The sequence below is a fragment of the Takifugu flavidus genome, chromosome 9 (genome assembly GCF_003711565.1).
Source record: "Takifugu flavidus isolate HTHZ2018 chromosome 9, ASM371156v2, whole genome shotgun sequence".
NCBI classification, from domain to species: Eukaryota; Metazoa; Chordata; class Actinopteri; order Tetraodontiformes; family Tetraodontidae; genus Takifugu; species Takifugu flavidus.
The window spans coordinates 5,839,566-5,982,043 of NC_079528.1; the positions used below are offsets into that span (position 1 = coordinate 5,839,566).

Genomic DNA, 142,478 nt, shown 5'->3' on the forward strand with positions numbered 1-142,478 from the left:
GGGCTGGTATAAAACCTAAAGTTTCATCTGAATATGTGCACCATCTGCTCCTGAGCAGAGGTGTCCCTATTATTCTTTGTGCAGCCTAAACTCCCCCCAAAAATCTGTTTTATTTTCATATAAATGATTCCAACAGGCTGCAAAAATAGTACTTCTAACTGCACGATCATCTGTAATCAACTTTAAATGTGTGCATTTGTGTGTCTGTGTGTGTGTGTGGTGGTGGGGGGGTAGTTGGTGGGTGGGTGTGTGTGTGTGTGTGGGTGGGAGGGTGTGTGTCTGTGTGTGTGTGTGTGGTGGTGGGGGGGGGTAGTTGGTGGGTGGGTGTGTGTGTGTGGGTGGGAGGGTGTGGTGCCTAACTTACTGTACCTAGAGGTGGCAGACAACACTACACATCCTCACGTGAAACACACAAATGTGTGCATGCTGAATCAGCCCAATACTAATGATTTCCATATGCTCACGTTTCTTATGAAGACAAACAAAAGCACCTACACACACGCACACACACACACACGCACACACACACACGCACAAACAGTCAAGTTGCCCTCACTCAACCTCTCTCAGGATTTATGGTTTGAATCACGACGCCAGTCTGCTTTCAGTTAGTGGCATTTGAAAGAGGAAATTTAACTCATCACCGCCATCGTGGCCGCTGCGCACAAAACACTGCTGCACTGTGTTGGTTTTTATCGAGGTCGCGTAGAAATGAGTGACAGGTCATAATTTCCAAACGTTTTCCAGGGGTTGTGATATAAACGCTGGCCAGCGTGCAGCGCGTGAGAAGTGACATTTTGGTTACCTGCCACAAGGAAAGTGGCTCTGGGGTCCCCGGAGAGAGAGAGAAAAAGCAGAAAATAGAGAGAAAGCAGTAAAAAGATGATAAATTTGGAAATCTAACAAAAGGAAATGTTGAAAATGAGTTAAACTGATGACACAGATTGTATTTAAGCAGTTTCCATCATGAGGTGTTGTACTATCCGGGTATAACGGTGCCATATTTCCTGATAAGTGACTTAAGTGCTTGGATCATCCACGTCAGGAAGAACCACATCTTAATGTTTGAGTGACACACAAAGTGACACATACTTGAGATTGTGTGGAAGTGCTTTTAAATCGGCTTCTAGACAGCAGAAGACAAGAGTTGAGGCGTGTTTTGGGGGGAAAGTTGCTCTGGGATCAGGTTCACCCTGTGCTTAAAGGGTTGCTTTGTGAAGAAAAACTGCATTTGATGCGAGTCCAAGTCCTGGACGTGACTTTCAAGGGTCAAGGAATTTGAATTTCGTGTCATCCATTATTCTGAAGGATAATTAGGAATTGTTTAGTTTGGCGGTGCTTTGGGAATGTTGTTGTTTCTGCTGTTGCCGTGGAGAGGGACAACTTCATCACTAAACAACGAGCATTTTATGTTTTCAGTGTGTGAGGACAAAAAGCATTTTTGCAGTAAGAACATGTCAGCAACAGAGAGTGGACGGGAAATTTAAAGCAATGTCTATAGAATATGGGTCAGGAACCACACAGGAAGCTCCGCCTAAAGACTGCATCAGGACGTGGGTGCATGTGATGGGAAGGTGAGAGCGTTGCCAGTGGTCATTTCATGTGTAACCATAGCGATGCTGTGTTTAGAGTCTGGCATCCAACCGTTGTAGAAATTAGATTCATCCCATTCAACTTATTTACATTATTTACAGTATTTACAGGCATTTACGACATTACATGTTGCAAGTTTCTGCCTCTTCCTGCTTTTCCAACCGTCTATTGTTATCCAGCACTTTTAAATGACTAAATGCACCTTCCACATGTTAAAATGCAGAAACACAAAGCAGTGTGTGCTGCTTACACTATTTAAAGGTAAACAAATGAGATCCGATAATCACAGGACAAGTGAAGGAACTATATCTGCACTTCCCAGAGTGGCTTGGAGCAGCTCAATTTCTATTTCGGGATCAACCTTGAAGAGCACTAAGCAAAATTTAAAAAATAAGTTTCCATGCCTTCAGCGTTCAAAACCGCCGCTGCATGTTTGCAATTGAGGGCAGGATGAAGTCAGGCTGCGGATGCTGATTTAATCGGGCCGTCGAGCTTCGTCATAAGTCAAACTGATGGAGCAGAAAGCTTGTACACAAAACAGCCCAGGTTGTTGCTCTTGGAGTAGAGGCCTTTATTTGGGTGCTCGGTCATCCATGGAAAAAGAGACGCGTCCGTCCAGAGGATGAATCATGTAATTGGGAAAAACGCCCACATAACAAATAAATCACGGACATTTATGTTTTGAGATCACGAAGCATTCACGTGCATTTGATTAGAAGTCAGTGGTGTCACCGTTGTTGCTCTCTCTTTACCTCATACACGAGCAATGTTACATGAAGACGCAGAGATACAGCCACCAGTTAGACAAGCCTATCCTAGATGTCTAGAGACACTTTCCATGCTCTGGTCTATGAGCAACTCTAGTCTACAGTGTTGGGTTACATGTAGATCCAGTTAAAGGAAGCTGCACTCACTTACTGTGCTGCTTTTAGTCCTCCGAAAGGTTTTGATGTGGCACTTTTAGGAGCATTTGGCACCTGAATGACAGTTTCAGTCGATGAGGTTTAAAAACCGACACAAAATTCATTTACAACAAGGAACCCTGAGTTATGTTATTGGTAGAGTGGTCAAGTGAGCAACCTGGCTGATCATTATCTCACTGGCCAGTAAGAAGTAAGGGACTTTATTCCTGTTGTCTTTATATTCCTCTATCTTCATTTCTCCTTTCTAGATTGACCGTGATATTTCATCCCCTACTGGCTCTCTGACATAGTTTCCTCCATCTTTGACAGGTCCCCCTACATCCTTCACATCGACTCACACTCATTTTCTTTTTCTTCCCCTTAGACTTTCTCTGACCCACTATTGTAAGGCCCCATCATGTTTTTCCCATCATGCTCTCCTCCCACCCTGCAGTGAACCCCCAGCCGGAGATATAAAGGACATGATTTACAGGGCCCCTCCACTAACAGGGGGAGGGGGGAAAAAAGAAAATTGGAGATCAGTTTTCCAGCCCAATAGTTGCACTTTCTTGAGGGATCCATTTTTCAGTTAGCCTTGTGGTGTTTTGGCATCTGTGTGGGTGAAAATGCAAAAAAAGTTTCCACCTTAAAAGAAAATTGTGATAAAGCCAGTTTTGGTTCTCTTCTTGTGTGTTCGATTGGTCTGAAGGAACAAAGTGATGGGGAGGAAGTAAATACAGCTGGCTTCTGTAAGGCTCTTTGTTAGCATGTAGCAGTAGCAATAGGAATTAGCATGTCTGGAATCCTTCAACAGCATCTTGAAGGCTAACGCTGCTTTTGACATATAACAGGTAGGAATCTCGTGGGTGTACAAAGTGACCTTTCTGCTGCATCGTGATTTCGCCGCAGTCAGCGTCATTTGCTTCCTCAGTCGGTTGAAAACAACAACACACAGAGGCTGCTCCTGGCCACCACCAGACAGTCGCGGGTCAGGGTCATAAACTTCACTGCTGGATATGCAAGAGCACATCTGTGCGTCAGTGTCAAAACAAACCCCGCGCACCCATAAATAAGGGTTATTGCACTCAAAAACCCACAACAAGAACAAAGATAAGGCAGGCCAAAAATATTACAACCAAGAAAAAGGAAAAAGATTAGCCTGCAGTCATGCTAGCAGCTGTACAACACTGTTGGTGACCTGACACGAGGACACAAGATGCTAAAGTTTGACTACCTGAAACCACTGAATCTACATTCTTCACTTCCACATTGTCGACAGCTAAACTGTCGCTAGTGCGACTTAAACTCCGGAGCGACATATAGTCCAGAAAATACGGTAATTATCATTTTTAGAAACCTATGAGAGTCTTAAAAGCCGCAGGAATGTGACAGATCTTGGGTGGGAGAAGAGGAAAGAGTGAGCTGTCGGTTGTCATTGTTCCAGTAAATGTACCGTGAAGGATTAATCAAGGAAATCTTGAAAAAGTATCATCTGACGATCAAGGATGAGGGTGTAATCCATGAATTATCAATGTCACCTCCTCCTCCCAACACAATGGGAAAAGCTCCCTCTGCCGCTCCGACGTCACGACGACACAGATGTGTGTCCAAAATCTGTATCTTTGGCATCTTTATAGCAGCTTTAGCTTCCAAAATATTTTCTTACTGTTGACTCAGTCCTCCACTGACATTTCAGAAGTGTTACCACCTTGAGCCAAATTTTCCCTTTGTTTTCCAGTGAACTTCTCTAAAGTTTCCTAGCTCCAGTGATCTTATCATCTGCTGTAATCATGTAAAAGAATTACAACAGAAGCGAGCAGATGCTTTTGTGTTCGAGCGATTCGGGTTCTGGTGCAGCAAAGTCCACGACTGCAGTTTGTACCTAAATGATGATTTAATGCCATGTTTGTGTGTTGAGACTAATTATTGAGATCAAAGTCTGAACAGAGCTAAGACAGCAGACAGGAAAACCAACCATCCATCCTCCACCAGCCTCTCTCGAGTTTTTAGATTCGAGACTAGTTTTTCTTATTGGAACCAACCTGAGGACACGTTACAAGAGTCTAAATTTCTGTCTCTACTATATTTGATCGAGTACCTGAAACCACTGAATCCACCTCCTTTCCTGTGACCTTCATTTCCAACTAACATCCTTCACTTTCTGTCTGCTAGCGACATTATTGCAAGTCACCGACCGTCGTTACGCAACACTTCCGATGCGCGCCAGTGTTACATCGATTCTGGCAGGAAGTTGGGAGGAGCGCGCCGCTCAGCATCGGACGCACGCAGAAGACAGATCACTGAAATTTTCCACACCGTGGACGGATGGCGAGTTGTTCGCCTGTCATGTTGCCCTGTAGCGTTATTGCGAAACCATCAGGGGGTTAGAACCATAAACCCCCTGACACTGTTGGCTGATGGAGTGGCGGCCAGAGGATTGACCATCAATAACCAAGCAGATCATTTAAATAAACCTTCGCAGTGACAGGTGACATAAAGGTTACGTAAATGTAAATGAGTAACCGTCCATTTTCCGGGCTGATCCACAGTGCAGTGGCGGCATTTTTAGACCCTTTTCACCTTTTGTTATGTCTAAAATAAGATGGTTTCCTCATCAATCTGCACTCATTGGCCCTCTTTTAGCAAATGTAAAGAACAACAAAGGTGTGGCACCCTTCTGGTACGTGGATGTAAAGCAGCAAAGAGCCTGTAAAAGAGCGCAGCTAAACCCTCAGCGTATTTTAGGCATTGCTGTAAAACTGCAGAATGAATAGAATCACTACAAATCCCTTTCAGAGGAAGATGAAATCTAACTATATGAGACGTTTTAAAAAGCCAGAGGTGTACTACGACCATTTGTCTTCTCTCATTTAACCCCGCATGTGTAAATAAAATGAACTATTCGATATTTTGGGCTAGCCACAGCAGAAAACGACACCAATGTAAGCTGGTCTGTAGTGTCTCTAATGAGCGCTGGACAAATCAGCTCTACAGGAGCCGATGCAGCTGCCAGGCCTCGATGCAGATGACTTACTAATAGTTTGGAAATGAAGAGACGGGGTGGATATTAAATTAGCACCGCAGTCGAACGCAAACCTCAAATCTCTGAAGACGTATTCTTTTCAGCTCACATGAACATCCATCTTCAGCTCTGCCTTCTGAAGGGGGACCGCTTGTTGGTGTTGGTTCAGGAACCCTGTGACACAGAAATAATATTGTTGTAGACGAATCAAAATGGAATCTTCTCCTACTTCATCTTTCACATTTTAGTACCGCCGCCATTCGGGGGGGGGGGTTCGCCCCTTTTCAGGGAATCACATTTTACAGACCCAATGACTTGTCAAGATGTGTTGTTTTTGCTGGACAGAAGAAAGATGAGACTTTTCCCTCATTTTCCCAGTGATGCCAGCAGATTTGAAAAAGAAAAAAAAAAGTAAAAAAGGGCCACAGTTGTGCTGAAATGGTTTCCACAGGCAGTAAAGGTCAGATCTCTCCTCAGCATGTTGGGGGATGATGTCATCGTTAAAGCCAAGAGAAAAGAGCGCCAAGCCGAGGGTGAAAATCCAATATTTCCACATGACTTTTGTCATGATGAAACTAAAGCATCTGAACCTCTGGCCCTGATTGACAGGCTGCTGAAGCAGACACACAACCTTGTGTGATGGTTGTGCCCATAGCCTGACATTGTTAAAGACACCAAGACTCCTTGTTAACCGATTAAACAACCACAAGTCACTATCAGCCACGGGAGATAACAAAAAGGTGTTTTTCTTTTTTTTTAAATGTTACGAAACAGCCATAATCCGCTTCTTAGTTTCCTGTGACGTCCTGACTGTGTTTTTATAGGTGTGAACTGTGAAAGCCTGATAATCTGTCCAAACGTCCTCCCCAGATGTTTTTTCTCAGGTTTCTCTTTCAATGAAATAATGATGACGGATGCGAAAACTGCTGAGCAGAAATTGACAGCTGAGAAGGAAGATGAAGAGTAGGACTTTCCTCTTTCTCCCCAGCTCTGCCGGAGACTTTCTGGGGGATTAGCGATGTCGGAAATGAGGAATCTAGTGCTGGTCCACCTTGGATAGTTCCCCCAGATATTCGCCTCATGCACCTATGGCAACAGATAATATATTATGTATTCTTTTATAGATGCAGAGTCATTTGTTTATTGAATCCATTCAGAACATACCAGAGAATGTAGCATTAAAAGAATGTTGGGAACAGCTGGATAACCTTTGCACCATGCTAAAGCCAACGGCCAGAGCGATGTTGCTCACAGCTCTTCAGCCTCCTTCAAATTGGACTGCAAAGGTCGAGAGTCCAACCCGAATCTGCGTTGCCAGGAGAGGTGAATAGAACTCCAGGTGCGTTGGGCTAATTTGCCAGTTTGAGCAGATGGATTTTGCGCTAACAGCTGGATCGTTGTTTTGCAGCTGGGGGTGAAGGGTTATCTGGGGTTCTGCTAGCGCAGGAGCCTCCAGACCATTTTCAGCCTGAGCCATTGTGTTGTGCAAGTCACAACACTGTCCAAATACCCAATAATACACTTAAATTCACGGTTCCTGGGTCCTGCGCTTGGGCTGTATGTGCAGGAAAGCTTCGTTTTCTATCCACCATCCAGGCGTTTTAAAGAAAATATGAAAGGAGAGAAAAAATAGGCCAACCAGTCTGGGTTGCCAGCCAAAAGACCTTTAAGGCCCATGAAGTTTTATGACTGGAACCTAATTGTTAATGGCAAATTGTTGTCTTTATTTCCACCACGGTTCCAGGAAAATTAAGTAATTGCACCTCACTTCCTGCCCAGCACAGCATAGTTAAATAAAAATGCTGTGTAGTAACTTATGCTTAAGCTTGTCAACATGCACATAAATGCACCATCGCTGCTGCTGCTGCTGTTTTCAATTTCAAATCCTCAAGAACAGTCTTTCCACTTCCTGTTGTGTAAACAGGCTCTGGAAGGGGGCTGCCAAGTAAATATTTCTAAGAACGGTCGAGGAGTTCCTCCAGAGTAACTGCCAGCCAAAAATCCCTGGAAATATGCCTTGTTTTTCCATGAGCGCTCTGCATTAGAAATGTCAAAAGGAAATTGGAGCCTTTCGTAATTTTCTTGGAAATCCCTCCTGTAGTTTTAGCATGTCGCTATTAAAACAACATATAACAGGTAGTTTTTTGACTGTGCTGAGAGGAGGATTTCCATAGAGTACAGTGCACGTCTGTGGACGTCCTCCAATTTCTCCGCTGTTTTTCCTGCATGTGTGTTTATGTGAGCCACATGGCATCTGTCAAGCGTCAGCTCCTCCCACCTCCGACACATGTGGTCCACAGAAAAGCCCACAGAAAAGCCCTCAAACCTGGCAGCAGAATCTGGGTCACCACCCTGACAAACCTATTTAGGAATGCATGTAAACACACACACACACACACACACACACACACTGACCCAACTCAGCACAACACGTTGAGGTAAAATGGGAAAACGTGACCGAGGCTCCTGCAAACACGATTATGAAATAGAAGCTTTATTGGTGTGTTTAAAAAAGGGAAAAGGCTCCCTCAGAGGTCGTTTGTCTGTTCATCACATTTACTCTCGGTTCTTGCTCTTCCTCTTCTGTCGTCTCCCTTGTTTCTGTTTTTATTTTGTCATAATGGATTCCTTCACTTCATTTCCCATTTTATTTTATTTTCCCCGTTTCCGTTTCTCTCATCTCAGGTCTAAATGACTGCCTGTTGCATCCCATCATCTAACAAAACCCACTGGACTACAGTCAAAAGATGCCTGAATGGCATTTTTTTAAATTTAGTGATTACAACCAGTGTTATTGTGGGCCTAAGAACGTTCTTTTACACCATTCTTAACAGGTTAATGCAGAAAAGAATCAATCGTTCATCACTGTCAAAATATTTTCTAGCTAACAAAATAACCAGCTTTTATTAGCATTAGAAGCGTTAGCTTGGCTGTGCGTCAGCATATTTTCTATATTTGAGGCAGCGGTGGGACCTCGGCATAAAAACTCAGACGCTCTTGCAGACGAGTTGGATGGCGCTGCTCCTGCGTTCCACCAACAAAATAGTGGTGACCTGCCAAAGCAGCTCCTTTGTAGACACCTTTCAGGCGGCGGTCTGCATTTACAAGCACGTGTCTGGTGTTTATTAACCACCAGGCATTTTTCTTGGCAGAGCAGACGGGCCCTGCGAGGTAGCGCATGGACCCACTGAAACCAGTGAACCGTTGTAATCATTTCTAATGGAAATCCTGCATTTGTTGGGAGCTTATCTCCGCAGGGGGGCTCACCTCCAGTATTATTTGATCTGCGCCTCTGGGAACGAAGCGTAGGAGAGTTTTAAGCAAGTAAAATACCAGCTGAAACCATTTATTTTGCTTTTGAGTGCAGCAGGTTACAGATTATGATTTGATTATTGGTTTCAGGCTGCCGCGAAGCCAGAAACAGTGTTGCACTCTAACCATTTAGGTTATTGGTTATTTAAATGACACTCTCATATAAACCTCCTCTGACAAATGGAGGCTTAACGAACAAGACCTAAGTAATAAAATAGGCGGCAGATGCGTCAGCTGTCATGTATTTATGTAACCAAGTGTCCCCTTGAGACTAAGAATTCCCTGATGGGGGTTTGTGTTTTTAAAGATTTGGGAGATTCTGGTTCTTTTGAGCATCCTCTGGAAGATGTGGGATCGGCTTTGAATTGAGGGAGAAAACAGGTATTCTCTCGTTTCCCCCAGAAACAAATGTTTTCTCCTGAAGTGCAAATGTGTCTTTGGAAAACACCCTTGGGCTGCATTTTCAAGTTTCGTTTACAGTAAATTTGACGATTTTTATCCCGTTGAGGCGTTTGTGTTTGCGCAGGCCAGCCAAGGCTTTAACAAGGGGAAAAACACTCCCATTTAACGGTAAAACAAGATTATAACCTGGTTTCATGTTCAACGCCTTGCCCAGGGTTAGTTTGGTGGTATTTCCTGCAGCAGCGGAGAGTTTTAGTCAATTACTTGTCATTTCACTGGATTTTCCACTTCCTCTCACTAACCCTAAACCTTTTAGATTTGCTATTGTAAATATTGTAATTTTACTTTTATTGCTTATGTTCGTGTTCCTGGAGACGCAGTCCTGCCCCTGAGTCAATTGCTCCCTCTGTCTGTTTTCCTTTTCTGGTTCTGCTACATCTGGTTCTGCTTCCAGCTGCTGGTGAGTCTGAACCAGTGACTGAAACATTGAGTTTATGGGCTACAGTGATCGGGAGATTTTGTGTTTTCACTGGGTAGAAATTGAGGGAAAAGTACAGTAAAGTGGCAGATGGTCGCCTGCATGATCTGAGGCAGCAGTGTCAACTAGGCAGATTTTTTTTTTTTCATTTTGACATTGCAGCTTCAGGTTTTGTAAATAGTTACCAAATCTAACTGGATGATACATCTATATTGATACATATGAGGTTCCTGTAACCAAGTTTGCATGTCCTGATTGAGGAGTGTGTGCTGCTGTTAGCTGCTCTAGCGACATCTGCTGGACACAAGCAGTAAGTTAATGTTCCAGGATCTTCCCTGTTCAGTACACTCATGTTTTCCCTGAAGGAGCCGTTGTTTTCTTTACCGTTGACCTCAATCTCCACCAAACCAGTCCCTGTACCTGTGTATCGTATTACACTCCTTTCTTTTCATGCATGTGACCTACCGAGAAGCACAAGATGGAGGGAACATCTGTCAACATCGTCGGTTCATCTTCCAGTGTTGTGCAATCGAGAAATACTCTGCAACATTATGGTGTACATACCATACCATACCGTACCATACCATACCGTACCATACCGTACCATACCATACCATACCATACCGTACCGTACCGTACCATACCATACCGTACCGTACCATATGTGTGTATGTGTGTGCGCAGGCGCAATCGTGTAAATGAGGCAAACACCTTTCCACAGTTTATTTCCTTTTAAAATAATTCATACAAATGCATACAGTCACAAACATTTCTTTGTCAGGTTGTCAGTTTTGACCAAAAATAATATTTACTGTAGAATATAGAATATGTATACTGTATATTGCTACGCCTACTACTTTATCATAAAGGGGACCAAGGTAGGCAACAGTGGACTGTGAGTCACTACCAGGGATGGAATTTCGAGGAGCACCTGCAGTTTTCAAATGGCAGCCTGGTGTTATTGTGTGTACAACACTCACCGCGTGAGTGCAGATTGCTTACAGTTGGCAGAAGGAAGTACTAGGAGTTTCCACTTAACAGCGAGGGAATACCAAGAGCAAAATTCCAAATATCCCTCCGCTCCTTTCAGGGTGTTGGCGCGCTCGCGGGTGAAGCTTCCATCCCTGGTTGCTAACTTACTACCTCACCATGAAGAAACCAGGTAGGCAACAGTGAACTGTTTTTACTACTCAGCTGCTGGTAGAAGGGGATCCTGAAAGCACCCTCACAGAGCCAGCCCAACACCAAGTACCGGGGAATAGCTCCATCAGTTACCAGTTTTACTCTCAGTTCGATGGCCAGCTCAGCATTTTAGGGGGCCTTTCAGTGGGGCTTGTTGTCCATTTAGTTGCCAGTCTGTTTCTGTGATGCTTTGAGGAAGCTACCCCCCACCCCCCCCACCCCCCTCCTCCCAGCGCTGCTTTTTTTAACACAGATACAACCAAGTCACATTGACACAGGCAGGCAGAACACCGTATGTACACATAGACACAGAGGCCACAGAGGGCGGCTAAATGGTATACCCAGACAGGACCCATCGTGAAATGTTAAAGGGATACTAAACAGAAGTAACCAGCACGCTTCTCAACAACTTTACATTATTTTTTGCATATACTGTCGCTCACATGGTAGAAAACATTTTTCTTGTGTCCCTGAAAACAATGAAAAAAATCAATTTAGGAGCAAATCGAACAATGAAAATGAACACCTTTTTTTTTGGAACTTAAATGTCTGGAGTCACATCGGTGTGTTGGTGGAATATATTCGACAGATGTAGAAAACTCATGGGCTGACCGCAGACGCACACACACGCAAACACACACGCACACACACACAAGTGATTCATCGGCATTGTGCATCACTTATAAGCTGTTAAAACTCTCAGTGCACCAACTTCTGCAACCTGCTTAGTATGTCCATGCGCACAATTTGGATTCATAGTCAAGTGTGAGGGTGACGTTGACCCTGCCAAGCGTACCATTGTGCCACCCCCCCTTTAGCCTTCTCCTCCTACAGCTCCCCCAGGTCGGGTCAAACATTTACACGAGTCTCAAGAGCAAAATCACATGCCCCTTAAACATAACAAAAGCAAACGTTACATCAACTTAACCTCTGGTTACAGTTGATTTTCTAATGCGATGGGACACAAAAGGCAAGCAGGTAGAAAACCAAATGCACTAAGTGGCATAAAAAGAACTTCTTTAAAAATAATAATTAAAATAATGAACCAACCGCGGAAACATAAGTTCCTGAGATGGTGTGCAAAAAGCTGCCTGTTTTTTTTGGAGGGGGGGACTTGTAAATTTGGGGACACATGAAAATCAAGAAAAGAAGGTTCTTAAATCAGTTTGGCTACATAGAGCAATCACATAACCCTTGTTTTTATCTTAAGACTGGAACAAAAAGATCAATATGCTGTTGCTGGAAGTCTAAAAACTGTACACAGACAGGTTACATTCTTTTCATAACCTACTACTTTAGCTTGGACAACTAAGGGAAGGTCACAGAAAAGGAGAGAAAGACACGACAGTCCCCTCCAAACTCCCATAGCCAACAGTCTGGGACAGCAAAAGGCCTCTCTTTTACTGTTAAATGAACATTTGCTAAATAACTTTAGTGATATTGGGGTTAAAATTTAGTTGTTGTCAAGCCTCCGGATAAATGGACTGTCACCTTTGTTGAACATCTATGTTTTAATTTGATATGAGCACCTCACCTTTTTCTTTTTGTCAATAATACAGTTAGTGAAACCTATAACTTTCATTCCGATGCTCTCTTAACCTGTCTGATAACAACTAGTTAATAGGGAACTTGTTTGATCCCCATGCCAACCTCTAGTCATCACACAACACAGGCAGGCATGTGTGTGCGTGAGTGTATGTCTGTTTGTATGCATGCGTGTGTGGATGTTTACGGACATTTTATTGGCTACAGTTGGTCATTTGGATGCTGCTCTCTGTCGCCCTCTGGTGGCTTGACTGTGTTTTGTCCGGGAGACGGGGCATGCGGGGGATGCGTGACAGCGGGCGGGAGAGTGTGCGTGATGGGCACAGCGCTCTGCACAATGCCTTCAACGGGTGGGGGCAGGCCACCAGCTGGTAAATTCACCACCCCTGGGGCGTACCTGAGGAGAGAAAGAGACTCAAAAGTCAAAGGGCAACCGAAAAGACACAAGACACAGAGAAAGAACTCACACACGCTGACGGCTGAACTGTCTAACCTGAGATTCATGGATGCTGGTTATTGATTGGTGGGCAGTAAATATTCCACCAAAGACAACAAGTGGGGGACAGACTCAGCTATTGGGCATCTGTACAGCTGTAACTATGTCAATCATCAACCTGTTTACGTCCCTGCGCAGCTCAGAGCTTCATTCTGGCCTTTTTAAGAAAAGAATCAGGATGTGTATGTGTAGATCTTCCTCATAGTTTATTTTAGCCGCCAATACAGCGACATCAATGTGCACCTTTCTAACTGTAGTCTGAAACCGTACCTATAGGCCCCGTTGAGCTCAGGATGGACGGCCGCCGCGTCAACTCCTGCCCAGTGGTTGTTCTGAGTGAGGAATTCTTTATTCACGCAGTTCTTCAGACTGTCCGGGATACGACCTGAGCACGCCGGAAAGAAAAGAGAGCGTTGCATTGTGGGACTTCTGCTCACTCCTTAAGTTTTATGTTTTACAAGTCACACTTAAGATCTTGTGAGTGTATCTGCTCTGCATACAAAATTGATGCCTTGTGCTTTTTCCGTCCACTATGATCAAATAGAACAAGGTAAAAGAATGACACCTTCAGAAAAGAAGTTGACTGTATTTCAGCACAAAGAGAACAATTTGTGCTACAGAACAAAGACGACTGGGGGTTATGTGCTGTATCAGTTTACTTGCTCACCTGTAACAGCCCTTCGGATCTCCCTGGCTGCCTCTTCTCTCATCTCCAGTGATGCCTGTTCACTGTACCAGGCTGCATGTGGGGTGCAGATCAGGTTCGGTGCATCTTTTAAAGGGCCCTGACCAAAACTGATGTACAGCATGTAATTAGGTCCATGGAACATTTATGGACCTTTTGCTACCCCCTATCATAGTTGCCTATGCTAATGTAATTCAGCAAACCAAAACTCAAAATGCTGTGGATATTAGTCCGCTAGGGGGTGCTAAAGTGCAGGACACATATTGAGTGTTACATTAAAAGACAAGAGAGAAATACTATAAAAAGGGAGATGATTTGCAGTTGAAAAGTAGAATAATATAAAACAAAGATATTATTATTAAGATATTATTATTCTTTATTATGTAATCAGTATTTGGTGCAAGTATGATTCTGTAATTAAATACTGAAATACATTTAACTACATAAACAATAGAAACGCCCAATTGTGTTACCTGAAAGGCTCCGTCTCGTGAACATCGAGGGCAGCTCCACGTATCCTCCCCTCTTTCAGGGCTTGAGCCAAGGCTTTCTCATCCACCAGACCCCCCCTGGCTGTGTTCACCAAGAAAGCCCCCTGGCGCATCTTTAACACACACATACAGTTTTTGATTTACTTTGCTTGACATTCCAGTCCTCTGTGTGTGTGTGTGTGTGTGTGTGTGTGTGTGTGTTTCTGGAACCTGTTTAATGGTGAAGTCATTGATCAGATGATGGTTGTGTTCGTTGAGGCTGCAGTGCAGAGACACGCAGTCCGAGTGAAACAGCAGGTCCTGAGGAGGGATCCAAGAAAAAAGAACCACAATTAAAAAAAACGACCAAATCATCAATAACTAAATAATGGATATCCCTCCCTCCCACTATTCTCAATAATCCAGGCAACTTTATATCGCGTTTATATATAAAAATGGGTTAAGTAAAACAGAAAACTGCATAACATCAGTCAGCTTCACTTATTTTATTTTTTAACTTATTCATTTAATAGTCATTAAATCTAGTTATTCAAACTGTGCTGACAGCTGTTTGTGCACATGACGAGTACAACAATAGCGCGTGTGTTTGTTTACCTGTAGTGTGGTGACCCTTTGTAGCCCCAGGGAGCGCTCCACACCATCGGCTAAATAAGGGTCGTAGAAGATCACGTTGAAGCCAAAGGCTTTAGCTCGCAGGGCCACGGCCTGGCCCACTCGCCCTGCAGGCACACGTGAACGTTCACACACTGAAGTTGCACCAGTCGCATGCAGTGATAATATGGGCGCACACACGTGCATATCTGTACTATTACTGAGGCTTTTAAGAGTTACAGTATGATTCAGGTCACTATTGTCACCAACTCCTTAATACGAAACCATTCCGTCCCTTACCGAGGCCTATAAGTCCCAACGTCTCTCCCCTGATCCTCGCCGCTCCTGATGCCACCTCTCGGATCTGCTCCACGCTCTGGACCCGCGTGCCCTCCCGCAGAGCCTGCACGAAGAACACGTTGAGTCAATGTGCGCGCTCCCATCGCGTAGCGAGGAGAAACAGCGGTGAATTCTATTCAGACCGTGGACGCGACGAGTCTAAATGATGACTTGTAAGTGATTTGAGAAACAAATTCTGTGACCATCTACATCATTGTCTCTCAAATACAGCGACAGTCTAAAGAATTCTGGTCGCGATCGAGAACAAACCTGGTGCAGCCAGGTGGTGCGTCGGTACAATGTGAGGATGTGGCAGAGCGTCGAGTCTGCCGTCTCCTCCACTGAGGCTGCGGGCATATTACATACAGCGATGCCTGTTTGAGAGCAGACAAGAATTAGTCATAACAAAAGTAATGAAGTCTGGAAGCAGAAGTGGGGATTTAAAGGACGCCGTCAGCAGTTTCCTTTAACGAGTCTAAACAGCAGCACTTATTGCTGAAGCAGGATAAGGAAACATTAGTAGAGTTTGAGCACAAAGATAACATTAAAATGGAAACAAGGCACCACCTACTGTACCGAAACTGAGGAGATTTCTTGGAGGAATAAATGTTTTTGTCATTCTTTTTGCAGAATTTAGCAATCATGCTAACTTGTTTGCCTCAGAGGTCACTGATACAATGTTATTATTTGCCATTATCACCTACAGTGCGTTCCCTGACTGGAGACGTGAGTGTTTTAATCAGGCTGGGTGCATATCTGTCTGAACTAAAGGTTCCAGAGTGCTCTTACCCAGTTCCCCAGCAGATTTGATATCAATGTTGTCGTAGCCGCTTCCGATTCGGACAATGATGCGCAGCGCTTTAAACTTTTCCAGGTCTTCTTTCATCAGAGTGATAGTGTGATACATCAGAGCTCCTACAGCTTCATTCAGCACCTGGACACAGATGTGGTTGCAGAACACTGAGCTGCGATAAAGCAACCACACACACACACACACGGATAAATGTGCACTTGCCATCATTGGCAAGGTTGTGTTGCCAAGCTGAAGCATTTATTAACAAAAGTGAGACGGGGGCAGCAACCACAGCTGACCGAGTTGACTGTCACCACATTTTCATAAGCTAATTTAAGCCCCCCCCCCCAGGATGTAACATTTGTGCCATTTTCATATCCTGTTTTTTTTCCCTTGCCTGCGTGAGTGACTTAAATTTTCCTGAAAATTGCCATGGAAACGCGACTTCGTCTTTTTTTTACCACGGGGATTTAGATAAGGTGGGCACACATTTGAGAACATACCTTATTAGGAGAAATAAAATGGGTTTTTCACCTTCTCCTCATTCTCCTGAAAACATACTGACTTAATTGGAAAGTAATTATCAAGCCTCGAGCAGGAGATAACTTGGCTGAGCTATAGAATCAGAATATATGCCCATGAGTGAAGATCAGTGTTGTCACCTTTTAATTGCTTCTCTGATAATCTCACTATCTTCTGCCTGCGCTTCTTTTCAAGTAGGTATGAGAGAGGATGGAAAGGACAGGCAGTTCAATTACAACAGAGAAGCCCTTTTAATTATACAATGGGGTTTCTGCTTGCTAGAGAGCCAAAGAGAGAGCGATAGACAATGAGTGAGGCACGGCCATCTGTTTCTCCCACTGATCGTGCGCTCTGAGCAAGTGTGCCTGGCAGACACCCAGAGCAGGACCCAGCCCTGCCAGACATACAGACCCATTTAGAGTCCACCGTGGCTACGACAAGATCTGAGACTGACCCACATTTTTAACTTCGCCCTTTGTTCTCCTCTTTAATTACCTTTGATTTTTTTAAACCTCTTTTACAGTTCTCAGTAGTGGAGGATGCTCCACGCAGAACCCGGAAAAACCTAGAAAATTCCCGATGCCGCCGCATGGGGACGCCATTAACAGATTGACCTTGCATTCTAAAGCTCATCGCTGCCGAGTCTTACCTTCTCGTGGATCTCCTGTGTGGACTGGGCGTCACAGAAAGCCACAGTCGCCACGTCTTTCAGGATGGGCATCTCCACCGTGCAGTCCCGTCCATCCAGCAGTGCCACCAGGGGGCGTGGGTGCATAGGCCCGTTCATAATGGGTGGCCTGATGCCTTTCCACAACAAACAAAGCAACGTTAGGTGTGAGATGGACAGAACGGACGTGACAACAAAATGGATACCACTGGAGCCACCGTAGGATTATATTGTATAGCCAGATTTTTCCCCTCAGTGCACATTTATTATTCATCTCCTTCATTAACTGATGACCAATGCTCAAGTTATTCTATTGCTCCTGGCCACAGATGAGGTCCTGTTGTTGTTTCAGATGATGTAGTTGCTATGACAACAGTGACAATAGGTGTGAAGGAACAGACAAGATTTCCCCCTGAGCAGCAGACAGCCTGAATGAAAAGCAAATTCCTTTTATGGTGAAAAGTGACATTTAGGCAGTGTGTGGGTTCACTTTTTAGATAAATACACTGCACCCATTTAACAACGCTGTCATCCCCTTTCAGCATTTATCTAAGAAGCTCTGTGATATGAGAGTAAAAATCCACCAGGATCCAGAATAATTATGGGAAGAAGATGATTTAAAATGGGGCAATCTTGACCAGAAACAATGCCTGAAGCACTGGATTTCATGAATAATTCAGCGTAGCTCTGATTTGCAAACAGGCAACAAAAATACGTCTCTAACTTCGACACCTTTTTGGAAAAGAAAATGAACTTAAATTAAACTGGAGGAAGATTATCTCGACCCAGTGGAACTGGGTTTAATGCAATCTCTCCCTTTCTGTGTCGTCATTTTATCTGCATTGTCAAATTACAGCAGGAAACTGGATCTGTTGAAGCAGCCCAGCAAGACCAGTGAAGTGAAACTCAACCCCTGCTCACAACGCTGTGGGTGAGAGCTGGTAAAACATTAGCCATTCATAATGGGATTTGACTGGAAGCCATTGCACTTACATGTCAGTGCAAAAATCAATGGTGCGTAGCTGAGAAATCCCAACTCAATGACAGTACAAAGTGCTCTCGTGCTTTATTTTAACTCAGATGTAGGGCTGGAGTCTACTTACTTCCCTCTGACTATGGAAACGGCAGATCCAAAGATATCTCTTGCATTTAAAATGATGTTCGCTCCAAATAATAAAACCTAGAAGTGTGTAGGTAAAGGCAGCAGAAGGGCTGCTATTGAGACGAAGCAGAGGCTCCGGACTTTTACACAGCTCACACTTGGTCAGAGCGAGGGAGGAAATAGCTTTCATTCCAGCACCAAGCTTGACCTTGGGAGGACCTGCTCCACTGACTGCCGAGTAGCACGGCACAATAAAACACTCGTTCATCCTCTTTATAGCTCTCCCACACTGGCATAGAAACAGAAGCTACTTTGGTTTCTTAACATGTATCATACTCAAAAGACCATGACCCCCCCCTCCCCTCCCCTTCACTGAATACATTTGTCTGGTCTTTATTCATTTTTATTCAAAGATTTAGCTGAATAATAGGCCTGTCCACAATCACCAGGGGCTACAGCTTAAAGTATGTCATCCACTCCTGCTGCATCATCTCCTTCTAGACAGATGTAGCAAATGAGCATCATCCAAGCTGATGTGACCGCACACATTTAAAAAAACAAGGCACAGGAACAAAAATAACCTCACCTGGCTGTGCACAAGGCAGCCGTCTCTGCAGGATAACTAGGATGCACACAGTCTCTCCGATGTTCTGCCCGCTCCAATTTAATATTTGGCGTAAGGTGTTTCATTTTGAAAACCACTTTCTATCCCGTCCCTGCCTGGAGCCGCTCAGGGCAGATTGTGCTGTAGCTTCCGTCAAAGTAGATTTGCCACACGTGCAACAAACAAACACTGAGCTGCAGATTTCTCCGCTGCTAATCCTGCATCCTGTGGAAATGTGGGGTTTGGTTGTAACGCGCCAGTGAAGGCAGCATCGAAATAATAAAAGAGTGGTAATAAAGCAAACATCTGCCCAAGAACAGCGCTGCTTTAGCACTGAAAGGCCCGGCATAGAAACTACGATCACGGGGACATTTAGAATCATCAAAATCTAACAAAACAAACACCAAAAAATGCCAAAAGCCATTTGACTGACATTTGGAAAAAAAAGAAATCTGTCATTGGCTGTTGGGGGTGAACCATGGGAGCCGGTGGGAAAGGCCTGCAGCCTGCCTGGATCCAGCTGTCATTGTCTGTTTCAGGAGAACAGCTGGATTTTTCCCACAGGAAGCAGATCATGTTTGCAGACTGTCAGTCAACAGAGGCCGGGTCAAAACTCAGTCTTCATGTTGCTTGTGTGTGCAGGTCTATGGGAAAGCTCTGCGGGAAGATTATTTCTTAAACCACCCCTCGTCTGGGATTGTAATTTTAAGGCACAGACGTCACAGTTTCTCTGAAATGTTTAGTTTTGTTATCGGTTTCAGAAAGACAGACTTCCTGTACTGGAGATCTCTCCAGTCTCGTTCATACCGGTCTGGAACAGAGCGCCAGCATGAGGACGCACTCTTGTTTCAGCCGCTGCAGTGTTTGTAGTTTTGCACCGTGCAGGTGAGAGAAAAGAGGAGAGCTGTCAGCAGCCGTCTGCGATCAACCGTGAGCCGCGACGCGGCTGATTTATGCCGGCCCCCGCTTTTGTGGCGTGCTGCAACACGGCACGGTTAAAAAGCCCCTATATCCTCATCTTTCGGCCCCTCTGCGTTGATCCGATCTCTGCTTCATCTGTCGCTGCCTCATTTTCAGAACCCCCATCTCTCATTTCAGCCTCCACTCCCCAGCCTCTATCTCCTTTGCCATTTCCCTTTTTTTGTCGAGTCTGTTTTTTTCGCGCGAACAACAGGGTTTTATCTTCACTGTATCATCAGCGAAAAAAAAGGAAGGCTAATATCTGCTGTAGGTCAAGTGTGCGGGGCTGCTTTGCTCACACAACAACAAAATGGGACCATGAAATGAGCAAAACACGCCCAAATGACACAGTTTTTGTTAGAAAGGTGGCTATACCCATTGTACGTATTATACAGCCTTGACCACCAGGTTTGCAGCTGATTCTACACAAAAGTAGCTCAATAAAGCTGTACAGTCGTGGTTAGAGTCGCACCCCTCCTCCTCTGCTATGCATTAGTAACCACAGGGTCATATTATAGATTACAAACAGGATTTAGAGCATTTCTGTACCAGAAGCTTTTTGTGGTCATCAGTCTCACCTATAAACCTTGCTGTTGCACAGCAACACCAGTTAAGCACTGGCTTATACTGGCAATACATAACTGTAAAGAATACTCCATGTAAATACAGGCTGCCTAACCGGATTATTGTATGGCCGCTGGTGCGCTATATTGGATTAACACTTAATATGCAGCATAAAGTCACAATCACTTTGGAGGTTGACTCGGATTGGGGTCAGTTTGAATAGTAATGGATTATTAGGCCTATGAGACATTTATGGGAACACAGATAAAGGATTCCCACGATGACTCTGCAGGATCCCCCCAGCAAATATTACTAAACTAACACATGTGCGTCGTCATGTATGTTTATAGTTAACCAGATTTATAGTGAGTCTGCTGCAGATTTGCGCGAGCGTTTCAACATAGAGCTAAAAACTGTTGCAGCTTTTAGGCCGCCTTCTCCCCAACATAAATCTGCAGGCACAAAAAAGAAAAAGCAAAAAAGTGGGGAAAAGACATTTCTCATTTAAAGTGTGGAGCTTTACACACAGCCTATGTTTTTGAGTTGGACTTAAATGCTCTTTTTCTTCCAAATTAGCAGCATGTCACAGCGCGAGCAGAAAGATTGTCTCTGTTCTCATAACAAAAATAAAGCTGCTATATTAAAAGGCTTAGTGGGAAGATGCCTGAAGCTGTTTATTGAACTCGGTGCGTTTCTCTAAACTTAGATTACTGATGTTAAATGACCCAAACTGAGATAACCGTCTTTTTTTGACTGAATCTAGAAACCAAGGCTTTGGTGCTGTGACTGATGCGTTCAGGGCTTTTAAATCAGATGAGACGTGGCTTAATAAGGATGGATCAAAGGCCCCCCAGACGTACCGCAGCATGAATCAACAATACGCCTGTCACTCACTGGTAAATCTCATTTTTACTGTAAACAACAGATCGTAAAGCTTTAATGAGGGGCCTAACAGTCGATCCTTTGACCTTGGACTTCTGAGCTGTTAAAGATTTAAGACAAGAGGCAGAAATGAGGAGGGGGCAACTTTATCTTTGATGTCATCAACAGCTCCAACGCTGCAGCCTGTTGATGACATCACAGATTACAATCTGCACGATGTCTGGTTTCTTAGGGGAGAAACACACGCTGAGAATTCGGGATCACAGTTTCAGACTGGATGATTCCCGTCCTTCATGATTCCTTAGCAACCATCATCCCTTTTTCTAGAATAGTCCTTCTTTATGTCACTTGTTTGTGAATGTGGGCGTGCGTGGGCGCATGTGTGCATTTGGAACGTGTGTCAGTTGTCTGCTCCCAAATGCAGGTGTGCACGCTTGTGATTTATGTTGTGTGCGAAAACAAACCGTGAAGGAGGCACAATGAAAAGGGAAATATGTCATGTCCTTGCTAGCACTCGAAGGAGAGTGAGAGGGAGAGATCTATTTCTGTCGCCACAAATGGAGGTGTTCAAGAAGCCTTCAATAGCAGAGATTCGTCTCCACACACACGCGGGCACATGCGCGCGCACACACACACACACACACATTTGCACACACACACACACCGGCAGGGAGCGAGAGAAATGGCCAATCATTCAAACGGACGGCCGGCGATAAAAACAGATAATAGAGAAAGGATTAAAAAGAGATGAGGAGGAAGAGGAGAAGATGGAAAATAGGAGGGAGAGAGAGAGAGAGAAGGGGGAGGGGAGGAGGAAGGGAAAATTATGTGCACTGTAGTTCATAGATTTTCACACACGCGCCCCCCCACGCACACACACACACACATAAAAGCAGAGTGCTGGTTGTTTACCTAGAGGCATGCCTTTGTTGAGGAGATGTGAGCTTCCCATGGCGCTTTCCCCAGCCAGCCAGGACACAACGCAGACCTACAGCGTTCACACTGCACACATGAACAGGAATCCAGTCAGCATATGGCGACTGTGGCTACCTCGCTTCCCTCAGTCCTCCTCCCAGCCTCTCAGTGACAAGCATACACATGGGCTCCCCCTCTTTTCTCTCTCTTACCCCTCCCTTCCGTCCCCTTGACTCGCCCGCTCTCTCTATCTCTCCGTCTTACCCCTCCCTTCTCCCCTCCCTGCCGTCTCTGGCTCTCCCTCCCTTCCCTTCCCTTCCCGTCCCTCCTCTGCTGCTTCGTTACAACCGACCTTTCCACGTTCGCGGCAAAAAAAAAGAAAAAAGGAAAAAAATCACAGGCAGATTTTGATCAAATGTGCTCGCAGCAGGTGCAAACACGCCGCCGCCTTTCTGAGAGCGAGGCGGAGATGAGAGAGGGCGAGGAGTAAACGCGCGAGTGTGTGACAGAGTGTGTGTGTGTGAGAGGAATGGGGAGGGGCTAGCGCTTGCAAAATTTCATCTTTTGTTTCCTGAAAAACGACAGGAAGGAGGGAGAGAAAAGCAAGAAGAGTTATGCAATTACAGTGGCGGGAGTGGAAAAACTTGTTCTTTGTGATGTCAGAAAGCTGACAAACAGCTTGATTACACGGGGTGAGACCACAACACATGTGTGTGTTAATAAGTTACTGAATTTACAAATTCAGTCTATAAAAGACAATTCTTAATGACTACTGAGCATGAGGACTATAAATGACACCAGATTAAAGCTTCAAATGACCACATGACACCAACTGCATTTAATAGAGGAGACTATTCAAATTATTTGAAGGTTCCGATACGACGATGGAAAGTCACATTTTATAGATCGATACACTCTCACTTTTCAGCAGAACAATCATTGGTTTCACTGTCACATTTCCTCATGAGGAAACTGTTTAGAAAGGTCATTTTTGACACCCTTTTTGACTTTAGGAAGGAAAAGGGTCTTATTTATTTTATGTTCTAGATACAATCTCTTCAAATATTTAGTTTACTTGAAACATTAAAAACTAAAGATTCATAATTCACAGGCATGTTGGCCAAGACAAATAAAGTCAGGACTCATTCTCCAGCTACACACACACACACACACACACACACACACACACACACACACACACACACACACACACACACACACACACACACACTGAGTAGTTGCCTCTATATGTTGAACCAGGCCCCTGTGACTCACGTGCACATTAGAGAACTGTGGTGATTTGCCATCAGACGCTCCCCTGTCCAGATTTAACAGCAGTCGTGGACATGTCACATCCCTGCTGTCGGCAAATGTAACGGCCAGCTAGTGGACCGCTAGTTCAACTGGTCAACTGGTCAGAGCAACTGGTCAGAGCATTTGTTTTTGAGACTGATGGCAGCCAGACTGGACTATTTTTACCTTCCTGCTCTTTTTATATATTCTGTTTTGTTTTAAAGCCAAACGATAGAACAGATTTAGCTTTTCAAGGGGAATTGAACAGTATTATGAAGCAGTCTGACACCTTTTAATGATTAGATATGGAAGGAGGGCTGGATTTATATAGCGCCTGTCGTCCTGACCACTCACTGTTGTGGCACCAGAGGTGTGCACACACACGCGGACGACCTCACAGGCTGTCACCTGCTCATGAGGAGAGACCAACAAGCAAATGCAGCCTCGGAGTTCAGCATCTCCCTCAAGGACACTTTTGCGTCTTGACTGTGAGGGTCCAGCCTCAAACTACCGACCTTCTTATGACTGGAGCGCACGCTCGGCAACCTGAGCCACTTATTGCCTAATAAATCTGACGTTAGCGTGATACCTTAAGGTGGTATCTTGGAAATTTAAATAGAAAAAGCGATTATACCTTAATATTCCTTCATGTTTCAGTTAGCTGAGCGTTGTTAATTAACTTGTGAATTAATATTTTTTATGCATTACACTTACAACTATGTCACTAGCGTTACCCAGGAATGTAACCACACCAATCCCCACTCTGCTTGTTGCTATGGTCCTGTAAACCACTACATGATTCCTGCCTGACAAGAGACAGGTTAGCTCTGCTGGTGCAGATAACTGTCTGCGATCAACCGTGAACCCCCCCCCCCCCCAAAAAAAAAAAACACATGGTCAATAAAGCGAGGAGCTCGAGGTGTGTTGGACGTGTCTGCAATGGCAAAGAAAGTGTCACTTGTCAGGAGACACAAGCAAATGCAAACATCTGTAAATATGGATGAGCAGAGGGGACCACAGTTGAGTAAAGGGCCTTTGGAGGACGTATACAAATGCTTCTTGATATTGACAAAATAAGTAATGATCTCCAAATTATGTATGCGGCTCGTGACTGAAGAGACAGGATGACACGTGTGACAGGAGCTTGTCTGTGCATGTGCCGTGTGACACCTCCTTCCCCAGACAGCCTCCCATCCCTCTCCTCTTTCTTCCTATGCTGCCGTCTGCTTTCTACCTTCATCATTTTCTCCACATCCTTCCTGCTCACTGTGTGTCCACACCTCCTCTCTCTGTGCACTCACTGCAGCGTGTCTAATGGTTCAGCTCACTCTCAGCAGATCCACCAAGCGGAGGCCAAGTGAGCATCACACCCCCCCCCCCCCCCCCCCCCCCAAACGGCTGGCCTTATCGAGACCGACAGGCTGTTAGCGCTATCGCTGACACACACTCACACATAAAACATGCATAATTACAAAGATGCACCTCTGCAAATGTGCAAATGCTCAAGCGGGCGCTTGGCGGGGGGGGGGGGGGACACTCACAGACAAACAGCGGTGTGAATTAAAACGCAAGTATGAAGGATGCAGAGAATGCATCCATCTTTCTCACACATGCACACGCAGCAGATTGGATTTATGGATACTGACAGTGAGCTGCGGAACAATGTGGGGGCCGGAGAACAGTGCAAGGAAACTCGAAATCTAATCTACCGTGGGAGATATGGGGGGGGATTGAAGAAGCTAGTGTGTGTCTGCAGGAGGAAAAGGAGAGGAATGAGAGACAAAGTGCGGCGAGCAGCGCAGAAACTTGAAGGGGTTGAAACAAAAGATTGGGTATCGGGGAGGACCAGCAAGGTGTGGCAGAATGAATACGGTTCAGGTGAAAGTAGCAGCAGGAGGGGGTTAAAGTGAGTGATGGATGGCGGACTGAGCTGACACTAGTGAGCCTTTTAAACCAACAGCATGGATAGGTCGCATCAACTCATATGGACATTTTTAAAGCTAAACTCGTCACCTAAATGCACCAATTTAAAGAACAAAAAAGAGGTGAAAGTGTACAGATTTCGAGAAGATTTGAAACATGTTAAACCGGTGCCAACTTGGACTGAATGACCTGCCGATGGATCCCTCAGTCAGTGACAGTCCTGTTGTTACACAGTCTCTGAACAAACGTGCACTCATTAGCACATTATTTTATTAACCTGCGTGCCTCCTCATTCTACATACAAACATGCCACAGGCTCAAGTCACAAAGTTATTCCTTTCAAGTGATAAACGCTACGAGTTTTGCTGCCATTGCCCCGAACTCTTGTGTAAACACTGATTAACATACGCCCCATAAACACACGCAATAATGAGCTAAATATAAGCACAAACCTTGTAAATCTTTCTCTCCTCTCCTTCCTCTTCTTCTACACTGTTGTTCCACTTTTTTTGTTCCAAAGCCGGCTAGAGGGTGGAACATGCAGCAGGTAAGGGTCCAATTGTAAAGGACTAAAGCATGTGCCAGCCAATCATCGCGGGCGGACTGTGGCCTGCAGCCAATGGAAATATGTTCCAACTAACTGTGGGAGGGCGCTTTTGCTCACACAGGAACAAGAAATGTGTCAACGATATGCAAGAAGCACAGGAAGAGTTTTCATTGGTTGTAAAAATATGTGGTTTTTATAGGTAGTATCCCAGAGGTAGTTTTTCCATTTTGGTTTCCTAAGATTTTGATTGTTCTGTGTCCCTGATTGGATAAATGTCTTGAAATAGCAACTAATTCAGTAGTTGTTTTCTCACCCATCAACGAATTACAGAGTATGTTGCCTTTTTTAAATCTAGAAATACAGGTTTATAAGTGAAGGTTTAGTCTTGGACTCTGGAATTGTCATTTGCTGGAAATGATTTGATGATTATAAAGTCATGGTTGCTTGAAAACAGAGCCAACTTCGACTGATTATTATAAAATATATGTTATTTAAAACTATTAAATTTGATAAAGTGCCTATCAATACCTGGAAAAAACAACGTTGTCCTCAGTATTTTTGTTATGGGTCCTTATTGTTGAAGATGAATGTAGTTTTCAATCCTATATTCCCTTTGTGATCCTTCATTGTGTGTGGCATGGGACTAAAAATCAATTTAACAGACGTATCATGTTGATAGCGCCATTGTTTTAATAGAAAACGTTTAAAACGGTTAAATCTTGACTTCCAGAAACAGGAAGAGGTCAAACAGCGTGTGAAACGACACCGCGCCGCCAGGGGGCGGTAGTGCGCCCTGTGGCCATTATGCGTCGAGCGAGAAAAAAACCCAAACAACCACAAGAAAACCACAAAACCAAGATGGCGGTGCAAGAGACAGCATCCCAACTGTCCATGGCTCTGAAAGTCCAAGAATACCCCACCTTGAAGGTAAATCCGTGTCCCGACTGACACTAACTGATCGTTCAGTGACTCTACCGCACCCGACACACGCGATGCGTCTATTTAATTCCGGAATTTGCGGTTATTTGATCAAATTAAACGAGTCTTGCGAGTGACAAGGAGGCTAACGGTAGCTGGACTAGCATAAGTTGTTACCCGAGGCTAGCAAATAACTGTTTTTTTTAAAACAAGACGGCCAATTTTAAGATTTTGGATAACAAGCAGTGGGTGGTGGACGGTTAGCTGGCTGTTTGTTATGTGTGTCGTTGCTGACAGTCAAAATCTGGGGGCCTTCGGAGGTGTTAGCTCTGTTGCAGCCTGGTGTTTTACAACAATAATTCCTCTAATTTGAAGTGGATAATTAAAGTTTCCACTAACTATAGCTGACGGGACACTGATATCAGGTTCGCCTGCGAAAGGGCAGACCAACAATATCATGTGTGATCATATTAACGAATTTAGTGGACATGTCAACCTGGATCTTTTGTTATTCCAATTCGGTTAAAGTGAGATGAATTTTAAATATAAAAAATCCCGATGGGCGGTTTAACATTATCCAACGTCTCTGGGTCACTAAAACGGTGTCAGAGAAACGACAAGCGGATTAATAGCTGGATGTGTGCGATCAAACCTGCAGCAGCCGTTTTCTCTGAGCAAGAGATGACGAGTCCACAAAGGTGACGCCGAGCACGCAGACGTAGGTGTCTAAAGGCTGTGTGCCGGGGGGGGAAGCGAGGGCTGAGCCCGATCTACCGCCGGGCTGTCAGACACGCAGCCCTGCGAGCAGCGAACGCGCTGTCATCGGATCGCTGCCGCCTGCCTGCGCTTCAAAATGGAGAAATCCCAGCCTGCTGCCGTACACACGCACTGCTCCTCCATTCCACATACCGCTACTGCGACACCACTGCTGGGAGACGGAACACGTCCGAGCTGCGTTTGATGCCCGAACCACGCCGGTGAGCAGGGCTTTCGACCGCTTTTGCGTGAGGGCCGGTGGCCTGGCGTCACGTCGGATTTAACGGGGCATTTCGGTTTTTGCTGGCGATGTTAATCCGGCGTCGCTCGCAGAAAGGGGGCTGTGATTTGGGGAATATGTCTGTCAGTGCTGGGCTGCTGCAGCGAGGATGATGAGCACCATTTTAAGACAGAAGAGACTCTAATAACTGGGATTCCGTGTGAATCTATAGATCAGGGTTGAGTTGAATTTGTCTGTGTGGTGTGATGTTTGTACGTATGATTTGGATAAAACGCCCTTGAAGATTTTTCTTGGCATTTTCATGCAAGGGTCAATTGGAAGTATAACAAAAGAAATTGGTACTACAGGCATATATTTACTCTGTGCTTGCGTTAGTTAAGAATGAGCTTGTCCTTGTCAAATCTATTTAATCAGCTCCAAAAACTGAAGCAAAGAATGCAGATTTTGCTTGATGCAGAACCAAAATTCTATTTCTTTTTGAACGTGCCAGTAATATTTCCTGCTTGAAAAGGAATAACAATAGACAGATTATATTGGCTTTTACAACCCTACTTATTCAGGATAATAGTTACGAGCGTTGATTTTGCACCAATATTTTCCACTCATAATTCCAGTGTTGAGTCTGACAGATACTGTGTTTATGAAGGTGAATAGAAATTAAAGGAGCAAGACAAGTGGAAAGAGGCTTTGCCAAATACCAATATTGAGCTTTTACCTATGGCTTTGCACCTGGAGTGTTTAATTCACCGTCTTAATTAAGAATTCCAATTCTACTTTTTGAAATTGTTTCCTAATTAACCTGATCATAAAGGCACGACATCCTTTCTCTAAACAAAATATATAAAAATGCACAAAAACTTCACTAGATTTAAACCTTCCTATAATATTCCACGAAGAACAAACTTTATATTTTCTATCTTTGTTAAATTATATTTCCCACAATATTTCTTGAATTATTTAGTCAATGTAGGTTGATTTCTACCTTTTCTCATGATGTCGTTGCAGGTTCCCTATGAGACACTGAACAAACGCTTCAGGGCTGCCCAGAAGAACATCGACCGGGAGACCAGCCACGTGACGATGGTCGTGGCTGAGCTGGAGAAGACTCTGAGCAGCTTCCCAGTAGTCGATTCTGTGGTGTCACTACTGGACGGTGTGGTGGAGAAACTCAGTGCTCTAAAGAGAAAGGTGAGGAATGCAGCTGCGCTGGCCACGGCCCTGACTGCTGACTCAGTCAGTGGGTCTCAACCTATAGTCCAACTATTTCCACTTTTGGTTCTTTCCTGTGTATTACACGATAACAATACAAATGGCAGTCGACGACCAGACTGTGGTGGGACACATGAGCTGTTGGAGGTGCTCAAAGAACAGGTTTTATTCGAGTTATTATTGGGGTATTGGTCTGGTCCCCTCTGGTACAGTCAGTCCATCTGACAGAGCTCGTGATCTTGTGCTGTGATACGGGTGATCATATGTTGTGTCTGAACTGTAGGCTGCAGAGTCCATCCAAGCAGAAGATGAAAGTGCCAAACTCTGCAAACGACGCATCGAACACCTGAAGGAGCACAGCAGCGACCAGCCGTCCTCGGTCAATTTATGGAAGAAGAAACGCATGGACCGCATGATGGTGGAGCACCTACTGCGCTGCGGCTACTACAACACAGCTGTCAAACTGGCCAGGCAGAGCGGTATCGAGGTATGTGGCGTTTTATTACCCTGCTTAAGAGGTTAATTAGCAGGTAGGGGTTCATTTTTGCCTCATATTTTAGGACCTGGTGAACATTGAGATGTTCCTCACTGCTAAGGAGGTGGAGGAGTCTCTGGAAAGGCAGGAGACGGCCACGTGTTTAGCCTGGTGCCACGACAATAAATCCCGTCTTCGCAAGATGAAGGTAGCACCATTTCAACAGTCGCGGTTTGCCCCGAGCGTTTGTGAGCCGACCTGACTGACGTTTGTCTGATTCTTGGGCAGAGCTGTCTTGAGTTCAGTCTGAGAATTCAGGAGTTCATTGAGCTCATCAGACAAAACAAGCGAATGGATGCAGTCAGGTAATTCACACAGAATTTCACTTAAGTCTTTTCCACGAATGTGAATCTCCTGACAAATATTGGATCCATCTATATCTCTAACTGCAAGACTGACAGTGTGACATGTCATTTGGTGTCTTGTCTAACGTAAACCTTATTGGTGCTTGTTAGTGTACTTTTTAGAACTGATAATAGTTCGGAATATATTAATATAATTCAGTTATATTAATGTCGCTGTCCATCAGACACGCAAGGAAGCACTTCAGCCAAGCAGAAGGCGGACAGTTGGATGAGGTTCGGCAGGTGATGGGCATGTTGGCCTTCCCATCAGATACACATATCTCTCCCTACAAGGTGAGCTGTCCCTTAAAACAAGCAAGGACATTAAAGAGAATTTTTCAACCTCATCAGTGGACCTTGGTGAAATTGCCACCACCATCAGGGTTATAAACCGGCTGGGACGGAACCCATAATAATGCTGATGGTGCATAAACCATAACAGATATTTGTTGGCCGTGGCTTTTGTTATCCGAGAGGCGAACGTCTGTGTTTTTATGGGTGAAGATTATAACCTGTCTGGCTGTTAATAGTTGTAATCATGTAGTATAACAAAGAACGGTAATCTTACGGTTGAACCCTCATTTGGCCACCAGGTGGCGCCTGTGAGCGCGCAGTATCAGACGTTACTTCATCTGAATCCTTTTTGAAAATTGCCCTTTTTTTTAACGTAATTCTCCTTCTCTGTATTTCCCTCAGGATCTTTTGGATCCAGCTCGCTGGAAAATGCTAATCCAGCAGTTTCGATATGACAACTACAGACTCCACCAGCTGGGAAACAATTCTGTCTTCACTATAACTCTGCAAGCTGGTCTGTCTGCTATCAAGACACCGTATCCTCTTACATGCAGTTGGCTTCACACCCTTGATCCATTCTAAGCGTTCACATATTTGCTATGTTGTTTTTTGGTTCTATGGTCTGGTCCTTAACATCCATGCTCATTTCCAGTCAGTGCTACAAAGAGGATGGAACCTCAAAGAACCCAGACTGCCCAGTCTGCAGTAAATCCCTCAACAAGCTGGCTCAGCCGTTACCTATGGCCCACTGTGCCAACTCCAGACTAGTGTGTAAGATCTCAGGGGAGGTCATGAATGAAAACAACCCTCCAATGATGCTTCCAAATGGATATGTTTATGGCTACAACGTGAGTTCATGTCAAAAATATCACCTAAGATCTTAAAATAATTAGTTTAACTTTATGAACCTTAAGGTAACTGATTTTTCTCCCCCTCCTTTTTCCAGTCTCTCCTGTCCATCCGTCAAGATGACAAGGTGGTGTGTCCCAGAACCAAAGAAGTCTTTAATTTCTCTCAGGCTGAGAAGGTCTACATCATGTGATGGCTCAGAGTTTTAACGTGATCAACCCCGGCCTCTCATTCCTCACCTGGGAACTGGCCTGTTCAAATAAAGCCACCTGTGGAGCTGTGATTCCCTAACATTTCAAGAGTCACCATCCTCCCTAGTCCATGGTCAACTCAAGGTTTGCGAGGTCTCCTTCCAGGCCTGGTTTTTGGATGTGGCCAAACTAAAGACATTGTGGGATCGTTTGCACAACATGGGCTTTCAGAACTGTCATTATTTTCCACGGCTTTCCTCTGAAAATTAGACACCACAGAAGAAGAAAACGGGGGAAACCTGCTTGGTAGATATTTGATTTTAAGACAAGAAATAAACTTGTTGAGGTTAACTTTTTCCTTTGCTAGTGGTGTTTCTTTGGCATAAAGCTGGACTGTGAGTCTGCATTATTAATGTGAGATTTGGGCATTTTCTTCCGGACCCTGTGGTAGCATCTTACTGTGTGATGCATGCTGTAGACCGTTTGTCTTTTCACCATGTTTTTTAATGAAATGTTGGGAGAGAATATTTTTAGCCATGTCTTACTGAAAGTACCCATGTTTCATATTTAAGAGGATGGAGAAAATTCCGTTTTCAAAACTAGATATTAGATAGGAACTCATCATACGTGTGTGTAGAATTTAGCGGTTTTAGACGAAAGTAACAGCAAAACAAACAAACAAAAAGATACGACTAAGCTGCTGTGTGACCATAACAAGTCTTTTACTGATTAAACCTGATCATTTACAATGGTCTCCAGTTATTTTGCTGTTCAGTGCAACTTGAGAGAAGCTTTGTAACTTCTGAGGATTACAAACATGGATATTTTAACTTTGGTGAGTTTGCTGACTTACATGAATAATAAATGCTAACCAGTTTTTATTCAAATGTCTAACCGCTACTCATTTACCCAGTTTTTATTCCTGCTCCATGAGAAAGTAAACATTTAAACGCATAATTTAACACTGACTGCTGACACACTTTAATTTTTAGAGCTCTTTTTGTCTGTGCTTTTGACACCTGTTAAGTCCTTAACAATGCTCCTACTCTTTCCAGATCAAATAGGTTCAAACAATTCATCTTAAAATTACAGCTACATTCCATCTCGGTTAAATGTGCAGCTTTCTTTATACTTGCAAGGAATGTTTTGGATTATCTGATTAGGCAAAGTTACCCCATCAGCAACTCAACTCAAACGTTTTGAGTAGTTTGGACTTTGCACATCCATCGTGCACATAGGCTGCAGCGGACCTTTCAACTAAAAAAACCCTTACAAAACCCCATTTGCAAACCCTTACAGATGATGTCTTGTAGCAGTTTTTCCTGCAGTTGAGTTGCATGGAAACGAACAAAAGATCAATCAACAGTCATCTGATCGTTTTATCTTCAAACAATAAAAGGACCCCGACGCTTAATCTTTTACTGATGAATTGAGGTACTTTCAAAGCTAAATTGTAAGTATCCTACCTTGTATTGGGACAGCTGGCTATGACTAACAACAGCTCGAGGAAGATGTACTGCAGCAAAGGATCGCAAGTGCGCACTCGCTTGTGTCTCAGGCTAATGCTGTTAAAATCGTTATGGTTAATAAGTACGTTTCATATTAAGGATAAAGGGTGCTTGTGCGGGTTAAACATATTAGAACGGGTGCAGTTTATTTTCATAGTGCATCGTCATGGCTTGTTGTTTGCATTTTATGTTATGTCAGCTTTTGACGATCCGTGGATTAAAGAAATAATTAAAAAAAACAAACTCGCTTGGCGACAATTTGCTGTGTTCATGTTGTTTACGCCCCAGCAGGAAAATGCGCTCCTGGCGTTTAAAGTGACGTCACAGCGCAGCGGAAATAAAAAGAGCCTCGCGCACCCAGCAGCCGCCATTTTAAGAACTCCGACTAACGGTTCGGTTCTTCTGGTGATTTTACAAAAAAAAAAATAATTATGAGCGACCAACTGTGCAAGCTTTTTGTCGGCGGACTTAACGTGGACACCGACGACGATGGTCTGCGCAAACATTTCGAGCAGTTCGGCACGCTGACCGACTGCGTCGTCGTCGTCAACAAGCAGGTTCAGCGGTCCCGGTGCTTCGGCTTTGTCACTTACTCCTCGCCGGAGGAGGCCGACTCGGCAATGGCGGCCAGGCCGCACACAGTCGACGGCAACCCGGTGGAGGTGAAGCGGGCGGTGGCGAGAGAGGACGCCGGCAAGCCCGAAGCGCTCGCCAAAGTCAAGAAGATCTTCGTCGGGGGTCTAAAAGACGACACGGAGGACAACCATTTGTTGGAGCATTTTTCACAGTTCGGTGAAATCGAGAAGGCTGAAGTCATCTCTGACAAGGATTCCGGGAAGAAGAGGGGCTTCGGCTTTGTTTACTTCGTGGACCAGGATTCCGCAGATAAGTCGGTCGTGATCAAGTTCCACACCATCAACGGACACAAGGTTGAGGTGAAGAAAGCCCTGACCAAACAGGAGCTGCAGGCGGCGGGCCGAGGCGGGATGATGCCCAGGGGCAGGGGGCGAGGAGGCATGCGGGGGAATCAAAATGGCTACGGCAACAGAGACTACGGCGGAAACTACAACTATGGAAATGGCGGAGGCTACAACTGTGGTGGCTACGGAGGAGGGTACGGTGGGCCCTACGGTGGCGGCTACAGCGACCAAGGGAGTGGTTACGGAGGCGGAAACGGCTACAACGACTACGGCAGCGGCTACGCTCAGCACTCCTCCGGTTACGGCCCCATGAAGACGCCATTCGGCCAGAGGAGCGGTGCGCCCTACTCCCGGGGAGGAGGCGGCGGTGGCGGCGGCGGCGGCTACCCGAGGGGAGGCTACGGGGGTGGTTACTGATACTCCGGAAGGACGACGACGACCCATCTCCCCCACACTCTCTGCCACAGATCTCATCCAGTCGGGATTCGGACGTTCGACCTAAATTCAGTAAAGGGGCGTCGTGCCGCGACTCCCAGCCACGGCAGCGGTACAGAGGCCCCCCTCCCCCCGGTTCACAAACCCAAAAAGGTAGGAAGGTCACTTCCTAGAAAAGCTGATAACGAGCAGCCGTTTGTTGCCGTTCCACTAGGACACAAAAGAGTGAAGAATAAACCACCACTGGTCCCTTTTTATGTCGCCCAGGGCGCGTAGCTGTTTAGATCACACAAAAAAATATATTATTTTTTTTAAAGAAAAGGATTTGCAGTCGCTTTATTAAGGTTTTGTTTTTTGGGATCCCATTTTTTTCCTCATTTTAAGCAGTTATGTTGTGAGTAAATTTAGCCTGAATCATTGTATGGGAAACGCATGTTTTTTGTGCTTTTTTTGAATTTCGTAGCTGTTCAGTGACGTTTGTTTGGCAGTTCAGCAAAAGGCGGAAGAGTCGATTTTTGTTGACACCCCCCCCCGGAAATGTATCTTAACTCCCCACGTAAAACAGCCTCCATATTGTTAGTTACCATCACCTGTAGCTTTATCAAATGTACATTGTATACTTTAATGTCTGAAGAACAGCCACTGTTAAAACTTGGTATGCTTATGTATGTACATTTTAAATAAAACCTTATACCACTTAGCTTAGTTATTTTACTTATTTAACCAGGCTTGCTCAAGTTTATCCACAGGTTTCATAGGTTACGTCACAGCGTTGACCTTAGTTACATGGCACCTTTCCCAGTTTATTCCTTTACTTTCAGGTGGGTGAAACGGTTTCAGAGCGGTTGTAGTCTATGAACACAGCCGGTGCATGTAGGCATTGTTTTAATTGTTGATTTTAGCTAATGCTCATTTTTATGAATCTATTAAACATTAAAAAAAATAAAATACACCGCCATATGTGGACATGAGGGCTCTGATAATTTATCTTTGATTATTCCTACATTTAGGTGTTCTTACTTGTATTCCAGTAGGCTATCCCAGCCATAATAGCCGTAGCAGTTTGTTTTAGGCTACATCAGGACCCTGTTGATTACCTGGGGTCGATTGTGATAGGAGTCTGAAATATCTCTTTAGGATATCCACATCCAGCAAACTAGGTATGTAAATCAACATGTCTTCACTCTGTGTTGGTTAACCTTGTATGGACCATCTTCATGAGTTGGTGCACACGTGTGCCGTGTTTTATTTTACTTTTATATTAAAAGCACTCCAACTTTGCTCATTGCGTCCAGTAGCTAATCTTACAAGAGTTAAAGGTGGGTTTCTTGATTGGACTTTTAAGTGGGTGGAGGGGACCCAGGTATTGTTCCACCTTTTAATGGATGGTTCAAGTATGTAACTTGATGAAAACTCTCTCTTTCCTGTTTCTCATTCTTGTTTTTTTCCCCCCATCTCCTCCAGGTTGCTACGGTAACCTGGGCAACATCACCCCCAACAAGATGGGGTGTGTCTCCAAGCCGGTGGGGGGACCAGAGAGTGGTTTGCTGTCTCCCCCTCAGGTGAAGTCAAATCACTGCCAGGATTCTTGAGCGCTTTCCGAGCAAGTTTTCCCAGTGTGACCCGATTCTGATGTTTCGTGTTGTAAACATGGTTCATCGGTCTACCCAGGAAGCTTTCACGTTAATCCACACTATAATCCATATTTATCCTGAACGAACATGTATTCTATTTATTAATTAATTCTATTTAATAATTTATTGAGTGTGGTGCAAAGTTGTGTCTGTATTGTGTGCTACCATTATGGGCACTGGCCTTTTTCCTGACCGGATGGAGATGATGGGTTTATTTATTTACGTCTAAATATACGAGGCTTTTAATGTTGTTTTTCTTATTCTATCGCATCAGGATATCAAACTCCCGGAAGGAAGTGACAGTAAATTTAATGTTCTCTTCACCTTTTCATAGGGTAATGGTGCTTGACGGTTTCTGAGAAGCCAGTGGAACAAGGCGATGTTTACTGTATCTACAATTGTACAATAAATTATTATACTTTATACACAGTTGCCTGTTAAGTTTTTCCTCTGTAAAGAGTTTGGTTGTACCTGAACCAAGCTTGCCGTCCTCCTCGGTGCCCCCTCGTGACCGAGGTGTGAGCTGATGGCAGCAATGGAGTGGAAATGCTACAAATGGAAGAATGTTCTTCTCACTATACTCTGCATCGGATTTAACAGTTGCAGTTGTGAATAGAGGCTCCGATACCGGTTAGGCCATCTTGGTTCGAGTGGTAGGGGTGAATGCAAAAACTCTTTTGACACCTGTGGGCATCACCCAGTGCTGGGTTTCACCTGAAGCAGCTGCGTTCTTGCGTTTCCTCTCTTGACTGGTCAAGTATCTGAAACTGTTCTGTACTGTCAAACATTTCGGGGATATATTTGCAGCGTGGTGTTGCACAGTAACCCCCGATTTCAACATTGTTCGAGTTCACCACAAGGGAAACGATTAAGCACTTGTGATCAAATAAAACTCAAATATCCAGCATAGTGGGGAGCGTAACATGTGCTACCACACAACTTGGTTTTGGATTCAAGCTGGGATTTTCTGTCAATGTTAATGTTATTTCTGTCTCCAAATGTAAGCATTGCATCTTGTAACTTACGTTGAAATAGTAAATCATGTCAATATGTAGCTTTCTGTCATAAGCGCTGGCCTTGTTTTATAATAACCCAGCCTAAATCTCTCTGGAAGGCCGAAAATGTTGTGCAGCGTGTTATTCACTGTGTTTCTCTATGCTTTGGGTCCAACAGCTCCATGGAGCGGTATATTCGGTGTGATGTCATATATATATATTTTTTAAAAGCGTTGTTGCTCCTTTTTTGTGTGGAACCCCATGACCGAACGAGATGCCTTGAAATCCACGTTGGCCTCGTTTATGAGCGTGGGATACTGTGTTGTCCTACGCCACCTGAAGGCAACGGCGGCGTGATTCGCTCGGCGGCCAGTGGGCGTGGCGATTTATTTGAAAGCGGACCAATCAGCGTCGCCTACGTCTTGGGCCAGCGAGCGAGTCAAATGACCCGCCCTAGAGTTTTTCATTGAAGAAGAAAGGCTCGTTGCAAGCCGTCTTAGAGAAAATTGCCATCATGTCGACTGCGTTGACGAAGCTTTTTGTCGGAGGACTCAACGTTCAGACCAACGACGAAGGCCTCCGCCAATATTTCGAGAAATATGGCCAGCTCAGCGACTGCGTCGTCGTCATGAACAATCAGCTGGGACGCTCCCGCTGCTTCGGCTTCATCACCTACTCGACACCAGAGGAGGCCGACACAGCAATGGCGGCTAGCCCACATGTAGTCGACGGCCACAACGTGGAACTGAAGAGGGCCGTGGCGCGGCAAGACGCCGACAACCCGGAGGTCCTCGCGAACGTGAAGAAAATCTTCGTCGGCGGCGTCCAGGACCACATCGAGGCCCAGCACCTGACCGACTACTTCTCGCAGTTCGGTGCGGTGGAGAAGGCCGAGATCATCTCAGACAAGCTGACGGGTAAGAAGAGAGGCTTCGGCTTTGTCTTCTTCGTGGACACGGATTCCGCCACCAAAGCGGTGCTGACCAGGTACCACACCATCAGCGGCAACAAGGTAGAGGCCAAGAAGGCCATGACCAAGCAGGAGATGTCCACCGGCGTCGGAGGAGGAAGAGGTCGAGGAAGGGGGATGTATGGCGGCGGCGGTGGAAGAGGAGGTGGAGGCTATGGCGGAGGCTACGGCGGCGGCTATGGAGGCAATTACGGAGGCGGCTACGGCTATGGCGGGGGTTACAATGGCGGTGGAGGATATGGCGGAGGCTACGGGGGGTACAACGAGTATGACAACCAGATGGGGGGCGGTTATAGCAACGGTGACTTTGGGGAGGGCTACGGAGAGCAGCATTCAAATTATGGCGCAATGAAAGGGGGCAACTATGCATACAGGAGCGGAGCGCCCTACAACAGAGGAGGCGGCGGAGGTTACGGCAGGGGCGGCGGGTACGGCGGCGGCTACTAGAGGCTCCTCTCCCTTTTTATATATGTGTTCATTGGGACATTTCTGATTATAACGAACTTGAATTTTCACGCATTACGCAAGCCCAGTCGGGGTGATGGGTCAGTCTAACGGACAGTCCTGGGCCCACCTGCATCCCCTCTGCTCATATTCCACTCTGTGTACAAAGGATGGTGAATAACTGAATTGTTTTTTGTTTTTTTTTTTGTTTTGGAAAGACTGCTTTAAAATCATTTGTAAAACTGTATTATTGTCAGTCACTGCTTCTCGACCCGAAAAATTTGAGTTTGTTTTGTATTGCAGAGCGGCCACATTGGCCCGCTGTGCATCATGAACTCAGGGTTTTAAGTAATGTTGATGGCAGTGTTGGGCAGCATGGAACTTGATTGCTTGAGTTTATTGATCTTAAACACACGTGACTTGGTATGTGTTTTGTGACTTGTCGCACGCTGCCGGTCACACTTGTCCCATTTTTTTTAACATTAAAACTTAAAAAAAAAAAAGAATCGATGTCTATCCCTATGTTCTGCTTTTATTAAAGTTTTTTTTTTTAATGCTTTGACAGCTCTTTTATCTCACCCTCTTTAGATTATCCCTTTCCTACCCCCTCCCCGGCTGCGTCTTGCATACATTTTTTTTTTTTAGGGGGGGGTCCTTATACACCACATTTTTAGTCAAAGGCCCGTTATTTAACAATTTAAAGCCTGTTTGGCCAAATTATCTGCAAGTACCATTTGAGTAAGGGGTGACTTCATAAGACATTCATCATGTCATTTTGTGTTATTTCATCAAATTTCCCAGGAATTCCGCTATAAATGACAATTTTGGGGACAGAAAGTGGAACTTGGCGCTTTCGGGAATAGCGAGGAGAGGAGCTGCAAAGTGATGTCTCACTTCGGCTGCTTTTGCAAACACGACATTGCTTCGTGCATTCTTGACGTGGAGGCTCTGAGAATCAAAAGTCCTCTCGTCGGCATTCGATCCTTCTTACCTTCATACATGCCAAATACAGGATTTAAAGAAATAACCTGTACAATTCCCACTGAAGCTTAGAAGCCTTTGCTGCCACAATTGCGTAATTTATACGTCAACGAGCATTTAATTGAAAACTGCACCATTATTGCACGTCACGGCAAACATTTGCCTGCTTAATATATTATGTTGTTGAGGGAAATCCTTCCATGGTTAAACTGTACTGAATTCACAACATGACGCTCGGTCCACCGCCGTGTTTAAAAAATCCGAGTGATTCATCTGAACAATGCACAATCTATGTGCGGCGCTCACGCCTACGGAGGTGCGCTCCAAATCCGCGAGGATGGACGGTGTGTCGTTGGGGTGAGTTAAACGAGCTGCGGGGATTCATTCAAATCCGCTCTTTACGGCGTTCTTAGTGCTCGCCGATTACTTTTAACTCCGCGTGATCGAGGCTGCGAAGTCATGACGGACGCGAAGTTTGTGTGCTAAAGCCCAAACTCTAGCTTCCTAGCCCCGGTGGCTGGGTTAGCATCGCTTGCTACCCATCTGATGCAGCTATGATGCTAAACAAACTCCGAGCGTTGTGGCCATTTGCAAACCGTTGCGGCGTCCCCATGGCGGTCGGCCGGCTAATTGAATTTAGAATTGGTCAAAATTGATTCCTTTTAGAAGCTGGTGGTCGTTTCCACACGCCTCGTAGGAGTTGATGGTAACTGATTAGCATTGCTACGCGCTAGCCGGGATGTGAAGGGGACGCATAGAAAACTCATAACAAACACTACTTTGGGTTAAATTACTTTAAACAGTTTTGACAAGGCGAGTGGGCCTAATCTGCACTTTTTACCTCCCACCTCACTCGTAGTTGTTTAGAAAGCTTTGAGCAAATGTACAGTTTGATTTGGCGATGTGAAATAATGTAGGTCTGTGTCGGAGGGAACAGCAACAATCCTCTCACAATGAAGACCACCAAATTGAATCTGGGCTATAATGATGTGTAGCCACATTTGCGTCTCCTGTCCCTTTCAGCAGAACAGATAAGGTAACTGTGCCGTATCCCCCCCCACAATCCAGACATTGCCTCTCCTGTCTTACCAGCCTGGTGGCCACACCGGCCATGCCACATCCGAACTGTTCCACGGATGCCGAGGAGGACACCGTGAATGGAAGGATGCCCACTTTCAACCATACGCACATGAGGAAGGCTTTCCAGCTGATGAATGACCTGAGGAGGTGCGTTCCTGTGACCGTATACAAATAGCATGCTGAGAAACTACAGGAAATTCACCTAAATGAGGGTCTATATCAGATCGTCTTTTAGTCTCGCCTCATGTTTCAGTAAACAGATACTGTGTGATGTCCAGCTGGTGGCAGGAAGCGTTGAAGTACCAGCCCACAGGGTGGTCTTGGCGTCCTGCAGCCCCTACTTCTGTGCCATGTTCACAGGTAAGCAGGCCATGACTGAGAGCCTCCACCGACACACCTCGTGGATGTCTGTCCATCTCTTGTGTTGAACGGTTCCTTTTAGGTAACATGAGCGAGAGCACGGCTCCTCAGGTGGAGATCAGAGAGGTGGACGGACAGACCCTGAGAAAACTGGTCGACTACATCTACACAGCAGAGATAGAGGTCACAGAGGACAACGTCCAGGTAGGGGAAGAGGAGAAGCAGAATTCTTTTCACCCGTTCCAGTAAAACTAGCCAAAGATGCATCATAACTGCTACAATTGCAACGTTTAATGAGACCGGTTGGTGGAAGAGTTGCTCTTGGAATCAGGAATGTCTGCCCATCGAGGTTGTGTCACTTTTAAGAGATTTGAATGTAACTAAGTGAAATGTAAGTTTTGTATTTCAGGGTGTATCCAAGTGACACATGAGAGGGGCAGATGTGAGTTTCAGGAGCTGTAAGAGCTGCCAGTGGTTGTAATTATACTGGTGTGTGTGTGTGTGTGTGTGTTGCTGCATGGATTTCAGTAAATGCAGCGGTTGCCGGGAGACTTCCTCTGATTATTAGTGCAGGAAACGTGCATGGAGAGAGGAAGCAGGTCCTCCCACTGTGAGCAACATGCCTCCATGTTGGACCTCACGAGTGTCCAGCGTGTTTTAACCATTACGCATGTGTGCGTTTGCCCCGGCTGCTAAATCTTCATGTCGCAGTTGCGTTTCTGTAAACGCACGGTTCCTGTTGAAGGCTTCATGGATCTGCAACAGCACACAGTCGTGACTCAGTGTGCTGTCACTTCAGTATTGTCCTTCCTATTAATGGTTTTAATGTATTATTCATTTTGCCCTCATGATTACTACAGTATATATATAAAGTAGAGAGATGCTTCTGCTTCATACGATGGTTAGAAATGCCTTGTTTTTTTTTGAGTCTGTATTAAGGTAGTCTGACACCATAGAATTCCACTACAAGACAGATATCCAGCTGCCTACACAGTCAGTGGGTCAACACAGGACGTTTAGGTCAGTCCATTAAATGTGGAACGACCAGTAGCAGGAAACAATAGGGTAGTGAAACTGGAGATGTGCCAGTGTTGAAAAGAAGTGGATAAAAACCACGTTACTGGCCAGCGGATGGAGTGAGATGGAAGATTCTGCGTCAGATTTGTGGACCGACTGAAGATTTTCCAGCTTTGCTGAACGCCTCCTCCAGCACCGACGCTAAATCAGTGACGCAGTGGCGACACGTCGTCCTCGCGCTCGCGGCCGTGGGAGGGACGTGACGCGTTTGGTGTCTCGTGGGCGCAGGTCCTGCTGCCAGCCGCCAGCCTCCTCCAGTTGGTGGACGTCCGTCAGGTCTGCTGCGAGTTCCTGCAGGCTCAGCTTCACCCCACCAACTGTTTGGGCATCAGAGCCTTCGCCGACCTGCACACATGCACGCAGCTTCTCAGCCAAGCCCACGCCTTCGCCGGTAAGAGTCTCCATGTTGGCGCCACAGATTGAGTCTTATTATTCTTAAATGTCCTGTATCTTCTTCTTCTTTGGTTTCTTTTTCTAGAGCAGCATTTCACTGAGGTGGTGCAGGGAGAGGAGTTTCTGGGTCTGACTCTGCAGCAAGTGTGCAGCCTCATCTCCAGTGACAAACTCACCGTTTCCACGGAGGAGAAGGTCAGCGGGGGAACGGGAGGTGTTGGGACGCAGCGTCTGTGCGTCATTGTGCCGTCAGCTCGGCCGCCGGCGCCCTCGGCTCATTCAGAGCGACCCGCTCTTTGTGCGCGTTCACCCCTGCAGCTGTTGAGCCATCTGGAGACACAGCCTGCCAGTAGCCGCTCGGAAGGATGTGTGTAACCAGCCTGCAGCCAGTCTGACTTCACCACCAGCGTTTATTTAAGGGTTTTTAACAGATGAGAGATCAGGCTGGCGTAAAACTGGAAGTGGAGGAAGTAGAGCTGTTTCCAGGTCAGCTCCTCGAGGAGCGCCATCCCACAATAGTAGTCATCCTCCCCCTTTTCTTCTGGGGTTGCTGGTCCTTTGTCCTCGACCGGAGGGCCGCTCAGACCCGTCTGAGAGCCGCGGCGCTGCAGGCTGGCGGGAGACAGTTGAGTGAATGTGTAAATCAATGAATTCCCATTAACGGAACAAAGGTCTGTCGGCGGTTTTACTGCGGCCCTGCTGGGATGAGGCGCTAGCGATCAATGTTGAAAAGAACATCCTGATTTGCATGATCCCGTCGGTTTATTCTGTACCTGAGGGGTTGTTGGGGCTGGGTTTGGGTGCCGAGGTTAAAGGGTCACACTCAGGGTCGCTGCCGCTCCTCTGTGTCTCAGGTGTTCGAGGCTATGGTAGCCTGGATCAAGCACGACAAACCAACCCGTCTGGAGCACATGCCCAGACTGATGGAGCACGTCAGACTTCCGCTACTCTCCAGGGATTACCTGGTCCAGGTAAAGTTCCGGTCCCACCACGAACAGCCACGCGTGTTTTTAATCACGGTCCCTGGAATTTATTGGGCTTTAAAATGTCTTCAGATTGTGGAAGAAGAGGCTTTGATAAAGAACAACAACACCTGCAAAGACTTCCTCATCGAAGCGTTAAAGTATCACCTGCTGCCGGCGGACCAGCGCCACCTCATCAAGACGGACCGGACTCGACCGCGGACCCCGATCAGCATCCCCAAAGTACCCGAACCCGCTCGAGCGCGCCGTTGCGCAACGCCGCTCCGCGTGTAATTTGTCACCGGTGACTGTGCACGTGTGCAGGTGATGGTCGTGGTGGGCGGACAGGCGCCGAAGGCGATCCGCAGCGTGGAGTGCTACGACTTCCAGGAGGACCGGTGGTACCAAGTGGCGGACCTGCCCTCGCGACGATGTCGAGCAGGTCGACCCGCGCCGGAGTCTCCGCACCTCTGATCCGATCAGGCGTGCTTTGATGAGCCCAGAGGAGATTCCCGTCAGGTCACCCTTCGTGTCGACTCTTGTGTCCAGGCGTGGTGTCGGTGGCGGGCCGCGTGTACGCGGTCGGGGGCTTCAACAGTTCTCTGCGGGAGCGAACGGTCGACGTGTATGACGGAGGGAGAGACCAGTGGAGCTCGGTGGCGAGCATGCAGGAGAGGCGCAGCACGCTGGGCGCCGCTGTGCTGGCTGAGCTGCTGTACGCTGTGGGCGGCTTTAACGGAAGCATAGGTACAGACACGCCATGAGTCCACATATAGAACAGTTTATTTTCCCCGATTCACGTCTGCGTCTCTGTTTTTAGGTCTTTCGACGGTCGAAGTCTACAACTACAAGACCAACGAGTGGCTGTATGTGGCCTCCATGAACACCAGGCGCAGCAGCGTGGGCGTCGGGGTGGTCGAAGGTGAGACGGAAGCACCGGAGACTCGTTTTTAGGGTTCCGTGTAACGGGTTTGGCTGATTGAAGCCAACGTGTCTGCAGGTAAATTGTACGCGGTGGGAGGCTACGACGGAGCGTCTCGTCAGTGCCTCAGTTCAGTGGAAGTATACGACCCCGCCGCTAACCAGTGGTGCTACGTAGCAGACATGAGTACGCGGCGCAGTGGCGCAGGTACACCTTATTCTGCACTTTATAACTGTCAGACCTCATTTTAGTATTTGAATCCCTTTGATATAACTAACTGGGACTCGTTCTGCCTCTTAATATGATTGATTATTAAATACGTTTTAATGGCCTGTTTCTACCAGGAACATCATTTGAAATCCATCTTGTGGAATGTGGTTAATCTGCTAACTAACCAGAGTATGAACTCATTAAGAGGTAATTTAGGATTTAAGGTTTTACTGAATTTAGCAACGGAACAGCGCCGCCCGGTGGACATTTATTGTATTGCAAAAGTAAAAATGGGCCAAGTTGTCAAACTTCTACATCGATTAAAAATGCTCATGGAAAAAGGGTTTGTTTTCACCAAATTCATTCCAAAAACACCTGTTCCCCGTGTTACTCTCTCTGCCCCTTCCGTAGTACAACGCTGTCGTCTTCTCCATGCAGGAGTCGGCGTGCTGGGCGGCCAGCTGTACGCCGCGGGCGGGCACGACGGACCACTGGTGAGGAAGAGCGTCGAGGTGTACGACGCCCAGACCAACACGTGGAGACTGGTCTGTGACATGAACATGTGCCGCAGAAACGCAGGTCAGACGGACGCCACGACACCCGGCGGCGTTTAGAGCCGTCCTCCTCTGAACTCGCCGCTGTGCTTCTCCTCAAGGCGTGTGCGCCATTAACGGGCTGCTGTACGTGATCGGCGGAGACGACGGCTCCTGCAACCTGTCGTCTGTGGAGTTCTACAACCCAGCCGCAGACAAGTGGAGCCTCATTCCTACAAACATGAGCAACGGGCGCAGCTACGCCGGTAAGTCCGGGCGCCTCCCCGACGGCGACGCGCTCCCCCTCCCCCCCCCCGCTCACTCTGATTCTTCTCCCCCCGGCAGGCGTGGCGGTGATCGACAAGCCGCTATAACCCCGGGCTCCCCGCAGCGTCGGCTGTGCAGTTTCCCAGAGACTCGCTGAGATGAAGCTCGGCAGAGAATCTGTCCAGCAGGCGGAGCGGGTCGTCTCTGTTAGTCGGGTCCTGATTCTCCAGGACGCCGTTGCACTGGAAAAGAAACCGCAGTGGCTCGAGGGGCACGGGAGACGCTCGTCGTCATCGCGGGAGGTTTTTGGAACGCCGAGCTCACGAATAGCGGCTGCATCAGCTGCGGCAAGTGGGGCCGTATTAACCCTCCTCTGGGGGGGTCGGGCTCCTCCACGAGAAGATGAAAACCTCCTTGGCTTGATTTGTAAGATACAGCCGTTCCTCTTCAAAGCATTTCTGTTATTGGGTTAAGAGACGCCGCAGTTCTCATCCGTCGGACGCCATCCGATCACCCTCGCCGAGCATTTAAGGTCGTTTTTAATCCAGAATTGTAGAGAAAAAGTGCCAGTTGTGAGGCTCAGACGCCGTTTTTATACAGGTTTTTTTTTTTTGTAAGAAGCTACGACTGGTGTCACCAAGCACTGTAGAGTATCAACAGATGCCGCCTGAAGATTTTCTATTTATTTACTGTAGAAATATTGATTGCGCAGCATTTGTTCTCATCCGGGTCTTGTTTTCTCTCACTGTATTTTAGGTGCTAAGAGATTAACAGATGCAGTTCTGCAGAATGTCCCTCCTGCTAAAGGTCTTCCAGAGTTCATCCAGTCGCTTCACACGTTTAGCTTTTGTGACCAAAAAAGAGAAAGCACACTCTAAAAGTTTCAGATCCTTTTCAATTTCCTGCGTTTTGGCCTCTTAGACTGACAGAAGGTCTGAGTAAAGCTGTTTGGTGCCACTTTTTTAGGGTCCAGAGGTAAATGTGTGATGGCTGCACAGAGAATTAAGCACACAGGCTTATTCACGCTTTCATCCAAAACATCATTTTTACAGGTTGAATCAAGTTAACAGTCGGAAGATAACGGAAACCAGCGTCTGTCCCGATTGTGCCATTAATACCGTTGAGAATCCTCAACAGTTTAATCTCATGCTACAGTCTGACTTTGTGGTTAGTTTAGTATTGATTCATATTCCACAGGTGGTCACTGGGGTGCTGTGTTGAGTTTGCTCGTGCACAAAAGGATCCCCTGACCTTAAATCGAGAGAAGATGAACTCAAATGTGACTTAGAGGTGAAGGTTTTATATATCTGGTTTGTGGATCTGGTGCTTTTGGCAGCACCGTGGGGGAGTGTAAAAACTAAGAAAGAAGAAAGTCTCTGCTGCTTTGAGTTTTTGGGTCTATCATGCAACATTCAAAAGTATTTAAAAGCACACGGAACCTTTTTACAGCGGGTCGGACGTCGTTGTCGCCCCCTGGTGGTCAAATATATTACTAAACTCACTGATGTTTTGTTTTATTTAAAGTTGACATGATGTTTCTTCACAAATGATGCACAACGGAAACAGTTTGTATTTGTATTGTACAGTAAGATGTCCACTTTTGATGAATATTTAGATTAAAGCTTTGGACTTGGTTAAACTGGACGTTTTTATCACTGGACCCGCGACACCAGATGTAACCTTGTTACCGTGTCAATCAGCCTGAGACTTATCGATTCACGCCTAATTCACGGCAAATGTGAAAATGGAATCAGTGTTGTGGATTGAGGACCTTTGACTGTGGCTGTTGCACATCGTAGAGTGAAATCCGTGTTCTACTTTAAGATTCTCAGCTGTGTCTTAACCCGCATCGCCCTGACTGGGAGATTCGACTGGGTGGCGGCTTCTGTGTCTGTTTCTGGACAGGATTTTCCAGTTTAAAGCTCTTCACCACATGAAGTTCTGCCAGCACAATTTTAATAAAGCTAAAAACAAATGCAGTCCACCCGCGTCTGTCTGTCCCTGAACGCAGCACTAATTATAAAGTGCTCTGGATTTTAAATTGGATCCGAAGCCCACCCCGAGGTGTCCATGGCAACCTGCAGAATGGTTAACAGGGACATTGACCCACCAAGAGGTCTCTCTCTCTCTCACACACACACACACACACTGTGTTTGTAACCACTTTAGTAAACACCCAACAGGAAAAATGCGTTGATATATCCTGGCTAATTTCCATCATCAGTGCATAATTAGCGGATAATTTCATCTTTCAACTGGTTCATGACGCAACACATCTATTCAGCAATAAATGCAACCACACTGAGAACTCGTGTTAAAATAACCAGTTGGAGGTATTTCATTTCAAATTGGACTCATTTTACAGCAGCGCCGACACTCACAGGCAGCAATCAATCATAATAACACCGGGAATTATGTTTTACGACTACTCGGCAGGAGAAAAAAAGACAAAGCACCAGCAAAGTAGTAAAAAGGTTGAGATTTAACAGGATTGATTTGGACGCAGCAGCTCTGACGTGACATTAATATTAGAATTATTGCTTATTTATCAGGCGACAGCTGCTCTCAGGTTCATATAGTAGTGTCATGTGACCCGGTTAACCGACGCCAGACGCTGCTGGTCAGATCCAGGTGCAAATGTCGGTACTGAAGCCGCAGTACCGACCGGTGGAAAAGGCCGAGACACGACAGAGCATTTCCGGGTTGGGGCGTGGCCACCGCAACCCCCACCTGCCTCCGGTAGCGGCCACGCCCCCACACGTTGCGCGAGAAACTGTCCAAATTTCAGACACTTTCTCTGTCGGCCACCATACATTCATCCATACATTCATCCATACATTCCGTTCTGTGTCCACATAGAGGTGAGTCTCCCGGTGTGGGCGGGGCCAGATCACATGACCGACATTATCACCTGACTGTCCAATCAAAGCTGATTAAAGCGGCTAAACTCATATTTCATACATTTATAGTGTCATGACGTTGTTTCTTTTAGTTATTACACCGAACTCAAGTTTGTGTGGCAAGCTTTTTTTTTTATTATTATAATGTGTAATTGTTAGTGATTGGATTTTTTCCTCTTTTTCTGTAAATGAGGGAACAACAGACAAAAGCAAGCATTCACAACATAAAGAAAACATCGTTACAGACAACATGTCACTGTGATCAAACACTGTTACATGTAGAGGTGGAGGAAGGCTGAAGCTCCTTTGTTAAAAAGAACCTTAAAGCACAATTTAACACCGAAGATCCCAGTTGTAATGAACACATCGGGTCATTCTAGGTGAAGTTTTATTATTTAAACCGCTTTAATACGTTTGCAGCCTCTTCGGCTGTGGATTCCGTGTGTGAGATGATACTGACGATTTAAAACATGAATTTCTGCAGACACAAACAGAGCTGAACCCCAAACTTAAGCCCTTCGGAGATCCACAATGTATCATTCGTACTTCTGATGATCAAAAGTCCATTTCACACGTAACATCTGTCGTTGGCTTTTTCCATCCCAGCTCCACTTTAAACACCAAACTCCTTGTTTTTGGTTTTTTCAGCAGCACAGACATGAGCGTAATGATTAAAAAAGCACAAATGGACTGACGTTTTTTCTTGGGGGGGGGCAACAATATTTATATTTCACCTCAAATATTCACAGGAAGTGGATCCCACCCAGCATCGACAGAACTTTTATTATTGCTGCATCTTCATGGCACAAATACCGGAAACAAAAAAACCATATTATTCATACTAATATGTAGTCTTTTGCCATGCAAGCTCACTATAGTGCTGCTTCTAGATTAGCTTATATCACACAGAGCAACAAAAATCAGGTTCATGTTGGATTAGCAACACAGTGCCTCACTAACAACTACCGTTTGTGTAGATACAAAAGGATTACAGCTGTCGTTGTCACACAAAACATTAGTTATGATAGTAATTGCAACATTTCTTTAACAATAATGTTTGTTTTGTTTTTTAAAAAAAGAGACCATCAGGGCATCACAAATATAATGAGCCGAACGGGGCCAAACGTAATGTTTGAAATAATTTAAACATTTCTGACATTCATTCCTTCGGGTTTTTTTTTCTCTTTCTTTTTATGTACAGTATACAGTATATTTATATTTGTATAGATGTAGTGCTTCTTGTTTCAGAAATACACATTTAAAAAAAAAAAAAAAAGGGCTGCATTCGTTGAATGCTGTGCAAATAACTGTTTTTTGTTTTTCTTTTAATATCAAAACTCCACCGTCGGCAAACGCGCTGCGCTCTCAGAAAATATTCAGCTCTTTTACAGATACGCGCCTGTGATTTCAAACTGTCGCTGACAGACAGACAGACAGACAGACAGACAGACAGACAGACAGACAGACAGACAGACAGACAGACAGACAGACAGCTAACGCTCGGCACAAACGCGCCGCAGGCCCGATTCCATAGAGCTGGAACGCTGTGTAACAAACTGGCAGCTTTTGCTCAAACGTTGCCTGATCGTGTCGACCCGCCCTCGTCTTTTGCCCCTGAAACGTGCTGCGAATATCAAAATCAGGATACACGACCCGTAAACCGTCATTTAAAAGCCGCCTGTACTTCTACACAGGGTCCCAGGTTCTATGGAATCAGTGCTGCGCCTCATCATCTCTGCCTATAACAAGCAAATCATATGTTCTCTAACAGAACTTCACCTGCCGGTTCAGTAAACGTACCGGCTTGGGGTCAGCCCACCATTTAAATCACACTGTGATCCATCAGTGCGGCCGGTCGGAGAGGCAAACCTCCGGCAGCCTTCATTTTACCCGCCAGCAGGAAATGACACTCCGCTGTGGCCGCAGCCTCGTCGGGCCGCGTTGAAACATCAGCGTTGGCGCCGCGTCAGCGACCCAAACGCCAGCAGGTAACTCATAGAAGCGGTTATCCACAGAACTCTGAGACTGTGCCACCACCGCTGCTCCTTTACTCCCCAAATCCCTCAGACACAAGTGAGAAACACGACAAAAGGCCGACAGACGACCGGATCCATCGACGGTCCTAAAACCTGCTGATCTGAGCCGGACTCTCAGGCCGGTGCTAAAAATCCAGCTTAGTGTGACATATTTCAACGTAGAGCAAAGCCGGACAAACGCTGCCCGTCTGATTGATAAACCCAAACAGAAATCAGCACTTTACCTTTTGAAAATCATCGGTTCGTTAAAAATCGTGAACGAGGATACGCACAAACGTGTCAGTGAAGTGATGAATTAACGCAGACTGTGAAATCAGTCGTGGTCAGAGACCACGGTGGAAACAGTGACTCCGGGAAGTGAAAAAATGGACCAAAACGCCAGTTATCCAGCCGATCGCTGGGCTAAGGAACACAGGTCAACGCTGAATGGGATGAAAGTCCCAAAGTTCCTCTTCTCCCTCCAAAGTATAAGAAGTCGGACAAGACAAACGAGTATAAAAACGATGATGTCATGCAGAGGCGGCAGACACGAGCGGGTTCTATGATTCTGAGGCAGTGCTGCGTTTGGGTCATGGAAAAAGTCTGTAAAAATCATTGTCAGTTCTGGCTGTCGGGATCTGTAAATGATAACAGATATATTACTATCAATTAAGCTTTAACTGTTTTGTCATCAGAATTCTAAAATAATTGGAGCATCTTAGTCCAGCCGTGATGATAAAAAGGGGTAAATCGGTTTTACTTTAAAATGAAATGACCAAAGCAGCACGCTAAGCCGTGGTCATGTGACTTGGTGGACCTCCTGAGTGGGTCCTGAGGACAGTGAGGAGAGTCGATGAGCGCCGTTGAAACAAAGGTGGGTGTTCAGATGGATTTGGAGGAATCCTGTTTGCTGATGAGAACTTCCAGGAGGCGGAGCTTGGCTTTGATCCTCTTGTACTCTTTGTACTCCTCCAGCATCGGTACCCGGTCCTCCTTCTGAACATTCCTGCAAGGAGAGCGAGCGGAGGAGTTTAGAGAAACAACAGCAAATAAGATTTGGTGACTGTCTGTCACCAACCTTCCATTATGCTGATAAAAGTCTTCCTCAAACTCTCGGATGGTCTTCCTCAGTTTCTTCTTCTCTGCTCTGGCTTTCCAGAGCTGTTCCAGCAGCTCCGGCCTGGAGGATGAAGACAGCATGTTTACGGTACAGTTGTTCTCTCTCGGTTGCGTGTTTGTGTGTAAATGTGTCCTCACATGGACGAGGCGTTCGAGCTGGACAGACGTAGATCCAGCGCCAGCCTCCCCGATCCCTCCTTCGCTGTCATTGGGCAGTCGCTCTGCCTGTCAGCCTGCGTCTGGCTCCTCATTGGTCCTTCAGTCTGGGTCACAAGGTCGACAGCCATGATAACCTCAGAGCTCTGCATCTCCCCTCCGCTGCTCTCCCCCTCCTCCTCCTCCTCTTCCTCGTCATCCTCCTCGTCTCTGTCCTCCTCCCGCCCCACGTCTTCCCCTCCCCCCTGGCCCCCCTCTTTCTTCTCATCTTCCTCCTCCTCCTTGATCTCCTCCCAGAAGTGAGCGGTTTCACCCTCTATGATAGGCTGGAGAGTCTGATTCCGTCTCTTACTGGAGGGGGACACCTGTTGGACGCAGACATAAAACAGGCCGTATTCATTCATTTTATTCATTAGTGCAGATGAAAGCGCGGTCGTGCTACACTCGTCGACGCCGTGCAGATGTACTCGCCGTGACAGGGGTGATGCTGACTCGTGTGAGCATTTGTTTGACCAGTCTGTAGCGATCGTACAGAGGCTTCACCACCAGGCGCTCTTCTCTGGTCCCCTGAGTCAAAAGGGAAGGGGGGAAAAAACCAAAAGGGTAAAGTCTAAGCAGGCGAGACGGAATCCAGAGTTCAGGAAGTTGGCGGCTTACCGGTCGGCCGTGGAGCTCCTCGTAGTGCAGCAGGTTCTTCTGCAGAACGGTTTTCTCGCAGGACAACTGCTCCTTGGTCATCTTCTGCAGAGGCAGAGCAGGAGGAGGGTGTTGCTTCACTGTGTGTATCACTGGTAGAGCGGAACAAAAGCCCAAACGGGCTGTGACCCACCTTGATGTCATCGGGCCAACCGTCCTCCTGCCTCTTCCCTTTTACCCTTCGCTGGATCAGCTCCAGCGTTTCCTCCCGAGTGGGACGAGGGCCCTTCATCTCCACCGCCGTGTCCTGAACACTTTGCTCCAGTGTGGAGCCGAAGCTCTTGGGTAGGGTGTTGCTCCGAGGACGAGTCTGGGGGCCGAGCTCGCTCTCGGCGCGATGTTTGGCGTCTGTGGGAACGATAGAGCCAAGAGGAAAGAGATGAGGAGAGGGGAACGGCGAGACGAGTGGAAGGACACACTGTCAGGCAGTACACAACACTGTCCACGCACAAGACATGCAGGAAGCTCGTGCACAGCTTAGGTGGTTAAAATCAGTGCGTCATAATGAGGAGAAAGGTCACATGCACATTTTTAATTAAACCCAAAACTTTAAAAAAAACGCAACGACGTACTACTGTCACTGATTTATATTTCAGAAGCATTCAGGTTGATTAAAGATGCTTCCTTACAACATTTAAAGCAGGAAATCATGATTACTAAAATCATGAGCTTGTCATGGTTTCAAATCCCGATATTGATGAAAAGAATTCTAGATTCTAGAAGCACCATCCCAACATAATTGCACTGGAATTGTAATTTGTTTTTGAGTCTCCAGCACTTTCTTCATGTAGAAATGTCCCCCACCTGAGTTAGAATTAGTTTTAGGAGGTAAAAAACCTTCTTTATTGCCAATAAAAATGATCAGAGGCGCATAATAATGGCCATGAAGTTGCCCGATTGTGACTGTCAGGAGTGTACGTGTACTTACAGAGGGGTTGGTACTTACTGAGGTGATACGGTCTAGAGCTGGGGCCTGAGTAGGGGTGGTGGGGTGGGGGGGTGAGTGTATGATGGGAAGGTGAGCAGACAGAGGAGGAGGAGGAGGAAAAAGAAGGGGGAGCGTGGTGGCGTCTGTGTGAATGGAGCAAAGCCTGGTGCCTCAGCGTGCTTCTGGGTAAAAGGTGGTGCTGGCGTCCTGGTCGGTCATTCGATCAATTGGTCGTTGGGCGATAGGAGGAGGGAGGAAAGTGGAGAGTGGGAACTTTTGTTATTGTTGCTTTCAATCGTTTTTACTGAAACAGAGAAGTGACTCGGCCGCTGTGCGTCCGCTTCCGAAAAAGGAGCGCCGTCATCTCAGAAGTGAGAAGGAGGGCGAGCGGTTGATCAGATGACGAACAGGACACGAGTGTCTGACATATTCTGCAATGCAACAGCTGTGGAAGCGTCCAAAGGTTCGCCAAATTCACCGCAACGACAATCAAAGTGGGTTCCAGCACGCTGAAGAGAATGGGAGACTGCGGATGTGCACGTGTTAAACCAGCGTACATGCAGCGCTGCTAAAGGTCAAAGGTTGAGGTTCGGTAAGACTCCAGCTATTCAGCATGTAATTGGATGTAAACACACAAGCGTCGACACAAGCACGCGCACACACACACACACAGGGGAGGAGAGCGAGTGGGTCTACCTTTAATCTGCCGGCGGATCTTTGTGAGGTCGGTCATCCACTTGAGGACTTTAGGGTTAGCTGCCTTGTCTCCGTGGGAGGGCTGCAGAGAGGACGGGGGGGACAGAGGACAGGATGAGAGACTACAGCTTCCACAGGTGCGGAAGATCGTCCATCAGTTTTATTTTACCTTATAGTTCCTCTCTTTTTCAAATTGTTCCTCAAACTGTTTGATTTTCTTCTTCAGGTGCTGAAGCTTCTTAGTGAGTTGGTGGGTCACCGAATCGGCTCCTCTCATGGCTTCTTTGGAGCCAAACGATGCTCGCCGTGGCCTGATGGCCGTGACCGAGGAGCCACAAAGTGTCAAAGTTATCAGCCATTCCGGTTTTAAGATAAAAGCCGCAGCTTTGCTTCAACCTACAACAAAGTACCTCTGTGCTTTGGTGGGGGAGGTGACATCTGGATCCTGCTGAAGGAACCTCTGTGAGCTGTGAGCGCCAAAGTCCAGAAAGCGGCGTGCCAGAAGGTGAGGATGGGAGCGGGAAGAGGAGGGAGAGGCCTCCTGTCCTCCTTCCTTCTCGTCCTCTTCACCTTCCTCCTCTAGAGGCAGCGGGGGGAGAGGAACCATGCGACCAGCCAGTGGGGAGAGCTGGGCCTCTCCACCCTCGCTGTCGTCCTGCCAGGATTTGAAGGCCGGGACGGGGTCTGGAGGGACAAACACCGAAACAAAGAGGGACAAGTTAACAAGTTCATGCTTTTCTGAACTCCCAAGATAATTCCAGATCGTCCTCAAGCGTAGATCGATTGTATTGGAGGGGAGGACACTGCATACTGCAGCTGTCAACAACAAATCCATTCTTTCTTCGGCGTTCTGCTGACTTTACACAGTTCTGTTTGTGTTAACATGCCGAGCTGGGGGGCAAGGGTAGACGAGGGCCAGAATGATAAAGAGACGGGTGAGAAAGAGAGAAAAGCAGTCAGGAAGAAAAAAAAAACTGTTTAGAGAAGAAATGTTTTCACTGCCAGAGATCCTGTAGTGAGAGCGAAGAGGAAAGAACTCAAGCTGCAGATCACATTTTCATTAAAAGAAGCGTCCATGCAGGGATTTATTTATAATAAGAATGAAAGTAGCACATAAATAATAATACATAATAAAGTTTTGTAAGCTGTTAAAAAAACCCAGCAAAGAATCACCCACAGAAAAGAGAGAGATGAAAGGAGGGATGACAGACTGGTGGATGTGTGGGCAGATATAAAGCACTTACCTTGGCCTTCTTTCTGCAGATGCATACATGAGAAGTCAATGGTAGGAAGGTGGACATGGGAGAGGGGTGACGCTGTTTGGATGACGGGGAATGAAGAGCGGGAAGAGGAGGAAGAAAAAGGGAGGAGAGACGGTAAAGCAGAGGGAGACGAGAGGGATCATTCGTAATTTGACGGTCACCAACATTCACTCAGTACGTGTGTATAAATCAAAATGATGCTGAACCGGGATTCTGGAAATGAACGATGCCAACTGTCCTCGAAACAAACACGTGTTTGAAATCAAACACTTATTTTGAAGGTATTGATTGACTGGGATTAAAGAGGTGTTGTGAAAAGTGTTTTGCTACCTTCCCACTGGTTGTCAGGAAAGAGCTGCAGATGGGGGTCGTGGCCACAGTTTGGTTGGCATGGTGACAAATGGTTCCTGTCCTTCTCACTAGTGTTGGCATTCTGGTCACAGTGGCAAGAACCTGAATTCTGGAGCAGAGAGAGAGGGAGAGAGAGAGGGAACAAATGAGGATTACAGGGAATCCAGCAGTGCAAGCTGATGGCCGATATGTTTAATCTTACCGATGATACGGTGTCAGTCTGCTTTATGACCTCAGGGGTGTCCTGTCTGGAAATACAGAGGTTTCCAAACATTTGGTTCATTTGCAGATTATGACAAACAAATGTAATGGTTGCTAAAATTGTTATTAAAAAGCAGTGAAAGGTTTAAATGACTTAAACTGCTGTTGGTGTCATTCAACAACAAACTCCTCTTAAATCTTGATGGTGTTAAGAATAAAAAAAACCCAACACCTTTGTGTTGTTCTTCTTGCTAAGCTGCCACTGACGTCAGATTAAAGTGACACAACAATTCCGCCCACCTGGCAGTGTTGATGTTGTTCTCAGCATCTCTGACAGCCTCAGCATCCATGTCCATTCCCAAGGTCGCCTCCAGGGTGGCGTCAGATTCCAAAGGATCCTGTGGGGAGAAGCGGAGAGAAAAAAAGTGCTCCACATATTAGCAAACATTTACAAATTCTAACTCAGGAACTAAAAAGTTAAAACAAACCGAACAGGCATTTTTACTACTTCTGGATGACGCCTACATTTATTTAACTCCTATAAATTCTGCATATATTACAAATAAAAAATACATGGCATGGGTAAAACTTATAAAACCTCCTTAATGGTGTTCTTAATATTAATAAAGCGGATTAATAGGATTAATATGTGTTTGCTCATGGGGCTCCTATAAGGAGTCATTTTGTATAGATACATACGACCTAATACCCATATGTCACACTGGCACGAGGTCTGTTGTTACGCTTCAGAATGTTGCTGCTGTCGGTTGTCATTAATCTATCGGGTGTTTTGCTCCCTTTTTAAAAAAATGAAACTGTTTTCTTCAGTGAAACAAAGAAAGTCTGTGCAGATGATATCTAACGTTCAGCAATGAAATTTTCTGACAGACTGAGACAGAGAAGAGGGAGAGTAATGGGAAATATGCCGCCTGCCCACACAGCATCTGGTATCTCCGCTCTGTGTGTGTGTGTGTGTGTGTGTGTGTGTGTGTGGCCATCTGGACACAGGACAGACAATTGTGTTTTTGTCACTGGTCCTTTCAGATTCGGTAGAACTGACAAAGACAGCTGATTTTTGTGCCCGTTCTGGGATGTGTGTGTTGGAAACTTTAACACTAGAAGCTTGTGTCGGCGCTCCCCACAAACCTGTGTGTCTTTGTCGTGTTCTGGGTTTGGGTTGTGTGGGTTTCCCTGCGCTTGGCTGGGACTCTCTTCCGGATCAGTGTTTTGCTCTGTGTCTCCTTGGTGGCCCATGTTCTCAGGTTCACTGAGCGTTGCCCTGGAAAAGTGAAAGAAAGCAAAAATACAAACAAAAAAAATGTTAAAATGTCAAACTGTAAAATGTCAGAGGTGTTTCTTGCTATTAAGAACATTTAAAATGTGGTGGCTGGCCTGAGAACAGCTGCTCCACTCAGCAAACCCAGCTTGATCATTAACACAAGAGCCGTTAGCATGTTTACCAGTAAACTAATACATCTGTTCGCTTTTGTACGCAACGTTCACTGTGGCTGAAATATTCCCTTAAAGTTATCCGATGCCTTTCTTGACCCTTGAGGAATGTGTGAAAGGCATGTTTCTAACAGCAGGTGTGCCGCAGAAACAGACTGAACACAAAGCTGTGGGAAGCTTCAGCGTGTGTGTGTGTGGGGGGGGGCAAGCCTGATCCTCCTGTATCTTGTATCCATGTTTGTGTCTTTTACATATGGAGGAATCTGAACCTGTACGCGTGCATTCTCACCCCTGGTTGTCATAGCTGCTGAGGTCTTGATCGATTGATGTCTTCAGCTCAAAGAAGTGGTGCTCCACTGCAGCCCTGATGGTTCTCTGGATTATCCTGGAACGACACACAACACGTAGACCTTTGAGTGGAAAGTGGACATCAAAGCCCTGAAAGTATTTATGCTTGCAGGTTCCCTTTGAAGCTTTAATCTTTGTCAGGACGCTTAGCGTCTGCATGATGTTTGGATTTGTGACACAACGGAGGCCTTGTTTCTCTCACTGGAATGAGTTTAGTTTAAATGTAATGAGGTTAAACCAGTGACAGCTCAGTTTATCACTGTTTGTCCAAAAAGGAGCAGTGCCAACTATTTAAATGGGTTTACTTAACTACTCTGGATCATGTGACCATGTTTTCTCAGGTTATTCATTTCGGACAGACAATGAAAACGTTTTAGGAAATCCACATAAATTACTACAGCTGTTTCCAGCACAGTGCTGCCTTCAAGTACAAGAAATCCCAATGTGTGACACACATTTGCAGAAGAACAGCTAATAAACTGGAAATCAACTGATCCAAGCCATAACACGTTATAAAACCTAAATAAATTCTTGATTTATTTTCCACACTGGGTTGTTTGATAAGTCCTTATTAAGTCAAACCTGTTCCATTTGTGAGCAGATTATTAAACCTTATGCTAGATCCAGGGAGGAGAGAGGAGTCAGGGTTATTAAAGCCTATAAAAGGTAGCAACAGTATTTGTAGTCTGACCTCCTCTACGCTGACATGTGCTGGTTGATCCAGGGGCTCTACTGACACTTTTTTTTTTAAACTTGTTCCATCATGTGAAAGCTGCTCGTGTATCTTTCCTTCAGTTGAGGTCCATCCGAGCTCTTTCCACTCCTCCACAGCTGTTGGTCTTGATAATTCATCATCCTTCAAAGTGACTTTTTAGGGTTTTACGTAACAGCAAAAGAACAAACTGCACTCAGGTTTCACCTTAATTGACATTTAAGGTAAAACTCCTGTCTCCTTGGTTTAATAAATCTGGGAGCAGCGGTCTGATCAACGGGAGGGTTACTGCAGTGTTGACCTAGACAAATGTGGAATGCTGTGCTTTCCCTTGTGTTTTTCCTGTTGCCATGGCAGCATGGGTGTGATAATGACCACTCAATGTGGACAGTAGATAAAACTCTTTTTCTATGCATAATTTACTCATGTGGCTAAATGACTCAAGACAGACTGTAACCGATACAGCCACAGCATCATAAACCAACGATAATTTTATCTCTTCAGTTTGAGTGAACAGTTGTTGGTGAATGACTGTGCTCTCCTGTCCTCACGCAAGCCTTGGTCATGTGACTGCTGAGTTAGTGTCTGTTGGCCTCTGGAAGCACTTGGTCATGCCCGATGCTTTAATTCTGCTTTATATTCACAACATAAGGCTGAGCTTCTCCAAACACGACTCATCCCAGCTGACTGCACTTCCTTTTTAGATTCCAGCTATTGTCTCTGCCTGCCCGGCACAGCGGGCGGCCGTTCGCCCCTTCACACCTCAGCTGACCCAGGTCTTCCTCTGATATTTGTGTAAGCAACAATTACTGGATTAACAAGGAAATCCATTTACAGCCAGTTACAGCTTGAATGAGTTTTCTTCAGGTTGTAATTTGAGCTGCGAGGGGCTAGCGGGTGTATTTGCGTTACATAAAAATGCCTATGTATGGTACCGAGAGAGGATAAAATGACTGAAGTGTATACTTACTCAGCGGAGTCGGCAGGAAGGATGGATATAGGAGAAAGGTGAGAGCTGAAAGGGAGGGTGAAAAGGACATTATGGTTAGAACATTATTCACACCTCGGCTGAATATTTGTTCCTACATGCAGCGACCTTTGATGGACCTTGTAGAGTACAGAAAGCAGCACAGAACTCTACTAAACTCAGCGAGGGTCAATGTCAAGTCCTGTAATGTTCCATACAAGAACAACAACAAAGGAAGTGAGCCGCTTGAATAAAAGTAATGCGCAAAAATACGAGTGATTCAGAAAGCTCCTCCTGACTTTAACACGCCTACAAAAGCATACCCAGAATGACAGGCATGCCAGGACTGCAGGCTTATACAACAATCTACACACAAGGTCATTCAGCCTATTTTCAAGTGCATGAGTGCATCTTATATAGGCTCTGTGTGCATGTGTGTGCATGTGTGTGTGTGTGTGTGCAAGAGACAGAGACAGACTCAACACATTAGAAAAACAGCAGCTGGTATTACGCAAACATTGTGTGAAGGTACAGTGTGTTATTATGGTATTTTAACAGTGCACACACATGTACACACGCTCAGATTACAGGCACAAATATTAAACATATTTAAAAACATGCCGTGCGATGATTTTTAGCTTGACAGTCTTTTCAGGACAAGAATCTGCAAAGTCATGATGCCACTGCAGCGCATGTTTCTGCTTTATTGGTTATATGCTGGTGATCCAAGCTAAAGAGGAACATCTATCCTCAGCGAGGGTACTGACTTAACCAGAATTCCAGTACTGACTTAACCACAATTCCAGAACTGACTTAACAAGAATTCCAGAACTGACTTAACCAGAATTCCAGTACTGACTTAACCACAATTCCAGAACTGACTTAACAAGAATTCCAGAACTGACTTAACCACAATTCCAGAACTAACTTAACCTTTAACCGGAATAAGCTCGCAGCAGAAATGTGTAGGGTTTTGAGCCCTTGTGCTCTTTGGCAATATCATCAGTGTCTTCCATCAAAAGTCGACTCTTTTCTTCTGCTCTTTAAATTGTTTTAAAGGAATCGTTTTATTTAATCATCATTTAACCTTTCACTTCCAATGTCTCGTGATTTATACAAGCTAAGCATGATAACAAGCTTTCAATGACCTTCTTGACAACCATGGTGAGACTGACTGGGAAACAAACAAAAACAGAGACGGGAGGAAGGACAAACGATAATCCCTCACAGCAGGCCACAAAAAAAGCGAGGAAGCTGCTCAGCCGTGGTAGGAATAAAAACAAAAACGCCTCCACTTTACTTCCACGCCACACTCGGTGGCTGCATCATGACCAGTAAATCTAATGGTGCTTCAAGAAGTTTTATTATCTCCATGTGCTTGAAGTAGCTAAATCAGACAACACCATTCTGCCCATGAAGACCTGAGATAAGATTGGTATTGCTGCTGCTCCACGAGCTCGCTATGCACCACAGATAACGTTTTTATCAGTGGGAATCGGGCCATAAAGGCAGAGTTCATGGCAAAGGCTCTTCTGGGTTTTTCTTATATAAAGTGCATGCTTTGAAGAAGCAACCTCTGACAGCTATAAAGACCATCAGGGGGAACAGATGGAAGAGTCAACAATGCTCTTGGTTGTCTTACAGCCTATTTCAGACTTCAGTCATGTTCCTAAAGACAGATAAACAAAGTCAGAGTAGTTAAAGGAAGAAAATCACCAGACAAAAGCTGGAAGGAGAAGAGAAGCAAACCCGCACAGAAAATAAGACCTACAAGTCATTAAGCCAAACGATTGAAGAGTTTGACGTAAATAGCTAGAGGTGTCCAGCTCTACCACCTGGGATGAACCATCCAGAGACAAACTCTCGATGGAGATGGAGAGATCTAATCAGGAATGCCCAAGAGAGAGGTGGAATACCACAGCCTGATGAAATGCAGAAATCAGTCAAAAGACACGATGGTCTGACACAAGAGACACTGGACAAGATCTGAGGAATCCTTGGGAGCAAGAGGAGAAAGAGGAAATGTTGGCCTCTGGAATTTACCCATTAAGAAAAACTTTAAAGAAGGAGAAACAAAGGATGGACTAAAAACAGGCTCTAAATGTGAGCCAGAAAGAGGGAAATGTCCAGGCACACCTTGAATGACTGCCTCCCCTAATCTCCATCACTTCCTGTAGGAACGTATTCACACAGCGCCAAAGATCCTCAGCGGACGACGACGAAACACCGCAGACCTGGTGACGCCCATTTCATATTTGGCCTTCGAGTATCCACATTCGTTCTGTGTTGCTGCAAAACCGTTTTCCTCAGATCTGACACTAAATTCAGTTGCTGTTAGCGATGAGGGTCATTCCTTGATTCTTGATTCAGCCTTTTGGCAATTGTACGTCCTGCCTGTATGAGGGCATGGCAGAGCCCCCTGGTTAAGACCTGCTCAAGGCTAGCTGTCGCGCGCAGCTCATTGTGACTACGTAAGAAAAGGATTGTGAAAGAGAACTGAATTCACATGACTCGTTTCCACTTTTAACCATCATATCAAGTTGTCACATTAGGAAAAGATCTCCGAATGTTCTGGAGATTCGGACTGATTCCCTCACCAACGACTGGATGGCTGATAAGATGAAACGAGAAGTCAGACGGGACAAGAAACATTTAACAATCGCTAATCTTTCTTTCTTATTTTTAATCAATAAAAACAAGCTATTAAGAAGATGCTGCAGCTATTGCAGGGAGATAATGCAGATGACTCTCCTCCTCCAATTCCTTCCCGCTCTTAAAAAACTAGATTGCTAATAAAATAGGAACAACTGCATATTAGTCACCTGGGAACAAAATGCTGAGACGTCATCATGCAGTTTCCATTTGTTTTCATGCTACTGCGTAACACAGCACAAGTTAGGTAATGCTGTGACCCCTCTCTCCTCATCCTCTTCTTCTGTGTCTATTCATGTGAAAAATGTTATATTATCATCCCTCGCTGGCACCAAAAGGAGCCCAACGCTGACACTGCCAAACCTTTAAAATGCTTCAACAAACCACATTTATTACGTCATCTCTTTAGCTTATCTGCCTTCTATTTGTCCCCCTTTAAAGCAATCCTCTCCAATAAATCGAACCTTTCCAGTCTCTGTGTCTCTTATCATTTGCTCAAGTCAAATCAGCAGTTATGTAAAGCTTTACCTCTGCAGCAGAATGTCACAGGCCATTCTCATTTTTGCAGCTGGGTTTTCTCTGACTGCGATCTGTCCTTGGGTTTTGTTTTGGATGTTTTATGCCTGGGGATCCAGGCTGCAGGCGTTCCGGCAGGTCTGAAGGGCTCTTTCTGTTTTGTCTTTACTCTCCTTTCTGTAGTCAGCAGGCTCGATCATTAACGTCCCGTTTGAGCTCTATTTTCTAAATCCAGCTGGACTTTTAAAGGCATTCAGCGTGGTTTCTGCTCTTTTCTGCTTAGTTGCTCCCCAGTTGGCACATCTGAGGTGGGTGCAGCATCCAGCTGATGAGTGCTGGAACCTCCTCGTTCCTGTTGTTTTCTCAGTCTGTGATGGGTGGGTCTGTCACCCAGCCCGGTATCCAGTGTGAAGGTTATCCCAGTTGAGCGCTTTGTAGTGTCAGCGTCAGTATCAGCAGGTGTAGCAGGAGAGGCAGGGTATCGCCTGGACGCATTATGCGTTGTCCTCTGCCTTTCTGTGTGTTTCAGTGTGTGTGTGTGTGTGCGTGCGCGCGTCTGAAAGTGTCAGTGCCAGCGAAGATGTCTCACTCCGCGAAAAGTGCTGCAGTAAACATCCAGAGCTTTGCTCAAATATATTAGCTTCTGATGTAACCAGGCAACAACTCCAGGAGGACCGGCGGGAAGGGAGGGGCTGACAGTGGAAGCCAATTGTAAAGGGAGAAGAAACTGGGTGGGCCAATCACAAGGCACAAAGGGGGGGGGGGGGGGACTCAATTCCTTTGGAGAGTATAAGTCAGCAGTTATTACAGTCAGGCCAGCAATGCAATATGCAGAGGTGCATACAAGGAGCACATAATCACAAGATGTATTTTATATTGACCAGAAGTGGTAGCGACCAGATAAATGATTGAATATTTGCTGAAGGTAAACGATCTAGGGGCAAGTAAATAAACCATTTATTAGAAAAGAGCATGACTTCCTTATTTACTTTGGCTGTGTGTGACTGTTTATAACAATATCAGTAACCACAACAAGCTTTATAGCATATTTGACAAGAAATGCACAACACAGAACAGCAATTATAAGCCTATTATAAACAATAAAAGTTTGGTATTAGGGCTGAACAACACTGCCCAGGCTGTATACTGTATTGTTCCCCTCAAAGGTTCTGAATATCACAACACTGTTGGCCATATAACTTAATATAAAGCTACTTCATTACAGGATAACTACAGCTATCAATGGTCAATAGAGTTATGAGAAACAGTCTTTCACTGGTCATTTCAGGAAACAAGGAACAAGGAAAAACAAGGAACAGGCTACATGTGTCCCCTAGGCAAGGTCACATTTTTATGTGTCACTAGTGATAAAGCAGGAGAACTGCTAGCCGGATGTTGGCTGACGTGCTGCTGAGGTGGTGGTACAGTGATCCCTGTCATTAGCACATCAACGTGGTAGGAAGCATAGCTGGTGGCTTCAGCGTCAATGGCAGCATGAATTCTAACAATCTTTTCTTCCCATTGGGTTCTGAGTGTGATTGGCTTTGGCAAGTCCAAGGAGAGCGGAGGGAAATGTGAAACGGTGCTATCTGCTTCAGCGTGTAAATCAGGTTACAAACTGTGCTCCGTGCTGCTGATCGGGCCGAATGGAGGAATGGCAAACTGAAGAGATGGGCTAAACAACTTCACATTAGTGGTGTAAAAATATATATTTTTTAAACACACTGCAAAAATCCAGGAAGTGCTTCTGAGAACTGGCCACAGAGGGTAAACTGCTGTTCTATTAATGCAAATTATAGTTACTTACTGCTCATGAAATCACCTCATTTGTTTTTGATGACCTGGAATGAGACTGAGCTATAAATTACACAACAGAACACAGATGATATGTATGCAGTGACCTATATTCTGTAGTTCGACCACATTAACGCTGTGGTTGCTGAATTTTCAACATGGGGCCCAATCCATAGTCTAATTAACAGACCTAATAATTCAATAGTATCAAAATACAAATTTCTCATCCCAAAAGATTAAATAGGTTAACTCATCATGACACCAACAACACTGACAGACTAGTTCACTAGTTGTAAAGTGGCAGCATACTACAACATGCTTTAGAGTCTGAGGGCATGAATCCCCTTGTAGTTGTAGCCATATGAATGTAGTGCAACATGCATTACATTCACGTTCCTCTGTTACTACTTAAAATTCGAGCCTGAAAATCAGAGTAGCTGTCATTTATGTAAAACCCCGTATCAAGATACAGATTCTGACAAAACAGAAGACACAAATGAGGGAATCCAACACGCAAATATCAATGAGCCTGGAGTTGATCTGTCTGGGGCGGTGACAGCCGGGGTTTCCTCAGCTGGCTGTGTCAGTACTGAGGTTGGAACCCATGGTGTTGATTACTGTCCTGGGGCTGTAGGAACCTATCCCACTTTCCCTATAGATGTTGGCTGAGCCTGTTCTGACATTTGCACGTGGAAGGTGACAAGTGGGTTACCCAAAGTTTAAAGGAGCATTGTAGTGACACTGGTATGTAAAGCAGTCCCCCTTATTACGGAAATGAATTTACAGAATTCGCAGCAGCCGCTCCCAGGGATGCTGCCTCACGTACAGACTTGTAAGTCACGCATAGCAAAACGTGTGCTGTGAACAGGAAGACGGACAAAAATACTTTAAATTCAAGGACGAATGCTTTTCAGTGTGTCTTTTCCCTCAATGCTGCATTTCGCCCAGACTAAAATCAATAATCTGTGCACACGTAGCGAAGACTTCAAAATCCTCCCACCCTTTAGCAACTCTGTCCTGCGTTTCTCCATCTTTTCTGCTTCGCGCCACGATCGAGACCCCGTGAAAAGTACTTCCAAATGAGGACAGGCACGTAATAAGGGCAGAGAAGGGGAGCTGTTAAGATGGGGCAATAAGAGAGTTCATAAGAGTAATACCAGGGATTAAATATAGATTTGAAATGTTCTGAGGCCGTCAGAGTCTATAAATAGAGCACTGAAACAGCCACAGGACAGATTTCCCTGTCTGCCAAATGCAAAACAGCATCAACAAAATTACCTGTTAGAAACTGCATTCATTTCAGTTAAGTGACTGAAACTCACGCTCCCTCCAATGGAAGCAGAAGAACTGTCGTGCTCGTAGGGAAAGCACGACGTGCACTCGCAAAATTCAGGGTCAATGTGACACAAATGACTTCGGTGTTGAGTACAGGGTCTTCAGACGGAGCAAGATCCGCTCAACCCGACACTGAGGTTGAACAAAGTCACAGGGGATGATGACTGCACGCCAACTACCGCTAAAAAAACCCAATTAATACCAACTAAAACAATCCCATGAGACAGAGATAAAAGACTGTTGAAACTGATATGAAATCAATGTCAATCAAACGGTTGAGTGCCAACAGCGGCAAACCTTTGATCCACAACTCCAGGTGTATAAACTTGCACACACATGCTGCTGAACCAACTCTATACACGCCAGCCTACAGTTCACTCTTATCATTGAACCCGAGCTCGCTGAGGCTGAGTTATCTTTAAAAAAATGTGAATTATTGAACAGATATTAAACAAACCTGCTGCATCGTTGAGACCTCGACTCAGGAAATGACAGAATGAAACGTGCACGTATTGAATGACAGTCATAAAGCGAGTGTGTATGGTTTGAAAACTGAGTGGAGGCAGATTAAGGATTACTGGCTGTAATCATCTTAAAGGCCAGCAGGACAAATCACACACAGACACACACAAGCGCCACACAAATGTGGACACACAAAGAGGTCTCTTGTGTTACAAACTGGTAGTTATGGCAGTGTATAATGGCTGGAACACAATATTTAAACCACAGAGAAGTGTAGAGGCAACTATCCAGTTTAAAAGTATTTTTAAAAGGCTATTTTGCATAAATGTTTGACAGAAACTGGTTTAGTGTATTTTTGAGGTATATTTGTAGACAATAAATTCAGCCTAAATAAGCAGAGGAGTTTGGACACTTCTAAATTACTCACTGTCATTATTTGGTCATGTGTTTTATGCGTCATAAAACTGTGATTGTTTAACAGACGTTGTTTAACAAATTTATGAGAAATGCATGTGCTACCTTTTACAAAGAAGCTCTAGTTCCTCATTATCTGATTTCCCATTAACCGACTGTGTGTAGATAAAAAAACCCTCAACCTTATTCCCAACTAATGACATCAAAAAGAAACTGGCATGAAAAAAATCCCATCAGAACTTCCTGATGGTAATTAAAAAAAAAAAATTTCTGGGATGACTGGGATGAACTTCCTGTTATTTCCAAGTCTAGACTTCAAAACAAATATCATCTACAGTCACCATTATCATCACAATCATCTCCTTTGTACGCTATAGGCAGCTACACCCACTCTGTTCTGTTAAGATCTCTGGGTGTTGTACGCTTGGTAATCAAATTAAAGGAGATCAGGACGTCAGAAGGAGCTGCTGAGATCTTCATGTTCCTGCAGACGGATTGAACTCTGGGCCTTCGGAGTCTTCAGGGAGACGCATTATCTTGCGTACGTGAAAGATGGCATGTCTGGGTCATATCTTTCACTTTATGGTTGGGTAACGTCTACATAACGTGTGTGTGACCGACTGTGATAGGAAATCAAAGCTAACCTCTGGTTTGTATGGCGGCGTCTGCCCATGCAAGCCCTATTCTTTTTTATTTTTTTAAAAGTTAACAGTCTGCATGATAAAATGAGCAGCGCCAATATTTCCAGGTCAGCTTCAGCACTTCAGTCGAGAAGTGAAGGACGGTTCGGGCTCTTCTATTAACGGCGCAGTGAATTTATGACACAGCATCGTTAGCATTTTAGCTACAACGCTAGAAGTTTTATAAAATGAAAAGTCAAGCCTCTGCAATGACGGTGTTTAGGTTAGTGGCACAAAAGAATGAGGGGGAAGAAAATATACCCCCATCAACGGTTAGGGAAAAGCAGGCGATTTAAGCGGGGCCAGTTGTTTAAAGCTATGAGGTCAACCTTCTAAGGCTTGACTGACATATAAACCCACCAAATATCATCATCCCTCGTGTGCGTTCGTCCACGTTTCGATGAGCACAGTCTTAACTGCAGGCCCCTTATATCCTTAACGAGCAAATAGGTTCACAGGAGATTTACAGCGACTTAAATGTGTCTCCAGATGTTCGTGACAGAGATCTGAACACACGCTAAACCCTCTTTCAAATCTTCCGTCTCGACAGTGAGGGGGAAAAAAAAGAAATCTGTTTCCTCCAGTTGTGTTCTACCTGGTTGCAGGGCTGTCATCAGTCTCTGTGTGTTGTGGTGAGTCCAGGGAGGAAGGAGCCTCTTCTCCGTCCTGGGGCAGCTCTTCACATTCTGCCTCACACCTTTCGTCATCCAACAGCTCCGTGATCTGGAGACAAATGACACAAAGATTTAACCTCTGAAAACTGACGCTGACGAGGACAAAAATAGTCTTCTCTTCATCATAAAAGCAGAAGAGCGCTGTCCTGAACATTCACACACAGGTTCTAGCTATTGTTTTGATATTTCATCAAACAAATTGTCCAATTTTTGATCCTCCTTATTAGGCTTGTCATGTCCGCTTTCTTTAAAACCTGAAGGCGAAAGCCTGAAATAAACAAAGGTCAAGAGTTCATGAACTAAACTTGTCATCCTTCATTTCCCCCCAAGACACTATGTTGTGTTTGCCCTCATTTTTCTTATCTTTCTTCCTTCCCTCTGCTCAAAAGCAAACCCATCTGGTACTGTCACCGTGCCGTCGCTATGGCAACCCCCCCTTCCCAATGCTGTGATTGGCTGTTGTGAAATTCTTGCATCGCTCCATGTGCAGATCAAGGGAGGAGGATGACTCACAGCCTCAGAAACTCCTCTGAGTGTGCATATCGGAGTGTCTCTCTGCAAGAAAAGTCCACTTCCCAACCTCTCATGATTAAAAATGAATGTCAGCTGCATGAATGTGCATCGTCGCAACGCGAGTTATCGTTATGATCTGCAACGTGCGTTTGTCAGCGCCGCCAAAGGACAGAAAAGAAAGGCCTGCTGACATCACTGGCTGGACTGTTGGTGGGCCAAGAACAATGACAGCCAACTAGGACTAACATTTATGTCTCTAACTGTGGCCTACTTACGAGCTTTCCAGGGATCTTCGGTAGTCTGACTTTTACATATTTTAGAATGACTGATAGATAAATATCAAGAACGACAACACTTTTGGTTTCGGAAAGCTTTCAGGATTTCAGAAAGAGGAAGAGGAGGAGATACTGTGGCAGGCTGATTTCTGAAGCATGTGAGTTGGGACCTTTAGTTCCTCTTTCCTTCAGACAAATTGAACCCAATTGAAACCGATGAACTCTCCGGCATTGAGAAGGTATTGAAGTTCACAAGGTCTGTATTTCTACCCGTATCATGATGGGAAAGAAGGTGAACATCATACATTTTCTCGACTGTCTCAAATCCCCTAAATTACCCCGATCAAACGTTCATTGATGACTGATAACTGAAAGATCTCATTATTTTTTTGTATTTAAAAGGTCAGGTCATTTAAAGGTCTGAAACATTGCTCAGATCAATCCAAAGATGTTCAGCATGTTCACAAGATTAAGTTACATGGGTAGAAAGCCACACATTTATTTTTAAGTTCCAGCAAAGGAAGAATATAGAATTCTAAGAACACTGGGGCATTTGACAGCTGAGAATTTTATGCGCCACCTCTGTGCGAGATTTCTAACTCCACATAAAAGTGTTAGCCAAGTTTAACTAAGAGTGTTATTTCCTGTGTGAGAGTATGCGTAATAATCCCGTGTATAGACAGAGGACCATCCATCTGTACACCACGGTGGGTGCAAGGTGCATGATTATATCATAACCATACTTTTCTTATCTCTCACCAGCCACATCACCTCTCACTTTAAAACTTATTTCCACTCGTCTCTTTCCTGTCTTGCCATTTCTCCCCCATCTTCCTGTCTGTTTTTTTTTTCCATCCGTACCGTTGAACCAGCCATTTTTTTTGCCCTCGCTCTTACATAAGATGCACGGACCAGTGCACAGAGGATCTGCCAGACATTTTTGCACCGGCTCATCCACCTATAAAGCAGCTGGACCGTCTGGTCGAATACAAGAGCTGTTAACATTTGTCAATGTTAAGTTTCATTTAGCTTAATCGTAGCCTCAGAGATCTGAACGACAGATATGAAAGAAGACTGCAAGATAACAAGGTCTACAAATGGAAAGTCAGGTTTTCGAGACAGCGCAAAAAAACTGCAAATTGGATACAGAAATTAGAACCTAAACGCCAAATCCCTGAGGGGAACAAAACCTGAAGCAGGGAGAGTAATTCAATCGGTGACCTACAAGCGAGACTGCAGATATGGCTCCTAATCACTTTTGTTCTTTCTAAGTTTAGCGGTTAACTTCAGTACCTGACCTTTAAATGTGGTCATTAACGGTGTCTCTGTTTACATTTGACAAGCGAAAAGCAGCATTTATATTTGTATTCATCACGAATACAGCTCTTAACACAATACGGCTCTTAACACAAAAGGAAAATTCTCAATCAGCCACATTAAAGTCAAAGCTGGAAACGAGACGGAGAGCGCACACGCGTGTGTGTAAGGGTGTGTGTTTCTGTGTGTACGTGGGTTTTGTGAATTGCTTCCTGTCACCAGTTCAGCACACTGCTGAAATTAGTAATCAATATGTTACAGCCGTTAGATATGAAACATTTTAAAGCCATTTTTCTGGTCCAAACCAGGCTAATCCTCGCACAGTTCATTTGGATGCATTAATTTGCAAAAATCAGTGTACAGAAGATTATAATGTAATTTAAGCTGCACTGTTCTGAAAAGGAAGTTGGCTTATCCCCCATAACAGAGTAAAGTATCACATTCACCATTTCAATGAAGAGAGTAACTGGAAAATAGAGTTGAGAGTCACTGAATTCTTTTGGATTACAAACTTTACTATATTTTGGTAAAGTAATACTCACAAGCTAGTGTTACCTGGGCAGGTTAGCGCTACCCTCATTATGAAGTAATCTAAACTAAACCAGACCTGTCAAAAAATCAGAGGTGAATCTTTTATAATGGTTTTGACCTCCAACCAGATGCGAGGTTATTATAGCTGACTATCTTCTTAACAGTCTGGTGGTGTTCTAAAATTTTAATCTTCACATCACAGAAGGATTTGTCTCTCTGTGCATCAGCCCAGAAAGAATTTCACCCCCCCTCACCATTCCTGGCAGAGTTAAATGCCACATTCTGTGTCTGTGCCATTACTGAAAAAAGAGAAGCTTTTAAAAGGGGATTTGGAGTTCGCAAATGCAATTCATCACCATCATCTGAAGAAACAAAGCACCCCGTGATGTGGGTCCAAAAAGTACACAACCATTTTTGATGATGTTGTACACACACCACAACAGAGTCAAACCCATAGATGTGAATGTAGACAGGAGGATGGACAGGACCTGTTCGTTAATAGAGCTGTAGTCATTGGTGGAGGAGATGTCATCATCCTCTGAATCAAAAAGGTCTTCCTGGTTGTCCAACAGCTCGGCCAGGACTCTGCTGACGGTCTCCTGGTCTCGTAAGTCGTCTCCTTCAGTTGACAGACTGCATATAGAAGAGGCGAGAAGGTTGAATGCTACTGCTTGGATCAATATATACCATATAAATAATGTCAACTGACAAAGTATGGCCAGGAGATTGTTGCTGTCCTTTAATGATACAGCTGACAATGATTGCGAGAAGAAAGCTTTTGGGTGTTTAGAGCTAAAATGGTGTCTTACTGAAAGATGTCTGGGCCAAAGACAGCAGCCAGTGCCCCTACGTTCCAGCTCTCTTGCTGAAATGAGGCCACGCTGGCCAAGAAACGACACAGAAAACGCAGCAGGCCATAGTTCATTGGGGGGAGCTGCTGCAGGGAGTACTTCAGGTTTCGACACAGGTCCTCGTCGTTGCTGTTGTCTGGAAAGGTTTGAGAGGAGAGAGAGTTGGTCTCGGCAATTTCTGACAACGCTCTTCTGCTGGTTTACAAATATTAGCAACATTTTTAGGGGAGCTTTTCTTTTGTGGAAAATGAAACTGAACAGTGTGTGGGATTCTTCATCTATTTTACTGTAAGGCCTCAATTACTACACATGATTGTGCAAACCACTGCGCTCTGCAAGGCACCAACAAGTGCCGCCATCAATCATGAAAATAATGATGAGGGATTAAACGGGATTATCTGTGAGGCAAAAGAGGACAGCTGAAAGGGAACGGCCACATGCTGGTATGGCACATGCAGACCGGTGGGATTCGTTAGCATTAAAGTGAATTTACTGCATTACCATTCAGAAAAACGTTATGGCACCCTGTTGCCGGGTTACGTGTCACACGGGCCATCTTATTTAGGTTATACGTGCTTTACATAGAAAGTGAAAGATTTAATGGGGCGATCCAGGCCTTTTAAATATGAAAAATTAAAAAAAACTACAACATAGAGGTAAGTTAGAAAGGTCAAAAGAGAATCTGTGATAGACCTTGGTGTAACTGTAGTATTTGCCCCTGTATAGCTGTTGGGATAACTGGTTCAGGAAGCTCTTGCAGGAAGAGTCGGAGCAGACTGACAGCTGACGCCAGGTCCGCCTCCTTCTCTAGTTCCACCAGCTCGCCGCTGTCGTAGCGCTGACGCAGCCAATCGACCCGCTCTGCGTTGCCATTAACCAGGAAGAGTCCCTCGAGGCCCAGATGACCTAATAACACAAAGAGCATTTAATATTTCAACTACTGCTCAGAGCATAACGAATGGTGGAATGGGGAACATTACATCTATATGTCCAGGCTTTAAGAGCTTTTCTCTATAACGTGTGTGATGTTTTCACCAGTAAAGACACGCTATAGTGAATCCGTCTTACGCAACACAGATAAAAGTCACCAACAATGGCTGACAAAAAAGAATGTTGCTCATCTTGTTTGGGCGAATTGTTGAGTTGTGGCAGAAGAGTGAACGCTCAACACCATTCCATATATATTTACTATAATAAGACACGCCAGTATATCTCTTTTAGATTAAATCTATCGTAAGGAGACCATAAAGTGGCTGATTATTCAATGGTTGATCTTTTTGCGCAACATAATCGCTCGTAACACTCGGGCACTAGTTTCAAATAAAGTTTCGTAATGCTCCCATTAAATCCTGAACATCATACAAACGCACACGCACAAAAAGATTAACGGCGTCACTGGCTGAGTAACTTCTGGTCTGGCAGCAACACTAATTAATGCACCTACCCCAGCTCGGGTGGATTAAAGACCGATTATGTGACCTGATGTGGTCTCACTGACCTGCTTCACTGGTCACTTGACAGGACTTAATTTATAGAAAGTCTCCAGAGTTTGGAAAAAAGAAGGGGATTTCTGTTCATTCTTATTTAATGTGGTGACTAACACGCACGGATTCACAACCGCTTTCTGTGTATCTGTTGCTAGGGCGACGCTGAGGTGACGCAGCAGCAACACAAACCTCCAAGAGTGAAAGTGAAAAGGTCGATGGCAAATTTCTTATTGTCTTTGCGGCCACATTGGCTTTTATGTTTTCATAAACAAGATACAGAGCTTAGATAAATAAGGAAGGAAGGAATAAATAATGTTCTGTCGCTCACCGTGCTCCTCGATGTATTCCACGATGTGTTTCACCAGTGCAGGAACTTCATGGCCGCTGACGGTGTGCGCGCGTGTCACCTCCGCCAGAGGGACGCCGAAAACACGTGTGGTGCTGGCTGAGCCCCCGCACTCGTTGCCTGGCAATGGAGACACGCTCTTCCTCATGTCCTCCTCCTCCTCCTCGCCACAACCCCGACAAGACCTCAAGTCTACAGACGCAACACCGAAATGGAGGGTAATTTATTTACACAGATATGATTCTGTCTTGATTATTTTGGTTGCTCAATTTGTGTCCAGTTGCTTCATCCAGCCATCAACCCAAAGCTTGTTAATTAACTTATCTTCCATCCCCTCCCTAATTGCATCCTCTCCCATCATAACTCCTTCAAGGCTGGTGTTACGGCAGAAGACTGTCTTTACATCAAGCCAGAATATGGCGACATACGTCAGAATTCTTTACAATTTTAACATCATTTTAACTGTTTAAAATTTCCATGTGCAATAAATATAGCTGTGCGCATGAGTGTGTGGGTGTGTGTGCACTCACCGTGTAGCAATGAAAGTGTGTCCTATCCTCTCCTCCCCTAGCCAGTGAACCACCGAACCATCTATGGCTGCTTCAGGTTGTGGCAGAAGATGAGCCGGTAGTTCCTCATTGACAGACCGCTAATCCCTCTTGCAGGATTCCTTTTCTAACTACACTGGGGAAAATCCAGAGAAAACTGTCAGAGAGGAACCCACACCAGCAGATGTTGGCAGGCACAGCTGTCTTATCTCTGCCATTTCAAACCCAATTATTCTGTCTTCTTTCCCAGTGTGATCAAATATTAATTCGCCTGAGAGGCTTTCGATGCCAGGTTGCTCACGGCTCTTGCGTGTGCGCGAATGACATGTTGTATCATGCCCGTGCAAAACAGTATGTCAGCCAATTGAGATTGCGTGTGTTCGCTATTTACCACTTCATTTGTGCGCTTATTGAAGCTTCCAAGAGTGCAAAGTCAAGACTTTGAGTGTAAACAAGCTAAGATACACAGATCTGTGCATGTATTTGTGTACCTGTGTGTTTCGGAAGGCTGTAAGCTAAACAACCTAAATCCAATCCCAAACTTAACCTTAAAACCAAGGTTTAACCACTATTACGCCATTATAATAAAGTTATTATGACTTGATCAGAGCAGTTTATAAGTATTACGCAGTTATGTTAAAGTCTGCATGAACGTTAAATATCTCCACAAATAGCAGCGTCTCCCTCACTGTCAGCATCCTCTCCGACCGGGGGTGGGGGGACGGAGCTGCTGGCCGACACGCGTCTAATCAGAGCCGTTGTGATTGTGTTTGACCAGCTCTCTTCGTCATACCTGTTCTTTATGCATTCTAAATGCATAAAAACATGAAAGCAAACTTATAAAAGTGAATTTGTAGGTTGGCAACTTTGTCTACGGCCAGCGTCGGCCCTACAGCGCCTCCGATTGGCCTCGTACCTAAAGTTAACCAATCAGAGACGGGGGTGTGGACCACACCAGTGTTTGTAAAGGTGTCAGAATCCTCTCAAGGCATTCCTCAGCCTGCCTGCCTTCCAAAACCAACTTAACTGGTTTTGCCAGATCATAAGCCTATTTAAAAGCTAAATAAAATCCCACTGTTGGACCTGACAAGTTTGTCCCGGTTCATGGCCTCAACTGGTGCTCGACTCAGAATATGTACCAGGGTAGGAAAAATATCCCATAACCACTCCACATAAAGCAGATTACTGCATACCAAAGTTCAGAATTCAATGGCCGAAGCAGCACAGAGCATTATAATTCTCCTAGAACAATGACACCACGACATTTCAATGTTCCCATGCCGACGAGGCCAAAAGACCCTAAAAGTGGTCGGTAATGGAACAGTCTAGAATATCTCCATATATCTTTCCTCTGGTCTGAGCGCCCATTCCCTGACATCAACCCCCTCCTCAACAATGTGGACATTGTTGAGAGGAAAACTGAGAAAGTTGAACGAAAAGGGAAAAAAGGGGGAGTAGGGTGGGGGGAGAACATCAGAAGAGAACACTGAAGACGAGAACAAGAACCAACCAAAGGTAAATAGAGAACAACCCTACAACCAGAAGCGCTAGACAACCACGAGATATTAAAAATCTATGTTAAATACTGTTTACATAAGATTCCTGATCCAACTAATGAAGGTGTGGTCCTCCCAATAATGATTAACATAAATAAATGGAGAAACAAATCACTATAATTTCTGCAGATTACGACATTGGCCCACTGACACCTGCAGGACAACACGTGACTGCCTTATTATCTCCAATTCTACGAAGATAGAGCGGGATTTGAACCCAGCACCTTGCTGGTGGGAGCCAAAAGCTCTAACCGCTGCACCACCAGGCCACCGCCATGCTAGCGGGCGTGGATGAGATGATCTAAAGAGGGAAAAAAGGAGGGTGTGTGAGCATAAGTGTGCGTGTGAGTGCAAAATAAAGAGCTGGCAACAGGTGTTTGTGAAAGCAGAAGGGAGGAGCTGGAGGAACCAGAAGAGGGAGACGAGTCGGCCGATAACGCCATGTTTTTGGGAGCGATGCATCCCTCCGACCCACTGAAGGTCTTTCCTACAACATTCCTTCTTTCCTGGTGTCAAAACAACCACTAAGTTTCACGTTTCAGATGTTCCGGAGGAGATAAACCTAAAACGGAAACTTGACAGCTGTGTTTTGTGGAGAAGGTTCTAAAATTAAACATGCGGCGTTCGGATATGTGGGACAGTCCGGAAAAGATCTGGCTCTTCCGACTTCCGCTCTAAAGCCACGACTGATGAGACGCCTCCTAACGATCACGGGCTGATCAGACACCGGTCGATCGCAGGGAGTGGAGGGCAAATATTGGCAGATGAGTTCGGAACTATCTTTGTTGTTTTAGTCTGCCCCTGTCCTGGGGGGGGGCATTAAACTGAATCTAAACATTAGCAGCGAGTCACACTAGTTAGTTACTAGTTAGTTACAACCATCTTGGTAAATAGACGAGTCCAAAACGGGGCGATGGGGATGTGATGGGATCTCATCCTGAAATTCCAGTCATGTGACTTTCCTCGCCGCCCGGTGGCCTGGAGCGTTGCGTAGACGTCGGCTCGGATAAAGCCGGCGTGGCAACGCAACTCCAGAACGCCGGCTGCACGCCGGCCGCCTCTGCGGCGAAAAAACCCGATTCTCCGTCTCCTATCTGAGACGGCAGGAGTGGTTTGACACTACTGGTATGTGCAGACGCGATACTTTTCACTTACAAGGTCAAAGGTCGAACTGAGGAACACTTGAAATGGAACCTCACACCCTGATTTTGTCCGCGTCCAACAGCCGTGCACGGGAGAGGACAACGCCGGGACAAACCAGGCGACGCCATGTAGCGACGTCTGGGCAGGTTTCACTTGCTTAACCCCAGTCTGGGGAGCGCTCACCAGCACCTCCACACAGGTGACCTTTAACCGGGGCTTGTCCAGGGGTGTATTTGCTGTCCCTTACTCAATAACCCCGATGGCTTGTTTGCACGTTAAACTTCAGTGAGCGGACTGCGCAAAAACTCTTCAAAGAGGGTCAGAGGTCAAGCGTCCCCATAGCTGCAGCTGTTTGGGAGAGTTTCTACCCTAAAATAAGTGCAGCAAACACAAAGGGAATTCATCGGCGGGTTGAAACTTTTGGGAGCTTTGTGGCGCTGCCAAAACTGAGCGAAAGCAAAGATAATCCGGCCCTCGACAATTAAACTCCCTTGTTAAAACGTTCCAACCCGGATTAACTGCGAGCTAAAGCATCAAATGTGTAAAGGCAGGTGGCTAATTTTGGAATTAATTCACAAGTTCTCCTGCACCCCCCCCCGACTATTATCCTTCACAACCTGTTTTAAACTGTACATAACATCAAGAAATTACTGTAAATGTTGACTTATGGTACAGATTTAAGGTCATATATAGGCTGTGAAAGAAGGTTAATGCAGACATTAAGCCATTAGTTTGTTGGTACAGTATCATATAGGTAAAAGGTGTCAATAATAATAATAATAATAATAAAACAAAGAAATTCTGGCCTGCTCTGTAACATTGTTATAACACTGCTTAGGGTAATGAGAGCTTTTTATAACCCACAATTAGGTAGGTTGGCTAAACTTTTATTGGTATGAACCGCACAACACTTTCAACACAACCAGGTTATCATTTATGAAAATAACAACACTTGCTGCCTTAAACCACAGATTTTAGCTCTGCATGCACACTTAAACGTGCTCATTCAACCTGCAGGGGTTCTTCAGTGCCTCTTGCATGCGTGATGTTATTAAGCTCTTATTACAATGACACAGAGCCACATTGATTGTAATAACGGATAATGCCATTTAAACCCCATTTTATAACACAACATCCAACCCGGTGTCTTAATGCACAACAATGACTCGTCGTGGCAAGAAAAGGAGCCACTACTGAACTCATAAATATTGATTTTGGATTTTAAAGAGCCCGTATTTCTAACGATATTAAGCCGCCCCCACCTCCGCTCCAGATGGAGCCAATCCGGGCTAATTCGGGCCAACAGCCGGACACGGATGCGATTACGCAACGAGCGTAGAAATTCAAACAGTCCAAAAATGACGATTCAACGAAAAGTCGGGACTTCAAAACTAAACTGTGCTTGATGTAAAAGGCTAATGCGATAAATGGGTCGGTAGCAGCGCGGTGCCACCGGAGCCCAGAACATTCCAGCACAGCCGGGTAAAAGACACCGAGCAGGAGCATCAGTACTCGCATAACCAAGCTCCGCAAACGGTGCCAGGAAGGGAAAATGAAACTAACCGGGCTAAACCGATTCACACGATGGAAACAAAGGCTTCTCAGGCCGGTACGGGGACCATCAAAACCCGGTGGTTCCGTAATGACCCACTCCTGCAATCTTGACATCGATTCCTATCAATTATTACTTGTGCTGAACTCCAAAGAAAATCTGTCTTTCTTTTCTACCTGGTTGCTTGTTATTTTTTTTATTTTTTTTTAAATCATACGCGTCGATATTTGATTATTTTTTTCTTTACCGTCTTCAACTTAGCTTGCGGAGCCCTCGGAGGATCCACAGATGTGATGGAACTGTCTCCGCCGCTAACTGTTAGCCGTTAGCTCCCAGTGAACACAAATGAAACCAAAGACGGCTAAATGCGAGTCGGGCACTCGGAATATAGCGCGTATATAAAATGTCCGACTACCGACGAGTTATTCACCGGTTGCCTTTGCGATATAATCATTTAGACGGGCAGCACAATGCGTCGGACGCGGTTAGCTTAGCCGCCTAGCATGAGCCACTAAGATGCTGAGTAAAGCATAAGAAGCGGCGTTAGCCAAGCGGGCTAATCAGCGGTACCTTACCAGGTCAAAACAAACCGGAACGCGGGGCAAGATGCATTAATTTCTTGGTTCGTTCCTGGGTCCGACGCCTGAGCAGACGGCGAATTCGATGAGGTCAGTGCAGGCGGTGTGGAATTCTCCCCGTGAACATCGCAAAGAGGCAAAAAATGCAGAAATGTAGTTCCTATTTTTGCTCGTAGAGACTCGGATGTCAGTTTCTGAGCTCGTTGCTTAGCGAGTCTCTCTCACACACCCTCCAGGGACGAACCTGCCAAATACTGACCCCACCTCTTTCTCAACTCTCAGCGCGGCAGGAGGCGGTTGCCAAATACTGACCCCTCGCGGCAGATGAGAACATAGTTTTTAAAGTAGTATTTAAAAATATTTTACGTTCAAGTAGTTCTGTCTGAGTATTTTGTTATTATCAAGTCGGCTACAAATGTTATATATTTTATTTATTTCGCTTTTAGGTTTTATTTAGGTTTTACACACTAACGCCGTAAAGAGTGCCTTGCAGTAAAATGGCCAAAGATAAATGCTTTGCACTTCTTGAGGAGACCTTGAACGGTGTGTTAAGTTATTATTTTTACGATTAATCAAGTCATATAACGTTTTATGACAATAAACATAACGTTTTAAAAACATTCACGGTTGCATAGACGGTACATTTCCGCCCTCTATCGGTCAAAGACAGAATTACATCCAGTCTAGGTTTTCCAAAAATGTTCAGATTGACTGTCAAAGTAATATATAACAGATGGTATACCATTTACAACTCACTCGACTGGTCTGTTAATGTTTTATTTGCTAAGCTATTTACATATATAACCTATTTTTTTTGTTTAATGATAAGCTACACACTTGCCTTGGGTTACCTGTAGAACGTGGTCATATTTAATAGACCATAAGTATATATTTTAAAAGACATTTTGAAAATTGCAAAAATAAAAGGAAAAATGTAATCCTGTTGCACATCTTAATTTCAAAGCATCAAACCATCTACCAATCAAATTTTCTTAAAGATACATGGTCCAAAGCCACAAAAACATATTTTTTTGTAATAAGCTTCGTTTAACTAGATGGCAGCATTATAAAACTATATAACTATATAAACTCATCCTAAAGCATCGTTTAAAAAGAATATAACGCACATATTCTGACTAGATAACTAACTTATCTTAGCATGAGTTCACCTGTTCTTATAATAGTGTAGTATTGGGATTTTGTTTTAACCATCCTATTACCTCTGTGCATATCAACACTAATGCAGTAAAATGACCAAAGATAAATGGCAACATTAACATTTGTAACTACATTAACAGAAAAAGCTGTCAGAAAACCAGACCTACCATCAAGAAGCTCAACGGTCACCTGAGAAAAGGTGTTTTTGCTGCAGAAACAGTTTGTTAGGATTAAAAATAGCTTTTCCCTGGAATTTGCCTTGACCAGATCACCTAATGCTGCCAGTTCTGTGTAAAGAACTTTCATTTTCAATGTGCACAATGAAACAAAACTAGTCCAACCTTCAGAAAGGGTGATTCCCCCCCCCCTCATATTTACTTTGAGGGGGGGAAACTCAAAAGCAAATATGTAAATAAAATGAATGTTTTTTTCCCCCTATCCATTCATTCCTTTTAATTCACAATGTAAAATAAAACGGCAACTGTGCATCAAATACTGAACATTAAGTCATATAATAACCTTCAAAGTAGTTGTTAAACTAGCCTTCACTGGAAGTTAGAGCACATAGTACTATAAAATGAGCTATGTTTCGTTTCTCTTTAACATAATTCAATATGTCTTATATCTTTTTTGCTACATGGAAATTAACTGTTAATGTCAGGTCTATTTTTCTTCCACCAGCATTTTTCTTATCTTATGTGCTTATAGTTCTTGTATATGTCTGTGAGCCACTTTGTGTGTGCAGAATATTGGCCTCTATTTGTGCCCAAATACAGAAATATTTTAAGGCGTTTTGTTTCTTTGTCCTGCTAAATATGTCGCAACACTGCCACCTCGTGGACACGTTGCCTCACAACACTGTCACCATTATATACAAAATTAGCATTTATCCAGTTCTGATTGTTAAATAGTCAAATAAATGAACCGAGTGCGGACATGAGCTGTTGTATAGACATTTTATTGCTTTATTTTTGCTTGAAACTCAGTGGAATGTTTTACTCTGTGTTTGATGGGCCAGTCCAAACACCCTCCATATACTCCTTATCAAATCAAAATTTAAATAGCAAAAATACGAAAAAGAAAATAAAAAAAATCCAAAACACTGTAATGCAGTAATACAATATGCAAGACACTACAAACTCCCTAAGTGAAATCAGTCTCACTAACATATTATAGTGCTATATGGTCTATTTACAGAATGCTTTATATTTCTTTTACTGCATATAGAAGATATAAAACAAGAGAAATGCACATTCTTCAAAAGGTAATCAAAGAAAAAGTGACGCGCTGTGTGTATATGTAGCTGTATATTATGGCATTAAAACAATAATGTGATATATAGTGTGGGGAACCTTCCACAGAGAAGACAAGTCTGTCATGTGGGAGCTGGAGAAACGATCTTTATCACATCGTTACACATGATGTGGATCTAAACCAGGGTCCAGTTAAGGGTCCGGTCTGAAATGATTTGCTCTGGTCCATCTGTTTAGCTGATCAAGGGAGGAACGTATTAATTCTTTACCGCTCAAAAAATAAAAACAGTTAAAAAGTGAGTTATTCTATCACGCTGGGTGGATTTCTTTAATACCATAAACACTTCGGGCGCCACGATATTCTCTACTACTGTTAATCTGCATCTGGAAATAGTTGCAACGCATCACAACCCACCCAAAGACTTGATAAACGGCCCTCGGTTTGAATAAAAGATGAGCAACGTTTCAGGACACTGTGGAGTGAAACATTATTGAGCTGCAGTTGGACCTTCAGGGCCAGAATTAGGCCTTAAAGTGATGCATTTACTGACGACAGGTTGCTTTATTCACCACAAGAGGTCCAGTGCATAAATAAATTGGCCCCAGAATATGTCGTGGTCAGTCTGAAAACTTCAACGTATGTTGGAGATGACAGCGATGAGCCGCTAACTACTTTACGTGACAGAATGGAGGCTGCAGCGTGGTCGCCGCAGAGCGTTTACACAGCGACGGTGAAGCTCCGTCTCAAGACACCAACGCACGAAGGCCTGATGCTGCGTTTAATCTACAACCTGACCACAAAACCCAAACACTGGCATCTACACATGAAACCGAAACACCCAGTTTGCTGAACGTGACCTTCTGACCTTGAAAGGAGCCCAAGAAAAAGAGAAAACTGCATCAGAACTACAGTGGAACTGACTGGAACTACAATGCTGGTTGATTAAAACTGTGCACTGGCTTATTCCTCAGTGTGCTTTAACAGGTTTAAGGAAGAAGTGAGCAGAGGTACAATCTGGAGATGAAACCACAGCAGTCACAGAGTCCCTGTTGTCTCGGTTGACGGTTGACTTGCTGGGTAACCACCATTTTAGGCTTCATACACCCTGAGGAGAAAAGACACACGCATGAAAGGTATCAAATGTATTTAGTCTCGTATTTTAGTATCACCATTAGCCTTGGGATTAAATTTTTTTTTTTCTGACAGACGTTGTAGAAAAACGTAAAGAGAAAATGACGCGAGGGAGTTGATGAAGAGCCCTTCCGCCCCCTGGTGGACAACTGTGGCTGTTTCAGGTGTTTTACTCATCTGGCTTTACTGTTGCCATATTTATAGATTCCAGGTTACAGGTTGCACCATCAACATCAGTTATTTGTACATGGCAATTAATATAAATAAAAAAGAATCACTATCCATACATTTGTTCTAGTTATAAAAAGCTAGAGTAATACGAAGGTCAAAATGTCATTTAAAACATCACTGATAACACTTTGATTATATAAATCAAATTTCTCTCAATTTCACCATTTTATACCTGTGTTTATCTTTCCAGATGCGGAACCATTTCACCAGATTCTTGGTGCTCTGGAGTTTGGGGTGAAGGCAATATTCCTGCCCTTTGAATCGGGCCACATTCTCCATCGTCACGCTGAAAAAAAGGGTGAAACAAAAGAGAACATAAAGGAAAGTCAAATCATTTGACATCATTTAGGGCTCCTGAAGTCACCACCGCTTTTTGGTACTTCAAGATATCTGAAACGGTCTGTAAATTGAATGGAAAAGAGAGGTTTGACCTGCTTTCGGACCAGTGTCCGCACGGCCCTCTGCGACAGTTTGAAGCAAAAATCACCCTGTTACTTGGCACGAAGCGCTGCCACAAAATAATGTGGCATCTAAGCTCATTGGGAGAGATTCTGCCTGCTTAGTGGCATATTCAGGCCGAAACAAGAGAAAAGTGAGGAAGAAACACACCCACACACCATCAGGGCCTCTTCATCCGGTGACACCATCAAAGCATCAGCGAGCCATTATTGTCACTGGGTCGGACGTCAAGAGAAAAAGGTTTGACTCCTGGTAAAAATCCAGCATTCACTCATTCATAAGCAGTAGATTAAAGAGTTTGGTTTCCATTTTGCTGCCCATTCAGTTGCCACGTTAGCTATTGAGATGAAGCTGGACGGCTGTACATTTGTTACCAAAGAACCAGACGCGCGCACCCATGAGGTGTGTGTGTGTGTGTATTTGATAGAGTAGCCATGAAAGTGCTCCTGCACGCTGCATGCCAATGAAGTCATATCTTTTATGACTGCAGGGAACTCACTGAGGCTTAATGTGCTAATTAGCTTGCGCTTTAGTTCCTCCTCATTATAATTCACCTGGGCAGCTGACGCACAGCTGCTGCTTCAGTCAGCGGCATGTCTTCTCAACAGTGAAAATATGAGGGGAAGGAAGAAAAGATATATGGCCCAAGATATATGAAAATAATGAATATCCATCCACCTTCATTTGAGTCAAAGGGCTGCGGGAATGTTAATGAGCAATACAGGTGGAGCACATAAATCCTGTAAAAAGGAGGGGCCAAAACAAAACACAAGGATCCTGGAGGACTGTGGGTGTGTGTGTGTGGGTGCGCGAGTGGGGAAATTCTGTTTACTCCTTTTTCTGTGGCTTTCTGGCGCCTGCTGAGACCCATTTTTCACTGGGCACCAGCAGCTGGTGGCCCTCTACCTAATGTTAATAGAGCTGTCTTAAATAAAGGCTTTGGGGGGCGGTAAATCATAGTCACACACAAACACACAGGCACACACACACATGATTTCACAACACTGTATTGCAAAAAACCAGAACCACCAGGACTCCCTGCACTGACCTGCTTCCCTTATCTACGCCTTATACCTCACCAAACACCTGATCCAAAATCGTTCCAGCAATGTATTTATTTGCATTGTCACGCTCCACAGTGTCATAGTGTGGCTGCCGTGCAAACAGTCTTATGCAACAGCTCCCTTCCTCCATGCCAGGATTCCGTTGCTCACTGTTGCTACCCCGGTGGAGTTCTTCCTGTAGTACCGCACGCGGCCAACAGGTGGCAGAAGAGCATTAAAGCTGTCGTTAAAACTGCTCCCGTAGAGGGTGACGTCACGTCTGTTGCCTTAACTTTAAATTCCAAGTTTATGGATTCAGATATTCGAATGAAACATCATCCAATGACGCAGTTAATACATGTTGTAATAAATGTTTTCTATCATATTTTTCATCTTAAGGCCGGTTGTAATGTGCACTAATTTGAAATGAGTCTAATTGCTGAAGAATTCCATCCAGAGTGAAGGTGTAAATGTGAAGTGCTGAAGGGGTAAATACTGTACATTCAGATGTGTTATTTTTCTTTTATGACATTTCATTCCTCTGTGCGAAACAAACTAGTCCAAGTACTGTAATATAGACCTCATTATGTTTGTTTTGTGTATGAGACAGAACATGGAAAAAGGCATTTTTGTAAAGAAAAGAGGGACAAAAGGGGCGATGGATGGTTGGAAAATAAGGAGATTAAGGAACTTGTTATGGAAAAGAACAGGATTGTGAAAAGGATTGAAAGGATAAAGAAAGAAATATCACAGATTGGAACCAGAAGAGAAGAAAGATCAATAAAGAATGGACGGAAACAGAGAAAATCGGAAAAAAGGTGCAAAGTGTCACTCACAATATCATCTTCTCCTGACAGTAGGGATATTTGGGTTTGATCTCCAGCTTCTGAACGTCCTTGTACCTGATCTTTGGTCCTTTTCTGGTGCACCTGCACTTGTAGGCTGGGAGGAGATCAGACACACATAAATCATCATGAGACCGGCGTCACAGAGCAACAAGGTGAGCATTTAATGCTGCCGACACGGGCTTCACACGGAGTGAGTTTGTTCTGCAGGGAAAGCCTGGAATTTAAGAGCAAAGTCACTTTTTTCCCCCTGCTGAACAAGCTGAAGACGCCTGCGCTGCTGCAGGTTTCCCAGGCATCTGTAAATGTCTGTCAAGAGACTCTTTTAGTGCAAGTTTGGATTCCAAATGTAACTAAATCCTGCCAGGTTTGTAGGCTGCACAGCCTTGAAACCAAGGTTTCCTCCATCCATCATCTGCTATCTCATCCTTACAGCTGATCAGTGAATCTGCCACGAAAGTCGAGCCAACATGTATCAAACACACACTGGACAACAAGGTTAGAAATCAAATAATAATGCAGAGAGTGATTTTAATCACTTTTAATCACAAAATAGAAGGTTGGGTGGAGGACTCGGCTGGCTCTCCTTGAAGATGTCCAACTCCAGGCAGAATAAACGCTAGAGTTGCACAAAGTGGCATCAAAGTTGATATTTTTTACACTGCTGATTTTTATCCAATATAATATTATCCAATATGCAAACATGTTTAGGAAAGCTGCATTAGTTGTACACGATCAATAGCTTCTTCCATCAATATTCTCCAGCTCTCTCATCTGTTCTCTGAAAGTGGAATTAAATATTCTCAGCTGAGCTTCACTCACCTCGAGGGGCCCTAAATGTACTTCAGGTTAACCACTGAACACTGAAGTTAGCGTTCGAGTTGTAAAAGTTTAGGAATAAAACACGGAATAGAAGACAGCAATAAATGTGTCTGGCGTGGGTTTTACAGAGAATCAGTGCAGCAGGTGGCGAGTTTATGATGGCTGCATAACAGTGTTGAATGTGGAGTCAAAACACTTCAACTTTTCCATTAGTTTTTTTTTTTAAAGTAAGAAAAATCAAAATAAATTTACCTTCTGCGCCCAGGAAGTACAAGGACACCACTAATAAGAGCAGAACGGCCGTGCATCGATGCATCTTCTCAAGTTTAGGATGTTTTTCCTCCTCTGAATCCGAGGTTGTTGGGTTTTTTCTTTTCTCTCTCTCTTTTTTTTTTTAAAGAAATAAATGAACAGTCAGGCAGAAAATGAACAGAGATGCTGCAAATAATATCCACTTGCAGCCGCTGTTTGATGGCAGAGTTGAAAGAGCAATGAGGCTTTTCTGCTTTTTGGACTCCCTTTGGAGCGCTGATTGTGCAACTCCTCCCGTGCGTCCTGGGCGCTCGAACCTCCAATCAAGTCTTTCAGCTCTCTCTCCCCCTCTCTCCGCCTCTGTCTCTCTCCCTCCCTCTCTCTGGCCGGCAGCAGTCTTTTTTGTAAAGCAGCCTGCTGTCCCCCTCCTCTTTAATATGCGCGGCGAGACCGCGCGTCATGCACTTGTGTCCAGAGCGAGGGGGAGACAAGTGGTGAACACGGAGAAAAAGAGGGGGGGGGGGCAACAAGAAACACACAGTCCACCACAACTGCGATGGGGTGAGAGAAAACTTACCAGGTAAAAACTTACCAACAGTTGAACCAGAACCAGAACCAGAACCGAGCAGAAATAACGGAGGTGTGATGCGTTCAGGTCACAGCGTTGACGAGGAATAAACCGTCGATGACGTCACAGCCATCGCTTGTTTTTTCGATAGCCATTGAAATCTATGGCCATAAAATTCTGTAGTTCACTAGTAACTGCAAAGGGACAAAATTGATCTTATTTATTTATACCTCTCTTATGAGCTGATGTTGAAATACTCTTGTTTTCTGAGCTCTAACTTGGGAATGCCACTAATTTGGTTACAAAATACCAAATAATTAAATGGACTAGGGCTGTGACCCTGGGTGGAAGGCCTGACCCCTCCCACCTGTGACAGCACGTGATTAATCAGAATTCATTACATCATAGGTAATTTTTTGCAATTACTCACGGCAGTGGCCAAAAAGTGTGTTTTTGCACCCAGAGAGCATGTGTGTGTGTGTGTGTGTATGTTGCTCAATATGTGTGTACGACTGCATGCTACATGTATGACAGTGTACTCAGTCCCAGTACAACAGGAGGCAGCTCCAGTTTAGAGCAAATGGAGACAGATTGAGACGTACGTGGCGGCACACGGATGCCGCGTGAATCCATCTGAAATGTGTCTGATAAAAGACATCGGCGAGCTGTCTGCCTGTTCCAGCCTTCATCTGACGTGACTGATAATCAGTCGGACATCTGCTGTCTTCATCCATTAGATCACTGGAAATTAACGGAACGCAGGGAGGGGACCCCCGCCCCCAAGAAAAACCAGGGAGGGAAATTGACAGCAAAAACGTGGGAATGAAAAAAGACCATTTCAGACCAAAGGAATGTGTCTGGATGAGAGGAACCGTCGTTTCTAATTTGATTTAATCACAGATGACGGCAGTGGAGGGGAGCGATTTGAAGTCAAAACAACGGTTGTCAAAAGGAAAACACCATACTGGAAGTGAGCTGACACAACAGGTGTGCCCAGTAACCGATACTGGGTCGCTCCGTCCATCCACCAACACCAAATTTCTCAGATAAAGTCAACATGGGTTCTGTAGCAGATCGTGAGAGCTGTAATCCAAGTGGGACAGGACTGAGATGAAAATCAGAATCTTTAAAATACTCCGAGGATCTCGGGGCCCAAACAGGAGCTCACGAGGAGCTTGATTACAGTGGAATCATGATGCAATCAGACAACACATACATGACATGTTAACCTCCAAATGTTGCATTAACACACCGGAAACCTGTTGCTGTCAGCACTTATTTAAGGGCAACGTTCCATCGAACGTGGGTCATAAACATGTTCTGCATATGTGCGAACGCATGACCTTTGTAGTCCGGTGCTTTTGTTAGCCTTATTAGGTTTCGTACCTCCGCCTCAGCTCAGTAACTCTGCTCATTCCTATTTATTCTTTCTTTCAATGCCACTGAATCCATCACAGACAGCTTTGGAGGTTTGAAACTTCGTCTGGGTTGGGCCCTTTGTTGGGAAGCTGAGGGAGACAGAAGTGAGGAGTTTTGGCTGGGACCTGGAAGGGTCGTTACGCAATGTGGATCGATTTAAGCACTGATGGAAAATTAAATTCCCTGTATTTTAAAGCTTTTTTTTAAATTGGAATTTCTTCTGTAGGCATTCACACCTCAATTAATGCTTCCTACTGCAATTTGAGGTTTTGAAGTCTGGCTAATTTAGCCAATCCTTCCCCCTGATGGCAGTTTGCTGTTGGGATTAAAGGTGTGGCCAATAAAATCCCATTATGTGGAACACCGTAGCTCCTCCGGGCCATATTTTAGCATGCCCTGATAATCCAGATAAATACCTGTCCCTAATAGAGCCATCCATTCCCCAGCCAGTACAGTTGCATGTTTTTCTGACTTTGTTCTGGTAACTTTCCTTTTGATATCTGACTAGAGAACAAAGCAGACCCTTTGACAAACACGTACACAGCTACTGAACATAATTGCAGATAATAGTAGGTGTTTGTGGGTGTACAGGCATGTACGGACAATGGCAGGGGTGCAGTTGTAGGCAGGTTATTAGTGGGATGAAACGGTTCTTTGAAGAAGGCGCAAACAAATATCCAAACCAGGTTGTTCCTGTTGGTGCTGTGAAACTCTGCTGGTGTTGCCTGTTTCACTGCAGGTGTGAAAGGATAATTTTCTCTCAGGCGAATGAGCTGAGGTGGAAGGTCAGGCTCACTGCTCCGTGCCGAGGTGTTATTACCTTCCACCTTGTCATGTTCAGCTTGCTTTCCCCATCTAGAGCTAACAGACTAAATGATGAAGACAGGATGGCCTTTTCGAGTGTTTTGTCTTTTATTTGTCCGCAGGTTTAATTCGAGGTGTCGAGTTACGGGTCTACAAGCGCACTGGAACTGCTGCGTGAATAAGAAAAAATAAATTATATCAGCCTCAATTGCTGGCAAAGTAAGAAATGTGCGTTTTAGGGATGAGGTCATTTCAGAACATTATTTTTTGTAATCTGGACTATTTCTGTCTGATTACAGATGGCTATGGTAGCTCGCTGACGTCCTCATTAATTCTCTCTGCTGTTATTTTAACACAAATATGGAACAGATTTCTTTTTTCCACTTGCATGACTTCATGTCCCTACATGGTTACCCTCTCCGTCTGTCACCGCACATTCACACGATGCATTCCCTAGAATTTACTTTGGATAATCCCTAAACAATCCTGATTAAGAGTGAATAATTGCTGTACACAGACACAAACATGCTATCAGCCTGTTTAGATGTGTGCGGCTCCTCCAAGAGAGACATATGTGGCTATCAAGAAGGTTCTTTATAGACTTCCTCCCATTAAAGGTTGCTACTGTAGCAGATACACAGACCAGACCATAATAGAAACAGTAGACTGGGATATACCGTAGAAAGCTTGGGTAAGTATCCATAAAGTCAACAAGGCTACGGAAGTGTGGTCGTGTGCAAAGACTGAATCAAAAGATAAAAGTATATTTGCGATGGTGCAGATGTTTAATCAGCAACAAAACCATCTCACTTGGCCTCTGGTTTTAGTCAGATTCACCACGGTTGGTGTAGGTTTATCCACAGGTAGAAATCTGAGGGGTTTTATGTTGCTGTTGCTTGTTGGAGTTGTGTAATTTGCTACGAGGGATAACGGCAGATTGTAAAACCGATGGCTCGTTTCATGCACAGCTAATCTGCACCAGCCAAACCCGATGGCCTTAGACCGATGTGTTTAAGAGGGAAAAAAAGGCTGATGATGCATCAAAGATAGAGGCTAAAAAAGGAACAATTAGTTCAATCAGTCAGGATTTTGTTTCCATCTGTGTCAAAATTAACAGCAAATGTTGAAGCTTTAATATAAATCCTTCAGTCCATCATTCTTTAAAATAACCTTGCCGTGTTACCTTCAGGGTAACGAGGCTCTGTCATGAAAACACAAGTTAACAGCAACAGATACACCCTCACACAGGTGCTTCACACAATCGAACAAAAGACTGTAACAGTACACAGAGGTTTGCTTGTCCTATTCCCAATACAACATTTTACAGACTGCAAATGATGAGATTGCATCTGTGGCTGTGCTACTAGTTTAGAACCTGCTCAGGCGTGGTGCGTTCGGTGTTCCTGACGGAACAGAAAAACTTGCACAGGGACTTCTAAGGAGGAGACAAATCAATAACGCCAGACAGACTCGCCACAGAAGTAAAAGGACGGAACTACCTTTGAGGTGAATGCACAGTGACTAACAGGGACCATTGCCAGGTAAATCTAAACCTAATAACAAAAGAGGAACGTAGAAAGCTGTTGTGAGAAGAGATTTCGCAAAAGAAAGAGCAGCACATGCAAAAAAAGTTGTCCGGTAAACATTCCCTGGGATGACTTTTAAAATAGCCACGCTTCCAAAGACATTTGCTGCGACAGCCTCCATCATTACTCTCGTAAACTCAAGCGTCTGGCATCCACCTTCCCCCCGGGACACAGAGCAGTCCTTGTGGTTTGTCAATAATGTCACGCATTCAGAAGTGGGGATGGGAGAACTTTAGCAGAAAGAGTCGCCGGCTCTGGACCGTCACAGAACACACCGGCTCACCGCCACCTGTCCTGTTCTGGTGGACAGGTTTCTTACATCCTTCTGAATTTTGGACCCTTTAGCGGGATGTTATCAAAAGCTTCTGGATTCTCCACCATCAGATTTTTATTTACACCTCCTGCCTGATAAGTTGCCCCATCGTTCAAGCTTACTGTCCCCATTTTATAGGACAGGCTGGATATTAAAAAGTTGTACTTTGCAGGCCCAAACTCTGATAATCCCACCATCATCAGGGCTTATTTTCTCAGATTTGACAAAGCTCCTCCGCAGCTGCAGATTATACAGCTGCGATCGCACACATGGTGACAAGAAAAGGATTACTTGAGATAGGGGAAATAAATAGAAACCAGTTTTCTTTTTAAATCTATCAATGCAAACGCAAACGTCTAATGGAAATCTTATCCGGACGAGGTGCAGTTCAGGTAAAAACGCAGCGGTTGGTGATAGGAACGTGACGCCATCCCAGCGGGAATCACAATCTCTGTCGGGAGCCTGCTGAGTTTATATCAGCTGCAAATACATCGGCCGTGTTTGTGTGTGTGTTACCAAAGGAACGGCAAAAGTCGACACTCCTTCTCTCTAATGAATAGACAAGATGAATTATTGTGTTTCCGCGAGCTGCTGAACCTGTTCTCCATCTGCTGGCCTTCATCCAGAGACACCGATGAGGTGTTTTTGCTTACATGGCTCATTAAATGAGTCAACAGTGTGTATAGATAAGTGGGGTCTCCGGGTCACACCGGGAGCTGATCGAGAAAAAAAATCTCATCTCGTCTTCTTAACCGCTTTCTCCCTTTCGGGGTTACGGGGAGGGTGCACACATGGCTGGAGGTTGGGTCCACCCCTGGACGAGCCATTTGGGCTATTATGTGACTATTTTTGGGGGGATTTGTGTGTCCGGTACCTTGCTCAAGGGTACCTCGGCAGTGCTCTGAAGGTGTTCTGGCACCTTCCCCTACTACCAGAACACCAAAAATCTGTCTGGAATTAATTTTTTCCCCCAATTTTATTCGTAAAAATAACAAAGTGAAAGCACATGTTACCTCCAGTCTGGGAGCGCTGCTCCGCAGATGGAATTTTAATTTCGGATGGATTTGTGTCCACCACCCCAAGCTTTTACTTCACAAATGGACTTTCTTTCCTCAGCATTGTGTTCTCTCTGCCGTCTCTCCTCCCAGTATCCTCTGGTGCTGCCAACACAGATGGAAGCTATCACGGCACAGATGAAGGGGAGATGGCATCCATGTGCTTTCTGTGCATGAGATTAAACCTGTCCCAGCGTGACCCCAGGCACTCAATAAAACACAAACACCAGATAGCAAAGTGCGTAATTTCAGGGCAACTTGACCTCTGTTCTTCCATTAGACGACATTTCACCTCTCATATAAAAGGATTCTTTAATATTAAAGAAGCACTTGAACATTTGAAGCAGCTTCCAGCCCACAAGATGCTCTTTTTTATGTCTTGGCTGTGTGCTCACGGCAGAGATCAGGCCCTTATTGAGGATACTTCTGGATTTTATTTGTTCTTTCCTTCAAATGTGACCACTCTTCCTGTCCGATCCATTGAAAAACACCCCCACGGCACGAAGCTGCTTTCACCACCCTTTGCTGTTGGTTTTGATCAGGTGATGTCGCTTCTCCCAAATATGATATTAAGAATTAAACCCAAAAAATTCAATCTTGATATCATCAGACCAGAGAATCTTGTTTTGTCTCAGTCTGAGTTCTTTAGGTGCTGAGTTCTTTAGTTCTTAGGAGCCAAAAGGGGCCACAGAAAACCCTGACAACTCTCAGACTGTTCTGGATGTCACCACAGAAATACAGGCACGGAGCTCCGGGTGGGAAAGGGAAAATGGAATTGAGGCCGATCAAATCGAGACTGAAAATAGTGACAAAGTGACTCAGCCTCATCACCATCTTCATAAATGCCTGAGTGTGCCAATCACCTCCAATCATCATAATCACTCCAAGGCTTTCACTTTCCTGGTAAAAACCAAATGATATTTTTGGCTCGAGCCCACTGAATTCTTTACTGTTCAAAGATCGTTTTTAAAGCTGATTACAAAGCAGCTTTAGGGAGGCAATTGAAGTGACTTGAAAAATGTTTTACCCAGTTCAGAGAGCGAGGGTGAAACGCTGAGTCAACTTCTCCTTTGTGTCATTTGACAGCAAAACACTCGCATGCTTGCCAGACAAAACGGCCAACGCTCCTTCTTTCGGCACGGCTCGAGTCTAAATGCAGGCACATGCTTAATGGTAATTTGGGGTGGCAGAAGTGGTCTTTTTCCACGCTAGAACCAAGTTGCTCTTTGCTGAGTTATACAGGGTTTATCTTGGCAGACGTGAGCTGGCTTTTGTAACTCTTGGGATTTTGGTCACATTTTTTTGGGGGGTGAGCTTGTGTGTCACCCTGAACTAGGTATAAAAAAGGGCAACAGAGACCTTTTTATCTGCACAAAAGATTATCAACTTACATATGGCTGTCCAGGGCAATGAAATGAATCGGTATAAATAACGATGACTGTCATTTATGAACACCAGCTAAAATGATGTGATTTTGACAGGAGTTCAGCTTTAGCCAGTGTGTTTAGTCTCAGCCTGCACCAGTCTGCCTGAATTAATGACAGTAAAATATTCCCAAACCATCTAATTATCATGATATACAGTATCAGTAATAATCCTTTTAGACCCCAGGTAAAACAAACATTCACGCCGGTTTCTCATAATGATGAACTGTTTCTTTGGCTGTTTGTGCGTTTGAAGTTAGTGCCAAAGAAAGTGTAATGGAAAATAAGTGACAGTTTTATGTCTGCTAGAAGTCCGCACCCATCTAATTTCCAATTTAGACATCCTGAGTCCATTTTGTTGCATTGCCACACACTGTCGTATGCTAGGCTAACCAAACCCTGAATAGAAAAATGCAAAGTTAAATTAAAATGACTTGAAACATGCAGATGAATGCTCTCTGTGATTTTAAAATACCTTTGTGTGAGTGCCGACAACACTGCTAATGTTAGCTAGATGCTAAGACTGTCTGTTTCTGTACTCAAGAGTTAACCTGTAAGTTTCGTAAGACTGACACCCAGACTGGCACCACGTATGGAAGTGACGCGGGTCGCCATGTCTGGAAATGCAAATGGTATCTGATGACTTGCAAATTACAGCTTTAAGAAACAAATGTGCTGTCTAGGCAAAGATAAACTGTGCAAACATACATACAGACGCCGATGCAACAGTCATCCGGTCAATCTGTGTTTAGTCTAGCCTGGTGTGTGGACAGAAGGGTTTTATTTCATTTTAGGCTGAACGTACAGATAAAATCAGCAGAGGACACCGATAATGTTGGCACGAGACGAGGGGGAACACCCAGAGAAACCTGAGCAACCCGCTGAATAAATCACCTGTTGTGTAACAGGATAGTGGTGACAGGTCACATGACAAAGATGTTTGAATAATGGGCTCAAAGATAAGAGGGAAAAATTAGGCCAAACACTGTGGAACCAGACATGAGTTGCCTTTCACTTCAAACTTAAGCCATAAAAGATTTATGTATATATATATTTTTCTAGTTGTATGCAGTCTTCATATATGTGGAAAATATTGCAAACAGGCATTGTTGCATTGTGTTTTCACAGTGTTCTAAATGATTAAAAAGACTTATTAATAATTGAGCAGTTTGTCCTATTTAAGTCACCACAGTGGTACAACTTCAAAGCGGCCTGTTTTACATGTGTGTCACACACGTGCACGTGACGGATGCTGGTAAACACACTGACACCGAAGACTTCCTGTTGTGTGTTATGTTGGGTGGTATCTGATTTCCAGCTACACACTCTTTTCCATTCACACACAGACGCGCTGAGACCGAACTAGTTCACACGGGCCAGAAAAAAAACAGAAGTTAATGGGAGGAGTTGAATCTCAGCATATCAAAGCATGCATGCACGTGATAGATGCAAAACATACACACACACACACACACACACACACACAAATCTATCTTTATGACTATTACAGACATAATACATTGCCTAACTCCTTATGGGGCCCAGCAAAATGGCCCCAATTTGCTAGTCGAATGAGTATCGTGGTACTCAATTTGCAGTAAAAATGAGGATACACACACACACACACACACACACACACACACACACACACACACACACACAATGTCTCAAAGAACATGCAGGAATTAAAAAAACAAACACACAAACACTCCCATGCACATGACAAAAACATGAAAATGACTTGTTGGGGCTAATATATTGTAAGTGCACACACACATACACACACACACACACACACCTTCGTCCTGTAGCAGCCCTCTCTATGGGGGAAAGGGACAATTTTGTTCCGACTATAAAGACTGCTTTGTATCCGGACTATCTGCTAAACACACACAAACACACCTAATGACTGCTTTGTGTCGGCGTTTTAAGACACAGTCACACATCAACCGAGCGACCAGCTGCTTTGTACCCTCATTATGTGGCTGTTAGGCCCAGGCTACTTGGGATTGCAAACACGGGCCAAGCAGATGTCCGCTGGCCCTCCAGTGCTGGTGGCAGTCACACGCAGACACGCATGCAGATGGATGTGTGTGGAGATTCTCTGGAATCTGCCCCTTTTTCCAGGTCTTCCAGAAAAACAACATGTGGCACTTGTTCTGCAATTCATGCCATTTCCCTCCAATTTGAATATCAATATCTTGTTGAATAAAAGGAGCTAAAATGCATCATGCTGCTTCGCAGTGACCTTTGTGTGTAACAAAACCTTCTGTTTGTGTTATATATTGGTAAATTTCTGCACTGGAAATCGTATTTTTCTATCTCCACACAAGGAAACTCAAGACACTAATCCTCAGTGATCGTGCTGATTATATATTTCAGCCATGATGCCTGCCAAAAAGTGTGCTTTGTCTTGATTTTTAGACACTTTTATAACTTTTGCTTATAATCCCTACTCTATCGCATTGCAGAGATTCCACATTTAATGTTTGTCATTGTTATTAAATCTTAAATTTCTCGTTACAGCAAAGAAAGGGGGGTTGTGGAGTTTGAGGACCTTAAACCTTGAGCTAGCCGCTACATCCTGCAGGGTTCAATCACCTCCCTCACTGTCTGGCAGAACAGCTTTGTCATAAGTAACTTCAGATTTCTTTCGTCTGTCAGAAGGGGCGCCTGCAGACCACGATAAACCCCAACTTTAAGTTATCTCCAAGCTGTTTCTTGGTTTATCACGTCCCTCCACAGAGGCGTGGGGGGGGAAAGTAGACAAGATCAGTTCAAGCCTGTCGTTCTGAAAACATGCCCACACAGACTTTCTCAAGGAAGCCCACTAATTACAGAATCCTGGGAAGAGAAGCGGAACTTGTTATTACGTTATTATTCCGTGTTATTGCAATAACACTGCTTATGTTTAATTTCACCATCATTGCAGCTATAATGACTGATTTATGTCAACACATCAGTCCGTCCATTTATATTATAACACTGATACCGGTCTTTAAATCATTATTCAGCTCTAAGTTGCTTTTGCTAACAGTTGAAAATAGCCAGGAAGTCCTTTTGTGTTGGACGCACGCTCGGATGTTGGTGCTCCCCAAGGCGACGTGATGAAAAGCACATCAGGTCCCATCTGGTTCTGGCAGTGGCCCGAGGTGCCCTTCCGCGAGATGGGGATGGATCAGTTTGCTCTCTACCTGGAAACTCCATCCGCTCCGTTCCATTTCTCCAGAGGCGATTTCGCTGTCTGTGAAATGAGGTAGTGATGCATCGCGTGTGCCTTCTGTTCGCAATTATGGCGCTGCATCTGTGGCCGACCTCCAGAACTTCTTTTTTTTTTTTTTTTTGCTTGTTTGATAAGTCACATCGTGAAGTTCACTGCCACTGAGGAAAGAAAACACTTTTTCTGACCCTCACGAAATGGCCACAAAACACTCCTCATGCCACTTATTAATGTTGAAGACGTGACTTTTTCCTGGCTCTCACGTCCCCTGTGGCCTGAAACAGAGGCCTTTTATCATTTTATCAAACCGTCCATGTAAATTATTTGGTCGAACCCACATGCTCGCGTAGGTCCACTTCCCCAACTTCTTCCTTCTATGCAGATGTGGCAAAGATGTCGGCGATAAGACGGTGAAGTGGAGCAGTCACATAAACTCACCCGGGCTCGGCGGGCCGCCGAGTAAATAATGTGCGTGCCTAGCAGGCGTGGTTAGACCCTGGAGTGCGTCAGTGGCATTATACAGCAGTCGCTGGGAAAAGAAAGGACGTTTTGTTGAATCCCGAATTCTTCCCCGTTGAGCCAGAAGCCACATGAAAGCGTCAGAGTGACTCAGCTTTAACGTATATTCAGTCAGTCATCACAGCGGCCCAACAAAAGGCTAACTTTGGCACACAAGCTGAAGCTTCTGTTGCTTCACATTTTAACAAACACGATTATAAATATGGGGGAGGGAGGGGGGGGGTCAAATATCTAATTCCTGGTATCTGCCCCCCGCAGCTGCCCACATTCCTTTATATTCCGACTGACTCATATGGCATGAGCACGCAACCACCAGGGAACCAGCACGAGCGTCACATGCTGCGCGATGGAATCGGCGAGTTTATATCTGCGTCTTTGTCCTGCCGGAGGACGAACCCCGGAGTTGGGCGTCGTTCGTCACGATGAAGCTCAAAATGTAAACGATGAAAGATGAATGCGCGCCTCACGCGGCGCCATCAGGCATCGTCGATGACAGATGTGTGCAGGTAATCGCTGACGTGTGCTCCAGATAACCTACCAGGTGTTGAGTTTGTTCAGCGTTCACCGAGAGCCGCTGAAGATCGCATCCTTTTAGTATTGCATACCCAAACAAACCGTGACGGAGAGTCAAATCCTGGTAGTTATCCTGCCCTAAAGGGGGGGGGGGGTAAATGAAAGAGATATTAACAAACTTACTGCAAATTCCCCAACAGCGATCCCCAGATACTCTCCTCCCAACTAATCCTCTTAGCGATGAGGTCTGATGGTTTATTTCTGAATGAAGTTGAAGGAACATGATGAAATTCCACATCATATACGGTCTACCTGAGTGGATTAGCCTTTTATATGCTACGTTTTTATGCTAATTATCTTTTTGATGATTTACCATTACCGCACGTGGCACATTTACAGCGTGTGGACGGCTTCTATCGGCTTGATGCCGTAGTAAATTGTGAAATCCAGTCAGATTGTTCAGTGAAAGAAAAAAAAAAACAACCCAAAAAGCAAGCAGCCAATTTAGTGGTTGTTTTTCAGTGGAAAGCATCCACCCGGGAATCAAGTCGACTTTCTGGAAATGAGACGATACCAGTTTTTCCCATCATTTGGTTTGTGTTTCTGCGAACAGGGATGTCGTGACTGGAAAAACCACCAGGAAACTGTGAAAATTCAGAGCATTAGCACAACACGCACATGTAGGGCTAAATATTCAACAGATTACATAATAGTATATAATCCAGAGCTGCCAGCATGTCTGAGGGCGGTCATTTAGATCACTGAACATCTATTTGTGAGTATTTCCACAGGTATGTTAATTGGCTGGCTGATTCTCCTCTGTGCAAGTCAATGATGTTTTGTTGTGAAAATATACACGTGTTGCTGTTATTATTTATTCATGCCACCTCCATGTCCTCTTTTTGCAACCTGCAACATGTCTCATTAAATGGTCTTGCGGTGCGGTTTATATTTACTAATGTAAAATGAGAACTCGGCTCAATTAGAGGCAAATTCCTTATATATTTGCAAATGCAAGATCACTCAATGTGTTTCTGAATTCCATTCCTTTGTGAAAGGCACGGCCCATGTTTTTAACTTATAACCGAGCTGTAAAATTATACTGCTTGGTTTTGATAGTCAATTTCTTTTAAATGTTTCTAAATCGGCTGAGGAACCATCTGCAAACATTTTGTACTTTGCTAAAAATCCAAATTCAATTATTTCTAGCAGAGAATTCCTTCAGTTAAAGAGGCCGGAGCCTGTTTTACCCCGTCAGTCGACGCACACATATACATTTTAATCAGGATTGTTCCTCAACAGTGACCTTACACGGTGTTTACCAAAGCAGAAATCACAGGTTTATGAGGAGATAATAAGCCGCTGTGCTCCTCCTGGGGCCGTTTTCCTGAAAATATAAGGGAGTGCTACACAACAGGATGTCTCTGACGCATGCACCAAGATTACTGCCTGCAGCTTCTCCTCTCGCACCTTCTCATTTACTGAAACATCACATCATGTTGACGTCTCAACTTTGACCATGTTTTCTTTTTTTTGTTTTTTCTTTTTTGGTGAAGTTGCACTTTTCTGCCAAACTGGTATTAACCAATTGCTGATCGATACCTGGTTTAGTCCAACCCGCCAGTTACTTTGGATCTCAGAATCCTTTGAGCACCATCAGCAAATTTCACGGATGCTGTCAGACTTTAGAGGTTTTACTCTGCCAGAGATTTCTGCTCATCCAGCAGTTTGTGCGAGCTGTTCCCGTAAGGACTCTTGGTGGTTAAACTCTTCTGCCATTTCACATTGACGGATCCAACAGCGCTACCCGACACAGCTGTGGGGTTGGTTCATAGCTCTGACAGTTTGCTCACGAATAAAGCTTGAACGTGCATGGACTGAGCGTTAGAACCACATATGCGCTAATCTAATAGCTACAGGTTTGTTAAAAGCATGGTGTCATCGTTTTCTGTTCTGTGCCACAATTTTCCACATGTGTGTAAAGCAAAGGTAAATAATCGAACAGTGCTCAGTTATGGCCTCTCGGCTGATGTGTAGGAGACATACGTATGTGGAGGTGGAGAAAAAGAACTGCAAGAAAAGCCTAGTTTTGATTACTCATCTTCCAGAAGTATATTTGTGATACTGTGAAGTATGATACAGCGAAGGGAAATGTAAATATCAATCTATAGTTTAAGGCTCGCCAGTAGTGTGTCTAGAAGGGTTGATTGCGCTGCGACTGCAGGAGGCAGAGTGGAACGCTCATTTCCCATCAGCCTCTCGGCTTCTCCTCACGTGCGCCCACGCTCGTTTCCGAGGAGACCTCAGCTTTGCGTGCACGATCATCATGTGGTCCACTTCCCTCCCTTCATGCATTTTATAAATTACTGCCCGTGAGCATATTCATCGTCTATCTGTGCACCCCACACTGCACGTGCACTGGGTCGAGCCTGTCCTGCACCCCCCACCATACACACATCCACACATCCACTTACTCTTCAGGGAATTCTGGCCTTGCTTTTCAGTTGCCCTTAACTTAATATTGCCATTTTTCTTTTCTGTTCTTCATGGCATTCAGCCCATGTTAGTTCGATTAGTATTATGAGCTTTTATCCAGTTGCTTGCTGTACATGAGCAGCAGTCGGCCTCCACCGACCAGGTCAGAGTGTACTCTGCCGTTCTGCACTGAAACGTACTGTTCTGTGGAAAGGCAGCTGTGATGGAAACTAAAAAATAGAAAGAAAGAGGGATGTTACACTTCAAACTGGTAAACAGGCAGGAAGCATCCACAGATAACAGGACCACATTCCTTTGCTGTCTGGGAACATTGTTTGCTTGCCTATAATGATACATTTCTCCTGCTCGATAAGAGTTATTCACAATCTTCAAGCTGTCACAACTTGCAAAAGGATAAAAAAAGCACCAATATTGTAAAATGAATGAGAACAGCTGTGATAAAGAAGCGAAGGAGGGCGGAGGAGGAGAAGAGATATTTGCAAGATCTGAGATCCATCATTCTTTATTGAAGGTGGTGGCATGTTTTTCAAGGAGATGTGCTGAAAATTGCATTTTTCAGAAATAATATGCAGTTAAACAGACACCCAGAGGGAGCGTGTGCAAATAGACTACACATGCAAACTAATCTTGAATAAATATTGCAAATGAAAGTGGAGGTGTGATGAATGGAACCTTCGAGACCTCCAGAGCAGCACTGTCAGCTAACTTCAAAGTTCTTGAGTTTTTAAAACTTTCTCACTTTTTCCCTGAATGAGGGGGACATTTTTTTCCCAAGGAAATCCAACCTTGGCCAGACAAACAGCCACAACAAAAGCTCTTTTTTCCCCCTTTTATGTAGAGTTATGACAGCAAGACTGAATGAAAGGTGAAGTAAGATTCATCGTCTGTGCTGTATCGGTTTCAGCAGGACTCTGTTTTTTCACAGGCTGCATCATGATCACAGCAAATGCCACAAAAGTGGCATTTTAGTAGAAAAACAACACATCTATTCCCAGTGATTTCAGCCAAAAAGCAGGCTTTCATTTTCAGATCCACTCTGATCACCCTCGCCCCGTCGCTCTGGTCAGGTCTGGGTTCCTCACCGCAGTGTTTGGAGTTCAAACTCTCGCGGCTTCTGCCGCAGTAGTTTCACTGTGCAAATATCATTCAGGATTTGCATCATTACTTTTCCTGCTTGCAAAAAAAAATCCCCTCTAGATATTGACAACAGCTTGGGAATGAGTGGAATCAAAATACTTGAAGAACTGGAGCAGAACTTATGTAATTTATCCTCTTCAAAGATGACAGTGTGATATACTCAGTGCCCCCCTGCTGGGAGAATATCACAAAGTTAACGGTATGCCGCGCCAAAGTCATCTCAGGAGGAGACGTGAGTTTCCTGGAGCCATTTTGTGCTTTGATGATGGAGAAAAGTTACGTGTAATCGGACTAAAAGGGATTCTGGATGTTGTTATTTTTAGATAGTGAAGCAAACATAGCCTCATTTCAGGGAAACACAACCCTGAATCCATTTGGACCCTCTGTATTAACTGTATGATGCTTAAATCTATTGACAATCCTGCAAATGGTCCTTGATGGGTCAAAGTGCAGCCTGTCAAGAGCAGAAGCGCGGCGATACTGGGCAAACTCCATGTCTGAGGTGTGTTCGAGGAAGAATCAAACATTTGACACTGCAGCCTGCACCGCAGTACAAATGACAGAAAGGTTAAAGCCCACTGTACCAACACAGTAGCTGCGTATTCGCCTCTGTGACTGTTATGGTGGCAGGGCCAGATGGCAGTGCCCTGCGGTGGAGGGAGAGAGAGAGAGAGAGAGAGAGAGAGATGAGAGAGAGAGAGAGGAGAGAGAGAGAGAGAGAGAGGAGAGAGAGAGAGAGAGCTACAATTACATTTCATGCTGTCAACTTCTGTTATCACTCCTCAAATTGCTTCCTGATCGCAGTATCTTGTGTCTGAAATCATGAAAATTACATTTCTAATGATTCCAATAACAATGTGTTCGCGCGCCAGCGCCGAAACCTAATATCGTCGGCGCGGAGGAGAATTCTGGTGTGCTTGCTGAGGTGGTTCCGAGTGGTGTGTGGAGAGACTGGAGAGCACCTTGGTCACGGAAGCATCACACCAGATGGTGAAGGAGGAGGTGGTGATGGATGGGCGATAACAGCACGGCCTCATGGGCATCGGTGGGATGAACTTCAGCAGAAAATACTCCCTCTGCCGGGCTTCTCCTGCTGATGGAGCTGTTCTAGATTGAGGTCATGATGGTGCCTGGGTGTCAGAACTCGAGCATATTTATTGTTCTTTGTACCTGTTATGGTGGGGATATGTTGGGGCTGACATATCGTCACCATAACAGGTCCAGGAAACCGTCAGCCCCAACTCTTGCTTTCTAACTTTTGGCGAAAAGGAACTTCTCGGACAAAGCATGAACATGGCCGTCTTCTGGACATCAGACAGGTTGTCCATCTGTTCTTTGTGAGACGAATCAGGTCTGAAAATCGGCGGTGGTGTCATCGAGGCCCCAAATAACACGGGTCGACAGATGACAACAGCTAATTGGAAAACTAATAAGGTCCAGAAATCCAGCCTGGGCTCTGCTCTGTGTGTGTGTGTCTGTGTGTGTGTGTGTGTGTGTGTGTGTGTGTGTGTATAAATAAGTTCAAGGGAAAGAAACCGAGTGAGAGGTCATCCTTGTCAGGTGCAGATTCTCCCAAACAAACACAAAACTCTGCTAAAGAGCAACTGCTCATAAATGATCATGAATGGCTGAAAGTTGGTGTCATTGACAATCAGCAATCATTTTAAACCTCACAAAAAGAGTTTGGCTCTTTTACGCAAACATAACTTACAAGTAAAAGGAAGAGTTATCCAAAGGCCATCGAAAAGCTTTTTGCCCCTCCTGGAGATTAAAGCACCACAGAAAGGGGATTAGAGAAATCACAAAGAACCCCGTCGAAAGACTGAAACGGGCACAGAAAGGGAGGATGGAGGGAAGCGGAAATGAAAAAGAGGGAGAGAATGAGCGAGAAGACCGAGGGTAAAGTACGTGACGATGGAAAAGAGGGAACGATGAGAGGTGGGGAGGAAAAAGCCATCGCACGCACAAGAGAGCCGGAGCGAAGGGAGTGCGACATAAAAGGCAGAGGGGATTTATATGATAGGAGTCATTATTATGTGCATTACAATAGTGATGGAGGGAGGGGGTGAGAATAAAAGAGAATTAAGAGATTCATCAAGGAAGGAGGACAAATGGGCCCCCAGACACACGAGAAGCTTCATTTCAACACGTGATAGATGCACATTTTTCTTTTTTTTAAATTATTTTACCAGCTAAATTTAAATTGTCCATTTGTCCTTGACTCTTGGGTACGAATTTCCGCTTTGCAAACATTGAGTTTATTGAGGTATCTTTTCCCTCCCCCACAGTTTTACTTTTAAAAAGGGTCTTTCTATTATCAGGAACTACTCAACCATCTCCGAGGACTGCCCTGGGAGAGCAGCTATTAACGCAGAGGTTAACATTTAGGCCGCGACCTCTCCACTCATTATGAGAGAGAGCCATTAAACTAGCCATTAAGTGTCATTATATCTCCAATATATCTCACTTTGACCTCACTGGCCTAAGGTCATTTGTTGGTTCCTCCCTTTCAGCTTTTCTGTAATCAAAACGAAGGAAAGAAACAAGCAAGAACTTGTGAGACCTTTCCCTTTCTTCCCTCAGTCCTGTCGGAAGTGCTAACCTTTGAGACATAAGACACGCATACACCAACTTGCATGCACGATGACGGGTTGTGTGTGTGGGAATCAGCCCAGCTAATCAATCATGTGTGTCACTCTTCTGCAGCCTTTTGTCCATGTCAACAGGAGTTACCCAGAGCACAAAAAACACACTTCAAAACACTCTGTTAGCCATTCAAAGTCATTTGTTGGCATTAAGTGTGTGCATTTCTTTGCCTGTACAAGAGTATGCATGAGAGCAAATGTGTGTGTGTGTGTGTGTGTGTGTGTGTTTTTCATGGGTTGGTGCAGTGTCGTACAGAGCGTGGGATTCTCTTTTTTATGACAATAACATCAAAACCATTCAAGCATTCTCTTTGATTATGTGCACGCACACACACGCACATGTACGCCCCCCCCACACACACACACACATACTGTTCAAAGCTTTCTTCTGTACTTTCATCTGTGACTTGTTCCATAAATGATAAACAACTCTCAGAAAGTAGCTGGAACTGTGACTCTCATTAGTTGAAGAACTCATCTTTTATTCTGAAAATACCATAATTATAATAACTGACGCCGGGTGAGTGTGTTTACGCGGTTGTTTTATTAGCCTTATTTTCCGTGACTGCTCTTGTAAACATCGAAACTGTGGTTATTACAACAATAGTGATTGGCTTAGGACTCTCTGATGTTGAGGGATGTTCTCATCATTGTAGAAGCCGACATCAGGATTTGCTGTTTTTTTTTCGCCATCACTGACGTATTTTTATGCTCCTCCAAAACTTTTCGGCAGTCTCTACAGCTTTGGTGGCGTTTTGGGTCTCAGAGTTTGACTCATGTGGTTTCACAGAACACGAGATGCAGAATTTTGTAATTGGTGATGAACAACCAGCTCCTGTTATCTCCAATGCTCCTTGTTTGAACCAGAAGCTGTTGCTCACCACCCTGCATGGTATTCCCAAAGGGCGAGCATTGATCTGAGCAGGAAACGCCAGCAGAGTTCACGGGCGTCTTTCTGCAGACCGATTCGCCCCATTATTGGACGATACCTTTCGATTCAGCGCTGCAGCTGGACAGACTGATCGCATTAATAACAAGAAGCTGGAGTTCAGCGATGGAGTCGGAGCAGTAGGTTGCTGCAGGTTTTATAGGTTATTGACTGAACGGGTGATCTAGAAGCATCATGCATTAAGAAAAGGATCATTCCAAAGAGGGAACCTTGAAGAACTCCACAAAATATCGATCAAGGTTTGCACCACAACACCAGAAACTTCTGTACGTTTACATCAAACTGAGTTTTCAGACCCTGAGAAGGGCCCGCTTCGATCATAGGTTCTAGAGGAGGGTTTTGAGATTGCCCCCACCCATTTTCTGCAATCACTACTTTTTCCTGCACATCAATAAAAATGTTTACTACACCAACACTTTAATCACTGGAGACCTTAAATCTGTTTGTTGTTCTCACACCGTCAACTAGTGGCCTGGCACGGAAGCTACAGTGTTCGTAACGCTTTGTGTCATTTTCACAATGTTGCCAAATGAACGCACAATTTTTCGCACAATGAGAGACCTAAATCCGCGCTTTTTCTGCAGCTATTTTCCTTCATTTTAGCTTTTGGGAGACCTATTAAAGTGATTTATAGGTTGACAAAGCGTGCATTGTGGCGGAAAGTCGACCACCTACTGTTCTCTTTTGCAGCTGTTGCAGGAAGGAAAAATATTTTGGGTTCTCTGATTACGTTTTAAAACTCTGTTTGGGTTTTTAAAAGCAAGGATTGAAAGGATGCCCAGGCAAAGGTGGAATTTATAGTTTGTATGTTCATGTTATACTGTTTCCACTGGAATCGACCCTTATGAAAACACATTTGCTGTCTTTCGGGTCCTTTCCCTCTTTCCCCGTTTCTGACTGATCCTCTTTGCTTTTTTTTTTTTCCTCCACAATCTGACCCAGTACATGTGGCCAAATCAATTGCCACGCTTTAGCAGCCAAAGCCCACAGGCTCAGCTGTGGAAATGGCCTTTCTCCCATGTTAGAGGCACAGACACAGAGTTATGTGCAGCTTCGCGGGCAGCCGTTTAAAGTTACCGAGAACCATGATTTTACGACAGAATGTAGAGGAACGGCTTGAACGGGACATTGATTTGAGCAGAACTAAAGTGAGACTCTGGATGCTCCTGCCTGTGGGGAGAAGGGCAAAGAGTGAGTGAGGGGTGAGGCGTCCTTAAAGATGCTGGTGGCACCTTTCCTGCCTCTGCTGGTGTAAAGGACAGTGGGGGTGGGCAGGCTGCACCCCACGATCCTCCTGTGAGCCTCACCAAACCTCTGCAGAGCCTTCTGCTCTGCAGCAGAGCAGCTGCTGTGGCGTACAGTGCTGCTGGAGGTGAGGATGTTCTCCACCGCTCCTCTGTCGGAGCAGAACCAGAGGCAGAGAGTAGATGCTACTAAACCTCCTGAAATGACTGCGTCTGCACTTGTAAAGACCTTCTGGAGAACATATTACAGAAATGACTTACAGGACTTAAAGGATCTGCTGCTAAATTTTTGGTGTCACTCAGAATTGGTGCGACTTGCACCTTTCTGTGTGTGTGAGTGTGAGTGTAAGTGACAGAGCATTTGGGCACCATCTGTCCTGTCGGTCCACATAGCAACCACCAGCAGCTGTGGGGTGGGAAATATTCGCTTCACACAAATTCACATAATTCCCATGCTGTCACTCATCCGCTCTAATATGTCCCCATTCTATCTTCCTGGGGCTCCAAATCTCTTCAATGTTCATCATCAACATCATTTCCAGGTAGTTTGCAAATACCTGGAACTTTTATTGCGTAGGTTGATGTCATGCTGCTTGGTTTAGTCCCGGCAGGAAGGGAGTCATAACATTTGTTGAGAACTTAAATGTTATCTCCTATCGACAAATACACAGATGGATGTTGTTACACTACTTTTTCTTTTACTCTTTTAAAAGTAGATAGAATGCATATAGCATGCAATAATGTTAACAATGGTAATAAATAAGACAATGAATAAATTAAATTTCGTTCAAACTTTCAATGAACTAGAGACCAGAGTGTGTAACTCTATGACTTTGCCACGAGGGGGAGCAATATCTCACCCGAAAGTTTCCGTTTATGTAATTGACGCCACACAATCATGTTCTTCAACCTTCCTCTAAACGTCGATAAACGTTATCTTGTGAATTTTTGTGTCTCTACATGGATACGGGCTTCCTCCCACTGTGTCTCCGTGCATTCATACCTTTGTAAGGAGAATAAATATCATGCAGGTGGATACAGATTGCATATATTTCTTTGAATAACACCACCCTTTACGTCAAATAGCCATGTAAATATTCACCACACATGTGGATGTTCACGTGGGAAATCGAGTTTTAGGGATTTACCAATTACGTATATAATAAATTATCACACTTTATAAGGGCGTGCATAGAAAATCAATATTTGTACGCGAACAGTGACCTCTATAGGTTGCGCTATGCACATGTATGCACACACACACAAACACACACACACACACACACACACACACCACACACACACACACACACACACACACACACACACACACACACACACACACACAATGTTTAGAAAACCTTACACTAAAAAAAAGAAAAGAAATACTTTTCAAAGGTTTCAGGATCATCAGACAATGATGAGATGATTAATAGGCAGTTTAATTTTGAGCCACAAGCGTTGCTCCAAGGAGACTGAATGTTACAAATAGGTCACAGGGAGAGAAACTCGGGGACACAAAAGCAACTCTATTGTGAGAAAAGAAGAAGAATTTGAAGTTTTCAAATGGCCTTGTCAGTGCTCAGAGCTAAATCACATTTGAATGTGGCAGTATTCTGAAACATGAATTTCATGCCTGCTGAGCGGAACCAGTTCTGTCGGAAGTCGGGTCAACATTAATCCCAGCCTATATTAGCAATTCTTGCTTCCATATCAGTTTGTTACTCAGGGGTTTTTGAATTTGCTGAGCCATATAAGTAAAAACCACACAGGTTCCCAAAACCTCTGGTGTGCTTCTCAAAACATCCTGCTGTTTTAATCAATTACACTTCACAAACTACGAACGACCAATTTTAATCCTGTCTGGGGTTTCGCGTTTGATTCGGGGCCGAGACATCAAGTCTACTACCAGGCTCAGGAGAGATATTAAATGATTAAACGATCATAAAAAAGTTAATTCCATCTCAGGCGTTATTCTTTTCCAATACTAATCTAAAAATAACAGCCACTTGTAGGGGCCCGAAGCTTCTGTTGTGCAGCTGTACCGCCGAGACCCTCACATCTCAGAACAAATTACACAGTCTTCGTAACACTTCTGACTGGAGCTGTTAATGCTAATGTGTTGGCTCTGTTCTCTCTCTCTCTGTTTTAATCCACATATCCAGAGGCCTGATTTCTGTTGCCATTTACGTAATGTTTGCCTTTGCTGATAAAAAGCCAGCTCATGTCCTTTTCATTGACCAGGAAGGCTCCTCACCCGGGGGTGAAGAACCGCGTTCATAAAAGCTGTCCAATGGGATGAACCTTTAATGCAGTTAATTGAGTTAATGAATAGAAGTTAAGGAACTAATTTAATTGAATTAGTGTATGATTCATGCGACGATCTGATTCACAGTGGCTGGAGAACTTGATTTTAATATTTTTTTGTAGCAATGTTGGAAAAATAAATGACCAATTTAAATGGTCTGTAGGGGGAAAAACACTTGAGAAAAATGTGTGTGCATTGCACGTGTGACAGGCTGGACTGACTATCCGTCAGATCTGTTCAAGCCAAACATTTAATGTCCTACGGTGAGCCAAAAGAGAATTAATGTTGACTTTGCGAAACAGAATTAAAGGGTCAAAGTGAGGGAGGTTTAGAGTTAAATTGTAGAGGACACAGGAGCCATTTAGGTATTTAGGAAATGTGATTAGACTTAGGTGATGCCAAAAGTGCTCCCATTTATCATTTATGATCAAATACTACTAGTACTGGTAATGATAATACTACTACTAATCATAATATATGACAGATTAACTGCACCTAGGCAGATGGCTCTTGTTCACACCCTCCTGGCAGGAAGGAATAATGAGATTTTTAAAGTAAAATTCTGTTTAATAAGATATCACATGCTAAAATAGTGAAAAGTGAAATCTGACTGACGGCAAGCAGAGTGAGGGATGGCAACTAATTGAACACTAATAACTGTCAGAATATGCTGATTTATTTATGCTTGGGGGCTTCTAGTAGATGCTAACATATTTTGTATTTTTGCAAATGAAAGGTGTGGCACATTGTTTTAATATTGGTTGGGTGTTCAGATTCTTTTGAATCTCGTGATATTTAAATTCCTGAAACGCTCAGAAGATTGTGCTGTGAGAAATCCACAGCTTGCCAGAGGGAACTTATTTGCAATTCAGGCTGATAGACTAAAAAAAAAAGTCTTCGAATACTGGGCGTTTCAAAAAAATTGCCCTTAATGTGTTCAAGAGTAGACATTGAGGAAATGTGTCGTGGTTGCGCCTCACACTGTCATTATTATTTATATTTGTGAGTTTTGTCACTAAGGTTTTCTTCCCTCTAAGAGATGCCTTTGAACTCATCAGCAGGAGGGCCAGGCATAAGCTTCCTCACTGCCGAGCTGTCTCCCACTGTCACTTCTGTGTACAGACGGTGGCAGCAAGTGTGGGTGTTTATTGAATTTACTTGTATGAAGTAACATTGGAGGAAGCAGCATCTTTTTCTACTCTGAATGTCTGTTAGTTGGGAGATTTTCCCTCATAGCTGAAGGCTGTAAGTGTTGCAGCAACATCATAGAGCGTATTGCAGAGCTCGTTTCGTTCAATTTGGTGCACAATAAGATGCTTAAATACCAAACTCGGCAGTCTCCGTGTCGTCTCATTAGACATGCGAAGGCCTTTTTCCCCCCATTAGTTGATGAGTTTGGTGCTGGATGTTGGCTCAAGGGCAACTGTGATTTATGTTTGCATTCTTGACTGAGCTTTTCCAACGGGAACTCGAGCGAAAGCGACAGATTACAGAGCAGCGGAGCGATCAGTCAGCAGATCTCAGTGATCTGACGTGGTGGAAAAATTCATGAGAGTACAGCTCTCGCAGGGTTAAGAAGGAAACTAAAGGAATAACAGAGGTTAGGCAAGCAGACCCAAGACAGATTCTGAAAATGCATTTATTGTAATCACTAAAGGAAGTGTAAAATAAATAAATAAGGGGCCGATGATGGAGAGGCAGGAGGCTCCTGCAGTGATCCAGCGTGGAGCTTCAGCACAGCAGGAGCTGTGCGATCTGGCAGAGGTGGCGCTGATGAACCTGGAGGTAATAATCAGTTACTAACTGATCAACCGGCATCACTTCTGTAATTTAACAGTCGCGCTTCTGCTGAGATACTTTCCACCTCTGTGGACTATGACAGCAAGGAAAAGCCCATTTTCTACCTTAACATTCACAATGATTCTCATATATTCCCTACGTACAGTCCCATGAGGGGTGTGTGGGGTCCCAAAAAAATCTGGAAATACTTGACAGGTCAGACGATATAACGCCATATACTGATTCATATGGACCTTTTAATGCTAATCATTAATACGACTATCTATGAAGCCCTGTAAAAAACTAATATTAGTGCAGTATCGCACCAGTAACATTGAATATGTTAATATTTTCAACCTGCCTTCCATTCCTTGCATATTCCTATTACATGCTGGCACATTAATGTGCAATATAATTTCCTCCATAATTGAGGATGAGATTATAAATTCAGTCAAACTTACAGGCTTTGATGTGCACTGTAGGAACTCTTATTGGATATTTCACATGAAATACGGAAAAGAGATGTCCTTCGGGAGACAAGGAGACCATAGAAAGTGGACGTTACGTACATGAATAAAGCACGAGCAACCAGAAAAAATGGAGGAGAAGATGGTAGCGGTGAAATCCTCATTAAAAAAATGCCTAAAATTTAAATCTCAGTTCTTAGGGAAAAAAAGATGGACTCGACAGACACAAAAGGAGAAACTATATTCGGGGGAGAAAAATCCAAATTCTGAAATATGAAAGGGAATGGTTGGAGGACACTGCAGAGATGAGCAGTTTGAAGAAGTTTCTAGATGAACCAGAGACTTCAGAACTCTGTGCAAGCGAACAAGAGAGCCGGAGAGGGAGATTAAAGAAAAGAGGGATGAAAAGAATAATAAGGGAGAGCTGAAACATGTTCTTAAGATGGCTTCCATGCAAATGAGATGGAGGGAGAGGCCGGGATGTTTTTGAAAACGCGACAGGAGGGAAATGAGGGAGATCCGTCACAGAGGTGAACATTTTTTTCCTTGAACCGCAAAAAGCAAACTGGGGGGAGTCTGTGCAGGTTTGGGGGTAATATTCCAAAATGGCTGACAGGAAACAAGCACCGGCTTCATGTAAAACAGGTAAAACAAACAGAATTATTTCCTTCAGACACGTTTTATGAAGCTGTTGTGAATCAAAGCTGCCCTTCCCCCAGACCCTGATTATAATATACAGAAGTGAGCAGCATGGCTTGTGTTATCCTATTCGGTCAAAGCTCAAAGTAGTTTAAAGTATTTAACCATTAATTCTAAATCTTCAGAGGCTGCAGCTGCATGTTGATGAGCGGCGTCCATCAAAGCCCTGCTGGCTGGATCAGAAACACTAGATGGCAGCCATGTATCAGAGCAATATAAGAAGACTGTGACCCTCTGCTGTGTTCATTCTTAACAAAACCAAATCTCTGCTTTCTCCCAGTCTGTGCCAAGCATGCAGATATACTACATATTTTAGTAAATAAATCGTTGGCAGCTGCCGGGGTGGAATTTCTGAAAAGCTAACAGTAATGTAATGGAGAAAGAACCGCTCCGCTCCCTCTTGACACATCTATTGATTGCCTATTGCGTTATATAATCAATAGGTATAACATTTCCTCAGTGGCCAGAGAAGGAGCTGGAAGGGTAGAACGGTGAGATCTTTGCCCCACCCGCTGATGTGGAACAGATTGAATTAGAAACTCCATCAGTCAGAGGATCAGCCACTTCCTGAGGAGTCATGCTGTGACACGGGATTGGATCTCCCTCAAAGGAAATCACATGGCAAAGCCTGTATTAACACCATCTTCCCCCCAGGTGTGGTGGGGTCAACCTGTGCCACTACGGGTCTATTGCCAGAGTTACAACTCAGGTAAATATGAATGTGTACTCGATTGTTCAGGGCTGGATTTGGGATAATTTTTTCCCAGCTCTTGACAAATACTAAGTGCAGCTGCCATGTTGAGGGAGAGGATTCGTCTTCATGTTGCCCCCCCGTAGACTTACTGCATCCTGAGAAAAAAGGAGAAACTCCCTTTCAACAGCGCCTTGAAGACGTGTCTTAGATAGCGTTCCAAAAAGGCTTCAACATTGCCAACGAATTCCATTTCATTTCCATTCACTCGAAACAAGACTGCCTGATCACCGTTTCACACAAAACATTGATGAATGGCTTTAATTTCTAATATTAACAGTGGCTCAAATGCTGTTGCCCAGTTGCTGCCCATGCACTATTATGACATCATAATGAGTAGTGCTCCCAGTGGATTTATGACCACTAACACCAGCCTCACATTATTATACCCATTTGTGCTGGAAGAGAACTGCTTCCTTTTATCTGGCCCCACATCTAAAGTGTTACTGCATGACACATATAAAGTACATGTCAGTGTTCACGGACAAGTCAATTAATTGTATAGTGTAAAAGACACATTTCTAAGTTTATATTTGTATTACACAAGCATTTCAGGACACTACACCAGCAGCACCACAAACTAATGCTTTGCTTGGGTTCAAGTTCCATGGATCCAATAAAGATGATCCGAGTGGTGCGGAAGTGTCAAGTGCATCCGCCAGTGTACTGCAGAACCTTTAAACTATGTTACCTACGCAGCACATAGGCCTCAGTGTCTCCTCAGTTAATTTATTGGGTGAAGTGTCTGAGGGAGTGAGGCCAGCAGGCACTTGCACTTGTGGGAGCGCATATGCTGCAACTGGAGTCTTCCTCCTGACTGCCTGCTCCTTTCCACAGTCATTATAAAACTGCCTGGTCATGCAGCATTGGGCAGAAACAGTGGGTGTCACAGTCCCCACCACTCAGAGAAAGATGAGACAGAGTACGCTATTAGCTTAAGCTGGCTAAAACGAACCAGGACAGCCTTAAAACAAACCAGGACAGCCCGCCGTTTGAGCAGATCTGAAGGGTGCGTCAACATCGTGCTGCTGGGATGTGAAGACGCTGCTCTGTAGACCACCAGTGAGAGACCGAGGGATGGATGAGAATTAACTTGGCATGATGTTCTGCTTGATCAGTATTATAGTGAAGACTGGGGTTGAGTTGGAAAAGGTTTACACTTGAATTGTCATCAGCTATTGGCTGTTAACACGTGTATATCCACACATTTGCACTTATTACCATGGTATTGATCTACGAGGGTGGGAGACAACACGTTCAGCTATTCATGACTCTGCTGGTTGAGATGTGTTGTTGGTGGGATGGACTGCAGCAACCTCTCTGCGATCCCCACAAGGGAGACAGCGGTCAGGGAAAAAAAAAGAAAAATCTGAAGATTGATGTGGTAACTGGGCCAAAGGTAAATATTGTGAATTTACATTTATGCTGGCTGCATCTCATATTTAAGCAGAGCACGACGTGCACGCAGGACCTGTTCACAGTGGGCAAATAACGACACACAGTACCATGGGAGGCATAGCTACCGACAGTTAGGCGGCGCTCCTCTCCCTGGAGACCGAGAAAGCCTCTCTGCAGAGCTGCAAAAATGATCACTAACTAGCTTCTGCTGTAAATACACTCATGTTTATGGCATTTTAACAACCACTGGAATGCAAAGTGAAGTACCTGCAGCATGGTGGCGGAAGGGTAGGTGGGGTGTGGGTGGTGGTGGTGGGGGGGTATATCTTGAGAGCACATCGGGTTTCTGTAGCTCAGGCAGCACGAGTAACTGAAGCAGCCACAAGTGATTACACTTATCTCCCTCTTCCAAGAGAGCAGGGAGCTGCAGTGGGCACAGAGAGAAAGTGGTGGAGGTGGCAGCGAGGGAGGGAGCACGGCGGCGACGGAGGATGTGTGTGTTTAAGTGAGTTGTAAAATTTTACACTGAAAGTGGGGTTTCCCTTCCCGACAGCTTTGCAGAAAAAAAAGAAAAAAAGATAAGGCAAATATCAAGTAGCATGGCCAGAGAACAGCGCAGAACATTTATAATTAAAGTGAGAGGAGGGCAGCGTATTTAGAGCCAAAGAGCTTTGCACTGGTTTGCACCTTCTGGTTCACATGCTCGCCCCGGGATGAATTTATGCAAAAGCTCAGCTGTATCATTTCGCTGCTTAATCTACATCCAGTCTTCTGTAGGTGATGCAGAGGTCCCCGTCTTCCCCCCGCCCCATCTAGCTCCCTGCCGTTTCTAAATTTTGTCAAAAAAGCTCAATTCATTCTGGAGCTTTATCTTGGCAGTGGGGCTGTTTTCACCGTGGTCTCCATTATACATGGGGATTTTCATCTGGTAGACACTGAGAAAGTAAACATGTAGGCGAGAGACATAGAGATTCAAAAATGCCCATAAACATCACCGTTGGAGTTTTAGAGTTAGCTATTGTTCTTGGCTTTCTTTGAAATTAGAAAAACTTGAAAATTCTAATAAGAAAAGTCTAATAAATGTGACTAAAGACCACCGAGAACTCTGTCGGCTTCAACGTCTCTGATGTATCCTGCAAGCTAATAATGCTAATGACAGCGTTATCAAGCCCGCTGACGGGTCTATCTAAATCTTGTTTTTGGAATGCTACCATGAACCGTCGCTCCCAATTCACGATCTACATCCAAGTGTCTGGATTAGACCGAATGAACTACATTTCAACCGCCTTGCTGAATTCAAGATGGAATAAAGAAATGATTAAAAATGAAAATTATTTATAGGGAAGAAATGCAGCAGAAAACAGATGAATTATTTATCAAAGCTTGTGCTGCCAACGAGACACATGGCGCACCAAGCAAGCATGAGCTTCATTCCAAATGTATATCAGATTCAGTGCTGTGTGGCAAAAGTTGGCCTCCATTTGAACAAATGCAAATGGCGCCGCAAAAAATTATACTCGCATCTGTGTTAAATTATATATTTAGTTTGTTTGTCATGCTTGATTTCAAGCGTTTATCTGCTGTTGACTCCACTCGAGTGTGCGAGTCTCGGCTCTCTGGTCTCCTGTCTGCTGCCCTCATGGGCTGGCTGAGTTCTGTAACAGAGCTTAGCTGTTATCAGCTCTTCATTATACGTCCTATCACATCTATTAGCGCTCCCATCTGCGATTTGCCAGCAACTGGAGGACTGTTCGTAAGATTTTCCTCAATGGAAACTTAAATGCTCATTGAATGCTTATCGAGTTCAAAGGCGTTCCGTCAGTGTCCATCGCAGACTGATTTTCCACATTTCATTTCACACTCTGAGAAGTGATATAAGCTGCTCTGCTCTGACACAGTGTCATGATGTTTACTTACAGTTATAGAAAAAAAAAATCTGGCCTCCTTTTGGACACGTTAATATTGCAGCTGTATCCAGTTTTTGTCAATATGTCAACAAGTCTTTCATCTTTGAATAGCTGGGATTCTGTATAAGGTCTGCAAGGATGCTTGCCCTCGCCTTTTACGTCTATTCTGACGCTCTTTACGTACACAATCACAAACAGATGCCAGGAGGACATCTAAAAAAAAAGGCAGGGAATGTCAGAGAGTAACGGCAACAGCGATTTTAAAAATTCAAATGTCTTACAGAGGAGTTTATAACTAGACTGTTGCTAGGGTGATGTAGTTCAGGCCGTCAGTACAACAGAACATAAATAAAGCACAGCTACTTAGAAACCTCAAGGTCAAGCTGACCTTCAGGAAAGATAGGATGTTGAGTTCTAGGTGAAACAATCGAGCCTGACAATGGATGAGACTAGCAGATGATGGAGAAGCGTGATGGTTGTTTGCTGTTGGCACTAATACAGTTATAGACCGTATTATTACAGTTATGGATGGTATTATTACAGGAATGGACAGAGGTAGAAAACTGGGAGTGGCACAGCCGAGTTAGGTCCTGTTACATAGTAAATTTATCTTTGTAAGGTGATAAATGGCCTGGAGATCTTTATGAGGAGGAAAGGGGACACAGATGCAAACAGAGCTGAGCAATGGTGCCACACAAGTAGCATAGAGATGCTCAGCAAAGCCTCTGAGAACATTGGATCTAAACCCCCACCATCGGTAGGGTTTTAGTAGTCAGTCATCACTCAAAATTGTAAGTTCTTTTGTGGATTTCTTAGCATCTGCACTGGTGGGTCTCTGGAGTGGAAGAACTTCTTATCTGTTATTGTTCCACAGCAGGAAAGTGTTGGTTCTCCAACACTAGTCACTGGGAGGAGGTTGGGGTTACTGGGGGCAGGTAATAAACCTACATTCTTTCTTTTGGATGATAAACTGTAACTATACTGTTGTCATGGAATTTGTATATCAAGACAGATCAGATGTTTTAAAAAAGTGCGCCTGGATGAGAAGCAAGGAAAGGTGGCAAAGCTTCGGTATCTGAGGCGCTGGGATGCGAGTGAGCGGCTGATTTGATGTCTTTAGATTAATGATTTGATTGAACCGCTCCGTCACCAACGCGTTTGGAAATCACTTGAAAGTTGACGCACATCTCCCTGCTGCTAGTTTCTTTGAGTAGACCTGAATAAGAAATTCCTAAAACCTTCTGATCACATGCGTTTCATGCGTTTTCTGATCTCTGCTTGGAGATTGTTGTCGGCGAGGATTAGGAAAGAGTGTTTTACAGAAGAGAAACACAAACGAGAGACCGATTTGAAAACCTCAATTATCCCAACTCGAGCCTTGAGGTAAACTCAGTTTATTTGTGCAGAAGTGTTTTCTCTTTCTTCCCCAATTTTGAAAGCAGCTTTGCGGTTAACATAACAGCAGTTATGTTATTTATATGGCTCTATTCCCTGCTGGCAGTACTAATTAATGAAATGATCAGATGCAGTACAGCTGCTAGGCACTGCAGACACGAATCAAGACCCCCAAATGCAGGCACACATGACTGGGTGAGGTTAAAATTAAGATTTACTGAAAATTTAGTTCAGGGCAAAACCAAGTGGTGGCAGAAACAGACAAACATGGTCAAGCTGGAACAGGCTGGGCAGTGCGAACAGGCAATCAGCAGGACCAACAATCAGTTTTGAACTGGAAACAGGAACGATGAAACAAACTAGAGTTTTAGGAGCCAGGCTGTACCACAGGGGGTTAACAACGAACTCGCAGTGATTGGAGTTGACCAGGCTTTTAAAGCGAACAGCAGGTGTGGGTGATTGGCTGGAGATCGGTTTCAGGTGTGCGTCGATCGCCCGACGGGGGAGAGTCTGGACAGACATGGGAAACACAGACAAGACACAGATGGAGAGGGAGAGGGAAAACCCTCGGGACTCATAACAACGGCAGCTGGTGGAAGGTAAAAGTCAGTCCCTCTGGAGGAGTTCCACTCAAACACATTTAACCACAATCACCAAAATTCTGCGATAGAAAAAACATTAAACAGCAGGAAAACAAAGGTGATCCACAACCGCATTCATGGATGTGGCTTATCTATCTGTGCCATAGTTCTGCGATGAGCAGAGTCACACAAAAATGTTCTGACCATGTGGGGTTGTGTCCCTCGACCTGCCTCTCACCCAGTGAATGCTGGGATACAACCCAGCTCTCCCAGTGACCCTGATTGGGAACCAGCTGTGGGGAGCAGAAGGTGGATGGATGGACTCCACCATGAGTTCATGGTTGAAGTGTTGGAAAATTGCACCAGTGCGACAGTGTTTCAGCCTGGCAGATATTTAAACAAGGTTTATTTAAACAAGACAAAGAGACTTTTCGTGACTTTTCAAAGCCAAAAACAGAACATTTCTGCAGTCTAGCTGTAAACGGTCCAATCCAAGAAGTGCCGACGCCTCCCCACTGGGAAAACTGTTGAAACACAGTGCACGTGTGAACTAAATAACATTTCGCACCCAGTTTTTTTCAATGGTAATTATTAATTAGCCAAGTTTAAATGGACAAAACTTGGAAGGTGTTTTGGAAGCAGGGAGTTGCCAGGACACCTTCAGAGCACTGCCGAGGTCCCTTTGAGTAGGGCCTGGTATTTTGGGGGTTTGGTGGGGCTGGCGACCCATTCAGGGCTGTACCCTGACCGTCCACATGCAGCTGCGATAATCTCCAGCAACAAACTACATATGTTTGGGGTAATCATGTGGTATTAATTCCAAAATCCCCGTTAATACTGATGAAAATGTTCTTACCTCACTGTCAGTGCTCATTAATAACAAATGTCAGCTTATGTAGCATTACGATCAAAACAAATCTCATTCATTTTTGGCGTATTGATCTCTAAATTGTGAGGCGGTATATTCATCTAACCGCAGGGCTTAGTTGCGATTTCTTTATTAATGATACTGCGCATCCTTATTTGGTTAAACACCAGCACTTTTTTGACACTCCTGGCCCCTCAATACCCAGCTGAGCAACATCATCATCTCCAAAACAGCATCTGAAGTCATTTCCTTACAGTGTTTTGATACGGCCCAGTGCGCTGAGACCCCGCAGAACCATGGGTAATGATGGCACTGCCAGCTGTGAACTCATTCATACATCATCTGCTGATTTTATTAATGCGTGATGGCTTGCTGTGTAGACCTCCACTTTGCCTCGTTCTCCTCCTCCACCAAAAGAGCATGATTAATTGTGTTCCTTTCAAACGGCACCAGTTAGCCAACACTATCTGGTATTTGTCTTTACAAGATTCTATCGACTTTTGGGAGATCATGCAGAAAATGAAGTGTCATGTGTAGAAACTCGGCGAACGGAGGGCGCCATTACCTGCCCTCAGAAACAAGGCTCAGCAGGGAAACAGACACCAGGACACACACACACACACACACACACTCTAAGTAGAGGAACCTTGCTCTTCTTTTAATAAGCGTGGCTCCCTGCTTCTTTTATGAAAATGGGTTTTAACAGACGTCTCAGCAAGGATATTACAACATATCAAGCTGTTCCGCTGTTTGGTTACGCCACATAATGGTATCATTATTTCTGACTTTGGAAGCAGATGGAAAATATAGAAGCCAGGCTTTGTCTTTGTACTCAGTAAAGGGCTAGTTACAGTCAGATTAACATCATTGACCAAACACCCGACATGCTTTGATTTTCACTCCAATTTTCAAGCCTTTTATGCATTTTCATGCAGTCGACAAAGGAAACACACCTTCAGAATTTGCTCTACAGAAGAGATTGTGGTTCTCTTCTGAGGCACTGCAGCATCATGCTGATAAAATGAATAAAGGGAAATTTACAGATCTAAATTGCCATTATTATTTTTAAAGAAAAAGTCATTTCATGTACCGGTATGTCTTCAATTTTTACCAGGAGGAGTTCCCAAAAAGTGGAAGATTTCATCTCACTCTTTCTGCTTAAGAACGGTTACATGTTGACTGCAAAATTCACTTTCTTGGATGTGGCAATTTTCAGAAGAGTGGCCCTTTTTTGATTTTAAGGAGTTGTTTCTTCTTTGTAATTCCCTTTTCAATGTCAGAATCTGGGCTCTTTGCGTGATTCTAAAAGGCATACGCCAGCTATTTTGTGGCAATCTGCAAGAAAGAGATTGCATCAACCCAGGTGATAATGCAAGTTAAGCCTGGTAGACTAGAGAGCGGCAAGCAATGACCAGGGGAGAGTGGAAGAAAAGGTATCCCTGTTATTGAGGCAACTCACATCCACCCAACAGAGGGTGGAATGACTGCTCGGGGAAGATAAGTGTGTCTAGAGAAAATCCAGCCACAGGAACACTCAGAATTTTATCAGCAAACCACCTTCCGCTTTGCAGATAGGTTGGGATATGAAAACTGGCAAGGTGCAGGTGGAAAGGCAGGGAGCGTCATTACCAGAGGGTCAGAGCACACGCGATAACCCAAACGCCTCTTTTATTTGTTTGGTTCTGTATATGCTCTTCCACTCAGTTACTCGCCTGATGAGGTAAACGCATTGGTCCCCTGGCTTCCTGAAATCAATTTGATGAAGGATTTCTGTGCAGGACCCTTTGGTGCTGCTTCGTTATGGGGCCTTGAGGAGCGTCCAAGCTGTCCTTCACTAAACGACAAGCTGGTGATTAACTGGGAAACAACAGCATCCTCTCTGACACGGGCGCGAACACAAGTCTCTCGTCACCTTGTTGTGTTGCAGCGCCGGTTCAATACCAGAATTAGGTCGTTGTTTGGATGAGTCATGTTCCTGTGAGAGGCTGTAAAGTAGGTTGCAGGGATAGACTCCGTCTTAGCTGAGCACACTGGAAAATAAGGAGTGGGATGCAATTATGTGATTCTGACCGCAGCAATAACCTCTGCAAACCGCTCCTGTTCACTGTTTATAGTACTACGCTGCACATGTTGCATGCTAATGCATCCAGGAGTGGGCAATAATTTTATAAATTTGGAAAGTGAGCACCCTGTGATGTTCATGAATAAATAATAGAAAGGTGAATCTTAGGGGAATTTTTGGATTCACCACACCAGACACAACAGTTTTGTTTATTTTAAAGGCGATTTCTTGTGTCTTAGACAACAGCGGCTGTCCCAGACCTACCCATACGGCCCGGCATAATGTGAACAGTAAATGGAGTAAATAGAATTGTTTACAATGGGCTGAACGAAGAAGGGAGCAATAAGGTTGCAAGTGTGTTGTTCAAGCAAAAACCCCAGAGTTTCCACTGAGGTTTAAAGCTTTTATAAAGGTGACACCAGAAACTACAACTTCTACTGCAGTCAATACGATAACAACATCATTTTTTCCCCCTCTTGATTGAATCATATAATGTGATATAAGGCCCCTGCAAAAAAAGGCTTCAGGATCCAGAGAGGGATGTCAGGACCTGTTCTTAATCTTCACAAGGACTCTTCGCTATCAGACCGGATGGACCTGTGGTTCTTGGCTCCATTTGCCACTGTGGGTTCACACCTTTCGTCTGTGAAGCCTTTCTGGGCCTGTTTGCGATGCTTAGAAAAGGCAAGAGAGATATTGGGTTTCTGTGCTTGTTTAAAGGGTTGAATGACAAAGCTGAGGCAGTCTTTCAAAAGAAACGGCCTTAGAAGCACCCAAGAAGACATAAAACAAATATTTTGGAAAGAAAACACCTTCTGGGGAACTAATTCAACAGACTAAACAGTCAGTAAATACGATAAACAACGCAGATATAAATGATGGTTGGAGGACGTTGTGTCTAAAATGTGGATACCCTCCGAATTTAACTGGCACACTCCTTCACAGGGAAGTCCAGCATTAAACCCACAGAAATGAGCTGAATAACTCAAGGTGAGATCAATAGGTAGGGATCCTTCTTCCATAAGGCGAGTTTTCCGTCAGCCCCCGCTAAAGAGTCAGTATTTACTGCCTGCTCACAAATTAAATCAGCGCGGCCCATTAAAGTGTGATTAGAGTCAAACAAGGAGACTAATTCTTAACAGCACCGTTTCAGGTCATTAAACGAGCTTCACAGTTGGATTATTAATGGCTTCGGATTTGGTGATGAGTTCAGGGGTCAGCAGAGAGTTAGCTACAGCCTTTGGACTGTGATAAACCTTCTGACTCGGAAATAATATCTAGCCTCTTGTTTATTGGCTCTAGACTTTTTCTTATTTATGTCATGCTGAAAATATCAACACACACCTTTGATTTCAAGAAACTCCAAGGATGTCAGTCTTTACATGATAATATTCAACTATTTTTAACTGCTTTTCTTTTCAAATGATTCATTTTCTTACCTAGAAATCCACAAACAGTGTAAAGTTGGTGAAATTCTGCCGTTGACCCTTTGAACATAAATTACTCGAAGGATAAAATCCTTAAAGTTCTAAAACACCGATGTGAAACAGGAAAAAACTGTTTCACAGAGTTTTTGGGATATTTTTGAGGGGATTCCTCCCCCCCCCAAGGAGAATTCCTTTTTGTCCAGCCACTCAGATCTCAAGTTGTTGATGCTCCACAACACACCTGATAATCCCTCGCTCTACTTCCATTTGATGTCATCCTTTCCCAGGGATTAACACGGTGCCCCGAGAGCCCGCGATAAAAGTGTCTTTTCAGGAGAGCCCAGTCGATGAAAACCAGACTCACAGGTACTTGAGGGTTTCATGCACTGAGAGCTTGAATGCAGCCATAAAAAACAACAAATGTGAAACATTCAGAGAGCTAAAGGGAAGATAACGTTAGATTAAATGGGACCGGTGAAAAAAATTAAGGAAAGTTTTCTAAAAAACAGCAGTTTTTACTCTGCAGTGTCTCATGCCTGAAGCTGTAGGGTCACAAAGATTATTATTCAATTTGGAGGGGTTTTTTTTGTTGGCAGAGTCCATTGGATGTTATGGATTTTCATGTATATAACCCCTACATTTGGATTAAAGCCTCACACAGAAAACTGCATTACTTGCATTAGCTCTGCAATGCAAACACAAATAATTGGGCAGAAACATCTAACAGACAAGCACGAGTGTGTAAAAATGTACATAAAGGGAAGGAGATATGTTGAGGCTTGATAGATAAAAGGCCTCTAAATGAAGTAAAGTGAATGGCGTGACTTTTAGGAGGAAGCGAGGAAGGTTCAGGCAGAGCTAATGGCTCAAAAACTGACCACTGTTTAACAAAATGGAGCATAGCATTAGCGCTGCCAGCCTCGGCTCTTAAATCCAACTATATCAGCTGATCAAAGGAGAGTCGATGGAGAGCAGATGACACAACTCGTTCTATTCAAAGCAACCTCTGGCCTATGTCCATAGGCTTTGCTGTTTAAGCCCTGTTAGCAAGTGTTTTACCCAGACTTCTCTGCAGAGAAAAGTGGGAAAATCTCTCTCTCGAAAGAAAAGAAGATTTCTGATGTATAGATTTGAGGGCAGTCTATATCAGAGATGTCTTCAACACAAGGCTTGTCAAGTACCTCCTAAGACAGATAAATTAATCCATCGATAAATTCAAATTCATTAGGCACTTAATGATCACAACGTTGTCGTATTGGGTTTTAGCTTCAGTGATTTACAGCTGAAACTGTTTTAAATTATAGAACATCAGACGTATTGGTGATATTAACGGCCCAATGACAAGATCCATCATTCTCTAAAGTACCAACACCAAGGCTGTTTTTTGTTCATTTATTTTAATTTGTTTCACTTGGTAGCATGAAGTGGTAGCTAACGTCACAGCTAACACTCACCAGGGTGGAATCATGATCTTTGGCGGACCGGATTTAGGCTTTGTATGATGTAAACTGGTTTACTCTTCCTCGTACAGCAAAGACCTCAATGCTAATTATATTTATTAAAGACTGGAAAAAACTCAAAAGTATAATGAGCACAAAAGCCCAGTAACTAGATAAATAAATAATGAACACAGTAGCATTACATTTTCCTGCAGAATCTGACACCTTTGTCTTCAATCAATACGCAGAGATCAATACGCGGACTCTGCTGAAACCCACATTTTGGATGATGCCAGGCATAAATCATCGGGGAGATGGCTGAATTATTGACCTCGAGATGTAGGAAAAACAAAAACAAAGCACAAACTCATTCAAAGACCACGGTCCACCGGGGACGCAGAACTCTTTGTCTATTTATGGTCGAGCGTGAAACGAGGCCGCCATTTGTCGTCCCGTCTCTCATTCTTGCGCCATTTATGTGCAGGGAAACTGGATCATTTGCATCTCCCGAGGGGGCGACTGTGCTGAGCTTTGCGTGGGCCACATCACTCTTGATGGTCAGATTGCTTTAAATTTTCAACACTGCTCTTCTTGTTCAAAAGATGTGATTGGACAGCTCTCTAGGACAGAAATTATAATTATGGTCACGTCAAACAACAAGCTAATGAGGTTTTCCTGTATTAAACCTCTGGGGGCAGCGGTCGACCCTGATAAGAGTTGTACCGGGACTGTTTGTTTTGCTTTGCTGTCACTTTACATGCTTTAATTGTCACAAAGCTTTCCGCCACAACGGGGCTAGCTGAACGCAGCATTGTGAGCGTTTTATTGCAGCACTCGCAAGTGCTCTTGCTGCCTTCTCTCCCTCTGCTACGACTTACTCCCACCCGAGCACAAAGAATCCCCGCTGTCATGTATTGTTGGTGCATTTGTTGCAAACTTTTAAACTAGCCATGGCACAAACTCCGTCCCAAGAGGAGCAGTGCATGACTGAATCCCCTTCGTGGCTGCTTTACCAGCCGGGCGAAGCGGCTGCACCGGCGAGCCGTCACGGCAACAGCGATCTCTCTGTGCCCCATCATGCCAGAATGCATTTATTATCCTCAAATATATGGGTACATTTACATTTATGCCTCCGGTGGACTAAACCACAACACGGCTTATTTTCAAGCTTAACTTGTAGTCTTAATTGGTCTCCGACTAAAGATGATCTAATTAGGGGAAGATATGAGCTAATGTCCTGCCTGCGTTTTGTAGAATGGAAGAATGTGGTGATTATTCTTCTTTACTCTTGCCAAATGTTTGACCCAAACAGTTAAGAAGTTGCTTATTCCCATTGCTGTTAGGGCCAATTCAGGTGAATTCCATATAGAAGTCCTGTTCTCTCTGAATTTTATGTTTGGCAGCCATGATGTGTGTCGCATTAGCGAATAAAAACCACCCGCATGTGCTCCTAAAAACATGATTTTTATTGGATTTCATCGTGTTTACCTTCCCCGGCGCTTGCAGAGTGTGAACGCAAAACTGATAGCGGTGAACAGAAAAACAGAGCGATAAAATTTGCTGTCAGAGGGGGCGGATTCTCCTTGAAATGCAGCGTACTTTACTACATATATTCATCCATGATAGCATCTATACTCAAAGTGTGGAAATCAGGCTGCGGATTTTCACATGTTTACTGTTATTGTTCAGTCTAAATATAATCTTGTCATCGCAGCTGCCGGCCCAGCGAATGGAATAAAGCTGCTTTGAACAGGGGAGGGAATCATGGAGAACTAGAGACAAAAAAACCCCAACCTGATACGTCACAATGAAATGCAGCGCCCATGCTTTCAGCGTTTTCCTGGGCTTTTCCCCAGAAGTGCTCCTACAGTGGTAAAACGAGACATTTTTTCTCTCCCGCCGCTCTTTTGACCAAACGATGCTCAAAAGCACATTCGGATTTTTCACTCGCCTGATTGCGTTGCTTGCGAGGGGGCTTTACACATCCGTCCTCACAGCCCACACAGCCTTCGCCTTCTCTGCCGCCACTGCTGCAACAAACCCTAATTGAACCTGAGCTATCGGACCGGGCAACGTCGACGCCAGGTGCATACTAAAATTAGAGCGCTCTCCTCGGACCCCCTCTCAGGGATGCCATTTTGTCATGCATTATGCATATATGCAAATGCCAGACAAGGAAATGGATTACTTGAAAGGGCACCTGTGGTTCTCAGCTCAAAGATATATGCAACAGGGGAAATGAAGCGAACACAGCCATCATTTAGTTGGCGCACAGCTGTACGGAGAAGTGGAGAAACACTCTTTCAGACAGTTCTCCAATTCAAAAACAGGTGATGACTGATAAGTGGGGATGAAAATCTCAAGCAAGTCTGATATGGAGGGCGCCATCCTCTTTTCTTTCTTTAGATCTGTGTACAGCGTCATTAGCTTAATTACCAGTGCGATGTAAATGGATGCAGAATAGAGCATTAATGAATTGGTGCTCAACTCCCCAATCAATTTCATTACAGCAAACCGCAACCATACAAGTAGAAGATGTTTTTTTTTTTTTGAAAAATTGTCCTTACATAAGCTGCTCGCTTCGAAAAAAGTACTTTCACCTTCAAACACGCTGTCAACATTAATTACGGTATTTTCCATCTGCTCAATTAAAGTTGATGAATAATACATAGAAGGTTATTATTATTGTAACCATTAATCTCTAAGAAACTAACAATTCTTTGATTAAAGAGTTCTGACACAAGGCCAGATCTCAATTGTTTTCGCATATTCTCCCAACTGCTAATTAGTTCAATAAGTGGCAGACATTACCATCGGATCACAACGTCGTTATATAATTAGAAGTTCCATCATTTTTAAGATGTGCTGAAAACTACACCTGATGAGGTTTCATATGACAAAAGAGCCACAGATCCTCACCTTTCTGAAAAATGGAAATGTTTTGGGTTCATCTCTGTGAAATCATTTTAATCTACTCCACTCTTGTGGCCAAACAGAAGCCGCGACGTCTTGGGTAGGTCCGGCTCACCTTTCTATGCTATGCTGTTCAGAAACAACCCCCCCCCCCCCCATGGTGAATTGAATGCTACACAAGCATTGCTGTATGATTTACTCTGCACAATCTATATACACTCTGTTGTTCTGAACTCTATAAACACGTTTATGGTGAATCAATTCATGAGCTGCAGCAGCTCCTGGGCACGGTGCCATCGCTTTTTCAATTTCATGCTGGCACTTTCAATATTACTGGCACTTTGTTTTCATCCTAAAAAGGGACGTGAATGTGATGGTTGCCTGCCCTGGTTGTACTGTTGAGCAGAACAACTGGCTCCATAAACTCCTCCAGAATGTGGGAGGAGCTTCTGTTTGATAAACTGGAGAGTCCAAACTGCGTAGAGGACTTAAAGTGACTGGGAGAAGAGCTTCGCATTGGAAAAAGGCAGATTTCTGACTAAAGCAGCTGATATAATGATGCTCTGCCAGGGAGATTCATTTTTGCACATGGTGGGGCTGTTAGCTAAACTCCTGGATGGATTTCAACCAAACTTTTGGGGGTAAAATGGGGAAATACACCAAGGAAGGATTAACTTAACTTTCAGAGTAGATGAATAAAAGACAAAGTGTGTAACTGCACACACTACTCTTTAAAAGAAGTGTTGTCATTTCCTGCTTGCTCACTGTCACCTCTGCAGTATTTCTACTGCAGGATTTGATGGATCTTCAGCCAGTTAACCAGGAAAACAGATGAATTCAATGACATCTGCAGCCACCGGCAGAGTCATGATGCAGATAACAGGATAGGATCACAGTCAGAGGTGGTCTATTTCAGTAAATGGCATTTTCTGCTTGAGTTGTGAAAAGAGAGTTAAAAGATTAAATTTGAAGGGTGCCTCCTTTGTAGACCAACGTCTACATCTAATTATTTATGGATAACGTGTCTATATGGACATAACCATGAATACTTATTTCTATTCCAACTTACTCCTCCATAAATCTTCATGAAATGTACTAATTACACCAAAAAGGAGACTGTTTAATTTAAAAAGAGTGTAAATAAAAGCTGCAATCAAATGAAAATGTTGCCTGAATTTGGCCCAAAATCTTCAGTCCTGCAGAACCCAGGTTCTTGGAGCCTTTGGACTATTTTGATCACTTGAGTAAAGATTTTCTAAATGTCCTTGCACCAGCGTACACTTGTCATGTTCAGAAATTAGAGCGAAGTAAGTGTGAACATTGTCAGAGACTCGTCACATCCTCTTCCCAAAGTCTTTGTTCCATCGCCAACAGGCATGAAGCTCAGCATGCGAAGAGTCAGAACAAGGTCACATGACAGGGAGATGGATCCTCCCACAGGCCACAAGCTGCTAAATAGCTGACTAAAGCTGCAGCTGAGCTTCATAAGCATTTCATTTGCACATTATATCTTAAGACACCTGCCCTGGCACTAATTTGTTTTCACGACCCTATAGAATAGTCGCCTTACTACAGCTATTTTAAACTATTCAAATCAGCTGTAAAAATCTTCCACAAATATGTTTATTTTCCAAATGAATACAGCAGTTTTGTCCTGCAGCTTGACGTCTGTAGGTTCAGAGGGGCCCGAGGCAGATGAATGAGGTCTCCCCGTGAAGCAAACCCTCCCCCGCCTTATGAGGACTCCTCCTATAGAAAGCACACCGAGGCACACTTTTACCTTTATCCTTTTTACACTGGCACAACACAGCCAGACAAAGCCTTCCCCCCATGGAGTGTCAGCAACAGACAGGTGGAGTGTTACTTCTGAACAAAGGTGGCAGTTCTCTCTTCCATTCACTGCAGGCAAAATTGGGGTCTCGGGCTAAGATTCTGGAGGAGACCCTGGTGACTCGGGCTGAGGCTTGAAAAAGACCCCATGGCAACCTCACTTTACAAAGTGAACACGGAGGCAGGAAGTCAGGAATAAGGGTCTTCTTCACGTGGTTCTGGTGTGAACCTCTAGCATTGATGGCAGCAATAAAAGCAGGATATTTCGTCTCTGAAGACACACTGCAATTATCTTCCGTGTGTTCCTTCCATCATCTGAATCTTTGTACTTGGGATGCAAAAGCTATTTACCGTCTAAGTGCTTGCCAGCAAGGAGGTGTTTAGGCCCATAAGCTTTGTCTGATCAGCACAAGCTTTTGAAGCTTATTTCCCCAGCGTCATCTGCACATGTGATGCAGAGTGCACCGACATGGGGTGCTCCACTATAACAGAGAACATCAATTAGCTGCACTTTTTATTAGGCTCTCCGCTCACATAGTCTTACTTATGTAAACATACACTGCATATATCAGGGCCTGTACAAGCCATGTAATTGATAAACCGGCTAAAATCATGCAGAGATGTTGATTATGATGAGATTAAAAGCATATTCTTTGACTTTAAACAGCTCTGCCTCTGATTATGTGTGGTCGGTCCTGATGTTATATTTGTCCTTGGTGGATCTGGTCTGTGGGTGTGTGTCCCTGCGTCCTTGTGATCTCCAGCTATGAAGCCTTAGTCATTAGCTGGAGGCTGTTCAGAGGTTCAGGTCACAGTTTTGATCTAATATCTCAAGAATCTGTGTCTGGTGAGGCCTCCACTGTAAACAAAGTGGCCGCCCTGAGCTGCCGCCGCAGAAATCACAGGGCCCGTGGGTAGTGGAGATGGAGCAGGCAGCCAAGTATTAGCACCAGGGTAATTGCCGTCCCCATGGCAGCACAACGAATGACATCTAATATTGCTGCGGAGAGCAGGTAACCATTACCTGGTGCAGAATGGAGCATGTCGTTCTGATAGCCAATGAAGTCCAATTGTGCTTGAAACACGGTTCGTCATACAGCCCTGCTGAACGATTTAGCCTCGTATGCTGTTGGGGCTGAGGAAGGTATAATTATTATCATTGATTTTCTTTTAGAGTTTTCATACATACATTTCATACGTTTTCATTTCTTTTCCCCTTGGGGGACGGACCCACATGAAAATCCTGTCTGACGCAGACGTTCGTTTGGAATGAAGCTGTGTAACATAATCATCAATATTTATGGATGCTGACAATCTTAATCGCCATGATGACAAAATGGAAATACTAAACTTGAAAATAGTCTCAATATTTCCTGATTATATTCTTATTGATCAAAAGCTTCCCCCAGCATGGAAACAGTAGCTAAATAACCCAGCCTCTGGGGGAGATGTGTGCTATTTACTGGATAGCATTTTATTCAAATTTCAATATCTTTAAGGTGCATTTCTACCCCTGTTATTTATTACACTTGTAAACTTGTAAAATATTTACAGAACTCGTAGACTTGTCCATTCTCATACTGTAGTGCTGACGTAGTTCCCGTTTCAGCCTCCAGACTACAACCGAGGAGCAACGGGGAAGGGGGGGGTGGAATTTAAAATATAGTGAAGTGAGAGGATTAGTTATCAAGTGTAACAGACAGTTTATTAACGCTGTCTCTGCCTTGATAAATGAACTCATGCCAACATCTGTTAGATGCCAGTGCTTTGTTTTTCTTTCATAAACTCTGATCTGACAAAGTGGTTGTTAAAGGGAAGAGGTGACAGCTACATGTATATGTAAGGTGCACGGCAGAGGTGCGCGACACTGATCATCGCGGGCCTTTGGCAGGCTGATCCGCCCAAATGCTCCCTCAGCTCTGCAGGATTTCTGCTCACATCATGAGCTCGGTGTGCAAAACGGGGGTCTAAATAGGCTTTGTGCTTGTTTGCAGGCAATTTCATCATTCTGTGGCGATTCATTCTGACATATTCAACACGTTTTGATCACTGAAGGAAGACAACTTTGTTTTCACAGAGATTTATGTTTTTTAAAGCACGCTCAGACCATCACAAGTTCTATGTCCAGAAATGAAAAATGAATAGATTATTACCGGGGATCCACGCAGAAGTCTGAGTCGCTGATAAACATATGCTGGAGAAGAATGGGATAAACCAATAAAGCTGCATATAAAGCAGTTTGCTGGCTGGCTCTGTTCTGTCAGCACTGTTTAATTACGTTAAGGATTTCACATTTTTCTGAAAGCCATTAAAGCACTCATGTTCACCGGGTGCTCCTTCTGTTGCCGCAGCTCAGCTTGGCGTTTTCTCTTATGTCTGCCGCTGCTGCAGGACTAATTGCAGCAAATTATTTCTGAACTCGGCCTCTCTCGTCACCGCTTCCCTTGAAAAGCTGAGAATCACACCATCTGCAGCTCTCAGATCTGCCTAGAGGTTATAGTTGATGCACAGATGTGCTTCACTTACAAGTCTTTACCCAGCCCATTTCCCACTACATATGTTAATTCAGTTTCACTAAGGTCATAAGTTCCTGTGTGCTGGACAGCTGTTATTGCCTCACCAAGTGTCTCTAACCTGAAGAAGCGACTCATCCCTCTGCCTTCAGCTAGTTATGCAAAATTTACAACCCAGCTCGTCTCATCGGTTGGTGGAGCTCCTCTCAGCCCGAGCTCAGCGGCACATCTTGCAGAGTTCCTTTATCCTGTCCTGACCGGGGCTACAGTTCAACTGCTGCCTCACACAGCGCACAGTTTAAACCGCAGGGGCACGGGCCACCGAGTCGTTAGGCACAGTCAGAGCCACAGAGGAGTCGCTTCACAACTGACGGTTGTCCGGGGCAACGCCACATATGTATTGGGGACAAAAAGGGAATACCACAGGGACAAACACAGTCTTTGGAGGTGTGGATAAATGTTCCAGCCTCAAGCGTGGTGACATTTCCACGTGGAGGGGTTGGAAATAAATCTGGTAAAGGGAGATTTCCGTTCCACTCACTTAAACAGACACTCAACATGCACCTCTGTCTTATCTTGAATAAAAGGTGAGGCCACTATCTCCAGAAGACTTTCCAAGCATCAGCTCCAAGCTTAACCGAGATCTGCCGACCCACCAACGGGGGACGGCGGCTCTTTTGTCGACTCTGTTAGGATAGACTTGGAATAAAACCCTCTTTGGTCTCAGCTGCCCATCAAATCTCCTCTAACCTCTAACCTAAGCAGAAACTGGGCTGCTGATGATCACAGGCGGCGTGCAGAAAGTGACGCGGAGGCTTGGAAACAGGAAGCGAGAGAGGATGGAGTGTGGACAGGCTGATCTGGGTGGCAGTTTATGGAAATAGGAGAGCAAAGAAAATCACTACGTGCACTCAGGGAAGAGTCTGAGATGATGGAAAGTGAAATGACTTCAGCAAACAATCACATAGGAATTACACTTCCTGTGTGGTAAGCTGTACGTGAGAGGGGAAGTGAGGGAAGCTGGAGGGAGGAAGTGGGGAGTGTGGTGCCGCACAGCGAGGCGCCGACATGAAAAGTTTCTCTGGGGGCCTGTTGTTTGGTTCCCATCTGTCAAATCATATATGGGAAATATTCAAAACATATTCAGACAGGCTCCGAGATGGCGATGGTGAACTCTGGAGGTCACACAATTTTCACGAGATGCAAACAATGTTTACCACAGCAAATATTATGCTAAATAGTTCATTAGTTACTGATATCTGTAGCGTGTGGGTGTCCGGTGTTTGGATTTTGCTTCATTCACTGAGTTAAGAAGGTGGCAGGACAGATGGAATTTTGAAGGGAATAATAAATACACCTCAGCCCTCAATCTGACTATCCATACATGTGGCCCAGGGAACTAATTCTAAAGGTTCTGCATGAACACTATCCTGATCCCTCTCCACAGCTTCTGTTTTGGGGGATCTTGGCAGACACCGGCAGCATACAAATTTGACTTTCGGTCCATAGCATCTCATTATCTCATCCTCCCGGTGAATGAGAATCAGGCTCACTTTATCCTGAGTGTGATGGGAGCGAGCAAGAACTCCTGTCCTGCACAGAAATTAACATCATCAGATGCAGAATCTAATTACACTGCTGGCAAACTGCATCCCTGCAATTATCTGACTGAGGTTGTTTCAGATACACCATTGACACCATTTATAATGATCCAGCTTTGCATGATTAATGCAACAAAATCACGCTTTAAACTTCACAGTTACACACTTGTAATAGCACCAGAGTAGCGCTCACCTTTGAAAGAGCCTTTTTCTGAGCTTTGCTCCACCAGTGCATCACTTGCTTTTCTTTATATCATGTTGTAGATGTACCAGTGAGGCCAGGCTGTGTCTGTGTTTAATACTGATGAGTGTCCAGGATGTGCACTGCATGAAGGCTGAATGTTACTTTTGCCCTAATGCTATTTTGATTTGGCATTGACAGATTTGGCTTCTGTTTGGGTGCAGAGAGTTCATTTCTTCCATATAACAGTTCAGTGGTCAATATTTGTGTGGACAGACTACTCATAAATATTAAGCTAGCACATAAAAAGTGTTGCTAAATATTTGATTAAAGCCAAAATGCCATGAAGAAAATGTAATGTAATGTAATAAAGATTTATAGTAGGTGTGTCATTCTAACAGTCATCCAGGCCATTAGGGTTGATCTCCACTGGGTGTGATCCAAATAACTCAAACAACTCCAGACTAAAGTTTCCAAAGTATTAAAAAAGATTGATCTAATCTATATTCACACCACTCCTAGCAAACTACCATGCTTCTATCCTTATTATTTGGGGATTAGCCTTGGATAAAAAAGATTATTTTTAAAATGACTCAAAATTTCTCCTCCTGCCCGACGCTCACACAGATGCACACTGTTGTGATATTAACGGAGTGCCTGGCAGCAACCCAACACCACCATAAATTGCATAATACCATCACGACAACAAACAGTCGCTCTGCCTGCTCTCCCATTCGGGTGCAGAAAACAGGAAAGAAGTTGCTTTTTTCCCGCGGTTGATGTCAGTTTTTGCTGTTCTTTCTTCTCTTTTCCCTGGTCTTTCTGTGGGTGCTGCACTTCTCATTTTAAGCACCACTCGTGTCTGCAAACCTTACCAATATCTCTGGTTAATGACCAGAATGACTCCCACATCTTTCGCTCATATCATGCAAGATTGTTATTGGAAGTGGCTGATGTGCTGTTAATGGCAGTAGATTGTGCATTAATGTCATTGTGATCCTACAGTGTGTTTTTGTGCCTTGGAGAAAGAGGGAGACGATTTTAATACTATAAATGCAAGGACTTTGAGGATTTAATGTTCTTACATAAACAATATTGTTACAGGAGACATGAAATGGGACATAATATGAAGCTTTTTACTGAAACGGAGTTACAGAAATATTCAGTACACACACACACACACACACACACACACACACACACACACACACACGCGCAGAAACACACTTAAGAGCAGGTCACAACCATACAAGGTGCACGCTGCCACTCTAAAACCATCACGAAAATTGGATATTTTCATGGTTACGTGCTCACTCACAGCACACAGTTTTCTGAATTTTTCTGAAACAATAACCTGACAAAGGTAAGAATTGGTAAAAGCAGCAATTTATGTAAGCCTTGATCAAGTCGATATGAACTGTACTGATGGTAACCAACAGCAACAAAACACTAGAATTTAACATCAAAGTTCACTGCAAATGAAAGCTACTCAGCACGCTGCCAAGTGCCCCAGCCTAAATGAAGCAGATGAGTCAAATGGTTGGAGGAAAAAGATGTATCCTCTGAATGAGTTGCCCTGTAGCCTATTCATCCTTTAAATGTCACACACACACACACACACACACACACACACACACACACACACACACACACCTAAAAGTGTTGCATGTAAAAGAGATTATCAAAGCATCTCACAGCCATTTTTTTTAAATCTCCAGTGACATGTAAAGAGGAAATTATATCAGTTGTCACATGTCAAATTGGTGCCGCACGCTTTTGTATATATGCTGAATTTGGATCTCATGTCCACAGCAGTTCACCTCACACCTTACAATTTAGCATCTAATAGAGATCAAAATCAATACAAGGGTTTTTATTCCCTCTTCAGGTATACCACACACACACACACACACACACACACACACACACACACACACACACACACACACAGAGACAAGCTACAGGTACTTAAAGCTGCAATCAATTTCTACGGCGTCAGCATTCTCCTCCTGTCTTCAGAATAGCGTTATTTCCTCTGAGGACCTCCTCCGGGCTTTGTTGCCCTGAAATCTGAACATTCTGCCGAGGCTGCAATGCTGACATCCTCTTCACAGCTGTCTAAAAATGCCCATAAATCACCTCAAGCATCATCTTCCATTTTGCTCCTAAATTCTACCCCTTAGAATTATCCAAACCATTTTACCCGTTTACGCGGCAGGAGCAGAGCGTTATGGATGCTGTGCAACTGTTTTCCAATAGGGGGCAGTGTTGCTTTTCTACTTGGGTTCTCAAAAGCAGCGCCCCAAGGTGGCCAAGGTGCAGGACTTCCATAAATATATCTGGGTTTATTCATGGTTGCAGGCAGAGCCTCCCACTGGTTAGGGAGTCTTTGGTCAAAGGTTTGGGCACAATTTTCCGTTCACACACTTGCCAGAGACCTTTTGGCATCCGAGCCAGCATGTCGCCTCATGCACAGAGAAAAGAAGGAGGCATGGAACACACAGAGAAGGAGAGAAACACGAGACAGGGATCAGGAGCAGCACCTGCAGCACGTAGCTGCTAACATGAACATGACCAGTGTGCACCAGTTCATGCTTCAGAAAAAAAATATCACAAAAATCCAGTGGCTACATCTGATGAGCTAAATGTCGACATCTCACAAATCACCAAAAAAGGCAACAAGAAACCATAATGAGGATGCCATAAACCACAACATACAGCAGACCTAGAAATGATTAACAACAATAACTTTAGCTTAATTATGTCATCAGTTATGTCTCCCTGGTATATTTTCTTTGCTATTTAAAGTGTCAAACTGCTGGTAAATATCAATTAAGGTCCCTTTTAATTAGTGTAAGTACCATTAACATGGTTTGCCTGTCATCAGCAGGCGGTTATGCTCTAATCATAGTGAAATTGGACCGTTGTACATTACTCACACATCAGGAGATCATAACTAGTAGCATTTCTAGAATCTGCTGATAGCAGCTTCTGATGTGTCCCTCAACTCACATAACGAGGAAGACAAGCCCGACACATAATTACTTGACGTATATGTATGGGATTTTCTGATGTAATCTGCGTGCACGTGAAGCTGTGGACCCCATTAGTGGTGCAGTTGTATTACTAATGCCATCGTGGAACCTTTCAACACCTCCTGTGGAGCCATCAATCAGACAATCCCACAGTAATCATTTCCTTTCTGTCTGATCAAGCTTGAATGCCACCGAGGGATGTGGTTGGGAAGGTAATCATTGGATGCCTGACAGTCAGAAAATGAGTGGAGACGCAGGAAAATAAGCCCAAGTCGACCACTGCTTATTTGTGTCGACATAAGGGCAAAAGAAAAGGGGAAAAAGAAAATCATAATTACTACAATCATCATTGGCTGCTTCTGAACTCTGACTTCCATGAGGTCAGAGGTCATGTACATTACAAAATATCTTCAGCAATTAAAAAAAAAAGGCTCATCATCGATGCTGTGATGTTGACTCTTAAAGGAAACATCTGTGTCACTGTAAATTGCGACCAATTAAATAAATGCTGACGACAACTTTTGAACACTGACCAAATATAACCACAAAATTTCCCTAATGTAGCCAACCGAGTCATTTTAATGGCCCAAACTGGCAAAAATAGAAACACAGTCTGACTGAGAGTGTTATTAATACTAAAGTCACATCAAGCTCAATGATATGAAGTGTTTTCTACCACAAGAAGGTCAAATAATAAACCAAAGTGAGGGAAAACACAGGAAATTAACTTGTGAGTGAAGAAGTGATTTCATGGGGAATTTCATTCCTAACGATTTGCAAGTAGAATACTTCAATTAATGGATTCATTTCTTAGCAGGATGAATTGTTGGTCAGGCGAAAGAAGCTATTTTAGGAAATCTTCTATAGTTTTAAGTAATGGAAAAACTGGCAGTAAAACCATAATGTGTCAAAACTGCACAGTAAAATGGATCATTACATTTCTGCCTCATTAGTTTTCTGCCCAAAAATGACCATTGCTTTCTCCAGCAGTCCAATCTAGGCACACACCACATAAAGTTTAGTGTTTAGGTTTTGATATTTCATAAAATATGTGATGCTCTGTGGAGGTTTGAAGCCCCACAATGATTTCTAATTTTATTAGATCACATAGAAATTGGTGAAACTCTGTATTTAAGCTACGGTGTTTAGCAGCAGGTATTAAGCCATTTCACTTTTCCTCTTTTCTCCTCAGACGTAGATCTTTTAAGCACACAGGCCTCAGATGTGATGCTAGCTCAATAACAGCTGAATCCCAACAGATGAGGCTGGATCCTGCAGCTGCAAGCAGATGGGTGGACTCATTCTGGTTTTCCAGGAAGCTGAAGGCAGTAAAGTCTTTATTAGATATGTTATTTTATTGCATTGATTTAGCTTCCATCCACTGGGGTGTACAATATGACTATGAGGACAATCAGTGATGCTGATTGGCCAAATAGTTGTTGTGTTTGCTGAATGTTGTGCTGTTGGCTGGCATATGTCAGTTCAAACTGGTGGTGCATATGCAACAATAAAGGCCCTTGGTGAAACGGTTCTTAGCTAGCGCCACTGATGGCCAGCTCCCGGCATTTAAAGGTACAGTCTTACAGGAAAGGAAGGCTTCTAAAGCACACTCATAGCCCTAGTTCCAATGGTAAAATACTAGATTTACAGCTACAATATCTTTTTAATAAGTTGACTAAAGTTGTATTCTGCTGTGCAATGAATCTGTGCTATTATGATGGGATAGAAAGGGTTAATCTAGCGTTGAGTCAAAGTTCTCAAAATTGATGTTATTATTTGTAATTATTGTTACATCCTCCCTCCTTTAAACCATGCATGCCCTGGTTCTTGCTTCAGACTGTAAATAGACATTGGTAGACTCCAAGCACACTTAAAATAACTATCATGCTTTCCCTCAAACTCGCGTTTGCCACAGAATCTCACCTTCCGTGCCAGTTCTCTAGCCCCCACTCCCAGAAAAGATGGTATTCTTTACAACAGGCTGATACCCTACAGCCTTGACCGTAGGTTTTGGACATATTTAGACACACTGGTAACCCAAAAGCCAGTAAGGTTCTCTGCCAGTCTCAGGTCTTGACTTTGGCCTCTACATCAGCTGCAATTCAAGGCCAGAAGAACCAGGTCCATACAAGATTGAGGGTGCTTTCAATCTATTGATGACCCGTGTCATTGTGACTGTCGGTCGTAGCCCTTTGGCAACACCAGCTGAAACGAGACCTGTACATCATCCTTGCTTCTCCAATACAAGACACCGTCAGGGAGTTCAAGGCTGTTCTGGAAGCGTTGCTCATCCCGGGAGTTCATGCCTCATAGTTGGATCTTTCTTCCAGTCTCCATCTGATGAATGACCTCTGGAATCTAACCTTTGTCTTTGAGGTCCAGCTGAGACAAGGATGCAATGACTGGCGGGCTGTGTTGAGTTTCTGCGGCGTATTCCTCTGGAATGACCTCAGCAGAGGCTGACAAAGACTCCACCAGTGTAAAGCGGTCTCCAGCTGGATCGGATCGAAGGTAGATTCACACCTGGCCACTCTGGCTTCGTCCGTTTCTGGTGCTTTTTCATCCACATCACCAACTTCAATGAGGTGTTGACAAGTGCATCGGCATCTATGGTCTGTTTGCTGGTGCAGTAGCTTAACAGAGCATGTTGAAAGGGAAGAAGCCTCTACAACCCGAGGGGTGCCACTGAAGCCGTCTATGGCGGCTTGTTGGCTTCTTCGTTTAGATCTGATAGTAGCCAGATTTATGATCCAGTGCACTGAACCTGTAAATGCTGAATGTGACTCTTCCAGGTTGGGAAGAGCATCTTTTGTCTGCTTCCTGCACCCGAGTTACATCCGCATTCTGTAAACAAACAAGGCTTTTATAAGTAAGAGTCAGGCTGCAGAACAGCACTGCGAAACAGGTGTAAATTGGCTGCACCTTTCCACAACTTTGCAATTCTTTCGCTCAAATATTCAGATGAAAACAGCTAAACTTTTTCCGAGTTGTTAGGGTTAGGGTTAGTAATACAGGCTTATGAAACCGAGTTCCGTACTTTTCAGTGTTTAGTTGTACGCTGGATTGACCTTTAATTCTTAAAAGAGAATGTTCTACCACCATTTTCAACAGGAGCCTTGAGTGAGACTGGCTAATAAACAGCAGTGTCACTGCTTTCCAATGCCAAATCATGGTTTCCTGAGATTCAAATATTTTTCTTCAACATCCAGATAAGGTCAGCCCTGAATGAACACGCCATTGGGTGCCTTTATCTGTGCTCTCTTTTGTTCAGGGGACCGGGACTTTTGTTTCACACAAGTCAGGTCAAATGTGCAAGGAATGAAAACTATGTGGATCAACTCTGAAGCAGATAACTAAACAGGATTAACAGCACTGCTATTTAAATGCATTTATATCTGCGACGCATCGATTAAACTACATTTACATCTTTGAAACAACTGAAATATAAGATATACATTTTTTATTTAGTGTATCTAAGTGACTAATTCAGAAGGCTATTTTGATCAGCTGCATCATGAAAGGCCTTGGCTACCTTTATTTTAATATATACAAAGCATTTATATTATCTGTCCTCTTGTCTTTAATACCAACAGTCAGTTTATATGCTTTAATGTATGTATTTTCAGGTTCGTGCTGGTGGGGGGTTTAGAAGCAATGATTCATTTCTAAGAGCCTGGAGGTGTTATGCTGTAGCTGCCTAACTGAACAAAACACTTGTTTGAGGATGTGACCCACTTCATGTTCCTTATTACAATACTGCACTTAAATGTTTAACCTCAGTGTCACAACTTTGACTAGATAATCACTTTTTTTGTTTTTTTGTCTTTCATCCCAGAACTGAAATTTCAGACATTTCAGTTGCATAAGGTGGTGTTGGTTGATTCACCCACCATGTCTCCCAATCACACACATACTGTATTTATAACACTGCTAGCCTTCTCTGGAATGTGTCAGGCGGTCCATAAGCGTTTATTCCTGCAGTCAGCCTTCAGCCTTGAACCACTGCTGGCCCATTATGTGCTGCAGAGTTAATGTGTATTCCCTCTTTTATGTTGTGTTTAATTTTGTAAAGCAATTGATAGAAATCATCGGCCTCAAACTAAAATAAGGATCTTAAGAGTTTAGTTTAGACAGTGTCACAATATGGCCCATCACTGTAACAACACTTGACACCAGACAGGTGTAGACCCAACAGAAAACTGTTTTTTCAATTTATACTCCAGCTCAAAACCCAGCAGAATCACGTCACAAGCAAACAGGAAACGACTAACAAAGAAATGGCAGCATGTCAGCATATCAGGCAGCAGGGACCTCCAGCTGAGAGCGCAAGGGACTGGGAATGTGCCATTTAACAGGCAGCACTCAGGTGCAGCCCGTCACTTCAATCAGGACCTGCAAGAAACCGTCAGACAAAGTCACAGAGACCCCTAGTGTCCAGGAGGGTCGTCGCAACACGACAAATCAGAATTCTGACTTTAAGATCACCTCTGGCATCTGGGAAAATGTACATGTGGGATGACTTTTGTGTTTTCCCCTTTATTCTTCTGCATTTTAATGACATAATACATATTTACAGTCGAAGTACACCACTATTAGATGACAGCGCTGTCTTTTTTAATGACACGTGTGTCATATCATTGCCCATTGTCATCATTTATGTACCCTCCGATGTTATCTTAATGCTAGTGCTTATCTTGGATTTTCATCTTGGGATAACAGATTCTCGTTAATGTTGTCACAGTCTGTTATTGTGATTGGACACCCCTGGATGCTTCAATCCACATTGGTTAGGGTTATACAATCAGATTTTTATCTGGACAGATTCCTAAAATGCAGTAATCCAGCCAAGATGTGATGAAGGCATGGAGTACTGTGCCATTCGAACCAAGCACCTCTGTTTTCTTAAATTTTAATAAAAAAAATCTAATAATATTAAATTTGAAAAAGTTCAGGGACATACAGGCTTTAATATATAATAAATATTTTCAACATCTCATCATAATGAAAGTTAAACATAAAGCACCATTGTACAGCAGAGTAGTCACGTGGTGCGTCATTGTCTCCAGGATGTGCTGCAGGGAAAATAAACATTTAATCATGAATGCCCATTACATATTTATAGCCTACTTATCATTTTGAAAGTAGGGTAATGTAGCTAATATAGACACTTACAGGATGTGTTTCATTCATAATAAGACGTATATAAGGCTTTTAATTTTTTTTGGCTCCAGACAGATTTGTTTTTTGGGTCCAATATGGGTCTTTCAACACTTTGGGTTGCACTTTGGGAACCAGAATTACATCGTCTCCAGAGTCACTCGACAGAAGGATGTTGCGAAAGCTCTTAATAAAGCTGACTCTGTCTTATGCTCAATTGGCTAGCACACCACGATCAAGGGCCAGGATTCTTTAGCGGGGGTTGGAGAAGGAGAACAATCACATCAGTCAATCACATCTTCTAAAGCTTTCGGAGACAAAGGTTCAAACTAATCAAACACAGCCGACCAAGGAACAGGTCAGATGGGTCAGGTGCAGGAGTAGAGGTGAGAGCCGTTGAAGTAGCAACCTTAACAATGATGATCGGTAGAAGGGTTCTTTTTTATTTAGCTCATGAAAAATGGGAGCAAAATCAAAAGTGTTGCGTTTACATTCTTGTAAAGTGTAGTTTTAAGGATTATCAGTTTTCTCCAGGGATGTGGAGCATGAAAAATGGATGCTGCCATCCCAAGTTGGGTTTTGAGTTGGGGTCAGAAAGCAGATCTGTCAGATCTGACGTGGAAGTCGGAGTAGCTGAACGGAACAGTGCAGCAGAAATGTTTTCCTGTTTCTATTCCCCAGACTTGAGCAGCAGAAATCTCTGCATACACCCCCCAAAGAATGTCACTAAAATATAAAGACTTGGAGATTTCTTTAACTAGTTTATGCAGATTTTGGACGTCACTTTAAACCTCCATATACGCGTCACAGCAACTTAGTGTCAGCTACCCACAAACCCAGCTTGGATTTGTGGCTTCAGCACTTATTGTGACCAAAATCTTTTCAAAATGTATCTGGGAGCAGGCGATAACCAAAAAAGTGTCAATTGGTAAAAGACAAGGTACAGATATATAGAAATTATATGACATAACGGAACCTAACGTAACGTAACAAAAAATATGTACAGTATAAGTAGATAAAGTTGACTTTATTAGCACTGTTTATGGAGTGAGTGTTCATGCTCATGGAGATGTAATGACAGTGAAGGGCGTGTTACGAACCTTTGACGGAGGAGCAATACCAATATAAGCCTTCGGAATTTTAATGTCGGCAGCCTTCCGAAGCAATTGTTTTCCCTGTCAGCAGAGTCTCTGCGAAGCAGCAGGAATCCTGTTTGACACATCCTTTGACACATCCTGCATATACTCCAGAGGTAAGGTACGCAACTAACTGACAAATGCAACTGTTGCATTTCAATAGGGCCTGGAAACACGGCATCATTTAACCTGGCGTGGACACATTTATACAGTAAGAGTCGACTTGAGGGCACAGTATAAGAAAACAGCCTGTCAAAATGAATTACCCATGGTTGATTCTCTGCCTTCCTGTAATTCAGCTTTTAGAGGCTAATGTACATTGTACAGTGAAGTCACTCTATTCTTGGGCTGTGAAGAAAACCCAGTGTTGCACTCCACATGTTGAATTTATGGATTCTAAACATGACTACAGACCTCCCCACTCGCTCAGATTGCAAGGATACGGACAGATATCAGCTCAGAATAGTGAACACACACACACACACACACACACACACACACACACACACCACACACACACACACACACACACCACACACACACACACACACACACACACACACAGCACGCTGCCACATCACATACAGTAGATGTCCACAGTGAAACATGGTGGGAAGATGATGGTTGGCTGATGGTTATGTGATTGGCTGAATAAATTGGATTTTGTTAGGGTTGGTTTTTCATTTTGATTTTAATGATACCATTAAAATTAATGGAGGGGTTGAGCACTTCTCATATTAGAATGAACAAATTCAAAGGTCTGTACTCGAGCCATAACATGCAGACACCCTCTCATTTAGCATGGAAGGACGCAGCAGGGAGGTGCAGAAGGGCAGCAGGTGAAGGTGCCAAAAGTCTCATTTCTTACTCTTGAATTTAGGGATTATTTAAAAAAATGTTTTTTTGATGGTTGGGCCTTTAATGGAGCACATCTCTAATCACCATCTCTGTAATGAGTCGGCTAATCTCTGCTTGTTGGCACCACATTGGCACATGCTAAACTGCTTGGAAATGAGATGATTGCTGCCTGTTAACCCATCTCTGCAAAATTTTACGTTTACATGATTGCTAGCTTTTTAGCTTTGTTGTGCACCCATTTTACATTACAGTTCTGTAACTGCCTCTGCATAAATACAGTTTATTCCGTCTAAATATTTGCCTTCTTAACTTCCACAACAGCTGCAGGTTACTGTTGCTCCTATATTATTAAAGGACCTGGATGCTCAAAAGTGGGATTTTAAAGTGTTCCCTTCACACATTAGTATTCAGACATTAGTGCAGGCTATGTTAATTTTGTATGTATAATATATTTTCATATGTTTGTTCGAGGCGGCAAGTTTTTACCAGCCCAAAGACACACACATCAGGTTGGTTGGAGCCTCTAAATTGCCCCAAGGTACGGGTGTGCATGGAATGGTGTACAGTATCTACACAAAGATGATCTAGCAACCTGTCCTTGGTGTATTTGTGGGACAGGCTCTGGCACCCTCAGCATAGGATGCGCTCAAAAGAAGATAAATGTTCCTTGCAACATAACAATCTTACAGTGTTTGCCAAATTTCGGATTGAAAAATTAAAAACTGCTGTACGTTCGCTTGTCTTTATACTTTCAACACTATTTTCCGGAGTGCTCATTCTCGGAGAGGATATGACCTCTACTGAGTACCATTCCTCTCCAAATTGTATCTAAATTTTCCACAGTCTGCTCTTGTGTTTGAAATGGTAAATGTTTGAATTTACATACAGTTTCCTCTTCAGTTTAGAGTAAGATTTTGAGGAGTGGTGTAAATTATCTTCACAAAGGTGTAAACTGCAACAGATTTTCAATACTGTACGTCCACAAGACACTCCGAAACTGGCTTTAAAGATTCGTCCTTTGTGTAAATCCACAGCTAATCTGCCAGCTAACTTTCCAAACGCTGTTTCCAACCACATCTCCTTGCATGGGGTGCAGGTCTGTTGCCTCTCAGACAGTAGCAGGATCAACACCGGTTGGGCGGGATAATCCCCATTGTGCTAATCTGAGACTCAAGCCTTTGGGAATGCCGCACAATGTATTCACTGAAAAGGTGAGCTGTGCTT

General features: G+C 44.2%; 7 protein-coding genes across 24 annotated transcripts; 4 read left to right on the top strand and 3 right to left on the bottom strand.

Annotated features, from left to right (window-relative positions):
* Window positions 1–10,418: 10,418 nt before the first annotated feature.
* Window positions 10,419–32,753, bottom strand: LOC130531390 (C-terminal binding protein 1). Of its 6 annotated transcripts, XM_057043389.1 has the most exons (13): window positions 25,716–25,757; window positions 22,045–22,134; window positions 17,003–17,157; window positions 15,828–15,972; window positions 15,309–15,412; window positions 15,000–15,102; window positions 14,703–14,827; window positions 14,319–14,408; window positions 14,091–14,221; window positions 13,600–13,727; window positions 13,433–13,462; window positions 13,203–13,317; window positions 10,419–12,833 (listed from the first exon to the last, which is right to left on the bottom strand). In XM_057043389.1, exons 2-13 carry the CDS (start codon window positions 22,082–22,084, stop codon window positions 12,638–12,640), a joined length of 1,362 nt encoding a protein of 453 aa, XP_056899369.1. In that variant the 5' UTR covers window positions 22,085–22,134; window positions 25,716–25,757; the 3' UTR covers window positions 10,419–12,637. The 6 variants fall into 6 exon arrangements, 5 of the variants coding, with proteins under 5 accessions (XP_056899369.1, XP_056899371.1, XP_056899367.1 ...); XR_008952091.1 differs by lacking the exons at window positions 13,433–13,462; window positions 22,045–22,134 and adding an exon at window positions 12,930–13,089 and having other exon boundaries at window positions 25,716–25,859; XM_057043391.1 differs by lacking the exons at window positions 22,045–22,134; window positions 25,716–25,757 and adding an exon at window positions 32,614–32,753.
* Window positions 26,580–32,034, top strand: maea (macrophage erythroblast attacher, E3 ubiquitin ligase). Of its 2 annotated transcripts, none has more exons than XM_057043392.1 (9): window positions 26,580–26,737; window positions 28,731–28,913; window positions 29,218–29,421; window positions 29,495–29,617; window positions 29,698–29,774; window positions 29,999–30,107; window positions 30,510–30,643; window positions 30,760–30,955; window positions 31,054–32,034. In XM_057043392.1, the coding sequence occupies exons 1-9, from the start codon at window positions 26,615–26,617 to the stop codon at window positions 31,147–31,149; spliced, it is 1,245 nt and encodes a 414-aa protein (XP_056899372.1). In that variant the 5' UTR covers window positions 26,580–26,614; the 3' UTR covers window positions 31,150–32,034. The 2 variants fall into 2 exon arrangements, with proteins under 2 accessions (XP_056899372.1, XP_056899373.1); XM_057043393.1 differs by lacking the exon at window positions 26,580–26,737 and adding an exon at window positions 27,491–27,705.
* A 255-nt stretch (window positions 32,754–33,008) lies between the features above and the next one.
* LOC130531392 (heterogeneous nuclear ribonucleoprotein A0-like) lies at window positions 33,009–36,067 on the top strand. Of its 3 annotated transcripts, none has more exons than XM_057043395.1 (3): window positions 33,009–35,170; window positions 35,475–35,572; window positions 35,979–36,067. In XM_057043395.1, the coding sequence occupies exon 1, from the start codon at window positions 33,087–33,089 to the stop codon at window positions 33,990–33,992; it is 906 nt and encodes a 301-aa protein (XP_056899375.1). In that variant the 5' UTR covers window positions 33,009–33,086; the 3' UTR covers window positions 33,993–35,170; window positions 35,475–35,572; window positions 35,979–36,067. The 3 variants fall into 3 exon arrangements, with proteins under 3 accessions (XP_056899375.1, XP_056899376.1, XP_056899374.1); XM_057043396.1 differs by having other exon boundaries at window positions 33,009–34,163; XM_057043394.1 differs by having other exon boundaries at window positions 33,009–35,572.
* Window positions 36,068–36,661: 594 nt separating this feature from the next.
* LOC130531394 (heterogeneous nuclear ribonucleoprotein A0-like) lies at window positions 36,662–38,559 on the top strand. The gene has a single exon (XM_057043397.1). It carries the CDS (start codon window positions 37,154–37,156, stop codon window positions 38,054–38,056), a length of 903 nt encoding a protein of 300 aa, XP_056899377.1. The 5' UTR covers window positions 36,662–37,153; the 3' UTR covers window positions 38,057–38,559.
* A 692-nt stretch (window positions 38,560–39,251) lies between these two features.
* klhl3 (kelch-like family member 3) lies at window positions 39,252–46,817 on the top strand. 3 transcript variants are annotated; one of them, XM_057043383.1, is made up of 15 exons: window positions 39,252–39,391; window positions 40,103–40,261; window positions 40,350–40,474; window positions 40,557–40,678; window positions 41,780–41,942; window positions 42,030–42,139; window positions 42,799–42,915; window positions 43,000–43,149; window positions 43,231–43,348; window positions 43,456–43,653; window positions 43,727–43,828; window positions 43,907–44,035; window positions 44,477–44,617; window positions 44,694–44,837; window positions 44,917–46,817. In XM_057043383.1, the coding sequence occupies exons 1-15, from the start codon at window positions 39,315–39,317 to the stop codon at window positions 44,943–44,945; spliced, it is 1,884 nt and encodes a 627-aa protein (XP_056899363.1). In that variant the 5' UTR covers window positions 39,252–39,314; the 3' UTR covers window positions 44,946–46,817. The 3 variants fall into 3 exon arrangements, with proteins under 3 accessions (XP_056899363.1, XP_056899364.1, XP_056899365.1); XM_057043384.1 differs by having other exon boundaries at window positions 40,368–40,474; XM_057043385.1 differs by having other exon boundaries at window positions 39,271–39,391; window positions 40,127–40,261; window positions 40,368–40,474.
* Window positions 46,818–47,849: 1,032 nt separating this feature from the next.
* fam13b (family with sequence similarity 13 member B) lies at window positions 47,850–78,163 on the bottom strand. 7 transcript variants are annotated; one of them, XM_057043375.1, is made up of 24 exons: window positions 77,860–78,163; window positions 73,016–73,164; window positions 72,468–72,677; window positions 71,346–71,558; window positions 70,611–70,788; window positions 70,290–70,434; window positions 67,087–67,214; window positions 58,642–58,686; window positions 56,901–56,996; window positions 56,309–56,441; window positions 55,463–55,560; window positions 55,164–55,209; window positions 54,941–55,070; window positions 54,593–54,664; window positions 53,759–54,032; window positions 53,518–53,659; window positions 53,349–53,430; window positions 52,671–52,859; window positions 51,858–52,072; window positions 51,686–51,769; window positions 51,500–51,595; window positions 51,011–51,393; window positions 50,832–50,933; window positions 47,850–50,759 (listed from the first exon to the last, which is right to left on the bottom strand). In XM_057043375.1, the coding sequence occupies exons 3-24, from the start codon at window positions 72,631–72,633 to the stop codon at window positions 50,636–50,638; spliced, it is 3,141 nt and encodes a 1,046-aa protein (XP_056899355.1). In that variant the 5' UTR covers window positions 72,634–72,677; window positions 73,016–73,164; window positions 77,860–78,163; the 3' UTR covers window positions 47,850–50,635. The 7 variants fall into 7 exon arrangements, with proteins under 7 accessions (XP_056899355.1, XP_056899356.1, XP_056899357.1 ...); XM_057043376.1 differs by having other exon boundaries at window positions 73,016–73,169; window positions 77,860–78,111; XM_057043377.1 differs by lacking the exon at window positions 77,860–78,163 and adding an exon at window positions 77,532–77,550.
* A 1,794-nt stretch (window positions 78,164–79,957) lies between these two features.
* cxcl14 (chemokine (C-X-C motif) ligand 14) lies at window positions 79,958–85,424 on the bottom strand. 2 transcript variants are annotated; one of them, XM_057043565.1, is made up of 5 exons: window positions 85,261–85,410; window positions 85,058–85,183; window positions 83,975–84,080; window positions 81,809–81,922; window positions 79,958–81,379 (listed from the first exon to the last, which is right to left on the bottom strand). In XM_057043565.1, the coding sequence occupies exons 2-5, from the start codon at window positions 85,119–85,121 to the stop codon at window positions 81,364–81,366; spliced, it is 300 nt and encodes a 99-aa protein (XP_056899545.1). In that variant the 5' UTR covers window positions 85,122–85,183; window positions 85,261–85,410; the 3' UTR covers window positions 79,958–81,363. The 2 variants fall into 2 exon arrangements, with proteins under 2 accessions (XP_056899545.1, XP_056899544.1); XM_057043564.1 differs by having other exon boundaries at window positions 85,058–85,424.
* Window positions 85,425–142,478: the final 57,054 nt, after the last annotated feature.

Excerpts from the sequence above, each read along its gene's own strand:
- LOC130531390 (XM_057043386.1), bottom strand. The coding sequence starts at position 25,803 with ATGTTCCACCCTCTAGCCGGCTTTGGAACAAAAAAAGTGGAACAACAG. Across the intron at positions 15,973-17,002 it reads CACAGGAGATCCACGAGAAG|GTGCTGAATGAAGCTGTAGG; the intron begins GTAAGACTCGGC and ends ATCTGTGTCCAG. Across the intron at positions 14,222-14,318 it reads ATGACTTCACCATTAAACAG|ATGCGCCAGGGGGCTTTCTT; the intron begins GTTCCAGAAACA and ends TGTGTGTTAAAG.
- maea (XM_057043392.1), top strand. The coding sequence starts at position 26,615 with ATGCGTCGAGCGAGAAAAAAACCCAAACAACCACAAGAAAACCACAAA. Across the intron at positions 29,618-29,697 it reads CCCGTCTTCGCAAGATGAAG|AGCTGTCTTGAGTTCAGTCT; the intron begins GTAGCACCATTT and ends ATTCTTGGGCAG. Across the intron at positions 29,775-29,998 it reads AAGCGAATGGATGCAGTCAG|ACACGCAAGGAAGCACTTCA; the intron begins GTAATTCACACA and ends GCTGTCCATCAG.
- LOC130531392 (XM_057043394.1), top strand. The coding sequence starts at position 33,087 with ATGAGCGACCAACTGTGCAAGCTTTTTGTCGGCGGACTTAACGTGGAC.
- LOC130531394 (XM_057043397.1), top strand. The coding sequence starts at position 37,154 with ATGTCGACTGCGTTGACGAAGCTTTTTGTCGGAGGACTCAACGTTCAG.
- klhl3 (XM_057043383.1), top strand. The coding sequence starts at position 39,315 with ATGCACAATCTATGTGCGGCGCTCACGCCTACGGAGGTGCGCTCCAAA. Across the intron at positions 41,943-42,029 it reads CCAAGCCCACGCCTTCGCCG|AGCAGCATTTCACTGAGGTG; the intron begins GTAAGAGTCTCC and ends TTCTTTTTCTAG. Across the intron at positions 42,916-42,999 it reads CCAGGGATTACCTGGTCCAG|ATTGTGGAAGAAGAGGCTTT; the intron begins GTAAAGTTCCGG and ends AAATGTCTTCAG.
- fam13b (XM_057043375.1), bottom strand. The coding sequence starts at position 72,633 with ATGAGGAAGAGCGTGTCTCCATTGCCAGGCAACGAGTGCGGGGGCTCA. Across the intron at positions 55,210-55,462 it reads AACAACATCAACACTGCCAG|ACAGGACACCCCTGAGGTCA; the intron begins GTGGGCGGAATT and ends CTGTATTTCCAG. Across the intron at positions 50,934-51,010 it reads AGCTCGAACGCCTCGTCCAT|GCCGGAGCTGCTGGAACAGC; the intron begins GTGAGGACACAT and ends TTCATCCTCCAG.
- cxcl14 (XM_057043564.1), bottom strand. The coding sequence starts at position 85,121 with ATGCATCGATGCACGGCCGTTCTGCTCTTATTAGTGGTGTCCTTGTAC. Across the intron at positions 84,081-85,057 it reads GTACTTCCTGGGCGCAGAAG|CCTACAAGTGCAGGTGCACC; the intron begins GTAAATTTATTT and ends ATCTCCTCCCAG. Across the intron at positions 81,923-83,974 it reads TGTCAGGAGAAGATGATATT|CGTGACGATGGAGAATGTGG; the intron begins GTGAGTGACACT and ends CCTTTTTTTCAG.